Genomic DNA, 143031 nt, shown 5'->3' with positions numbered 1-143031 from the left:
GGAGGGCACTTACCTCGCCCGGGCGGGAGGGCCGCGCTAGCGCTCCGCTGCCAAACTCAGTTCTAGCAAGTTCCCCGACATACTGGCTGAGCGGTGCTCGGCAGCGGACGAGCGCCCGGCTGGCTGCCTGGCTGTCTGTCTGCCCGGCTGTCTGTCCGCCCGCCCGCCCGCCCCGCCGCCACGCCCAGCCGCGCTCCGCAGGGCCCCGCCGGCTCGGGGACCGGCGGGTCGCCGCCTCTCCGGGCTGCGGCGAACAAAAGGGCGCTTCGCCGGGGGCCGCCGCCGCCGCCCAGCCCCTGCCGCCCCCCGCGGGCACAGCCCGGCCAGCGCGGGGGCGGAGCGGCGGCCCGACTCCGGCGGGGCGGGGGAACCGCCGCAACTTTTCCCTCTGGACGCGGCCGGGGCCGCAGCGCCCACGCCGGACGGGCGGCCCCGACGGGCGCCCGGGGGACGCTGCCCGCTCGGCCCGGCTGCCGCCACCCCCGGCCCGGCTCCGCGCCCCGCGGCGCCCCACGTACCCGCAGGACCCGCCGCCTCCCCCCGCTCGCCGCTGCTTCCTCCTCCTCCTCCTCCTCCTCCTGCCCGGCCTTGGCGCCAAACGCCGCCGCCGCCTCCCGCCCGCCGCAGGCCCGGCGCCTCCCCCGCGCACAGGCCCGGCGCGGCGGCCCCGGCGGCCCGGCGCCCGCCCCCCGCCCCGCCTCCATGCGGGCAGCCCGGGCCGCGCTCACCTCCCGCCGCCGGCGCGGCACGGCACGGCCCGGCCCGGCGCGCCGCCGCCTCCTCCTCCTCCTCCTCCCCTGCTCGCCGGCGTGGGCGGCCGCGGCCGTCAGGGCTGGCGCTGGCGCTCCCGCCGCGGCGGCGGCTGCTGCTGCTCCGGCTGCTGCGGCGGCGGCTGCTGCTGGTGCCGTCCCGCGCCGGCGCGCATCGCCCCCGCCCGGGCCCGTGGCCGGCGGCGGCTCCCGCCCTGCGTGCCGGCTGCTCGGCGCGCCCGCAGCCAGGCCCCGGCCCCGCGCCCGCCCCGCTCCTCCTCCTCCTCCTCCGGCGGCAGCGGCGGCCGCACAAGAGCCCTATTGTATTATTGACACTGCCGGGCTGCAGGCCCCGCCTCTTCCCCTTCCCTTCCCTTCCCTCCCTGCCCGCGCCGCGCCGCGCCGGGCCGGGCCTTCCTGCCAGCTGCGCCGGCACAGCCGGCCCGGACGGGGCCCGAGGGGAAGCGGGCCCCTGAGGGGAAGGCCTCGGCCCCGGGCCCCTCAGGCGGGCGTCAGGGCTGAGGGGAGGGAGCCCTGCCCGGCGCCGGGTGAGAGGCGGGAGGCGGCTTCTGCTCCCTTCGGGGTGCCCAGAGCAGATGAAAAGCGAGGGGCAGCGCCCAGCCCGAAGCCGCCGGCTGCCGAGACCCAGCTGTGGGCTGGGCCGCTGCAGCGGGGGCAGAGGTGGCCGGGCGCCTCGCCGCATCCCGCCTGCCTTCCAGCAGCTTCCGAGGGCGCCGGGCGCCCGCCCCCGCCCGATCTAGCGCTGAACTGAGAACGTTACACACGCAAGCGGCGCAACTTGAGAAATGGTGAGCATAAAGTCTGCCTTAGGGCGGCTTTCAGCCAGATACCGGCGTTAAATCGTTCAGCCTGTGACAGAGTTCCCCATCAAAACAACGTTTGATAGAAAGCACAGTAGGCAGCATCAGAATAAAGGAAACCAGCAAAAATTGGGCACACCTCCACCGTTATTAGGCCCTACGCCCACACACGTTTCCTATGCTGCTATTACCAGCTATCACTTGCATCAAAATGCACTGCAACCCCCTTTTGCCCTCCTTACCAGAAGGGCTGCTGCAAAGAGATGTATCTGGAGAACTCCCTTCGGCTGCCGCAGCCCCGTTCTCCGCACACACAGTAACTGAGGCATGGAAAGGCTACGGAAACGACAGAGAAGGAAATCGAACCTGGGTTCTCAAATCTGGGATACAGGCCTTCTCTCTAGGCCAGGCACGGAGAAGAAACAGCAAGAACGTAATAACGAGGAGTACAAAGGAAAAGGAATGAAGAGATGAGCAGCAAGCATGGCAGGGACAGTTCGGCGTGCCTGAGCTGTGCTTCTATGGTGTTTCCAGACAGCAGCCGAAAAGATGAGGTGAAGCAGGTCATCAGAAAGGAGGCACTGTTTCAGGCCAGGTGTCCCGTCCAGGCCAACAGCCCCTCACCTGCTCTACCAAGCCACGGGCCCCCCGCACCAACTTCCCCCTGGCCCAAGTGGGCATCCACAGTAAGATACTTCCCCCAAGCACTCTGCAAGCCTCCAACTACTCCTTACTCGGATTTCCCAAGCAGGATGTGGTGCGTCTGTTTAGTAACCCTCAACAGATCACTTCTCCATGTACTTGTCCAAGTCAGCTTTCACTGAGTCCATGTAGGCTGACTGTAAATCACTGCTGGCAAGGACTTCCATGGACCTACTACCTGCTGCAAAAAAAAAATACAATCTTTTCATCTTTTGAATAGCTGGTTAATATTCCTGTGTGTAACGTGTAGTGTAGCTTTCTACAAATGCAGTTAGACCACAACCAAACAGCGATGCTGACACGTATGACTTCCTTCACGCACCAGCGATCATCTCATTTGCCTTCTGGTCATTAATATATACTTGCCAGGAAAACACTCTAAGCAGCTTCAGAAAACCACAACATCAAGTAAAATACCAGGAACGCTCCCCCACCATCACCACTTGTGGAATCCTCTATATCAAACCCGGTGGTCCAGGCAGCAGGGCAGCCAACACTGGTTTTTAGACAAGAGGTTTTAAGTCCAAAATGACGAGAATTCAGAGTGATAAAACCAAGTCCACGTGCTATAGAAAAAGACCTGTTTTCTAGTCATAAAAGGAATTTAAAGTCAGATTGAGTTAAACTAAACAGAAACCATTTTCAAGTACCAATGTCTTCATTCAGAATTTAAAACAATTTCTGGTTTTTGTGCATCCATGAAACCTGCTTAGTAGAGTACATACATATAGTGTTTAAAGTATTCGTCATTCTGAAGGACAATGAAGAACATATATTCCCATCAGTGAAGGAAACATTCCTATGAGAAGTTTCCTGCCAGATTACTTTATAGATGAATGACTTCACCAGGAGCAGATGCAGCCCAACCTGGGAAAGGTGTTGCACAGCTACCTTCATTTCCCACGCCTGGAATCACACACATCCCCCTGCGCTGGCTGTCACAAGTCAGGAGAAGACGACATCCAAACCTCTAGTTCTACAGTAAATCCAGAGCCGTACATGGTGGGCTCAGGGCCAAAAGATAGGTGACACGGGAAAAACCCGTGGCAGAAAGTCTGTGGGGCTACTAATTTCAATAAATGCTTTTATGTGCAAATAAATCTTTCGTTATCTCATCCTGTGTAACTTCTAGCAAACTACCGTTTGATAAGAATTTACACAGAATTGCATTTACATTCGCTATGCATTTCTACAGGAACACTGAGCAAGATGAATAAATAGGAAGCACAGATTGTACACTGTTGTCATTTTTAAAGACATATGCAACAGTTTCCACATTTTCTCAAGAAAGGATGAACTACAGATGCTCTTATGCACCTAGAGAATATAAGGAATTTACAAAGCCAGATGTTAACATGTTGATAAAATATAGCGCAAACACGAAGTCTTCCCAAGGGAGGAATGCTCTGGAAACTAGAACTTTAAGAGATATGGTCAGGATAAAGTCATGTATACATGTACACCATACTCAAGTTGAACCGAGTCATTATTCAGCCGTACAAAGGCTGCCCATAGTATATTAGAATATTACGAAAGTTACACCGAAGTAATGTTTAACATCTGAGAAGCAGGGTCACGCAGAGTTTAACACAGACTGGAGCCACAAAAGAAGCATCTCTAATTGAAATACCTGGAAGTATTTTTAGTGAATTTCAACAGAGCAGTACTTTTTCTACAAAATCTGCTGTCCCTGATCAGATGCCAGAGAAGTAAAAGACAACAAACACGCCGAAGTACCATGGAGGAGTAGTGGGGGAAAGTCAGAACTGGAAAGGCCTGGGAAGTTAATTCATACCCCTTACCTCCAAGTCTTTGCAGCATTCCCAGCCAGCACGGAGAAGCCTCCATGGGCAGCAGTTCTAGCTGACTCTGATAAGAAGAGAAATACAGAGACACCACCTTTCTTTGAAATGTGTAGACCCTGCATAAAACTTCCTTCTGCATAAAACTCGCTTCTTCGGTAAATCAGATACCATTGATGAAACCTTGATACAACATCCTTGAAACCAGAGCAAGCATTGACAGCTACTGGCGAGAAACAAAAAAGCTTAAATCCTTTCTTTTCTTTTCACGATGAGCAAAATTATTGAAGTGTTACCATAAAGCACAAATACCCACCTGCAAACGAGAGAGCTAATTATCGCCGTGGAGTAACTTTCATTCTTCTGCAGAAAAAAATGCAAAGCAGAATCTCATCTAAGGATGGCTAGCTGTCTTTAAACCCTCTTGTGACTAAAAATGTTTCTGATACTCGCTATTAGAAACAGAAGCAAAGAGCACTCAGAGCTTCAAAAGACGGCCTTTACCTCTAACACTGAATCCAATCGTTTAGCACCTGTTGGGGCAGCTATCAAAAGATGCCCTCAGGTCATAGCACAGCCCTTCCATTTAATCTCCAGAACCCTTTAAATAAAAGCCCCTGAAGTGTTTTTTATGGAGGGACTTCAGAAATGGGGGGGAAGGTCTCCCCTCGTAAAAAGATCAGCACATTCAGACAAAAAAAAAAAAAGAACTTCTACAATCATGAAGCATTTGCTCTCTTTCGAGCAAAATGTACCAGCTTCACTTCCCGGGATCTGACAAGTTCAAAGTTTTGTGCTTAGGGAGATCTTCGATTTATCTTTCTCCTTCTAAGACAGTAACTCAGAATGGAGAGGACTGCCAGAAGCTTTCAAAACCTATCAGTATCAAGTCTCTGTACCTTAAACGCATGCAAGGAAGTACCTAACAAAAAAAAGAATCAAAGAATACATCTTATGCTTGTATTAGTGAGGAAGCAAATTGTGTACCTTGCCTAAAAGAGTTGGAAAGTTAGCTGCCTCTATAGTGCCGTATGTGCAGTTTGGGGGAGATCTCCCTACAGCCCTCAGCATCCATGTAAGCAGGGGAAAGTCAGGCTGCTGCTCCCTTCAGTGCTCAGAAATCACAAGCCAACACTCACTCCACCCTTCCCCACCCCCCCAAAAGTTTGTTTCAATTTTTTCATTTTTGAGACACACAAGTTTAATGGATCAATCAGAGAAAAAAAAAAAAAAACTTTTCAAGTTTTCTTCCCTATGACAAGGACAAAGGTACCTAAAAATGAAAGTGGAGATTCTCACATGACTCTGTGCACTGGGACTTTACCTACTTGTCATAAAATGAAGTTGGAAAAGCAGAGATACATACATACCACTGTCATCCAGGCACCGAGCCCTTTGAGCTCCTAGTACTGCAGAGGTACCTAGCCTTAAATTTAGCCTCATCATTTGGGTAGAATCTGTAATAGCATGTTGCTTTAAGCCTTTGCAGCTTGGGAACGTCAGACAAACACTCATTTAAACGCTGTGCAAGAGCCTCTTAACCTCACCGTAATTTCCTATCAACTTTACCTGATGCTTCTAAGGACAAACTTTCTATAGCAGTTTTAACAGAAGGATGTGAGGGAAATCCACATGTATTTGGAAGATCTTATTAGATCCTTGACAACACTGGCAATTTTAAAGCCTTGTGCGACTGGAAAGAGGACGACTCGTACGTGACAGATGCTGGTCACATTGCTTAATACATTCTGGGAAGGTATTCAGATACTCTAGCCATGAAATTGTATGTAGCTGGGGATTATCACTAGACGCATAAAAAAATAAGGGAATGAGCAGTTGCACATTTTTCTTTGTGCACTCGGAAAACTTCAGAGCTTTTTTAAAAGCTTCTCACTTCCCCCTCCTTTTCTTCTCTCTTACTCACAACCAGTGATGACTACATATGCATCAGGAAGACTGCATGACCACAAACATTACCAGCAACAGTCCTGTGGCAACCAGGCATTCTGAGGAGATGAAAGCACTAAGAAGCATTCTTCTGTCAAACTGGACACTAAGATATTAACGTCTGGCCTGCTAACACACCGTGACTCCCAACCATTCAGTGAAACCTCCTGTACATCCTGCTTTTACCAGGTTTGCTGCTTGTATAGTTTTCCCATGTGTAGATGGTTGTGTTGAGAGACAGAGCTCAGACTAGATAACTTCCAGGCTGGCAATACAGCAAATTATTATTCTTCAGAAACTGTTATCCTCAGCAAATTGCTATAGCTCGTCCTGTGAGCTCTGCGATGTCCAGGGAATGGGGTGGACCACCACAGAGCTGCCTTCCAACACGTACTGGAGCAAGAATGCAGTACTACAGCCCACTTGCACCATCCCACTCAAACCCATGCATGCTAGAGACAATACTTAGGATTGGCACTTATTCATAGCTTTTAACACTGTTGGACTAGAATTTAGATGTTCTAGATCAGGTTTAAACATGCCTTGGAAGAGCTGTTCCTGCAGACCTCCAAGGAACTATGTCACCCTTATGGATTCAGAAGGCTTACTCATTAATTCAAACAACCAACTGGCACAAAGGTCCCAAGGAGTCAACAAGGAACTTGATAGCAAAAATCCTAGAGTTTAGGAACTACTGAGGCAGGCACCTGGGCTGCTACTAGGTCTTAAAAGATTCATTTCACAGCGGCTTTTATAAAATCTTTAGGAAAAAAGCCTGGGGAATTGACACCTTCTAGAAGATATTATCAGCAACGCTAATTTAAATATGCACAGAAATCTGAATGTTGTACGAATAAAGCCTAAACACTTAAAAACCAACATTTAAGAGAAGATGATATTCAGCTACAGAATTCTCACTCATGCTTAAGTCAGTAAAACTCATTTTTGCCCCTATTAGAACAACTGAAGCACATATTTTGTAATAACAAGTTTCAGGCTGCTTTTTGGAATTGGAAAAAAAAAAACCTGTCCCAGTTATGTAAGTGCAGCCTGGTATGTGGATGACTATTTAGATACGACAAAAGAAAGTGGGTGACTTCCTAGCAACTAGGGCACAGATACAAAGCTTCTGCATCTCAGTATTTGAGGATGTGGTTGGTAAAAATTGTAAAAATACTTAAGGACAGCTTTGCTATGACTTAGATACTACGTAAAAAAGATTACTAGGCAACTCAGATCCAATTGGGGTACAAGAGTTTTTGTAAACTGTAAAATTGTACGATAATAGCTAAGTATAAACCAAAAGCTTTGATTCTCTAAAGCTTCACAATCTAACTTAAGATATTCAACCGAAAATTATATTGATACAGTACTTCATGTTCTTAGCAAACATTTACGCTTCATGAAAGTTACCCTAGACCATCTCTAGTTGGAAGATTCTCATTTCTGACCAGTTTAAAGCCGAGTTTGGAAATTTATTAAATGTTTACCTGTTTTCAAGGGTCTTTAGATGTTAAATGAGATATACAAAGGAATTGCTTTCTAAATGAGCAATTCTACTAGTATAACCACCACAATCTGGTTTTGCTGTGAGCACATCACTAGCGTGCATCTAGTACCCAAAGAGGTAAGCACAGTTAAAAAGCACAAAACTTTTACAAGTTATAAAACAAAACAAACAACCACATGCACATGCAGATCAGGGAGAAGTGCTTTAACAGTCTCCATCCAGGCATCTCTGTACTTATATCTCTACAGCTTGATATAAGAATACCTTCTTCCATATTTTACTAGGAAAACTGCAGTGTAAAGTCAGTTGTATCTTCAGTGACTCTGGGGAAATATCCCTGCTGTCAAAAATTCACCTTTTCTGGAGCATGGATGACTCCAGAGTTAATGCTTATTTTCAGTTAGCTGTGAGTATCTATTTGAAGTCCCCATTTAAACACAGAATTCAGTTCTTATACTTAATAAAATGTAATTATGTTTTGCAATATTTTATAATTTTAAAAAGTCTTCCAGAATCGAGTTTAGATTTTCAATGTTTATTATGAATCACATTCACAGTGCAATACAAATTACATAAAAAGCTATACAACAAACATACAAAGACTACATGAAGCACGTACCATTCTGTAATGCATACAATACCTGATGCTTAGGCTAGAAGTGTGTTTAACACCTGATAGCAAGAAACTGAAGTCAAAAGATAAATAATTGGATTGAGAAACTCCTTCATTATTTAGGTTTACTAAAAACGCTTTATGTTGGTAAGCAAGCTATCAATGTAAGAAAAAAAAAAAAAGCCACACTGCTCTTTCCATATAGAAAACTTTTCCCACTGTTTCAAACCTAGATTAATTTTCAATTAATCATCCTGTCCTCCAGCAAAAGTAGGCACAAAAATCAATTTAGCACTTTGTTTCCAGAACAGGTTGATGATGCAAAAAATAAACTATAAACATACATAAAATCATGGGTCAGCACATAAAGTTTGGAAATACTTCATGTAAAAGTTTAGAGACCAAGATAGTCCAATATATGCACTGCTTAGAAAAATTACACAATGACAGTTCTGAAGTACATTACACAATTTTAATGTACTGCCCATACCAGAAAAATACATTTACTGTATGTGTCTACAATAATTCCTGCAAATGTTCACTGACAAGTCATGCTAGTACTTTGGAGACCGATCTAAGATTTTTAGCTGTTTTCACAGCCTCTCCTCACATGTTATATAAAAAAAAATCCTGGCTGGCTAAGTGCAAATAAGTGGTAATTTCCACTACCAGTCAGATTCTGGTGGCAGTTTGATTTTATTTTACTTTGTCAAACAAACAAACAAAAAAACCTCACAGAAGTGACTTTTTTTTTTTTTTTTGCCTTCAGTACACCAATGGTTTAGTGATTTCAGGAGATACTTTTCCTTATTTAACCTATGCATAACTTTAATAAGAGGTCCTAAGGACATATTCTTGATATATAGTTTAAACTAAGGGCAAGCACTTGCCTAGTAGCAACAAAGTGACAGCTCAGAACATTTCTCGGGCATGACAATTATGAATTTCAGGAGAACAGATTCCTTCAGGTGCTAATTCTAAAAAATTAGAAGAGAGATGTGTTTTTAGCCACTCACTTTTGGAGCTCCAGAGCTGTGAATCTGACGAATCAAGACTTATTTTCAGTTAAGACGCACAAGAACTTCCCTTTTGACAGCTGACCGTAAGGAGGAAATTATTGCTTTAGCACCTCAACACAGCCCCAGTGCGGTCAATGGATTGTAAAGGCTACATAAATTGGCAAGCCACAATTTTAATTAAGAAATTTGGTTTTGTGTGTCTGCATGCACAATCTGTTCAAGTATTACAGAGGGCTTGTAAACCTGGACATAAGCTTTAAGTTCATGTAGAAAAATCAGTAAGGATGTAATATGAAAAAATCAATCGATCATATTTAATATCCATATAGATTTGCATTCTACTATGCCATATACAGCAATATGCATCCTTACTGATCACTATTCAAATGCATTTCCCAAAACGCTAGTAGCACTTCTTCAGTCTGTTTTTAGAATTAATCCAAAATAAACTCTACAGCAGTGTGTAGTACTTTATAGCCGAATTTTCAGTACTACTACTGAGTGTAAAACCTTTCTCCTGGGGTCTAGTGAGGAAGAGTTTTTTTAATACCATCAGAGCCCTTCTCTGACTCCTGGTTGCTGTATGTCCCTTCTAGCAAACAAAAATGGTGCCAGAGACTCACTGCTCCGAGTCCAAGGGAACCTCATGTATATCCCATACATGACTTGGGAATACCGGAGGCAGCTTTATTGCCATAGACCCTGAGTGGACCTTGGAGCATCTTCAGCAGCGGACTCGTGCTCAGAATTCACCTCAGAGCAGAAGAGCCTGGCAAGTGCTCACTTACCAGAATGCTGTTATGACAACTCTCAGCATAAATGCTGCTGCAAACAACTTTATTCAGAAAAGATGCTGAAGCCGAATAAGCCAGATGTACATTTTATAAGTCATGCACTGCTTCTGAAAGCATGCTATAAGGAGAATTCATTTCAGCCTAGGCTTTCAGAAAAAGTCAACGACTACAGCTTCCTCTCTGGTCCCCAATGAAGACAAATTTGCATGTGGGAAAGTTTTGAACAGCAAGTTTCACATAAACGCACTTTCTAAACAATGTGTCTGAGTTAAAGATAACAATTACTACTGCATCAAATTTGGATCAGCATTGCACTTTTCAAATGTCTTACCATTAGATGCTGACAAGAAACATTCAAGTGTCAATAGAAGTTTAGAAATCACTGTAAAAAGTTAGTAGAAAACCTCCATTGTTTCTGGAGTTGAAATACAAGTCTCAAACACAACACACGTGGGGAGCTATGCCATTTACTCCAGTTCAGGTAATGTGGTATTAAGACCACTGATAACTTTATAAAAGGGATATATGAGAAATACAAAACCAAATGACAAAACTTCTTACATACTACTGCAATATTCAAGCCAAGTGACATCCAAGTGCTGAGACAAACCGTATGTGAACACCTTCATGTTAAACTTCACATTCCCATCTGCATGTCAGCAAAGTTGTAGAAATTGTCTACATCTTGAGACGCTGATGCCTTGCTCTCCGATACAAAAACCTGTTTTATTAAACAAAGAAATAGTTATGCATCATGAATGAAGAAGTTCAAGTAGTCTTCGCTCATTCGGAGCCAGTAATGGTTATTTTTATTTTTGCATTTCATGAGAGGCACAACTCTGTTGGTTTCCACTGTGTGTTAAAATAGTCCTAAAATTCTCGCAGCCTTGATGCACCCTTTGTAGCCGTGACCTGTTCCTAGCAGACATGCTAGCTGCAGTTACCCTAGCCTTCCACTGATGGGAATTAAAAGTTTTGGGCTCGATTAATCAGGGGTCACAGCTTCAGCTAGTGTTCATTTAGATGTGTTTTGCTTGGTAAAGTCAAACTCTGTCCAGGAGAGGGGAAAAACAAACAGACAAAAACCTTAGACTACCATTAAGCTTTCCTTTAACAGAAAAGCAGAGTTTGTAAGAAAGACTCCCTTGCACTATATTCCCCTCAAAAAAATTCATTGCTTCTTCATCAGATTTTTTTTTTTTTTTTTTTAAGTAACTTCAATTACATTTGCATTTTGCAAAATTGATCAATGCATGTGAAAGTCTAAGCTCTAGGACAGTCACCTTTGAAAGCTTTCAGCAAATCAACTACAAATGCTTTAGGGAATGCCCAAATAGTTCAGCGTAACACGCAAAGTGTTGTGGCTGTTCATCAATCTCAACATGCAAGTGATAGCCTCAATCAAAAACTTAAATTGACTTCTTACTATCTTATATTTTCTATGCCTCAAGAGGAAATCATCACTGTCTTAGCACATCAGCGCTGGCACAGCCAACTGAGCTATTCTGAACTGCACTGGGACTGTAGGTATGGGTTATTCCAGATGACTATGCTCCTACGGTCAGTACTTCTCTGCTTCAGCTCAGAATACCACGTGAATGTAAACTGTGACAGTTCCTTGAATTGGTTTACTGAAACTATGTTTTAAGATTAAATCAGAAATCTACTGGACAACGAGATACTAAAAAAAATTATATCATCACAAAGCAAGTAGCTTCCTAGACTGTTGCTTGGATGCATGGTAGACTTCTATATGAAGGGACTTGCGAACATCTACTAATTATTTGGCAGTTGTTTGGTTCAACAGCGACTGGTACCACAGTCACAACAGTTGAATACCTTCTTTCAGCATCCCTCCCTACCAGGATATTACAATTTACATTTTGCTGAGTATTTTACGAATAAACGATGAGAGGGAGGAACAATACTAGAAAGCACACCCAAAAAAGTGCAGAAGGTCACACCAGAAAGAATGTCAGAGGTAAAGAGTGTAGATGTACCTAGTCCACACAAATAGGAAATCCGCTTAAGTGCATAGCGTAGAGCTCTCCTTGTAACACTTTGTTTCTACCAAACGGCTCAAAAAACTCTAGTGGTGCTATTGCTGAAGAACTTTTCTACCCTTACTAGAGTATCTAGAGTTGTTTATCAGATTTATTTCAGAAACAAAAACCTGGTGAAATTAAGGTTATTAATGGATTAATTTAATCATTTTTAACTGTGATTTTCAAATGCAAATGTAGCCACCTACTTAAAAGCAGATTAATCTCCCTGCAAACTCCTACAGGATGCATGTCTTCCTAAGAGCTTTTGTCATTGTTTCTTGATCAAGGATACCTATAATTCTTTCTGAACACTATAACAACTCTCAAACACCATAAGGGCAGCCAACAATGAGGTGAAACCTTTTTATAGAGCATTCCTGAACCTTCTGGTAGTAATAAGTCTGAAGTTTGTTACTCCCTTAAATTACTGCTAACTTATGTGCCAAGAAAGAAATACATTTTCTAAAAAATATGCACTCATGATATTCAATCATCTGGGGATCCATGCACAAACTCAGTGTTTATCAGAAGTTTTGGAGTTACATTTTATCTAAATGAAGATATATACTTCTCAAGAAGCCCAAAGTTCTGCTGCTTAATTCAGTGCAGCAAGTATTTAATAGGTGAAGTAGATTTTACTATGGAACCAGGCTGTAAACAGAAGTTTTAAATCCAGATGCAGTAAGTAATTTCACATTTGGAACTGAACCCAAACAGTACAGATCACCTTCAAGAACAATGCTTATTTCACAGCATAAAGTGCACAGTCTGAGGCTTCTGGATGCATCTCAGATCACGGCTTTCATAGTGTTATAGTAACAGACAACAATCATTTTAGTGAGGAAAATATAAAATTGTATTTGTTCTAATAATTAATACCACTTCAGTCTTTGAATAAAGAAAAAGATCTAGAAGAACCAGTGAATTACCTACCCAATACCAGCTTTGTTCTGTATGAAAAAAATATGTTAACGACACTAAAAAAAAAAGCCACTGTAAGCTCCTGCTTAAAGAGGCCATTTTTATGGTAAAATTTGCAATGATGACTTTTGGGTCACAAGAAAGAATCAGTAATATCACAACACTGCCTAGACTGTAGTTCTAGTATTCTCCAGACTCAGAGAACCAAATTAAGGCCTGCTACACATCAGGTTTTTTCTGGTGCAATAGCAAACATGAAAAAAGTAAATCTTGGCTTCTTTTGAGATGACTTATAATAAGATGACTGTTTTCCAGAAACTGGGCAGTCTAGTTCCGAGTAACTCTTTCAAAAGGAACTGAAAGACAGCAAGGAACTGCATGGACGCTATGTCTCAAAGACATTCTGGTCTTCTTTAAACAGCTACTTGAAAGCAAGGGGTTTGTCACTTTCTCGTTATCAGGAGTGCTTTAATTGTTTCCAGAAACTTTCTCAAAACCATTGCCATTCAGAGAAGTGGGGACAGCAAGGAAAGAGGAGGTGTGGTGTAAAGAAGCTACAGGAAAACAAGCTGACAGAAGAAGAAAAGAAAAATGCCTTTGAAGGAAGGCATCCTGCGATATCCTACACAGCGAAAGTAAGCCTTGAAAAAAGTTGAAATCCCATCATATTGTCAGGGTTTAATAGACTGGGACATCACAAAGCAGACTTCAGTATAAGACTTGCAGCAGAGCTTTCCCCTACTCTATTTATAGAACTTGGTTTTACTATCATGTGAAATAACAGTTTTAAGTGGAAATCATCTATTCTTCAATAGCTATGGGGATTTAGTACTCTCTTTCCTAGGGCAACTTTTCTTGTCTGTGACAAGCAACTTCAGTTTTGAGTACAAAAAACCAAAACAACAACAACAAAAAATAGGATATTCAGATTTTACTATTCAGAAACCTAAAAAGATCGTGCAGTATGTCAATGCTACAGCTTGACCGTGAAGTATCCTAGACATTCTGTAACATTTTCTGTCAATAAAGCAATACACCAGCTTACCTTGGTCCCACTAAAAACATCATTTATAGTGCTTCGACATCCTTCCACAGCACCATCTCCATTGAACTCCAAAGCAACCACTGGACCTAGAAGACAGTTTCATCTAGAATCAATACTACTTTTAAGCTTGGCATTGAAACAGTAGATTTCTCAGCCCATAGGGAATTGTGAAGCTTGCAATAAGCATTTTATGGTTTTTGCTTAAGCAGCCATAATGCAGGATAAAGAATTAAAACCACTTCACCATAGGTTCAAAGTACAGTGTTATCCGAGAAGAAAATATCTGCAATTCCATGCTCATGTTTGCAGAGACTCTGGCAGGATTCCAGTTTTACTTTTTGAAAGGCAGCAATGGCACAAAAATGCTAAGGAGCGCAGGGCATCATGAAAGTGAGTCAGACTATACTGCTCAAATAGTGAGCCATTTCACAGACATCTGGAGTAGGACTGAGTCATTCACGCATTTTTGCCTCAGTCCCAAGATAGCAAACTGCCTGATTTTTTAGACTTGTTCTCACCCGCTATTTGCAGATCCCCTTTCTCTGGTTTCGTTCTGAACACATTATTTCTTCCTACACGGGTGCAAAATAGCCCTTAAACTAGACTGTCATCTGATAAGTACAATAACTTTTGTCCTATTCTTGCAATGAGCATCACAGACCTCTTATGTTACTATGAAAAAACCTGCATGTTGCTACTAAGTTTGGGAGGGTGTACTGAGCTTCAGCATATAACAGATGGCAAGATGTCAGTACTTCTGCAGGAAGAGACAAAAACCAATTACAGTCAGATCAATAAAAATGCTTTTGAAATACTCTGACAGTATACCAGTTATAAACAGAAATTTAACACTTGCCTGCTTTACACATCTATACTGATTTGCTTAGATATGTATACAAAAACACTGAACATCTAGGTGGTTGAGCAGCAACGGTGATAAGTTAGAAATAGTCTAAAAGGATGAGCTTCTTTTGACCACCCCAGACAAATCTGCATATGCCACTGCTCCTGAGTTGGTCTAGTTGGACCACTAGAGGTGGGGCAGAGCCACAAAATACATGTGGAATGGCTCATTTCTGATGCCTTCAGAAATTTCGGCTAGTTTAAGGCCTGATTGAGGCTTCTGAAACTCATCTCAACTGGCTTTACACTATGCCCTTGAAACAAAAATTTCTCCTTCATTCCTGTTTCTTCTCCAGAACTCTCTAGTGACAGCTAGATTTTTATATCAAGAAGAGAAAGAAAACAACACAAACTCACCTTTTTCAAGCAGTGGAATGAATTCTGATGCACACTGCTGGAAAACTCTGTGAGCATCCTCTGCCTTCATTGAGACTTCTTTAGTCTGTACCAGCTGAAAGCCTTTGCCAGTCATCTGTTAACAGAGAAAGAATTCATGTTAAAAATGGTTCTAAGGCAGAGAGTTGAGCTCAAATATTCAGATTACACTGGAATTTTCCCTATACACATTAAGCCAAAGAGCAAAGGGACCCTTTTTGCTCCTTTCAAAGACCATTTGCTTTTTCTACATTTCTGTTTATTTTCATTCCATTCATCCAGATTTTCTCCTCTACCTTAGTGCACGTAGAGGAGTAAATGTGAACATTTTTGTTTTATATTATGGCCCAGGGTTGTGTTTTTTTCCCCCCACAATCCCTCACAAGCTGAAACTAATGGGAGTTAAAAGCATTCAGCATCTGGAGTCAAGCAGTTAGTTCTCATTAGTCTGCAATAGTTCAGTCAAGCGTTAGCTCAAACTCTCATCTATCCATTGCTGAAGTTTTCTATTTTTGGGGGAAAAAAAAAAAAAGTTACAAACTTTTGAAACACACACAGCTTTTTACTTCAAATCTAATACAAAACTAAAAGCACGTGGAGAAGGAGCAACTGTATTTGTACTTCCACAGCATCCATTAATCTACAGAGCAGCAAGATTTCCACAGAACCTCACTAACTAGTCTTTTAGCATCTTCTTAAGTCTAATTTGGACAGAACTACTAACACAGGAGAACACATCTATTATCCTCTTTACTGTAGCTATTCCTTCTGCAGAAAAAAAACAACCCAGAAGCATCATTATCTCCCTTCACTCAAGTAGCTGTTAGTAACTCAGTTCCACAAAAATTCAAGTGGGCAGTAGAGGGGCATGGGAACACCCTACAGCTTTCTTTCCTTGCAGTTAAAAACCAAAGCAAAGGAGCTCCATCAGTTGTTTTGTTGATTGTATAACACTGGGATCAGCAGCTTTTGCAGATACCTCTCTCAGAAGCTGCAGCTCATGGTTACTGGCTCTGCTCTGTCATCCCGAGCACTCCAGGGTGCTAAAAGCAGCCAGCCACTCCCAGACTTTAGCCCCAGGAAAGCCCAAACTCAGCCAAGCTTGGGAGCTGCTGCCTTGCAGGGATTAAAAAAAAAAAAAAAAAAAAAAGAAGAGACAGCACCAGCTATTTAAGTAATCGAAGATGGCTGACCAACCGTGACAAACACTCACTGCCTCTTCCAGAAAAGAATTCCAATACTGGGTGCCAAGGGGGATACAATTTAACATGTTATTTTTTTAAAGTCTCTGTTAGTACTGGAAAAACTTTCAAGACAGACTGCTTTGTTAGCTGTGACTTTCGGGGCAATAAGCTAACAAGTTAATTGGCTACATCCCTTTGACAAGCATTGCCAATCACTTACTCTACATTTGGCCAAGTTCATCAAATCAACTACGCATTTTCTTCAGAACGTAGCTTTGGTGTGCCGTGGTGGAAAAGTACACTGGAACTATTAGAGGACAGATGTGCCAGTCACAGGATGTCAGCTGTAAAACAACTGTCTGATCAGATGAGCTCCAGTCTATTACCTTGCTTTAAGGTTTTAAACAGTGCAGTTGCTTGGTATGGTTAGTAGACAAGCAAAGCCTCTGCATCCTCCCTTCAGGGAGGCTATCCAGAGGAAAGTCCAATTAGAAATTCAAAAAGTTAAATGCAGACAAAGGTCGCTTACCTCATCAATTAACTTCCTGGCATTTGCAGTTGTGTAGTCACCGGCAAAAAACACGGCCAAACACGATTCGTCACTGCTTTTCTGTCTCCGCCCTCGAGTTATTGGTATTATGCTCTTCATAGCATCGGTAGAAATTCTGACAGCTTTCAGCTCCTCAGAGCTGGGCAGAGGAACGTAATCTTGGACTACAGCATCCTCAGGCAAAAGGCCCCAATTATTTTCTCCTGACACAGGGGTAAAGTCATGGATGTTGCTCCATGTGTTATTGAAGATACTCAGTCCAGCATCTTTAAATTGTAATGCAAGCTCAGGATAATAGTACTGGAAACATCCGAATTTCATACCTGTGGAGGACTCAATAATGGGCTGGGTGGCACAGCACAAGAATACCTCCAGCTTTCTGCAGTCCCGAGTGCGAAACTGTTGGCAGGCCACTATGCATTTACAGTCTTTGCAGTCACGGAAAAACACGCTGCCTTTTATTGGTCCTAAAAAGATTTTGCAGTTTACACAGTCGTCAATAGTGATTGTAGCAGAATGGTCAAATATGTAGATACTACAGTTCTCACAGTTCTGAATGATGAATTGTTGCCCTGCTACTTTTCCAGGCAGTCGACCCACAGTTTCATCTTTAAGTCCAGAAAAAGTGTAATCTTTGGGGTCAATCTGAAGGAGGAAGAAAAAAAAAAAAGAATGTGAAAGTCTTCACATACAGAGAATATTATCATGCTAAATGTCAACTGACGTGCATTAATTGAGGTAGCACTGAATTGTACAGGATAACCTGCCAGAAAACTCTTCAGAGTGATGAAAGATCAGAAAAAGCTCTTTTAGCTAAACTACTGGAATGCACACTATTAAGGTACAACAAAAAATTGAAATGACACTTCTGAGGTGCTTCAGGAAAAAACACCTAACTCAGTTTGTCCTCTAATAAAGAAAGGGGGCAGGGGGAGCTAGGTTTCTCTGTGGACTGTTTCAACAAGGATGATGGTCCTGGGTATTATCGTAATAGCTGTAATAAATGAATTGGCCCACATACTTAAAGACTCACAAAGCTAAAGACACACAGTAGTTCCTTTTCAAGTAGCTTTCTTGGTCACATTTTGCCACAGCTCAACACGTTGCAAGGAAACCTTGCTGCTTTCAAGCAGTATCTCCTTCGTTACATTTGCCAACTACAAAGAGCTTGCTTATCTGCGCCACAGCATTATCTTGTGCTAACAACTACAAGATTTTTGTGCTAACAGCAGCTGCGTGATTGTTTTAGCTACGACCAACAAGCAAACATTGGCAGTGCTGGTGCAGGGGGCACATTTACAGACCTCTCCTCCTCCACGCTCCAGCATCCCGCCGCCGGGAAGGGACACTTGAGAGGGGCTGTGGTTTTCCCTGGGACTCTCCGTTGGGAAGCAGAGGCTGAAGAGCCACAGAGCACCCAGGATGGTCTGTGATACAGGTGGGCAGCACGAATAATACAGCTGGTGCTGTCGTAACACCGAAGGAATCTGAGCTGGGTCATTTCTAGATACACATGAGTCAAGACAATTATGCTTCCCGGAGCAAATTCTACTCTGCCCTCTTGTGAAAGCTTATTAAAATAGCACTCAGAAAAGCTTATTAAAATAGCACTCAGAAGTATACAAGTACCCAAACTAGTCTGACACAAGACCACAAACCTGCTATTTGATCATCAGCCCGAGGGGCCTAAAGCTTGCTGCACCATTATCAGTGTTAATGCATTACAACAGTTTCTGGATAGCCCAATTTGTAAGAAACTCCTCCTCCTCTTCAGCATCTCAAACATTCGCAGGAGATTTAGAGACCAGAAAAAGGCATAAACCAGGATGGGTTAGTGCCAGACATTCACTAAACCAGCTCAGCCTAGGTAGCTTTTGTCCACAACAGCTAATGGAAGCTAAAAAGTCTTTACCAACTGATAAAATGTACTCCTTTATAGTCAACATATCTGACCTCCAGACAGGAGAGGAAGTTTGCAGCAGATGAATCTTCCAAATGCAAGTTGAGACAATGAAGATGGCTTCCTAGAAATCTCCCCTCAATCATATTCAATACCGCTAGTGCACATCCAGGAAAGTTAGCTGGAAGAGTTACAGCTAAAACCGAGAGGCTCAAATGATAAGGGACACAGCATGGAGACTCAGCCACACAGTATGATTAGGATTCAAACCCTCTAAGGTCTTAAGTCTCATGAAATGTTACGTATTTGATCCATATACAAGATATTTATACTCATATTCTCTCATACTTGAGAATATAAGTATCAAAGAGAGAGTGAGTGAGAGTGAGTGTGTTTGTTTTGGGGTTCTTTCATAACCTTGTGAGACAGGCTTACTGCCTTCAAAACAAGGTATAGAGGAACAGTTACTTCTCCTAGGAAGGACAAGTTCAAAGTTTCCGGAACTTACAGCTTTTTTGAAAGTTGTCACCTCAGTGTGTCCTTCTAAATTGCTCTGCTCTAAAAAGCCTCTGAAGCACCGCTAACTCATCCTACACGGTGGCCTTTACAGAGATGTGTGAAACTTCACCTTCACCTTGCAATTTTATTTAGGCTTAGGTGAAAAAACAGTGGTTAGTCAGCTAACCAACAGCTTACAGACAGTTTCAAATGAGAGCGCTTGAGAAAGAGTAGTAGTTGAGTTCAAGGATAAAAAAAGTCAACTTATTACCAGATTCAGGAGCTCAATTTTATTTCCCTGACATGAATTAAGAGTTCTGCACTGACACAACTCTTACTTCTCAGTTTGTTCACCATGCTAGGGAGTTTTCCAATTTCATTTAATTTTGCTCTGCAGTTTTCCTTTTAAAGATTAAGAGTATTTATTGACTAACACTGCTGTACAGACTGGAGGGACTGAATGAAATAGATTTAACACTCTCTCTGCACACTGGGTTATTGCCCCAGCAAGGAGGGAGTAACCCAAGAGACTGTAGCAGATCTGAACGTTTCACTTCTCCTGGGTAAAAGAAGCATGCCAGAGAGAAGAGCGTGAAGGCAGAACTACAATTTTGAGGATGCATCCAACAGCTGTTAGTATGCTCATTGCGGAGTTTCACGCTTACCAGCTCTGAAGTCTGCAGCTATCATCAACAGGTTGATATCAAATCACTGCATCCACCTTCCGTCCCTTGACAGTCAGCACTAACTGCTTCTTAAGCTCTGTCTCGGCAACATAGCAAGAAAGCAGGCCAGGAAAACCAAAAGCAACAGGAGAAGGTAACATCTGCAGCCTCATACAACCATAAGCAGGGCTACGTAGATTTCTCTGCCTGTTCATCTGGTGCAACTTTTGCTGTAAAATCTTAAGTATGTGGCAGGTCAGCAAAAATCAACTGTTTGATAACTCATCTATTTATCCTTTGCATTTGGATAAAGCTTCAAAGAACTTCGTCCAAATCCACCCATCTCACCCAGACAGATGCTTTACTCTCCATCCCTTAATACATTTTTAAATGTCTTTTTTTCCCCAGGCTGGTATTAGTCCAAATGATGACAGTATTTATAAAGGCAACTTTTAATGCTTTCAGCTGAATTTAAAGTTTTTGGAGTAGATACGAATCATGCATTAATAGATATAGGCACAGCTCAAGAGCTGAAACCTTCTAACAGAAATTCTATGCGCAGGTTCAGGAATTACTCCAGAGAGTGACCTAAAATAACCAGATATGATGACGAAAAAGTAATTCCTGCTTACACAATATGGTTCCCCCTCAGCAGATGTACAGAAGTCTCATCTTCAGTTATTGGTCATAAGCCTGTTACAAAGGACCAGAGTACAAATTGTAAGGAGCAGGGATTTTAAAGAACAAAGAAAGGAGAGAAGCGAAGGCAAACATAAGTTTGCCATGGTTGCTTTGAACTCTAGGAAGTTCTGCTGCAACAAGTGCAAGGTGTATTAAGCAGCTTTCCTTCCTGCAAACACGTGTCTTGCGAGAAGGTCAGAGGCCAGGCGTGAAGGCTGCAGATGACGTACATCTCTTCAGCCACCATTACCCAGATTACTGGCACCAAGACTAGGCAGTTCCCATTTGGAGGAAAACTTAGAAGTACTAGACCCTCACAGTTTTTAGTGGTAACTGTGCCTAGGCTCACCAAGGACCCCAACAGCTTCTTGAACTCTTTCTGGCATGAGTTCATGTCTTAACAAGACTTTTGCACCGGGTCCATCAGGACAGGAGTTTTAGTCAGCAATGATATGCCACCACAGATATGAGAAGGTACTGCTGTTCTTAATGGATTACGGTTCTCCCCTAGCTACCTGGGTCTAGCCTGCTGAGCAAACAGTAGTCTTTCTAAACCATTTACACTAAGGTCTTCTCTTTTAAACATCATTCTCAAAAAAATCATTCCCTCTCTCTCTAAATCACAACAGACGGTGGTTCAGCTATGGACTTATATACAGTCAATGACATACAAGAGTTGGCTGCTGACCCAGTGACATTAAAAGCTGCAGCTGTAGGGCAGGTACACAAACTTAAGAGGCTTTTTGTGCTATTTTTTTCAGTAGTGGAATCAACAGAAAGGAAATAAGCAAGAAAAGTGCATTCCCAGGCCTAGACACCTGCATATTCATACTTGCATGGGATTGGTGCCCTTAAGCACTGAGTTGCAACATCCTCTGGAGACTGTTTGTTGAAGTTACTCACCTCTGGCAGATTTCTAGATTCTTAGGCAACAAGAAAAGGTGGAAAGAGGGACAACATGTGCAAGTTCCAGTCACTAGCATACAATTTTTCATCTTGGAGCATCTCCTGTGCACCTTGACTTTAAATGTGGCCAATACAACAGTCTGAATGCACGTTCATTCTATTGTTTGTAATCTTCCCCTTCTTCCAGAGTACCCGTAATAGCATAAAACCGTCATTCTCATACTTTCCTGAGCAACGAACCATTGCCAAATACTGCAGATAGGAGAAGAGAAAGAAGAAAGGAAGCTAGTACATGCCTATATCTGACTTAACTGGAAATATTGTTTAATATGAACCTGCTGACTGTTTCTCAGTTGATAGACTACATTTTGAGAAATACAGCAGTAGTTCTTCTGGTGCACTGGGAAGTGGAAGGGAGAGGCAGTGGATTTAAGGACAAAACATTTCACTGTCTAGTAAGAGCGGGGGGGGAGAAAAAAAAAAAAGATGAAAGTGATTTTATTTATATTCCAAAATAAAATATGAAGTGGCTACCTAAATGAGATCTAGGTAGTTCAAGATGTCCACATCAGCTCAGACCATTCTAGCAGAACCCTCAAATGTATGGCAACTAACAAAAGACTCTATCTATGATTTATGTAGAAAGTTACACCTCTGAGTTTTTTTTTTTAAACTGTTTGAATACAGCCATCACATATAGCAATGATAGCTGCGTGTTTCGTATCAACTAAAGCGGTTATGTTGCAAGTCAACTGACATAAAACAAAACCTTACTTGTTCGTTCTAAAAGGAAAAGTCATCTGGGAAGGAAAGTCCCTCTAAGTTTTAAATGCCATTGCGATCATAATTAATCTAATCCTACTTCTTTACACATGAGACAACAGCAGAAAAGACGACGCAGATTTTTGTGTTTCTTCTCCTGCAGAGAAGGTCACAGCTGGTGGGTGTATCTGCCATCGCAAGACACAAACCCCCAGTTCCTGTCTATATGTACCCCTATTCAGTTACTGCTGCAGTTACCACTCTGGTCACGCATGTAAACAACGTTAGTCACACAGAAGGTACTGAGGTAGGAAAGGAAAAGGGAGACCAGGAGCAGAAATACAATCTTACATTCCGGGTGGAAACCTAGCTGAAGAAGGCTGAGGAGGGTTGAGCACCACCAAGTTCCTCCCCCACACTTGGTCAGAAGGGGACCCTCATGACAGCCCAATGACATCAACACACGACAAGTCCCCAGGATGTGGTGCAGCAGTAACAGCCTCTGTAATGAATGGTGCTCTACTTATTCTCCTGGACTAAGAATCCCAGAGCAGCAACAAACTGAACGCTCATCCTTTTCCCTTCTGTTTTCAAGATAAGCCGATTCTTCTATTGCACCATAAGTAATCTTCACACAGTTCTCCGAACCCAAGGGTCAGCAAGCATTACAGAGATCCCAGCAGACTTATGACACAATCTAAATTTCATTAATTTTTGCATACCTTTAAAACACAGACTTCTGTCCTCACTTAAATGAGGTCACGTAGATATCTGAAAAGGCCCCTCAAACTCATATACCTTCCTTAACTTCAATTCAACTGTCAGCATCTTATAATATTTTGGAGTTTTCTACCACACAGTCCATTTTTGGGACTGTTATACAAGAGTTACATGCTTACTAGGATATTGTCATATTACTCTTTGGCTAGGTCTACACTAGCAGACCGTACCAATACCAATCATCTTTTGCCACCAGAACACAATTAAAATAGACTAGGCTAACGACACTGTCCTTCAGAAGCAGAAGAAATAGTTTAGCTGGAGGAACTACTCAGGTTCAGAGCTTCTTCCAGCACAGCTGTCAGCCAGCAGTCACCTCTTCTCACATCCCCAATCAAACAGTGCCTACATTTTTCTGCCTACAGTAGGAGTGTCAGCATGGCATTAGTTTACAGGAAGACAGCTGAAGTCTCTGAGCAGCGAGACTTACCCACCTGTAAGAACATACAGAGGATAGCTTACAAGAACTGTGGACAATTGCCAAATCTGCTTGCAGAACTGTACTATATAACCAAAACTGCATCACCGAGTAGGAGAGCCTAAAATTAGAAACGCACCCCCAACCCAAATGGTGCGTCGACACATTATTAATAGCAACATGAAATGAACATCAGAAGACCACTAGCACATCTGTTGACAGAGTTCAGGTTTTCTGGGTTCAGAATACAAATCAATGCACTTGGTGAACAAAAAGGAGCCTTCGTGCCAAAAGTTTTCCGACTGACTTCAATCTAACTCTGTGTACAAACACAAATTGTGAAATAAATAAGTATATGTAATGCATCAGAAATGAGAAAGCAATAGACAGCAGGATAATGTATCAGAGACAATACTTAAAGCTACTACATTAACATTGACTTAGTATCACTTAATGCAAACTGGGATCAACAAGGTGTCTCAGTACTGCTTTCCTGGTTTAATGTACCAAGCATACACGCAAGAGCCCAATGAAAGGTAAAGCCACAAAGAGCAAGAGAAATGGACTTCAATGCTAAATAGCCATTCTTGAGCTGTACAGCACAAAATTAAGCAGCTAATTTGATAGCTCACGCAGTTCAGTAGCACGGCCCAAACTCACCGATTCTTCTGGTTTCTAAGAGTCTTTTATAGAAAAGGAGGAAGTCGTTGTACACGCAATACATTACATGCTTTTTTTTCCTCCACAGAGATAGATTGTTGGTGCTGTAATAGCCTTGTCTGTTAGCTTGAACCTACTTCCAGCACGTTAACAAGTCAACTTCTTAGCAACAAGGCTGGCTGTTCTCTGAATCAAGTGTTTCTATGTCCTGACTTTCCTCTTGTTAGTTTTAGAAGTTAGCGCCATATAAGCAGATGGAGTAAAAAGTTTCATATAAGCTGAGCCGTAGCTGATGAATTTGCTCTAAGATTAGATCATACGATTTCAAATGCTCATTTAGCAATGTACTTTTGCACAGAGCTAAGATTTGTTCTGCTACTCTAAAATGCGGTTTCGGTACAGCCCTCTCCCTGTGAGAACAGTCTCCGTACAAGTAACAGGCTGCCATCCTCTCCTTCTCTCTCCAACGCTGCACTGCAAATATCCACTAGCAAATCAAAGCAACAAGCCCAACACAGCTCAATCGTCTTTATCCTCAAGGAACTGATTCCTCCAGGCCACGCGCAGGCTCTCTAGCTCATTTCCATCTGAGCTTGTCTTAATCTACTGGGAAGACTTAAGGGACACCCTAGAGCACCTGGCCAATTTTAAAAACAAGCAAGCTAAGCATTCAAATAAGTTCACGTGTTTTCTTTTCTATACTCGTAAAATATGGCCTAAAGGTTTGGAGATTTTGTTTGTTAAAACCACATCAACTAAGTTTATGGCCTGCCCCGTTTTCTCCTTCCCCCACCCAAAGGCAGCTGGAGAGGAGGGGGGACCTAGCAGGGCTATGATGTCATGATGTATTTAGGAAGTGAAACTTGAAACGAGGGTGGGGAGAAATACATTTAATCCAGCACTTGAGGGCTTTCCTGCTTGAGAGTTCGTGATTGCCTTCAACAGGTCAGGAAACAGCACTGGGAAGGATCTGTCTTCATCTGTCACTGCAGGGACTGATAGGTTGTTCTAGTCCCTCTAGCTTTTTTAAAAAAAAACAAAAAAAACAAAAAACCAAACAAAAAACCCCACAACACCCAGAAAACACAACCTGAACAAAAAACCCCGACAAACCCGAAGAGCCAAGCAGGAAGAACAGACACTACTGACCGTCAGGACCCAAGACACAAGTTCCCCGCCGCCGCCGCAATACCAGGAGCGGGGACGTGGGCTCCGAGAGGCACACGAGCGACCCAGCCGCCCTCTCGCTGCCGTTCCGCGGCCCTGCCCAGGCGAGGCACGCACCCGCGGGGCTCCAAGCTACCTCAGACACCCCGAGGCGGCCGGACAGCAACTCGCCACCCGTGGCGGCTGTCCGAGCCGCGCTGCTGGCCGCTGCCCGCGCCGCGCCAGCCCGGGGCGAGGCGGCGGCGGCCCCGGCGGGGGGGCGCAGCCCGGGCCGCGGCCCCGCTCGCACAGGCGGCCGCCGCAGCACCGGCCCGCCGCCCGCTCCGCTCGCGCGGTTCGAGGCGGCCTGGTTGAATCCTTGGGCTAAACGCTTCTTTTATTTTTTTTTAAGTAAACGCACTGACCTGCGGGGACCGAGCCCTACCAGCGGTACCGGGGGAGGCCAGCTCCCTGCCGGGGCGCGCCCCCGGCCCCCCGGGGCGAGCGGCCGCCGCGGAGCCCCTGCCGCGGCTGCAGCCCCCACAGCCCGGGCGGCAGAAGAGGGCGAGGCGCTGCCCGCCCAGAGAGCCGATACCCCCGCCCAGCCCCAGCCCCAGCCCGCTCCGGCGGCGGCTGCCCGCGGCCGGGGGGCAACGGCCGGCGCGGTACCTTGGCTCGCTGGTCCCAGCTGTACTGCGGCGCCTTCTCCTCGCCGGCTGCCGCGTCTTGGCCGGCTCCCCCCGCCGCCGCCGCCTGCTGCTGCTGCTGCTGCTGCTGGCCGCCCTGGGCCGGCTTCCTGCGGCGGGAGAAGAAGCAGCCCATGGCGCCGCCGCCGCCGCCGCCGCCCGGCCGGCCCGCGGGGAGAGGCCGGGAGCGCCAGCGCAGCGCCGCGCCGCCCCGCCCCGCCCGCTTCCGGTTTCCCCCCGTCTCCCGTAGCGACGGCGACACTTCCCCGTCCCGCTCCCGCCGTCGGCCGGGCCGCCGCTGGCGGCGGGAGGGGGAGGCAGGGCTGAGGCGGCCGGGGGGGAGCGGGAGAGCGGGGTGCTTCGGTGACCGCCATCGCCCCCCGGGCCGGTGCAGGAGCGGGCCCCGGGCTGCCCCGGCCGCGGGCCGGCGGACGCGGGCGCTGCGGGTGAGCCAGCCCCAACGGGGCGAGGCGGCTGCCGCCCGTGGCAGCCCCCGCCCCGCCCGCAGCCGTAGGCGGGCGCGGCTGCGGAAGTCGGAGGTACAACGTCAGGTGCGGCCTGCGAACACAAAGCGGCCGATCCTACATCACGTCATTTTCTGCCGGTGCAGCCGGCAGGGCAGGCCAGGACGTTACCCGCCTGGACGTGTGACACCGCAGGGGTGGACGCCGAGCTCACGGGTCTGGGCGGACCCCGCCAGAAGGCCCAGCCAGCTCCCCTGGCTTCTGGCAAGTGTTTCGGAGCACCAGGGGCAAGTGGCGGCACGAGAACCCACCGTGTCCCGCGGCTTTGTGCCGGCCTTTGCGAAGACTCTGGCTTCTTGTGTGGCTTGTGGTTTGTTGTTTGGTTTTTCCCCCCAGAAAAAAAAAAAAAAAATCACAATTTTTATCCAACTATCCGGCCGTTCAAAGACATTTTCCCCAAGATTTTACAGATTTGATTCCTGGGGGTAGAGGGGGAAGACTTCAGAATTGCCTCTGACGCTTTGTTACCCAGTGATGGGTTGACCTTGGCCAGCTGCCAGGTGCCCACCCAGCTGCTCGCTCACTGCCCCTCCTCAATGGGAGATGGGGAGAAAAGACGGAAAAGCTCATGGGTCGAGATAAAGACAGGGAGATCACTTACCAATTACCGTCACGGGCAAAACAGACTCAACTTGGGGAAAATTAATTTTTTGCCAATTAAAAATAGAGTTGGATGGCAAGAAACAAAAGACAAAATGAAAACAACACCTCCCCACCACCACCACTTTCCTTGGGTCAACTTCACCTCTCCATTCCCAACTTCTCTACCTCCCCACCACCACCCCCAAGCAGTGCCCAGGAGTGGGGAATGGGGGTTGCACTCAGTCCGTAACAGCTCCTCTTTGCTGCTCCTTCCTCCTCACACTGTGCTCCAGTGTGGGTCCTTCCAGGGGCTGCAGTCCTTCAAGAACTACTCTGGCATGGACTCTCCATGGGCCACAGTTCCTTCAGGGCATGTCCACCTGCTCCATCGTGAGGTCCTCCATGGGCTGCAGGGCGGCTACCTGCTCCGGCATGGTCCCCTCTGTGGGCTGCCGGGAAATCCCTCTTCTAGCGCCTGTAGCACGTCCATCCCCTTTTTTCTTCTCTCACCTTGGCATTCACACTGCTGTTTGTCTTTCCTCACTCCTCTCTCTTACACTGCTATGCAGAGTTCTTGCCCTCCTTAGATATGTTTCCCCAGAGGTGCCACTGGTGTCACTGAGGGCTCAGCCATGCCCTGTGGCGGATCCATTGGAGATGTCTGGAAGTGGCTGTGTCCGGCACGGGGCAGCCCCTGGCCTCTCCTCAGAGAGGCCACCCCTGCAGCCCCTGCTGCCAAAAGCTGGCCACCTACACCCAATACATACCCACTTACAAAACTTTAGAGCCATTTTATGTAACATAAAGGATGGCATTCCTGCTCTAGAGGCAGCAAAAGAAGAGAGGAGAAGCCCCAGGAAAGCAGCAGTGCTCTGCCAGTTGCGCAGGCTGAAAGTGTTGCCCAGCTGAGGGCCCCGGGGACAGCAGAAAGGAGGAAGCAAGACCAATTGGCCAGAAATGGTTGCTAAGGAAGGGGGTGACTGACACCCTTTTTGGCATCAGCTGTACTGCAAAACGTCACGCCTGGGCAGGCGTGAAGCCTGCTCTGAGCTTTTGATGCTACAGTTCAAGTCAACAGCTCAGCCAGCGCTACCAACGACAACACAAAGTACAGTTTTACATCTCAGCTGCAATGCAGATTTACTCTATGAGCCACTTGTCTGGCTTTCTTGGGCACTGGCTGGCTGGATTCTGCTCTTTCACTGAGACCTCTGTGCACCAGCTCTTTCCACAGTGTGTCCGGCTAGTCTGCAACTGCAGGGAGTCTGATACACCCTCACCTCTTCTAGCTCACTCTCTTGAAGTTTAACAGTCCTCCCAGACCACCGTGTAATTTATACAGATTAGCAAAGTTCTGCAGTCTTTTGGCAACCAGGCTCCTCTTTCTGTACATCCATTAAAAAAATGTAATCATTTTTGACAGAAGGTATAAAAATAACATTTGATATGTTTTTGTTAAAAGCTAAAACACCATTTAATTCCTCTATGCAAAACCTGAAACTACATTACCAGAACGTTGTTACCTCACATTAATGGATTATCTGTCGTAACAGAGGACTTCATCGTCCATGTGTGTAAAGGGACTTCTTCCCCTACTGAGATGCCGCTGCCTCTACAATGGAAATACCTCATCACTCATGTCAGTAATGCTTCACAAAGGTATTTAAACACAAGAGAAGAAAGTAACATTTACATTTCTAATGAGCAGATGCAAGGCAAATGCAAGTTTCTAAGTTGGGATTTTTCCATGCTTGCGGAATTATCAGTCCCATAAAAATACAGGATTTTTATATGACTACAGCTGATCAGGACAAGGTGTAGGTTTTATCTGTCCGTCACAACGCAACCTCTCAAGCTCCAGGGTGTTTCCTGACACCAAAGCACCAGAACATTTATTCCAGACCAAATTAATATGAGTTGTGATTTATGAGCACATGACTTCTTAAGAAATCGCAAATGCCTAGTTCAGTTCTTCATCTCTATTCATATGCCAGCCAGATGCAACCCTCTTGGCTTCTGAGATTTGATACAATCACAGCCCGAAGTGTAGTAATACAAGATTGCAATAACATCATAGTCACTACCAGCCATTTTTATACCTATTTCAATTTCAACAAACTGCTGTAATTAGTGATTTCCCTCATTTGTATGTTGTGAAGTATATCTAATTACAGTCTAACACAGAGCTTTGTGATCCCCCAGACAGTAGTTTCCAGGTAACTGAAAAAAATTTTTCATTGTAAAGGTTGTTTTATGAAGGATTTGGTGAAAGAGACTTGCCATGTCCATACCTTCTGGGCATGTGCGGCTTGCAAGGAGCCTTTGCGACCTCCGCTGTCCTTCCCAGGAGAGCAGTGCTTCTGTTTCAGCAAGAGAGAAGTCCCTCTCAGGCAGACAGGCAAAGCGTGTGCATGGGCTGTGTCTAGTATGGGCTGGCTTTTATCCCCACATAGCCTTGTAGTGCTGCAGGTAGGAAGATCCTAACTCCCTTTCCTCCTTCTCTTGTTTGACACTCGTGCGCAGCACCCCAAAGGCACGGGGAGGGAGCCGTTCTCAGTAAACATCAGGACCTGGTCTTGAACAGGTAGCGTAAGGAAGCGAGAGCTGACTGTGTGCACGTCTGCACTTCTCCTAACACCGGGCAGAACCAAGTTCGCTCTGTGCTGCTGGAAGCTTGCCAAAACACACAAACCCAACTTTCACAACCTTCTTCTTCATGTGATTCATTGTATTCTCTGTGTGTGCCTCTTAAAGCTCTTGAAATCATATCTTTGTGACAAAATCTGAAGGCTGTCTTGTTTAAAGCAGGTTTTTAATCCTGTTGGTTATAGAGAAGACCTTGAAAATACCACCCCTAAGACATGAAAATCAAGAAGACAAAATAAAAGAACTTAAATACTACTACTTTCCAAAAGCTCATTTCATGTTTTCTACCAGGAAAGGTTATAAATCCCATACCTGAGATCCTGACAACTTATCTAGAATTGGTATAAGCTTTGAAAAGGATTCCTAGTTATGATTAGATTCACCTATATTCATAGGAAACTGTGAATTACAGATGAGACAGTGGCGTGAATTAGAGAGGTGTGAATTACACCTGACAGTGGCAATTCCTTACGTAGTATTCAACAGCAAGGAAAGGAAGGGCACTTTACGGCTGAGTTCACTCTCTGAGGCTACGTTCTCGTACACATTTAAGACAGAACTGTTACAGAAAGCATCCCTTGCCTCCAGCTGCTTATTTACATCCCCAGCTACCTGTGCAGTGGGACAGCACAAATGTTTGTACAGACATGTGGTAAACTGTGTTGGGGAACTGATAAATGTGAAAAACAACCATTTCAATTAGACATCTGTGCATTTGAGTCTCATACAGACACTCTTTTTTGGCAGAAGCAGATGACAAATATACTGAATAGTATTTTCACACAGCAGTCATCACATACTCTGAGATCACACTGGCCTTTTTTTGGTCTCTCTAGCAGGTTCTCTGCTGCCGGAGACTCATGCCAGACTGAACACCAACAGAAGCCAGTCTGGAACTTGAGACCAGGCGGAACAAATAATATGGCTAATTTTGTGATAAAACGTACTCGAATCTATTTTGCATTGCTATTGCTGATTTTGGACTAATGTCCTCCTGTTTTTCAAGCAATACATGGCTTTCCAGCATCTCATTGCATATAGAATTTAGCCCTGGTCACCAGTAACTTTGCTGAACCGCAATACCACTGGTCAACAAGGGAATGCATTTTTTTGTAGTTGTCCTCAGCAAAGAGTCTGTTAACTGTGATATACAGCTTTAATGCTGGGGTTGTTTAAGTGGGACCAAGGGATAGGTATGGCTGTGTCCCAGGTTACTGTGAACTTACATGCTATGACAAGGAGAAGCACACACAGCAAAACTGAATAGTTCACATTTGCTAACTTGCTTGTTCAGAAATGACCTTCTATATATTCCTAATGTAAATTACCTTCCCTGTAAGAAATTACATCGTATCTACAAATCTGCTGTGTTTTGGATTTAGCATGAGAATAATGTGGATAACACACTGATGGTTGAGTTGTTGCTGAGCAGTGCTTACACCAGTCAAGGACTTTTCAGCTTCCCATGCTCTGCCAGGTGCACAAGAAGCTGGGAGGGGGCACAGCCAGGGCAGCTGACCCCGACTGGCACAGGGCTGTTCCATACCCTATGGCGTCATGCCCAGTATATAAACTGGGGCGGAGCTGGGTGGGGGCGGCGATTGCTGCTCGGGGATGTGCTGGGCATCGGTCAGCGGGTGGTGAGCAATTGCATTGTGCATCACTAGTTTTGTATATTCTTTTATCATTACTGTTATTATTTTCTCTTCCTCTGCTGTCCTATTAAACTGTCTTTATCTCAACCCACGGGTTTTACTTTTTTTCCGATTCTCTCCCCCATCCCACTGAGGGGGGAAGGGTGAGCGAGCGGCTGTGTGGTGCTTGGTTGCCAACTGGGGTTAAACCACAACAGTCCTTTGACAGACACAGACAGAGAGCATATTATTTAAAATCACTCTTAAAAGGCACTACACAGGACTACAAGTAATTTCAGAAGTTTTTTACTGAAGAGCTAAACAGTCAGCAATTTTTAAAAGGCATAAATTAAATATTGTTGGCCAAATGAATGAAAGAATCATTTGAAAGTAGACCATAATATATTTTATCCTGTATAGTTGAAGTATATATCCTAATATTAGCAAAATGGACAGCATAATATATGATACAAAACCCACATTAATTCTGAACTTTGCCGCAAGCCATCTCTGTGGCAGAAATTCTGTAGCTGAGCAGGTCGCAATCCGCTTAAGGGCTGCTAATGTAGTGACCGCACTTACTCAAACAGAGCACAATTAAGTTTTCAGCTATAAAGTATATTCTTGTTTAGCAATTACAGGTTCATAGATCTTATGCAAGAGTCTAGATCCCAGATCCTTTTTTGTGATACGAAGAGAGCTGCCATAACCAGGGTGTTGCCCAACATTCACTTTGCCAGAAAAGCTTGTGCTTCACCTGAGCCTCTAGCTGAGGCAGGCAGACTCTTCAGTTTAATGTTAAATGAAAATGCAATGTAACGACAATAAAGTTTATGGAGTGTATCTTTTGCGGTTTATGTTTAATAGGGCAGCAATTCAGATAACAAGCTACAGTGCTGATTCAGCAAGGGATGTATGCACATGCTAAAACCTACAGATTTCAGTGGGATTTAAGCAAGAGCAAAGAGTTAGGCACATAGTTAAAATTCAAATGAGTTTTAACGGCTTGCTGTATCATAGCCCAGCAGCCCTTACTTTCTTCCCTAAGCTTACAAGGCTGTTTTTGTTCTAAAGAGGCGCTCCAGTTCCCTTTGTATCCTAGTTAAAATTTACAAGATCATCTGCCACCACCTGCCTCCAGTTATGTCTCTTTATCCTTTACCCAGGTCTCTAACAGCACCTAACGTTGGTGTGCTCAGTGGAGCGCTCTTCCAAAGGTGGGCTCTTAGACAGTGACACGCTGTCACAGACCTCATGTGGAAAAGGAAAGCCAAGAATGCAGTGAGTAAAGGATGCTTGCTGTTATCGCTTAGTACGTTGCCATTTTTAGAGCCCAGATAACTTTTTGACTGTAGAAGGATAGAGGTTCTGTTTGGGTTTTTTTCTTGTTTAGTGTCTGACATAGTATCAACCCTCCTTCATTCTTGGTTTGAGCTGCTGCTGCGGCACGGGAGAGAGATTGCTGAGGCCTGGGGTAGGCACTGTCCTCCTAATTCTGGTGCAGCAGACCATCAAAAGCAGGTCGTTGGAGGTAGCAACATGTTAATTTGCCATCGCACAATTCATCAGAATTTGTCTGTACGAAGTCTTATTTCGCATTGTTCCACAGTCTGTGGATGCTCTTCCAAATTCAAGCTCTTAATGTTAATTTTGCGGGGTGGCTTTATCGATGGTGCCAGCCTGCCATGCACATTGTCCTTGTGGGTGAGAACAGTGGCTGCCTGATTCTCCCAGGGAGACTGGTAAAAACTGAGAAAAGTGGGATCTCCCACAAAAATGTAGAAGATGTGACTTATCTGGACCTTGGTGGAATCCTGGCAAAATATACTCAAGGGCTGCAGGAGTGCTGGACTCTGCCTACATTAACTGCAGGGAATTACACAGGATCTGTAACCCTGAACAATCCCCACACAAGTCAAGAGTTTTATCCAACTTCATCAGCACCATAATGAGCCAGCGAATCAGATCTAAACTACACACTTTAATATTCAGTGTTAACTGTAAAAAAGTCCCGCTGTTAAAGTAAACAAACACGGGATTCCATTTGTTTTGCCTTCTCTTCCCTTTCTGTCTTTCAGCAGAATGTGTTATAAACATTCTAGAGACTGTTTTTGGAAATAGTGCTACGTCACAGTAAGACTCTGAGGAATAAATTAGTTAAACTGTTGATAACACAAAATAGCAAGGGATTTTGCAGAGACAGCAGATGGAAAGAAAATACTGAAGTAATTATTGATTGGAAGAGTTTAAACTCTAAAGCTTGCTTGCGCATGAGGAAGACTCGTTGCACTAAGACCGGTTTTCAAATAATGTAATTTGCACTGATGGAGCAAAAACGTTCAGTACAGGAATCAATCAATTAAAATGGTCAAGCTGAGAGGAACTGGGGTGGAATGAAAAGTATGTTCTCTTGCAAAATAGACCCATTCACTGGGGAGAGGTACAAATTAGACAAATCTGACATGTGGAAGGACCTTCCTCTCAGTCCAGATAGGTAGAAATACAGATTTTAATACTGTAAGGTGAAATTCCAAAGGAATTCTGTGATCATACACAAGGGTAAGTAACCTACATATGGTTTAGGCAAATTGATCTTGACTTACTTAAAAGTCAAAAGAAGGGAAGCACAGCCATGTCATGAGAACCTGGTGCAGAGGTGGCCGATGAGCAATGGGAAAGTGGGAAATGTCTTTGAGTTAAGGCAAATGAAGTCTCTTCTCATTCAACCCTGTGCTGTTTTGATGAATTTCAGTCCCTCTTTTTCCAGGAGCTCAGGAGTTATTCAAAGTGCAGTAACCTCTGTAAAAAGTTTTCAGCAAGAGAGGCATCAGGACAAGGCCAAAAAAAGAAAAAAAAAAAAAAAAAAAAGAACTAAAGTCCAATAAGGATGGCTCACTTTGGGGCTCATACTTTACTCTGTTTCAGACCTATTCAGCAGGATCTATGTCCCCAACAAAACAGTCTATTAATTGTTTCTGATTTAATCAGATGAGGAAAAATCTGTCTCTGCTCTACTTCTGTAAGTGACTGCACATCTTCAGTACAGGCAAGCTATCAAAAAGTGCCTGTCTTTTGGAGATTGCAGTACTCACTGGGATCCACTGCTGCCAACAAACTAGTTTTGTGGGTAGGTTTCCTTAGGAGATCTGCTAGTTAGATATGTAACTCTGAGTTTGTCACCCAAAGCAATCTTTTTGTAGGCGGTGGAGAAAAACTTTGGGATGGCAATTCAATCTCAGATAAGCACTTTGGGAGGGTTAGCTAACCCGACCTATCTCAACTGTCTGTTTTTCTTTGCTAATTATAAAGTCAGCCGAGGGTGATGAACACAGACTTAAACATCAAAACTTTAGCTGCCTAAAGCTGACCTTCCGAGGCTGTTTTAGGTAAATCTCTGTGTGTTATAGGTGCTCTATGTAAATGAAACCACAGTCCATGCCAGAAAGGGCTTACATCTGGAAAGCAGCTAAGCCAAATCAGCTCACGCACACATTAAAGAGGTATGTGCTATAACAACTCAGCTTCAAACAACTGGCTAAATTATATTCACTTGTTAATTATGAAGGCGATGTATCTATTTAGATAAATACACTGACTAAATAACCCTGGATTATAACTTGAAACAAATCCATTAAAAGTCTAATTCGGGCATAGGAAAAGAGGTTCCACTTTAAACACTTTTGTAAGATAAAGCAAACAAAATGTTGATTTCCTGGATTAAACTGGCTTGTGGTCAATTTCATATATTGCTTATTCAAAATCATTTCCTTTTAAAATAATTTGTTTTGAAGTTCCTCTCTCTATTTTGCAGCTATTTACACACCAAAGGACTAAACAGCAAATAACGGAAAACAACAAGCAAATAATTAGAAAACATCAAAATACAGCCAGCTGCCATGAATGTAAAAGAAGTGCACTAGAGAAAGGCCCCAAACCCCAGAATGTGAGTGAAACGAAACTGAAGTGCAAATAAAACCAAAACACATCTTCCATAACGAGCAAGTACACTCTGCCAAAACATCAACGCATCTCTCTCAGTTGCGGCAGAGCACTGCAATACTTGGCACTGACGGGCTGTTGGGGACTGACTCCTTGCACACTCAGCGTGTCTCAGAGGCCGCAGAATGTGATGGATGAGAAGGGAAACCACGGGGACAGGCCCCGTAACTCTAAGGAAGGTACCTTGTCTGTCTCAGGGTGTCCTGCAACCTGCTGGCTGTCCTGCCGAGAGGCTGCACCAGCAACTCCCTGTGAGAACACTGGTCTCCTCCTAGCAGTCCTGTGGGAAAGCCTGCTTTCCTAATCACGCAGTCACGCTCAGTGTTTTCTGTTGCCACGTTTGTTGCCATTTCCACCTCATCTTTGTACCAGTAGTTTCTTTCTGGAAGCCCTGGTCCTACCTCTCCCTGCTGCCAAAGTCAATATCCCAGGCAGCGGGTCATTCCTAGCCACCTTCTCTTGCCATGGGGACTCCGGACCCTCTAAGGGGATGTCAGCAATGACGGCTTCACTTCTTCAAGGGAATAGGGCCCACAAAACAGAACGCTATTCTTCTGCTGATGTTAAAAGAAAATGTTACTCCTCTTTGACTTTCTGAGTCACTGCAGAGAAGATGTTGCTGATTTTACCTCCCGGTTCTCATTGCCATTCCTTCTTGCACTGGTGTTGCTGGGTTCCTTATTTCTCTACATGAAGACAGTAGCAGGAAAGATTAATGACCATGTGTGGTTAGTTGACGATGAAAGCATCGCTGCCAGACATTTGCTCCGTTAAGTGTTTGGAATTTCTGCCGCATTAAAAACTTTTCTCAGTCTTATCCTGGCAGTGGGACAAAATTTGGGCGAGCATAAAGCTGGCAGTAAGGTGGGGTACACAGGATGGAACTAGCACGTATGTGATAGTTCCTCTGTAACCTTGGCTTTTCCCCAACCATATCAGACTGCTGTGAGTGACTTTGGCAGTGCCTTGGGCTTAATACCACTAGAGGTCATGCAATGTACTTATTATCTAAGCTGCTTTTGAAAAATGCTCATACACCACATCTAGTAGCTGTATTTGTACAGACTGTATTTGCAGACACTGCTTTGGCCTCTAGATGTCCCTGCTTTGTATGCGTGTAATAACCAAGCCACAATAAATCACCCCATCTATTCTATTGCCCAAACTTGGAATTTATCTCAAATAGCACACAACTACAGAAGGATGAGGAATTGGGAATGTGCAAATAATGTTAGCATGAAAAGCCTTCTTTACAGAATGAAATATCCTATCCACTAAAATAAGGAATAAACAGGGAAAGACAGTGCAGTATAACATCAAATCCTTTATTACAATAGCAAAAGTGGTGGCTTGTGTCTGACCTGACTACTGTGATGCTGATTCCGCTAATGTATCTGCCTTGGACTTTCCCTATCTTGGGGGTACAGCTTGAGATAATATTGATTGCATCTTGAAGCAGCTGACAACCACTCTCTGTCTTTTGATTTCAAGCCTTTTGGTGTCTTTCTCCTCTGCCTTTGGCCAGCAGCCTAGCAGTCAACCAAATAACAAACACCCCTATCCGTATCACCCACATCCAGCTCCCCCTCTAATAGGCATGCTTTCAGGGAGCTGTCAGACTTCACATTCTGTCACAACTTGGCCCAGCCCTACTATCATAACTTTTCCAGTAGATGCAGATCTGTTGTGAGAGGGCTCAACTGTTGGAGCCAGCATGTTTTCCCTTAGAGCTTGCCATTGGTATTAGCCAGGGTCCATCTGGAGCTAAAACTTGCCCAGTGGCACTGCCCTCACCAGCCCGAGTTTGATTATTCTTGGAAAAGAACAACCAGCTCCCAGTACTGGCATCACCTGATCTTATTCTGCACTTATGTCTGATCCTCATCTTTCAGCTAGGCAGCCCCTTCTGCCTCCCTGACTCCGGGTTCTCCCAGGTTGTGGGGAACTGGCTGCCTGCATAGCCTTTTGAAAAACATGTCTCCAAATTTCCTACACGATTTGGCAGACCCTGTAAAATAAAATCAGTAATAGTCAATCAGTCGTTTAGTTTCCACGGTAATAAAAATTTACAAATAAATTGTTCTCATCCTTTTGAAGCACCATTCTGTCAGACTTTTGCCAGTCTGGAAAACTCTGGAGATAAGTATTGTTACTTAACTAGATATTACATTCATAATCTCATCATTCATAATCTAATCTCATTTTATCATACATTGATAATCTCATCAATGTATATAAATACCCGAAGGGAGGGTCTAAAGAGGATAGAGCCAGGCTCTTTCCAGTGATGCCCAGTGACAGGACCAGAGGCAATGGGCACAACCTGAAACACAGGAGGTTCCCTCTGACCATCAGGAAACACTTCTTCACTGTGAAGGTGACCGAGCACTGGCACAGGTTGCCCAGAGAGGTGGTAGAATCTCCATCCTTGGAGATATTCAGAAGATGTCTGGACAAAGTCCTGGGCAATTGGCTGTAGGTGGCCCTGCTTGAGCAGGGAGGTTGGACCAGATGGACTCCAGAGGTGCCTTCCAACCTCAGCCGTCCTGTGATTACTGGCCAGTTAACTGACATTCTGTCACTTTCTTAGTAAGTTATTTATTAGCTATGTAGGAGATATTGCTTAGATTCTACAAATTGACTGTATTAGTATATTGTTAATAATTCAGCCCTTTCAGCAGAAAAGAGCCTACGGAAATATGGCGGGCAAGTTACCTTATTACCAAACCACTAGACTTCTTTCAAAACTGCAGAGCACAGTGTCCAGCATGATGGGAGCCATTTATCACTCAAGCCTGCTTCTCTGTGGATGTTTTAGGATCTAATATTTATAAGACAGCTTGTTTTCCTGTAGAAGAAACTAGAAGTTTCCTGATTTTTTTTCCAGAACAAGGGCAAAAATAAGTACCTTCAGACTATAACTTCTCAAGATAGATCTAACCTTTTTCTTTCCTATGTCTAGCCATGCCTCTGGGCTGCCTAATTCAGATGAAGCCAAGATACTGAGCATAACTTTACTTACAAAGATTCACTTTCTAGCCTATGCAATGCCTACAGGCATAGCGTATTGAGCGTAATCAAGATTTAATCAAACATAATTTTGACTTTCTGTTTCTCTGTCAAGAACAGAACAGCGGGCTTTTCCAGGAGAGCTTTGTCAAAAGATGTGGTATAATTGTACAAACATAGAATAGAAATATTTTATAACAAATTTGAATGCCACAACACTGCACCCACATTTTTCCCAGTCTTTCCTTCTTTGCGCTTTAGAACTGCGTTCGAGGAAACCTTCTGTGGGCACTGTTTCTGGTTGTGGTCAACTGACAGCCAACAGTAACAGAGCATCCATGTGCATGTTTGCTGTTTCAAATTACGTTCACGTGACTCCTCATAGGGCTAGGCAAGATTAATTTTGTCCAGGAGGTCAAATTATAATTCATGTGCCTCAACCAAGGCTCACTTGCTGTTTTGCAGAACTTTTTCAGACTCTTCTGGCACAAGTTAAGCTGTGACACTAGGACATTCACTTGTTTAAATATGTATGGGGAATGTGGTGGGGAGTAATGAGTGATGAGAAGAGTGATCACTTTTAGCTGCTGCTTCGAGCAATTGTAACGCTGAAAGTCGTGACCATGATTTGCACCTGCGAAGGGTAATGGACTGCTGCCTTCTGAGGCATAAGAGAAAATCTGCTTTGTCCCTAGTAGAATGACACTTCCTGGTATCACATACAGCTAGGAGGGGAAAGCAATCTGTTTGGGTATGAGGGAGACGGCAGAGCACCTTCTGTAGCTAAAATTTCTAGTCATATCGCTTTCAGACACTTTGAAAGTTTACCGTGACATAAAAGCTGTGAGATGTGGCTGCGTAGTGAGTGACTTTTGCACCTTGCAAATAGCACAGAACAGCTTTTACTCTAGCTAGACTTTTGTCTACTGGAAAGGCTAATGTTGGTTTCTGCATTTGCACTGATAGAAAATGGCAGTTCTGACATTTTCTCAGATATATGACACCTCTGCAGAACTGGTACTAACAGAGAAATGTGTCACAAAATGTTAACACTTCTGACAAACTGGAAATTCCTTTTTGAGTCAAAACATGGCATGTTTTTCAGAATTTAATTGCAGAACAATTAGTGGTCTTTAAACTCACGTCTGCCATGGGGCATGTTTTATGGGATCCCGGGGCGTGGGGATGTCTTACATGGCCACAGGAGGGTAGCTTCTGGTGATACAACTATTGCCAGAAGTTGGCAATAGGTTCAAAATGGGTTGCCATTTGAGAGCACAGTGATAGGAGGTTTTGGTTTAAATGGGAAGAAAGGAGAAAGAAAGGGAGGTGTTAAGGAAAGTGGTTGACATGCTAGCGGCTCTGCAAGGTTGATCTGCCTGCTAATCAACTTGCTACTGTATTCTGCACTAATGTGCTAGAAAATTTGAGCGTGCAAGGGAAGTTGCATAAACATGCCACATACTAAGAGAAGGATTTGTTTGATTTTCCAGTTTGTTATAAGCACAAGCAACTGCGAGGCCTTTCTGTATCAGAACCAGTCCTACGAGAGCATGTTGGATCAGTGAAAATGTCAAAACTGCTACTTTCATCAGCACGAAGGGCCAGCCTCAACAGACCTGCGTAATACAGAAAAGGTCTCGACAGAGCGCGAGCTCTTCAGTGTTACGGGCAAGGACTGGACGATGTTACCGCCAATAGCTCAGAGAGAGAGCAGGGCTTGAAAACAGGACCTCGCATTTGCCTAACATGACAATATTCAACTCTGGGAACAGGAATAAACCTGAAGTGTGTATCAGTTCATGTGATAACAATGACTTTCATAGCAAAGGAAATTATAAAAATGCTGAATGGACTATTTGATGGTGCTTCCGGCAGGATGAACTTTTTAGTAAGGGAAGAGTGGTAGGCAAAAGGAATGGGGTGGGCTGATCCATATCTCTCTCTCTGGTGTTTTGGTCAGACTCATGTGAATCAGTCCTGCTGGTCAATCATCAAGCATGAGCAAATGCACATATTTATTAGCACTGAATACCAAAATCCTCCTGTATCCCTCCAGGTATGGCTGAACTCTGTTGAATGGCTAGATTATGTCCTTCGCTCTATTTCAGAGCCATCTCATAGCTTTCATTTTAAGCCTTTGATACCTCTGTTGTGGTCCCACTTGGCCAGGCCATTGCCTTCCATCTCCCTAAGCAAACACCATTGTTTCTGCCTCAATCGTGGCCTCTCAAACAGCAAGCAGATCAAAGACCTCTGCCTGGGACCAGATAAAAAATAACAAATGGGAAGAGCGCAGGAACAGAACAAAACAATAGTTTTGCTAAGCAGGCAGGCTGACTTCTGCAACATACGTGGTGGCCGCCAGACAGAGGTAACATCCAGGTCCCACCTGTAGAGAACGCAAAGGAGGTTTAGTGCAGAACAGCTTGGGAAGGCAGGTGGAGGCCTGCCAGAAAAAAGTTTGGAGCACAAACTGTAACCACAGGGCTATTACAGTGACGGAGCTACCCCTCGAGGTGAAATTACTGATGTTCCTAATGGACCGAAAACACCACAGCAATCTGCTAGCTACACTGCTGTAAGAAATTGAGCTGTATGAACACAGCTGTTGTACAAGGCTGCAGCCTGGTTTACAGTGATGTATAGACAAGCTCAACTTGATACCTTTTTTCTTATTTGATATCATACGCTCCAGATCATCCTGTTTAAATCAGTTAAACTATTCATGCACCATGATACCAGCCCATGAGTGTAAAGAGACAGCAGACTTTGGCCTGTAGGAACCAAATATACTGTGCATATCAAATTCCCTGGCAACAACATATTAGACAGAACACTGAGTTGAGGAGAATTTAATTACATCACTATTAAATTTTAATGCCCTAAACGGACAGAAACAATCATACTCCCATCACCAGTTTGTGTATGGGATTTAGTTACATCCACATAATCCAGAGTAAGGATGAGTTGTGCCCGATTTTGTGCACAAGAGTGGTGGACATATTTTTTTTAATTCAGTAAAAATATTTTGGGACAGTACCTACTGATGTATTGATTTCAGTGGAGGTGTTCCTAGGATAAGGTGATACCTGTGCAGAGGCTACAGGGACAAGGCAGCAGTGAAAACACCCATAAATGTGAATGTGGAAACACGCCAAACTATGGATGAATGCTTTCCTCCACAAACAACATAGTTCAGCTGGGGAAAAAAAAAAAAAAAAAAAAAAAAAAAAGTAAAACTGGGCTATTATGCTTAACTATTAAAAGAATTGCCTGGATATTTCTCATTGTTGCCTGGAGAGCAAGAGGCATAGCACATAGTGAACTGTGCGAATGTTGAAGGATAAAACACAGGTTACTGGTGGAAGACTTTGCAGAAACTAACTTAAGACCCTGACTGCAGCTCAGCTGCGAGGTAGATGGAATTACAATATACATGGAAATTGTCTTCTTAAAAAGAGCCACCATACACTCAGCGACAGACTTGACCCAGCACTACACAGCACACAATAAAAAAAACCAGAAGAGAGCCTGTTATTGCCATTCAGCTTTTTATTTTACAACTGTATCAGCATTACACATACTTAGCACTGTATTGCACACCTGTAGTCTGCTGTGAGGCCTGTAGGTTGTTATATCCTAAAGATATACATTATATTGTATGTAGGTTGTATATCCTAAAGATACACAATAAAGATTTGGCGGTTTAATGCTCTCATTATACCAGAAATGTTAATTTTGAATGTGAGATTTAACGTAAGGCAGTCTTGAGGCAGTAATTTTTAATGGTTCATGTGGGTTTAAGAGCTAGGTCTTCAGGGCAAATTAATGCTTTTCATCTCTAAGAGGTTTACAAATGACGGCACTATCAATGTAAACTTTCAGCCCTGCACAATCAAATATTTAAAGGTAATTGCACATAATTATACAGGATTTTGAAGGTTGTTGAGGAGTTTGCATAAATACCATATTTAAAAGGACTACATATAAATAAAAATGTGGATTTACACAGCTGTCATCTTGAAAATGTTTCTAAAAAGGAGTGTCCTAAAGAAAAGTATATGTGACAAGAGACAATTCCAGATCCACTAGCAGGAGGAAAGTTTGGAAGAGAGACTCTTGTAATTAGAGCACCCCAATAAATACCCTCAGAAACGGCCAGGCAGCAACATTAAGAAAGAAGACAGCACTAAAGGAGATAGAATCTGCCGTATAAGTAATTAAACATGTGGCCAAAGTTATTCTGCTTTCTTTTTATGCAAAATAATGGCTAAAATGCACATTAAAAGTTGTGATTGAAAATAACAATTCTGGGAGAAATGCCACAGGGGCAGAAATGTCAGCCCTGCTCGCACCACCACTGGAAACGGGGAGGGAATTCCTCTGGCAGCCAAAGGCAAAGCACGCTCCTGCTGAAGCTGATAAAAACAACACCCCCCCCCCCCCCCCGAGTTTTACAGCCATTCGTATTTCTTTGAAACCAAACATTTTCATTACTTGGAATTCCCTGTTTTTTCTTTTTTTTTTATTTTTAAAAAAAAGGTTTGCAATTCGTTAAAGAAAAAAGCTAAAGGAGAAAGTTCTGATTTTGGCTTGTTTGCAAAGAGCAACTTTTCTTTCCCTCCCCCAGCCGGAGGTGATTTTAAAACAGTAGGCATCTGCTTTTTTTTTTTTTCTTCCCCCAGCAAAGAAATTTCAAATGAAAAATGCTGACTAGCTCGATTAATTTCCTACAACTGCCCTGCTTCCTGGAAGCACATCCCCAGTAGGATGTATTTGTATGGAAAACCCCAAGTTAGCAATTTGCGTTGAGTAAGTTTTCCTGTATCTGAAAAAAAAAAAAGGAAGAAAAATAGAAAAGACCTCACGTGGGAAAACACTCGAGTGAGTACATCCTCACTCTTTTGGGAGAATTTTTGCAAATTCATAGGGGACCCGGAGCGAGCAGCGCCGGCCTTCGTTCCCTTCCCGGTCCCACGCAGACCCCCGGCTCCCGGCCCGGGGCGGGCCCCAGGGCGATGATGATTTGCGGTCCCGCACCCGCCTGACAGCCGCTCACCGGCTCCGCTGTGCGACGCGGGGAGAGCGGCCCCGGCAGCGGGACCGGGACCGGCCCCGGCAGCGGCCGGCGGCTGCGCCTTTAAGGGGCCGGGGGCGGGCGGCGGCGGCGGGCGGGTTCCTGCGCGCCGGGGCCGCTCCCTCCCGCCGCCCCTTCCCTCCCTCCCCCGCCGGCCGGGCGGTGGGCAGCGCCCGCGGGTGCGGGACGGGGAGCCGCGGCAGCCTTGCCCGCAGCCATGGCTCTGCCCCTGCGCCGCCGGCTGCCGGTGCTGCCGCTTCTGCTGCTGGCAGCCGGCGGGCTGCGGGCGGCGGAGCCGAGCGGCGGCGGCGGCAGCAGCAGCGCCATGGAGGAGCTCGCCACCGAGAAGGAGGCGGAGGAGAGCCACCGGCAGGACAGCGTCAGCCTCCTCACCTTCATCCTGCTCCTCACCCTCACCATCCTCACCATCTGGCTCTTCAAGCACCGCCGCGTCCGCTTCCTCCACGAAACCGGCCTGGCCATGATCTACGGTGAGTCCCGCCGGGGCCCCCGCCACCGCGCCTCGGCCAGCGCCTCCTCCCCGGGCAGGCGGCTCTCTCGGGGCCGGTGTCACCCCCGGCAGGTGCCGGGAGCGGCGGAGGGGCCGCCCGGAGGCGGCGGGCCCCGGTGCTCGGCCGCGCCCCGCCGTGTCGCTCCGGCCCCGCTGCCTGAGGCGCGGCGCGGCGCGGTGCGGCCGCACCTCTCCTCCGGCGGCGGGGCCGCGTCGCCGCGGCCCCTCACGGCTGGCGGGCGGCAGCGCAGGGGTAGGCCGCGCCCCGGGGGGAGAGGGAGCCGCGCCGCGGCAAAAGCCCGGCAGCGCCGGTGCTCCTGGATGCCCTCCCCTCGCCGGCGCCTTTCCCCGGGCCGGGGGCAGAGGGGGAAGGGGGGGACGGGCCCCGCGAAGGTGCGCCCTGCCACCCGCCCCCGGCGCTGGAGCGGCCGTGCTGGCAGGGCGCGGCGCTGCGGTGGCCCTGCCCGCCGCGGGAAGCGGGCTCGCCGGGGGCGCTCCCCGCCGTCCCCAGGACCGGGCCAGGCAGGTGGCGGCGGCGACGGCTTTGGAAAGCGTCACCCCGTGCCCGCGCCGTGCGGTGGCACGCAGCCTGGGAGCGGGAGCGCCGTTCCGCCTCGGTGCTGCGGGGTCTGCTCGCTGGCGTGCGGCTGCCGGGGGCGGCCTGGCCTTGCTGGTGGCCGGCGGACCGCAGCGAGCCGGGGCGCCCTGGGCAGCGCCCAGGCTCAGGTCGAGCCCGCTCGGTGGGTACGCCTGGTTCGGAGCGGAGGCTGTCGTCTCCAGCCCCCTTCTCCCCCAGTGAATGGGGGCAAAGGGAAAATAAATCCCTCGGCAGCAGGCGTTTGTGGGGCGGAGGATTTGGAGGAGCTGGGCTCTGCGCTGGTGGGTTGATGGCTGGCGCAGAGGTCCGCAGGTGAGCCCCAGCCCGCGGCACGGAGCGCTCGCTCCGCTGCGAGCTCGCACCAGTGTATTTCCTGCGCAGCTTGCTACGCAGAGCGTACACAGTTGCGATGAGGAGCAGCCATCCATTTAAAAAATGATTTGTCTGCTGGTGATTGGCTACTGCCATAGCACCAGGGGCATTTCTTCTCCTTGGTGAGCTGAAGCGGTTCCTGCTGAACGGTGTGGAACACCTACCCGGCGTTGGTCGGGATAAGCACATCGAGGGTAACCACAGATGAGAAATTCGGCCCTCAAGGGGAGGGGGAAAGTGAACCGTTTCCTCTCCGATGAGTACTACTGCTCTTGAGAGCTACGCGATTGCTTGCAAAGCAGTGGAATTTTCCTCTGCTGATGCTTCTCTTAAACCATCCCAATTTGCTCTTAGTCACCGATCTCTTTGCTGCATTGCTGTGTATTTCACATAGGCTTGTTGCTGAAAACTGACAAAGTAACAATTGGGCATGTAAGTTATGCACTAGCATGATAAGGCTTAGCAGCTGAATAGCGCTCGGGAGATGGTAGGTTAACCGTGTACGTGCTGATTGGCAGAGACAGGGTAGGGTTGTATGGAAGATGTTGTTTAGATATTACCCTGGTGTTGTCACCTTCAGAAAGATAATTTATATTTTAAGACCGTTTCGATGATTTAGGTTGTTTACTTTATGGTGGAAATCTTGTGTATGTGGGAGCGCTAATGTATGCAATACAAGTACCAGGGTATCAAGGGCATTTGGGTATGCATTTTGCCGAGCTGTGTGGGGAAATAAGAAATTATTCAACTAGAGAACTTCTGCCTCTTGTTAAACTCAAACTGGTTTAATATCCAGTTCCTGATCCATGAAACGGATGCTACAATCCCAGTTTGATGTACAAGTGCTGGTATTCTCTATTAGGAAAGGCACTATGCTAAAGCCCTTTCTGCACCACGGGCAGCACAGCTGAAAGAATGGTTGGCTCAAACCATTGCATGTTCTTGCTGTGACCTCGTTTAAATAATTTGTGTTTTCACAGATCATTCCTCAATATGTTCACCTTCTAAATACACCCCTTTAGTATACCAAAATACATGCTCTTCTCCCTCCCAAGCAAACTGACCCTTCCCACGTCGTGGCAAACATCCGAGGAAACACGTTTAGCGAGTTCGGTTCCTTTCTAGCAGTGTTAGCCTTCATGCCGGTAAAGCTCTGTTGAGGCCTGGCATTTTGCAGACCTCCTTTAGAGCAAGGAAAAAAAAACGTAGCAAGTGTCATAGTAACTGTCTGTTATACTTCTGATAACCAGGCTTTATTCTTCAAATAGGAGTTTCTCCTCTTCCTTCTTTGTCACTTAAAGGATAGTGGTTAAACTGACAGATGAGTTTCTATTTTGTGGATAACTTGGTATCTCAGAAATGCATGTTTTTCAAACTACGTGTGTATTTAAAGTGCATATATTTGATGAGGCTGACTTAAACACAGAATTATATGGCAATATTTCAACCAAACATTTTGTAGTCCTAAACACACAAGTATGTAGAATGAAACAGTTCTGGGTGTCTAGGTGCTCTCATAAGGATGTATTTCATTATATGGTATTGGTGTAGGCTCCAAACTCTGCACGTGGTTTTATGGTCAAGTCTACAGCACTTGTACCGTTTGTCTTCAGTTTTTCTAACAGAAAAAGCAAAGTGTTTCTATCACAGCAGTTTTCAATGCTACCGGAGTAAGTGGCTTTCATTTACAGGAGAAGTAAGCTAGCACTTCAGTGCCGATTAATTTTTGTCATGGAGATGATGACCTAGGAGAAACTGGCTTGTTGCACCTAAAAACCCTCCAAAACTGTTGGTTTCACAGTGAGGAATCTTTGGATGATCGTATTAGAGCAAATACACGTTTGACCTGAGCTCATTAGAACTGCAGGTCTTGATGGCTCCTTGCTTCTTTCGCTCTTTAAGAAGAGGTGATGGAGCTGAATTTCTTTTTTTTTCTTATCTAGCCATGGTAATTCACAGTAATGTGCAGCGAGACCCCTTTCCTTGCGCGCAGTAGGAATCAGGTCGCACGACACTGGCTTGAAACGGTGAGCGGAGAAGCTGCCTCCAGCCAGAGCTTTAACCAACACTTCTCACTTATCTTTTCTGAGAATCCAGATACGAGCACATCCTGTTCTACTTTTGTGATGTTTCTGCTGTTGATTTGATCACATTTCTGTTGAAGACAGCACGTGTTTTACCCAGCTAAAAAGGCCCATGGCCCAAGTACTGCTGGTGCTGCCAAAGTTTGAATTTTTTCCAGACTGAGTAGCACGATTTCTGCTGCCCATTGAATGAGAGGCATCCGTCATGCCTGACGGTGTCAGTGTGGTGGTCTAATTACCCAGTCCTCAGAAGAACAAAGGCTACTGCTGCGTTCAGATTTGCTGTGTTTTATATAACTTCATCATGCTAGCTGCTTCAGTTGAAGATTAAAAAGTCATTAAAATCATGTAGTCTTTCCATGTTTCTTATTTCCTGTGTTGTCCCTGTCCCTTCAACAGGCAGTTGCTGCTTCTTTGTCTGTATTAATCTGATGTGTTAAGTATCTTTCTCTGGAAACATCTGTTAAGATGTGAAATAACATGAAGTTTACGTGACTGTTTAATGACTTACAGTGCTGCTTTTTTTTGTAATGTGCAACTTAAAATCTTATTTTTGATGAAGCAATATGAAAGTTACAAACCTCAGCAGCATGTGCTAGGTCTGACAATTGTGTACGTGAAAGAGGAAGGGACCTAACTTTTTTGAATGTCATAAAATACTTTGCACCTCAAGCTGCAGGTTCAGGCACGATGCTGATTTGAATTGATTGTGCACCATGCCGTCACAGTGTGATTATCCACAGGTCATTCCACAAGATGCTTTTGGCTTATAAAGTGCTAAATACATTGAATTCTAGTCTTGAAATTCTAACAGGGGTGTTGCTCTGTGGAAGTTAAATACTTGCATAGGACAAATGTTGGGCAGCTGCTCCAGCAACAGTATCACTAATGCAAGTCATTATGGAGCAATTAAAAACAAAATGAAAACCAACCCACAACAGAGCAATTAAGGAATTGAGACTTTGCTGACACACGTATTTCAGCTTGTGATAGTGATCACGATGCTCACTTTTCTTTGTGCTGGTTGGAGTCCCAAGGGTAAAGTGTTCTAGGCTGTGTTTTTCCTGAAGAAAACAGTTCAACTGTGTATGGCAACTCTGTGTTTGGCAGGTTTCTTCACTCTCTGCTGAGGAGCATCCCCATGTGGTAGGGAGCACAGGACATGGACCGTGCATCTTGAAAGCTCAGGGTAGAGCTTAAAGATGGGAAGTGATGGTGGCTCCCCAGCACCCTGCTCTTTAGGAAGCAGCTATCTGAATACGTAGATGTGTCCCAGCAGATCCAGTGGTATCACTCCCAGTAGGCAATTAGTTTGTCCCTTTTTCATAAGTGATAATTTGGGTAATGGGCAACGCGCACATCAGCACAGTTGTCAGTCCTACCAGGTACCTTCTCAACTGCAGGGTTGTTCTGGAGCTGCCTGGGGGCCGCATGTGCTAGTGCTGCAGGTAAAAGTAAAAGCAAAACTGGACTTGGGTACAGAGAAAGAAAAACAGTATATGAAGAGGTGTATAAAATTTCTATTACCTTTTGTGGATCAGAAATAAGAGGTAAGAGGTAAATGTTCAGGGTAAAATACCAGGTTTGTTCTGAAATACTCTGTGTCAGGCTGTTTCTGTATCCACAGAGTAGATACAGAAAAGGCCTATTTTTAGCTCATCTGGCTGCAGTGCTCTCTGTTATAATTCTAGTCTCTACACATGCTAGAGATGACCTAATGCATCTCCAGGGCCATCAAAATAATGGCAGTGTTGGTATTTAATAAGCCACTTTCACATGAGCCTTCTAATACTAGACTTAGGAGCATAACTGGGCACCCAGAGTTTTGAGAACATTATCCTTTCTCTGGCAACCTGCTTGTTCTTCTTGGATATTCTTTTAAATTCCTTGGTTACAGGCTTTCAAAGTGAGTCTTGCTCAATGTGTTGGCTGCTCAGGACATCTTAATTGTATTGCAAATCTTGTCTGTAAGCTTGCTTTGTGGCCTGTGACTGGATGAAACTTATTTTATCTTGGGAGAGATTTTGGAAGAAATACTATATCTCTGTTATTAAGCTACCTGTATTTCAGATTTGCTCTTCAGGTGGGGTAGTTTAATAGCTTATAAATTGCTAATGTTTCTGAAATATCTTTGGAGTACAATTCGGCTGTAGTCCTCAGAGCAGTGATTTTGTGTGGCAAGATTTTTTTTTTTGTGGTTTGTTTTTTGTTTTTTTTTTTTTTTTTTTGAGGAAGGGCAGTGGTTTTAATAGCAATTAGCATAAACGAGTTAATTTTTGTTTGTTAACTTCAGCTTCATCAGATGTTCTATCAAATGAACACCACAATATCCTTCTGATCACCAGCATGAGCCAAAGAAGAGAAAAATAGCAACCCTGGCTTTCCTCTACATGAGGAAGCCTTTGGTGACATAACTGGCTATTAAAGCTAGTACTGCCCAACAACAGCGCACAGTTGTAGGAACCAGCCGGAGGCTGAAGGAGAAGGTGTTCCTTTGCATATATTGTAATTCTCATCTGAATTAGAAAGTTATTGCAGACAGATGCCAGTTCTGCAATATTGCAGCGCTCACACACGTGCCTGCCTTCTGCTCCTGTGTGCCTGCTCAGTGACTGGTTGTGTTGGTAGGAGCGTGTTGAACCGAGGGTAGGCAACCTGATGTCTGGTGCACAAACTTGTCAGGCAGTGAGGTGGTTCTGCAGCGCGTTACAGGTTACCGTTGCTCTTGTCTGGGCCCTGTAGGAGCCTGAGGTTTTCCTTAGTCCACTTCAGAAGATTTTTTTTTTTTTTTTGCAACCATTTCTGATTTTGCTTTGTTGCGTTGCAATAGAAATATGACTCTAAACAGGTCCTCCAAGGAATCTCCCTAAAATAACACAAGGACTGAGCTCCTCTGTAGATGCAGAGCGTCTGCAGCTACTCCAGTAGCTTCTGTTCTTGGTGCAGGTGAGAAGACTGAAAAGGGGACAGTGAGGGAGTGTATAAAAGCTGTCAAATCCTACAAGATGCCCAGAGCTGCTTCTCAGGTGCTGATGGTGTCCCCATCTCAGTGCTGCTCTGCTCAGTGATTGGGGCTCTTTATGTTTTGGAGAGAAGGTGGATGGGACAGATCAGGTCTCGGTTTTCAGCTCACTTTTCCCTTTGGAAAGTGAGGCCTTTGTTTTATGGATGATCGTGGGAGGGTAACAGGGAGCATTTCCTTGGCTATGTTAACAAAAATCTATGTAGCAACTGGTGCATAATCTTATCTCTGGGTTTCACAGTATTGCATCAACTTATGCCTTATGCAAAACAAAATGAACAATTTGGACATTGTTCTTTCCGATATTTAATTGAATAAAGTTGTGCTAGACTGAAGTGATTCTAGCTGTGCCTTCTGTTGCAGTGTCTCTTACACACTTCTCTCGCTTTCTCTGCTATAGAAAGACTAGAGCGTCTTATCCCTGAAGTCCCCTTCACCCCAAGCTATTAGCCACACAGCAGAGTGCTTTCGGAAGTGCCTCTGGTTCATCTATACAACCAGTCCTGGGCAGCATTTAGGTGCAGGAGTGCAACCTGTGAAATGCCTTTCTAAACTACTGCCTGTCCTGGGCTCACTAACAGAGGTGGAAACTCTAAAGACTTCTGCTGTGTGTGCTCCCAGCTCCTACTGTCAGCAAGGCTGGTACACCGGGAAACAGGCATAAGCCTTGCCTCTGACTCGCTGGGGCCCAAACCCTCCCTTCTCAGGGAACTGGCCTCGCCTCCAAGCCGTGGTTTCCCACAGCACACACAGGTAGCTCTGGAAGCAGTGATGGGAAGGCTCGGTTCCCTGTGACAGACAAGTGACTTCATTCAGCTAGTTATGCTCCCCCCTTGTTTCCTCTGTCCCCACGAACCTCACTTTGTGGGTGCGTAGTACCCCTTTTTTCCCCCATCCTGCCTTCTGAAAGTTGGCCTCCCCTTACCAACCTACTCTGCAGAGTAGCTCAAGACAACATCTTAGAGTTGGGTGAAACCTTTCTCATGCTTCTGGTAGGGAGATATTTCCACCCCCATCCCCTGCTATCTGAACAACCATTCTCTCCATGAGGTAGAGGTGGGAGCATCCACCCCCCTACTGATGTAGAAACCAGAAATCTGAAGCAGGAACCACAGGTCAGCCATCATTTAAAAAAAAAAAAAAAAGCCTCAGAGCTATGGTGTGTTATAGGACACCTCCTGCAGTCCAGAACTATGTATCTTTGGCCTGTTATGGGCCAGAAGTAAAAATGTTTTGTGGTTCCAATCTTGCCTTTTGACAGGTGCTGCATACCATGGATGCTCTTTCCTTGCTCACATGCTGACTGCTGTGAGTCCGGCACTGAGCTGCTGAACTGTCCCTGTGCGTTCAGGAGACAGCCTCAGTATTTAACTCAAGGCTCTTGTTTCCACTGTGACAGCCAGAAATAACAGCTTGTAGACTTTTTTTTTCCCCTCTTTTTTCCTCTTCCCCCAACAGAGTCATTATTTGTGACTCAGGATTAGTGCTTTATCCCCATTTAATACTGAATATAGCCTTTCTCCCGCTTCTTTAGACTAAGTGGTGTCTATATTGAAAGGATGTGATACAAGCAATTATTTTTTTAGACGGGTATTTATCTTGAAGGGGTTTTTACTAGTGTTGTAAAAAATACACAGTTGTTCTCAGCAGATCAGATCTTTTCTGTGTCTACCAAAGATGGGTAATTTAGCTCAAATGCATAGCTTTTTTTTTTTTTTCTATTAAAAAGTATTTCAGCCTGCAATTAACTAAGTGTGAAGGGAGAAAAAAGAAATGGTATAAAACTGCTTATATTTTTCAGGCCCTGAAATCAGACAATTCACTTTAGAAGTGCCTAAAGGCCCTTGAAAGCTATGATGGAAGAAGCAGAGGGTTTTTTTTTATCAGGGAGAAATAGTTGAAGGCTCCCCTTCAATTAGAGTCAAGGAGATGAACTGTGCTCTTAGTCAGGGGAGGTGCATGGTTTCTGTGCTTTCTTCCTGACTTCAGTATTTCATGTTCAGTTTGAAAGGCTGGGTTTAAGCTCTGCATTTCTCCTGATAAAGCTGTGTGTGTGGAAAGCCATGCGTGGAAAAAATCACACCCTTACCCTCTGCTGCTGCTGGAGGGTTCTGCCTGTAAGGCTGTGCTGGTGGGGCTTGCAGGTCTGCTGTAGTCCGAGCTATTTCTCCATAGCTGCCATTTTCTCCGCTTGCAGGGTTTTCAAAATACCTGCACCCTGTTGAAATGGTTTTTAAAGGCAGCTGGGGACCACTGAAATACCTGGTGCAAACTTTAAGTGCATGTAACGAGTGTATTACTAGTTCCTCCTCTGTTACCTTGTAAGCCCCTTAGAGGGGGAAGTTTGAACAGCAGAGCTGTGGGTCTGATGGACACCTTGGTGTGCTGGCTTTGTGAAAATGTTTAAATAAAGTGGTACGCTTATTCTGAATGCCATGCCTTTCCATAGTTGTCTTCTCTTCTCACTTATGCTTCAAAAAAAATCTCCTCAGTACTGACTTTTTTTTTTTAAGTGGCTGCTCTCTGACTTTTTCTGCTTTTTCGTTATGAAGTTGGGAGACTATTGTTAACCAAAAAAAGGGGTGGGAAACAAGGGACCATGGTATAAATGTATTCTAAAATGCAATTAAATTGCCTGTGCATAAGATGACAGTCTTCAACATGCTGGCTGTGTGTGGATGTACCTGTGATTCCTGCTATCAGTAGCCAGCCGAAGAGAAAGCTGCTCGTGTGGCTTGGTGTCCCCTACGTGTGAGGTTCTTTCCTGCGTTGGCTCTGTGGCCATGCTCGGTTCCAGCACACTGGGAATGTAGTCATTGCTTCTGAGGCTCCGGTGCTATCCCATTAATTCAAGAATTGGATTAAATATGAAAACTGCTGTTAACCTTTGCCATTGCTTTGAATATGAGATACTAATAGAAAGATGTTATAACTGATGATAGTTTAAAAATATCAAGTGTCCCACAAGGATATGACTAGCTTTTGATTTGTTCTCTTTGAATCCATTAGAATGGATACTATCTGTTTCCACGGTAATTATGAGAATTTTTTTTTTTCTTCCCCTAGTTCTTAGCACTTAATATCAAGTCCTTCAGTAGTGAAAGGCGACCTGCATTTAAAGTGTCATATACCTTTGCTGTTGTTTTACTGCTGCACAAGCCTTCCTATTTGCTCTTTCCTTCATGTCAATCTTCATTGTGCTTACTGACTGTGTAATGGCCTTTCTCCTGGGAATAGTTTCCTTATCTACGAGACAGCTTGACCGTTCTTCCTTAAATTGCCTTCTTAGTGAGCAAATTGTTAGTGTTTAGCCCCAGAATCCACCTTCTCCTGCAGCTAGAGAACTTACCTGTTCAGTAAAGGCTGTAAAGCAAGTCACCAGCTACGGAGTTGGGCACTTGCCCCATCCAAAACTCTGCTGAGGCTGGGGATCATGTATTTGCATTCCCTCTATACCCAGCACTGTTATTTGCAGTCTTAGGATCTGGCTGGTTTTGTAGGTGAATTACTAGTGTTTGCTAGTAGATACTGTACTTAAACTTATTATTCTTGGCCTGAAATACCAGCTTGTTCCAGCTGGCTTTTAGCTTTGCTATGTAATTAACTCTTTCTAAGTAGCCTTTACAAGTGGAACTCAATAGAGGAGTTTGAACTGGCACGTGTAGGGATCTCCTTGACTAGTCAGGAGGGATATGCCACCGGAGGTGGAAGAGTCATTCACAGGAGATGTGAAGCAGTGTGTGGAGTTGGCATCACCGGCTATGCTGCAGTTCTGCAACAGCTGGAAAATACAGGGATAAGCATGGAGGAAGAAAACTCATGTAAAGGCTTATTCCTGTTGTGGAAGTGCCACCTGATGGTTTCTTCTGCGTTCTCTTTGATATTCTGGTTGAATATTATGTAATGTTGTATATTAAGAGCAGAAGAGGGTGACTGTATGTGACCTTCCACGGACATGTCTGGCAAGGTTGGCTGTAGCATCCTTTCCTGGCTCACAGAATTGAAGCAGGCACTTCTGCTTGTTTAGCTTGTCTTGAAGCTTTATGCTTTGGCAGTTGTGACAGCATAAAAGGTACAGTTTTATCATACCTAGCTGCAATACTAGCATCTTGCAGGGAGCTTATTCCCACCAGACACTGTTTACAGTGAATAGTTCTTGGAAGGAGGTGGGTGTTTTGAAGACATGATGGTGTGAGTGAAGTAGCCTTAACTCTGGAATAGACTTTCATATGGGCAACTGAGTGCCAGTACAATGTTTCAGCCTAACTATTCTTGCTTTTCATCTCTGCGTGGCAATGTATCTAACTTGGCAAATATTTTATGATGTTGATTTTTATCTCTAGAAACTTTCAACTTTTTTCAACCATGTTTACATGTGTTGCAGCAATGTGTTTATCTGCTCAGCCCCAAAAACATTCATCAGACTTCAGGAGCTTGAATGGAAAGATTGTGTTTCTATATCAGGTTTAATTTTTCTCTGAAGCTCTGACTTACCAAGTTCTCAGGGATTTTGCTGCTCCCAAATCTCCCTCTCTGAGAGAAGGAGCCTCCTTAGAACACACACAGATTACTTGAACTTCCAAAAAATCCGGTGGGTGACTGACTTCCTAATGATTTTTTTTTTTTTTAGACATTCATGGACATAAAATTAATCTTTTCCTCAGCACTGCATGACTGAAGAGCTAGTGAGTGATTTCCTACTGGTGACCTGCTTGTTAAGCTGCAGTAACTAAATTGCAGCATACTCGATTTTTACATGTGCCTGCATGAAACAGAGAAATGTCAACATGGATATCCTGGTGATACCCAGTACTTGATTATGTCCACCTTCTCCATATATAAGTCTCAGAGAACCATAAAAAGAGTTCATTGCTCTTGCTGGCAATGCTTGATAATTTATTTCAATATTTTCAGATTTCGACCCTAATGGTTTTGGCATCTGTTCCAAAATGTAAAACATAGGACAGTTCTATTTCTTGTTCTCTGTACTTCAGACATAGATACCTCATCTCATTGCATCAGGCACTTACGATGTCAGGTACATAAGTGTTTTGTCAACCCTAATTAGGGATAGAGGAAACTTTGCATTACATGTTGTGTGTAGGTATGACAGCGCCTCTCATAAAGACTGGAAGGTGGGGGCCGGAGGTGTAAGCACAATCTACTTTGTGTTTATGAACACTTTCTTCTTAGCCTGTTGAAGCTAAGGCCCCCCCATCAGTGCCTTAATCTTCTAGGTACTGCTTAAACTTATAGTTATGTTCTTAAAACCAAAAACAGACAAACAACCCGAAAAATGGCCTCTGAAGCATTTGTTTTGCTACATTCACTGGCCAAAGTCATAGGTTGTCTGTTACCAGACCACAAGCTATTTTTCTGCATTAGATGCTACCTCTACCACAGCTCCAAGAGAAACTAGGGGCTCCCAGAAATTTGGAGGATGATGTCTCTATGAATGTTGGTAGTCTCCTTTCACTCTTCTTTCTTCATATGTGAAGGGCTGATACAGATAAACCTTGCCCTCCAGTGGTTCCTGTGGGTTTGACTATTCTTCTCTGGTCTTGTCTTTTAGCTCTTCTGAAAGAAGTACTGTACTTATTCTGCATGCCCACTTTTTTGTGGGAATCACCTAAAACTCTTTCCTTGTCACTTCTCTGCTTCTCCCCAAGGTGCATCCAATAGCTTATCTTAATGCGGACAACCTGGATTCCTCTCCATATATCAGACCTACCCTTTTTTTTTTTCCCCAGTCTAAGCTAAAAATCTTTGCTCGCTTTCCTGCCTCTTGGGAATTGGCTCAAGCTCAGAATGGCTGGAATAACTTCTTGTCATTTTTTTCTTCCTCCTACTACCAGAGTCTTGTCCATTTCTCAGGTTGGTTCCCTGAGCACTGCTGAAAGGATCTATACCTTGTCTTCACCTGCGAGCTGCTTAAGCTGTGCAGGTTCTTTCTAGGTAACTTATATGTAAGATATTAATTCCTATCTCTCTCTCCACAGCTACAGTCCAGGCTTTCGTTGCAACATCGACTCCTTGAATGTTCTATTTCTGAAGGCATGGGAGAAGAATTGTGTTCAGATTAAACTTCTGCTGTTTGTGTTACAAGTAACTTTTTTTCCTGGACCCCCACTTTGTTGCTGTGTTGTCAGCTGTCCTCCTGGTTGATTTTTTTTTTTTAATAAATGCTATATGAATCAGTGTTTTTGCAAAGTGAAAGGTAAAGATGCCACTGTCTCTAGGAGTACTTAATTATAACAAGAATTAAACCAACATTATTTAACTTGCTAATAGGCTGTGTCAAAAGCAAAACCTACTTTTCAGTCCTTGGACTTCCAAAGAAGGTTTAAAATTTGACTCGTGGGCAAAGTACAGAGTGCTCAGCTATAAGAAGAAAATTTGAACCCCTGATGACTATTTATGACCAGGGTTATGTTATAGCATTTTCTTGGAATGGTGAGTGAGGAAATTAACTCAGTTTGTAACACTAGATTATAAAGAATTTGTAAAAAATGGTCTTTTAGTGAATCTAATCTTCCGAGATATTCTGAACCCTTAATTGCAGAAAAGGGCAATGCTTAAGAACAAAAGTTGGCAGCTTTTGCAATGATGGCGAAGTGCCAGAAGCCAAATGATGCAATATCTGCATGGTGTTTTCTGGACAATTTGATCTTTGAACTGGTCACATTTCTGACCTGTGTGTGTGCACCCACATACAACATGCACGCCTTGGAGCTGAATTACTCACTTTCCAGAATAGCCCATTCTTGTGTAATACTCTCTGTCTGAACATGGAGATGGTTTTCTGATACTTCACTTAATTGGAAGCAGTTTTTCTTTGCATTTGATTTGGTATAGAAAACACACAACTTTATATGTGGAGATGGTATTTTTTTTCTAACACCACCAGAAAAACTAAACTAAAGAAACGTAGGTGCCCTCTTTCTTTTGTCCTGAAACATAAACTGAGTGTGTATTGTATGGAGAACATAAAAAGTCTATGAATCATATATTGAAATAAGTATATGATGAGTGGTGATCTGATGCATCTGAAGTAATTATTAGCTATACTCCTGAATTTGACAATTCTTACTATAGGTGATTTATCTGTTACGTTTTATTTGCCTTACTGGTTGAGAAACTTGAAACAGGAGCTTGTTGACAGAGATGGATTTGTGGGAAGTTCCTGAGCAGGCAGGGGTTTTACGTGGTTCAGAGCTGGTGGGCTGATGTGACCAGGAGGGTGTTCTGGGGCTGGTAAAAAGGATGAGGAAGATCTTACTGATTCCTGTTAGCACTTGTTTGCCAGAGGTCTGTTCTGAGATGCTGGGCTTCACAGTTAAGGAACATTAAATTGAAACCAATATCCTATTTTTAAAGTGTCTGAAAAAAGCTTGCTTTTGTAGTGTAACTTAAACTAACCAAGTTCCATGGACTTGGGGTTGCTACTGGGATGTCACATTTGCAGGACGTGTTCTGCTAGACAAGTGGCTGTGACCAGGAAAATTCATCTGTGACTCAGGATTTGATGTGCTTGAGGATTGAGCAGTTTCCTTGTAAGCTTTAGTGAGCAGATCAGCCAGTACTGAAGTCACCTACCCTGTCCAGAAGAAGTAGCAGAACAAATTGCTGGGGCAACAGGTACCCCAAGGAGAAATGCTTGGCTGAACTTTATCTGCAGATGGAGATTTAACCAAGGAGAAGGCATTGGATTCAGTTAGGCTTATTGATATGAGCTGAGAGACTGACTATGGGAAGACAGAAGTATTCTGGAGGGATAGGAATCTTTTTAGGGGTGACAAAAAATGGCTGGAAAAAGTAGAAGCTTTTCTGTAAGGAAGAAAAATACTCTGATTGCTAGTCTAGGCTTTTCATTGCTATATTCCTGTGCTCTTTGGGAGACCTTTCCACGTAGTCTGTGGATCACGGTCCAGTAACCTCAAGTCTTTGAGGTGATAAATAGGAAATCCTGAAAAAGAACACTTTCCCTCAGGAACTTAACTGGAGAGAGAGCTTCTGGCTGGGGTTAGGCTGTTGAGCTATGTGGTATACGTTCCAAGAAGTCAATGTGAGTTACACCATCTCTGAACCACCACAACTATATTGCTCAGCCTGTAAAAATGTTTTTAGTCACCTGTTTACACCACTACTTTTTTTTATACTCCTGCTTGCTTGGCACACCTAGTGCACCTGAAGCGATGGTGTGATAGCAGGGAGCAGGAGAATGGTTGGGCCACTGCTGCTCATCAGCCTAAAGTTAGGATCCAGTTCTCCTCACAATGCTTTATACCTGTTTATGTGGCATGAAAAAAAAGTGTGTGTATGTATTTACAGATCCATGAAATACCATATTAGTATCTAAGCATTGTAAAGCCTTCATAATTTTTGCCTCTTAAAGATGGAAAATAGTACTGGATCTGAAGTACGCAACAGGAAAGGCTTGCTCAAGGCTGCTCGGAAAACTTGCTGCTGAATTTGGATCATGAGTTGTGATTCTGTCCTTACTTAGCGGTTTCCACTAGTGTCATCTTTTCTGTCCAGGGAAAAGCAGAACCCCCGGCTCTGCAGCAGTCGATGCTGTGCATGCTCTTTGCTCCTGTAATGATCATACAGGGCCCCGGTTAAACACGGTCTGACTTTGCATATCTTAACTGTGCCTGTAACGTGTCCATGATTTTGGCTTTATAGCAGCCGTGCAAAGCAGGCAGGCTGCCGTGTCCCTTACAGGAGAAGTGTGAGTGCTAGAAAGCGTGCGGGTGCTGGAGTGTCCCTTCCCCATTGCTGAGTCTTAACCTGGCACGGAGGTGTGTGAGTGACTTCTTGTGCCTTTTTTTCTAGACTGCAGTTACAAGGAGAGCTGACTTGTTTTTTTTATGGGTGTCTGAGTATTGGTAAAATGGTTAACAGGGGGGTTTCCTGGGCTTTTTGTGAGGTTTTCGGTGTTTGCTATGAGTGTCTTAGTCTTGGGCACTGTGTGCATTACTCATAAGATCTGCTCAGTCCCTTATTTGTTTGATTCAGTGCAAGATTTTTAGTTACTGTTATGACAGGAGAATTGTGGCACACCTTGTTAACTTTCAGTTGAATTTAATAATAAATCTTCCACTTAGACTGTTGGAAAAGATTATCTTTTGCTCAGAGGGTAACCAAAGCTGAACCCAGTGCTTGAAGCAAATCTTTTAGTAGTCCCCAGTCATTATGCTGGTTTCTGAATATGTAGATTTTATACATTTAATGGTATTATCTGCCAACTTTTTTTATTGTTGTTTGTGGTCTAAAACTTGGCTGACTGCAGTCTGAGTGTTTTCCCAACAATCTGGCAGTTCAGTCTGTCAGCATTTAGCATGAGTAAGTGGGCACACCTCTTGTCTATGCTTTGCTATTATAACAATCCAGAAAGTGACACTTTATCCTGCACCCATCTGGATCTCATAACCTGAAGTGTTATGGTAACAGTGACAATGCTGTACTCATCCTCAAAGTTCTGCTGTTCCTTCTGAAATACTATGGTTATTTATGCCAGAAGAAAATGATAGGCTAAATAGTCTACTTGCTTCCTTATGATAGTTAGCTGTGATCCCAAAACTAATTCCATATACCTATGGGTCTAATAGCTAGGTAACACTTTACTGTAAGGAGCAGTTATCTGATTTGATCTTGCACTTATTATTGCCTAACCTGCTCATATTTCATAACAAGCCCTCTTGCTTAAATTGATACGGGTTGTTAAAAACTTTGCAAAAAAAAAAAAAAAAGCAATGAATGTGTATTTATTGGATTGCATTATCTATTGTGTAATCTATTTTTAGAATTTGGGAGGCAATTTTTAATTCACATTGGGTTATAGCAAAAGCACTGTGCAGCTGGTTTGCCTGCTACTGAGGGAAGGCTTGCTGAAGCGGTAGTTCTCTCGAGGTCCTTGGCATAAATAGGTGTCGCAGCAGTAATTTTTCTTTTCTCAAGAACTACGTTAATTGCTACAGCTTCAGAATGTATCACTGTCAGGAGCTGAGGTGAACATACTTCTTGTACAGAAGCAGCAGAATGCTCCACAGTGCCTGCAACAGCGGTTCAGCGTATCCATAACCTCATTTTATTTTTGTCATTCTTTCTTTCTGTGAGATATTGATCCCTAGACACAAAGGAATGGGGAAAGGTAGTCTTTCTGTGTATTTGGGAGGGAGGGTGCTGCGAAACAACTTTATTTATATAGAAGCACTTTGCAGCTTTTGACATACAGCATCTGAATGATGTAGTGCTTCATAAACCCTTTTTGACTCCGTTTCCACCATTTTCCTGTTTTGTTTTGAAGAGTGTGTACGTTTTCTAGCTGACTGTTGTATAGATCAGTGAATCTTCAGTGCATGCTCTGAAAGCTTGGATTTTCTTTGGATGGATTTTCATTGTGGCCCTATTGCCGCTCTTCACAATCTAAAGAAAGCCTGCATTCATAAGGATTACTGCATCTGCGAAGGATGAAGAATAAGTAGGCATGATGAACTCCAGTGGTCGTGAATGGACGAATTGTCCTGGGCATTTGTTCAGCTGTCAGTATATTGTGAAGTATTTGGGCTGGCAAAAAATGTTAGCTTTGGGTAACATACTCCTTTTATTAAAAGCACAGTAGAGTACTCAGAGACAGTGTATTCCAAGACAGAATGTGATGTACTAGTGCATCTCTGTTCTTAAATTTGATTGATATATTTATTTCTCACTAAAAGCTTGTACCTTTAGATTTTAATTCTACTTTCTATTGCTAGCTGCGCTTGTCTTATCAGACGAGTCTTATCAAAAAGGTACTCGCAATTCCGAGTGGGATGCTGTGTTGTGTTATGCAGGGAGCACTGAAGAAGGAAGACCTTGCTGTATTGGCTGAAGATCAGAGTTGATTCTGGAGTCTGAAATGTTCCCTGTGTTTGCAAATATAAATAGTACTTTAACCAAGAGTTGTGTGCTTTCAGATGTCACTTTGCCCCCTGTCGTGGTGGGTGGTAGTAAATGCAAGTTTTTTCCACGGTGTTCTGGTAAAGCACTTCAGCAGTTCTATCCTCAGTGATACTAGTCTTTTCTAAATATAGCGTTAATCAGGAGTAAATGGTCACTGGGCAGTTGCTGTACTCTTACGTAGCGTGCGGCACTTCGCAATGCTCCAGTACCAGAGCAACTAAATAACATCTCACATTATGAGTTTGCTCTCGATAGAACAATCTGGTTCAACTACGACCAACGCTTTAAATAGATAAAACATCAGAAAGCTAGTACAATGTCATTTAAAATAAAGACTTAGAATGAAATTGTTTGGTAAAGCGTTTTGCAGGGTATGGGTACCTGGTGGGCCTGGCACTGACTGTGCAGGTCAGAACCAACACATCTCTTGGGACTGACTGGGGCTTCCGATTCCATTGGTGCTAGTTGGTTCAGCAACTGCACAAACCAAATATAACACCTCTTTAATATTGTATCAAAAATATAACACTTAGGAGAGTGTTATTTATTGCACACAGTATTAATATTCTGGTCTGAAGAAGGTTTTCTTGCCTTTCGAGTTTTCGCTATGGAGTCTGTTTTGGTTGAGTCAACAAGCAAACCCGGGGGCTTCCATACAGCTACTGAAGTGGCAAATGTTAGTGATGCTTTTTGAAGACATCTATAATGAAAGAGAGAACCTTTCCTGAACAGTATTTTGCTAGTAACAGTTTGTTACTAATGACAAGCCTTGCATAAAGAGCCTTTGAATAGCAAACTAAGAGCTTGGAAACAGTAGCTATTTGAGATATATTTAGAGGGATGGAAGCAAGGGGGAAGAGGTTTTCCCTTCATGAAGACGTAGTGCTATATAAGCCATCTAGGCGCATATTTTGAATATTGTTTTCCTCAGATTTTCAGTGAAATTATTTTGCATGCAGTTGCCATCTTTAGGATCTCTGCTAGTAGTAGACTCGAGCACACAGTGATGTGCTTTTTTGCAGATCTCTGCTAATGTATGTGTGTTCCCTGGTTTGACAGAAATTGGTGGCTGCATTTCCTGACATCAGAACACCTGTGATTATTGCTGATAGAAGTTGTTAATTGAATATTTGCACTTCTGTAGGCATCAGTTGCCCAGCTGTTATATGTCAGGCTGGATTTGCATTGTTATAGTCATGTCACAGTTGGGTTTTGTTTTTTTTTTTTCATGTTTCTATTTGATAATTTTGATAGGTCACACTGAAGGAACTGGCCTGTATAATACATGTGTATGAAACAGCTTCCATGTTACTTCTGACATAGAAAATCGAATAACAATGTGCAATATTACTATATCCCATGGTCATGTGGACTCCTAGGATATTTCACCAGGTGTTTTGGTAACTGCAGGAGCAATGACTGTCACACTCTAGAAGTGTACAAGACCGGCCTGTGCTCTGCTTGTGTCCACTCTAAGAAAATGCATCATCATCTTTGTGTCAGTGTACCTCACCCATGCTTCAGCTTTAGCTGCGCTAGCCCAAGGTGTGCTTTACCTTGGGCTCAAGGATACTGTGTTTCTAGCAGCGACAAAGGTCAATTCCTAGCTATTGTTGGAGAGAGAGGGTGTCCAAAACAGCAAATAACCTTGTACAGTTGACTTGAAAGGTCTCCTTCGTTCACAGTGTTGTCTCTTCTTGGCTTCTAGAAGAGAGCTTGTATGTGGTATATGGAGCTGTTACCATGTAACACATCTCTGTAAAGTCTTCTTCCTTCCTTCTCCTATTCTTTGGGAATATGATTACTACTCCCTGGGGGTTCACACAACCATTAAATCCTGTGGTGTGTTTGCAGGGGAGTGCTATTACTGCGTCTTGCAGGTAAGGAGTTGTGGCAAGGAACAAGATCAAAAGGATTCACTGAGTCTATTTTAGTTGTCCCTTTTTGATGCCTGCAATTGGGATTTTCTTCTCTTTATGCTCTCAGATATGCTCTTACGTATCAGTGAAGCCTGGAAAGCCCACTACTCTTGCAAACCAGACCTCTTAACACTTACTTGTTCAAGAATGCCAAGTCATGCCCCCTTATGAAAAGTGGCTCGTGGTTGTTTGCATCACCCAGAAGCTCTTTATAGACTCAAGCCTGGGATCCGGCTCTTCAGACAGCATGGCTTCACTTTAAGGCTTTGTCACTCTTGGAAGAGACACACCTTGCTGATATCCTTTCCAAATTTTAACAAACTGGACATGGTCTTAGTGCACAGCAGCCTCCTGTGGGTCGTAGCAAGCCTAATCTTAGAGTAAATCCAAGATGTGTTGGAATGAGACTGGATTTCATGTTTGAGCTGTCTAACCCAGTGCAATGTTCTCATGTTCTGCCTGCTGATTTCTGGGAGTGGAGAGCAATTTTCTAAAGCAAACTGAAATGAAGTTTATTGTGCTGCATGTGCAGAGTGGGACACTTCAGTTTGCCTTAGAAAATTGTGTTCTGCACAAAAATGTGCTATTGGAGTTAAGATACAGTACTGGTAGCAGTAATGGAGGGAAGAGACAAGTCAGGCGATGCAGCTCCGTGCAGTTTTGGTGACAGCTTCTTTGCGCTTTGCTTCTTGGTGAGCATTTTTGGCTTTGCTTCTACAGCCTGTCGTCACCCAGCCTTCTTCCCTCTCTTAGCTATGTCATGGTACCCTCCCAGCTCCCAGCATCTGTGAGTCTTCTAGTGTCCCATGAGTTTGTGCTGTAGTTTTGATCCAGGTAAATGTGGAAGCCTAGGTAGATACCCAGAACTCTAATCTTTCATAACCAATGACAGAACTGTGATGGAAGTCTCTTTGGAGATACTTATAAGATAATTTGTATTTTTCTTTCTAGTGTAGTGAGTGATTGTCTTAACAGCTACAATACAGAGTTTGTGTTTTTTGTTTTTTTTTTTTTTTTTCTCGCTGTCATCACTTTTTTCAGAAGTCTTGACTTTCTTTTTGAATCCCCTTTTAAAAAACTTTTATGGAGGTCTTCAGTTAATCTTTTACAGCAAACTTATTTTAAAGCACAGACATTAATAAGGTTAGGACTTAAGCCTAGTGAAATAACTCATGCAAATTTTATTTGACAGAACTTGCTTTGCTTTTATGAGACATTTCCTCAGAAACTGGAACTGTGAAATGTTGTTCTGACAGAAATATTTTCTACTCCTTGTCTGCAAAAAATCAAGTTACTTTCATGCAAGCACGCCTTTTGCAAAATCTGCAGCATTAGGTGAGGATACCACGGAGACCTTTCAGTCTGTCAGTGTTGGATTGCAAGGTCTTGAGTCTTGTTGACATCTCTGCAATTTGTCTGGCCTTAATATTTAATAAGCCTGATACTCTGCAGTCTCCGGAGTGAGAGCAGTTCTTTTAAAAACCACCTTGTGCCTTTGCTGGAGTTCTCGCCAGGCTCTTTAAATTCTGAGGTGTGCTTGCAACGTCGTGTCTGGAGGGCAAAGCAATAATCATCAATTTTATGGCTCCATACTCTTGTTGTATTAAACTTTTAAGCAGTTTACAGAAAGAATACTTTATATAGCACGGCAGGACCTTAGTTTTGTTCCTGATCAGTGGGAACTACTGCAAGTCTCAGGTTGCCTTTTCAGGAGGGTGAGTATTAAGAGGTAAGTGACTTGGCAGAGGCCGCTTGTCCAGGCAGCGCTACAGCCTGTGTGTTCTGGTTGTCAGCTTGATGCTGGGTGGCTCACTGGGGCCTGGGCTTTTCCAGAGGGAGCTGATCATTGAATGCACGGGAGGTGCGCGAGAGGTGCAACCCGCATCCGTCAGTGAAATGGCACCAGTCGAAGCTACAGATAAAGGTCTGCTGATGTGCTAGAAAAGAGCAGCTGGGGCAAACCTTTTTTTGTCTCCTGCCACAAGCCATGGAGAATCTCAGGGAAATATGGTCTGAGTAAACTGGTTTAGGCAGCATCTGTGAACATAAGGGCTCTTTCATTTCCAAACTTCTGATTTGAACTCTGTTTTTGTCTTTGGATACACAAGAGTCAATTTTTCAGGATTGCTAACTTGCAATTGCAGGTTCCCACCAGTTGGACTTATTTATGGTAGTGGAAAGTGTTCATCCTCTGCACCTTGTATCCCAAATTTGCTAGCTCAAGTTGGAGGCTGCTGTTGAAACAGCTGCCTTTTCTGGTTTTCAGGCAGCCTAAGCAAAGAATCTGACTTCCTTCTTTCTGCAAACCCTTAGCCAGTAGAAAGACATGCACAAATTATTAAAAGTATTTGTCATTACATTGGCATATTTCACGAAGGAAACCCATGCTAAACATGATAACACTTTGAATTATTTTTGTGTAAGAAGCTGCGTAGCTGAAATTGAAAAGCAGTGATCTAAGTTATGTGGTTTGGGAATTTTCTAGAACTCTTCCAAAAAAACTTTTCAGTTTTTAAGCCCATGGAAGTGGTTTTTTTTAGGTCTCAAAAGTGGTTTTAGCAAGTAATTTTGAGCTGACATCTAAAGTGGGGAAAAAAGTAATTTTCCCCCTGCCCCCCACCCCAAGGCTTGAGTCAAATTTTGATAATTTCTTTTTCTCTTTAGCTATGTATGCAAGTTGCAAATGCTTTCTAAGAACATCCCATTTTTCTCCTAATATGGCTTTAGATTCTGAACTTGAGCTTGAACTTTAGATTTGTTTGTCAGACTTAAATTGGTGCTTATACTTCAACACTGTAATTTGTTTTGTTTGCAGTTAACTACTGTTTGGTTTTTTTTTTTTTTTCTCCCCACCCATCTTGATGAACAACCTGAAAGATAAATGTGTGGGAGCTCTTGCAAAATGCTAATGGCTTTTAAAAGGCAAATTGTTAAATCAGAGCTCTCTTCAAGTGCACCAGGGACTTTCAGTGTCCACAAAAAATGAACTTCGTTTATAGTGAACTTCTGTGACTTTTTTAACGTGAATTGCACAAAGGAGATCCAGTGTCTGCCTATGGGGTGTAAATGAACTCAACTCTAATACTTCGAGACATATTAAAATGTAGCTTCTGGGATGTAGGAAGTATCGTGTTGGGCTGAAAATGCTCCATTGGGCTGGAAGCCTCAAGCAGTGGGATAAAAGAATTTATTTATCTTCTGACTTGGAGGTTGGAGCAGTAATGGGAGGAACAGGCAAGCCTAGACTCTGCCTGGTTTCTCTTCTTTGCTTGTAAGCTTGGCTGTGTGGAAGGGGGTGAGATGACAGCTGTGTTTCCTGCTGGCTCTGGGCAAGAGCCTTTCACTTACCCCAGTGGCTTCCCTAAATGTCAAGTGATGGTATGAAAACTAAGCTCGATGGAGGCAAAATAGAAGCTTGCAATGAGTTGCCCTAGGTAATTTACCTCCACTGTAATAAATCTGCAGTCTTTATGTATTAGGTGCTGATCCAGCTTGTGTGCTGTGAGAATACTAATAAGCACACATACACTGCCATTTAACCTGCAAATTCATATGGTAACAAATCTTGGAGTAAGTACTTCTTAAAGTTTCAAGAGGTGGTTTTTCCAAGTGTTTAGATAATTATTCATCTCTTAACCACATTATCCGGAAGCAATAGTACTAGCGTGTATTTTTTAAAAATAAAAAGCTTGTTGTAAAGACTACCATGTTCTCCAAGGGTAGCTCTCTCTTGGTGAGCAACGTTGACAGATGTAGATTGTCTCAGCACTTAAGTGCAGGGTGGTGTAACCTGTTATCTACACAAACCAATGTTTGGGGTTTTTTGTGTTAGTTTAAACTATTTATCTGATACCAGAGCCCTAACAGCCACATCGCCATTAAATGAGGTACTTTTTTGTGGTTTGGGATGGCAGTTGTAAGCTAGACAAAATGCATTGTATCCTATTGCATGTTGTTGTCACAGGCACTTGTATCATTCTGTCAAGCATTTTCTTAGTGTAAGAAAAGAGTGTCTTTGGAGAAGTGAAAGTGAAGTGAAGCCAAAATTAGCTGATGCTGTATTTCACTTGAAGATTCTAAATGGAAAAGTAAAAAGAAAAGGCTGTGAAGGTTACATCTGAGCAGTAACGTGGCTGATTACTTAAACTCATGTATGCAAAAATGGTAAAGGATGTTCATGGTGAGCAGCAGTGCTTGGTTTCATGGCCTGCTCGCTCTCTGTACTACCTCGCGTGTGTGGGTGTGAGTCCGTCCCGTCCCCTAGTTTTATGGGAAGTGGGAGTTCATGCTTCTGATGGCAAATGTGTACGTTCCCAGGTTTTTATACATACCGTGTGCAGTTAATTCTTTTAAAAGCATGTTGACTTAAACAATTTTCCAACTTAACTAGTTAGACGTAGTTAACCTCTTGTATTGATAAAAATCATGTCATGAAAAACAACTTAAGGAAGTTTGGAGGATATTTTGGTGATGCTGATCTGAAGCAGCCCTGAAAGTGCAGTGGTGTGAAGCGAGTGAAATAGAAAGATCCTTCTTTTGGCTTGGTATCTTCCTGAAAGGGTATCCATCTGCCTTGGGATGCGAGAATTGCTTTATAGTGATTATTTTGCATATGTCCAAACCCAAGATTTTACTGCAGGGCTGAGAGTGGTGGTGTTGAAACAGTTTGTGTGAGAAAACCTGCTGGTTCAATCTGAGAATCTCCTATGTTTGTTCTTGAGGTTGTATTTGAGAGAACATGCAGGGGAGAGGAAAGAATGCAGTTAGTACTAAAACAACTGCTTAAATTTTACACTATATATGAAAGTGGAAAAGGTAGTCTTGGGCAAGTAATAGTCAATTTCTTTGATCCTCTGTTCACTTGTTCATAAGGTCCTAGGAGAGTATTTCCTACCTTTTTTTGGTTCCTTGCGTGTAAAGTGGGATGGATGTCAGAGTAGCTGGGTCAGCGGGTTAAAAAGCTGTAGAGTGGGCTTGAGAATTGTGATGTGTTAGCAGGAAGGCCACGGGCACCGAAGTGCCTGTGCTCAGAGCAGTCACCCGGAAAGACGAAACAGAGGGAACACATGGCTTCTCAGCTCTGCTTTGGGAGACCTCTGTAAGCAGCAGGCTGGTCCTACGAGATGGGATAGCTCTTCCGTTGAGACTGCATGTGTTTGGATGTTGCAATAACAAGACTTCTATGGTCAGACATGATGATCCCAAAAAGCCAGAGCTGTCATCTTGCTGCTATTTCTGTCTTTTGGGTTGGTGCATTTCCCTGTAAGCCACAAACCGTCTTGTTTGCAAGTGCCGGTTGGTCTTCTGGCCATGGCTACAGAGCATGGGGCTTGCCTCAGCAAAAAAGATTTCCGTGAAAATTTGGTCAACTCAAAACCTTTGTCTGATCTACAGGTAGGAGGTTGTGTTGTTAGTAAATGGATGGGGCTTGGGGCAGCAAGACCTTTGGGAAGAGAGAAGTTGTGGTTAACCCCAGCTGGCAACTAAGCACCACCCAGCTGCTCACTCACTCCCCCCCCCCCCCCCCCCCCCCCCCCCCCCCCCCCCCCGTGGGACGGGGGAGAGAATTGGAAGAGTAAAAATGAGAAAACTCATGGGTTGAGGTAAAGACAGTTTAATAGGTAAAGCAAAAGCCACGCACGCAAGCAAAGCAAAGCAAGGAATTCATTCGCTACTTCCCATCGGCAGGCAGGTGTTCAGCCGTCTCCAGGAAAGCAGGGCTTCATCATGTGTAATGGTTACTTGGGAAGACAAACGCTATCAGTCTGAATTCCACCCCCCCCATCCTCCTTCTTCCCCCAGCTTTACATGCTGAGCATGATGTTATACAGTGTGGGATATCCCTTTGGTCAGTTGGGGTCAGCTGTCCCAGCTGTGTCCCCTCCCAGCTCCTTGTGCACCCCCAGCCTCCTCGCTGGTGGGGTGAGAAGCAGAAAAGACCTTGACTCTGTGCAAGCACTGCTCAGCAATACTAAAACATCCCTGTGTTATCAACACTGTTTCCAGCACAAATCCAAAACATAGCCCCATACTAGATGCTATGAAGAAAATTAACCCTAGCTCAGCCGAAACCAGCACAGAAGTACTGGGAAGGTCTTGAGACAACTGAAAACCTTTCTGATGCAGATTTTAGTTCATTCCCCTTGCTCAAACTTCTTCCTGTTCTTTTCTTCCTAAGACTTTGCTTGGCCCCCTGTCCTAATCAGAAGCTCCTGGAAATGGTTTTCAGGATGAAGGCCTCCACACACATCCATCACTTTAAGTATCCTTCAAATGAGCAAAGGCCTGAGGCTGGGATGCAGAACTCCTCACAGCAAGAAAACAGGCTTATCTATACTTACCAGCTCTCCTTGTAGCTATTGTGGGATCTTTGAACCCAAAGCCGTGCTGAGATGGCTGTATTTCCTGCCCCTTCCCCCTTCATCCTTTCCTTATGTCAAACCTTCAAAATTAAATGACAGCATCAGCAAAGAGATTGCTGCTGCTTCATGAGTTTCAATGGGGCTGCAGATTGAAGCTGACTCCTTGCAATGACAGATTAATAACTCCTTCTGCTGAAGCTTTACAGCACGTTGGGGGGGGGGGGGGGCGATAATTATTGTCTGGGCTTTTTTCTTTTAAACTGGGAAGCTTCTTTTCTTGCTAGTGTCTGAGCCAGGTGATATTACTGTAAAGCTTTTTGTAACAAGAGGCTTGACGTTATTCTTTTTTGGACTTTGAGGAGCTTGTGGCCTCCTGTTTGAGATATGCTGAGTGTTTCTAGCATGCATATGCACGTGGGGAGAAAAGCAGTAACAAAACACAACGATTAAATAGGAAGCCTTCTGTTATCTACCGTAGAGCTGTTGCTGTTCCTGCTGTTTGTTCTTCTCGGGCGCCTGCCAGTGTGGGCACCAATGTGCCTGGGGTAAAAAAAAAAAAAAAATCTCCGTGTTTGGGGTTTTTCCTTATCTGGCTTAGAAGTTGTGTTGGAAAAAAATGCTTCAGCTCTGCTCCTGCCGCAGGGGACTGGGACCAGTTGCAGCTGGCTCCCTGTTAGGGAGTCACTTCTGTATGGGGCAAGGAAAGAGAATTGCAGGGTGGCAGAGGTTAGTGTCTTTGTGGTTGCCCATTGCAGCTCAGGCCTCCAGGGGAATGTGTGCTGCATTAGTATGTGTATGGCTTTCACTGCCTTGGGGTTTGTAGCAAAGGAGGAATGCTCATGCTTCTGAAAGTACAAAGAATCTTTTTAAAATGTTATGTATAAAATATTTAACAGCAAATGCTTTGTTAAATCTGTGCTGCCTGAAACAATGGTTATGTGGTAAATGAACATGAAAACATGTGAACAAGGAGAGTTGAGATTAGTTGCAGACTCTGACCTTCTTTGTAATCTCTGACAAATACCCGTGCCTTTTTATAACTGTGGTATCTTATTTCTAAGTTGAGAGTGTCTCTTTAAATTGTCTTTTGTGGCTTGTCTGAGCTCTTCCACTGAGTCACGGCTAAAACTGGGAATTGGGTCAGGAGCCTTGACTCACAGTCCTGTGCTTGGACCAGAGGCCACATGTTCTTACCGCAGGACAGCTGTTTCTTCCAGGGCTGAGCCTTCAGTTTAGGCTGTTCAATATATGATGTGGGGTTGTGGCTTGTTGTGGTGTATGTTTTTGTTGTTGTTGTTTTTAACTCTCTCTTGTCTGGATTTTTAGATTCTACAGGAGAATACAGCGAGCAATTTTTCTTACTGGTTATCATTTTGCCACATTTTTATGATCACGTTTCTGTGTTCGCCATCTTATTTTGAACAAACTAATTTTTATAGAGTTAGAACTCTCCTGTGCAAATGTGAAGCTGTATGTGAAATTTAATAATGCTTCAGAAATTAAGTACTGAAATTCCAAAGCAGTCTTCTGTTTAAATCTCTCAATAGTTGTATTTTTAAATTACTTTCTTCTACCTTAAACCTGTTCTTTAACCTCATCAGTAAGAACGTGTGTTACAGAATAAAGCATATCTGCCTGTTTCTGTAGTTCATAAATTTTTTTTTATTATTTCACTATACATACGAGTATGTAGATCACACTAACAGGATATGACCTGCAAAAGAATTAGTGTCCCTAGGAAAAACCAAAGCAACAGTTAGTCAGAAGGCATGTTTGACCATCACAGACGCTCTTGTGAGTTTTTTGGAACCCATTAGTAATCTGTTTGTTTAAATTCAAAACTATGTTTAGTTTGGCTTATTTAAAAAGTGAATAAAATGCTTATTACAAAGATGCCCTTGATAGCATACTGTTACGTGTACCTACAAGTAAGAATTACCATCTTGTTCACTGTCTTTTAACTTCCTTATCTAAAATAGCCCTAAGGCAATGAGAAAGCATGACCTTGAATCTGTTGTTCAGCATTTCAGGTTTTGGATATCCCCAAAATTTCCCTCAGACTTCAAGAATTGGCATCACCTGCCTCTGTTCCCTGTCAAAAAAAAACAAAACACCTTTTTTTTTTTTTAACTGAAGCGCGGTGAGGACTTGTCTTCTGTTTATGCTGCTGAACATAAACTGCCAAAGACAAGGATTAATTTCAAAACAGGCTTCCCGTTTTTCAAGTCTTGCATCTTCTGCAACGCTGTGACAAGCTGATGACCGGCTGTTAAGGGAGTAGCTGATAGATCAGCCAGGCTGAGTGCGAGACCCCCGCAGAGGTCTGGGCTCTGCTCTCACTTAACCCTCCTTCGAGGGGCTGCGTAGCAGCGTTCCTCTGCGCTCCTCTACGCGATGGCACAGTGAATGGCAAGCAAATGGTATAGGGGGTGGGTTGCTAGCCCTTCTGGAGGTGGTACGTTACGCTTGATGTGATTTGATTTCTTTAACGTGCAACGTTAACAGCTCAGTTCTGGATGAGAAGCAATGCTTGAATTACTTTGTAAGAAATGTTGAAACTTCCTCATAAATCACTGTCAAATTTGAAGGTGTGGACTGTGAGGTTCAAATACAGGTTGACTCTGTATTAGGAAAAACACTCTCTGTTGTTTCAGGCTATTTAAAGTAAAACTTTCCAACTGTGATATCTTGATGCACACAAGCATCCTATAGGAAAACAAGCCGTGTGATAAATATTATTAGTCTCTTGCCTTGAAAATACTTACAGGGTTTTCTTTTATCCTTCTTGCCAAGTTTTTCTTCATCTTTGTGTCTTTGTCTTCAAGCTGGTAAAAAGTTTAGTTTGGTGGTATGGAGGAAAAAAAAAATAATCTAGACTTTCAAATGTAAAAAATCCTTTTTATGTATTCTTTATGTGTTTTTTCAAAAGCAAACGGGTATTTTACTCACCACCACCTTGCACCACGAGGAAGCTGGTGTCCAAGTACCCAAAATACATTATTATTCTGCCTCTGTGAGGGCTGTGCTAAGGAGAGACAGGCTGTGTGCTGAGGTGAGACTGGGTCTTGCTGCTGACAGCCCTGCCCAGCTTGACAAACCAGTCAATGGTTTGCTGTAGTATTGCTATCAAAACTTACTACTTTTACATTTAAAAAAAAAAAAGACTACTAGCAAGTGCTTTCTCTGCTCTGTCACAGAATCTACTTTTCTGTATTTATGTGGCAATAACAGTAGTTAAACATCTCCCGGTCACCGCCTCTGCCTGCTTTCCACAGGGTGAGTTGTGGCCCAGGGCAGGGGGCAAGCCAGGGTGGATTGGGGAAGTAAAAGCATCCCCCTCCTGGTCTGCTGCGTCGCTTTTATGATCAGACTCTTATATTGCCATTTCTTCTCTGACTTAGTTTTAGAGTCAGCAGTGCAGTCTGTCATTTAAAAAAAAAAAAACAACAACAACAACAAAAAAAAACCCCAAAACAACAAAACCAAAACAAACAAACAAACAAACCCCAGACCAAACCCAACCAAAAAACAACAAAAAACCCACAAAAAACCCCAACCCAACTCCAAAGCAACAGAAATCCCCAAGACTGATCCAAGAAGCAACAAAGTTTTTTTTTTAAAGAAACCTTTGCAGCATAAGGTACCTGTCTGAGGGGTCCAAACGTTCGTGGGAAGGAGTAGGAATTGCGGAATAGTCTCGGCTGAAAAAGACCTCTGGGTGTAGTCCTGACAGCCCTCTGCTCACAGCAGGCCCCCACAGCTTGGGTCACTGGGGGCCATATTCATGTGAGTTTTGGCTATGTGCAAGGATGGAGATTATACAGCCTTTCTGGACAGCCTGTTCTGGTGCTTAGCCACTTCATTGTTTAAAAAACCAAACCTTACCTATTTTTTTCCTCCCTGCATTACAAGAAGTTTGTTGCCTTTAGTCTTAATCACCGTGTACTTTTCAGAAGAGTCTGTCCCTCTCTTTTCTGTCTTCCCAGTAGATAGCTGCAAACAGCCATAAGATCTCTGCTGAGTCTGCTTCAGCCTGAAACGTGGTTAATACAAACTACGCTGCATAGGGAAGGACCCTCAGTATTCGGAGCCTGGCTCTTTCCCAGGAGCATATGAAAGAAGCAGTACCTAAACAGGTTTGACTTCACCGATTGATCCAGTCCACTGATTCACAGTTTGAATTCACTGACTGAACTGTGTGTCGTGGCATGTGAATATCTCCAGTTCCTGCAGACTGCTGCCTGCTGAAGCTCCCTGAAACCTCAGGGCTGGTTCTTCAGCAGAGAACTGGGCTGGAAACCATGCAGAGCTCGGCCCTGACCAGGGACAGGCGCTTGTGGTTGTGTGTGCCTATCTGCATTCATCTTCTCACTTCAGTGAGTTCTGTGCTCAAACAAAACCAAAAGTAAATATGCCATTTTAAATGGTGTATTGTGTAGATTGGTGTTGACTATGTCTGAAGTCTAATGTTTTTTTTATTATCAGTAGTGATTTGTTTTAAAAGGGAAAAAATATTCCCAGCTTTTTAACGCTTCATTTCCAGTAAGATGTTCTTTGTGTACCAGCTCCGTGATCAGCATTGTACCCACGACACTGGCATAAATGCTTTCTCTGTTAAAAGTGAGAACGCAAGTCATGCATACAGGGCATTAAGTATTAATTTTTGAGATTATCCTTCCTGAGGGTCTTTGAGCAGTGATGTAAACTTGCCCTTGCAACAGTTACTGCAAACCCAAACTTTGAAAGTAAGGCTCTTCTCAAATTTTGAAGTATTTGTAGACCATTTCTAAATAAAAAATAAAGTAAAATACAGTGCTGGATTAGTGGCCCTAGAGGTTTCTTTTTTGAAAAGGTAAAATGTCCTTAAGCAATCAGATAAATATTTGCTCTGTTGATCCAGGTTCTTCATAAACCCTTTACCAGTGAGACCTTGTGGTGCAGAAGCAACATTGAGTTTATGTACTGATTCTTCTTTATCTGACCCTAGGATCCAGCATCCATCCCTCCACTTGCTTCCAAATAAGCAACAGAGCTGTATTGAATTTATGCTTGTGTTAACAGCCTAGAAGTAAGTCTAGAGTATTCCACTAGGTTTGTCCATTGAGCAATTCCAGGTCTCTCTCTTTTCTGTTTTTGTTCTGCAGCTGCAACTCTGACGTTCTGGAAATGGTTGAAATCAAGTATCTAGAGAGAGTTTATAGAGGATGCCTTGGCCTTCCATGTAACACCTAATGGCAGGCAGCTTAGAAGGGCATCCTTTCTGAAGCCATAAATCAGGCTGTTCAATCTGCCTGAAAAGTGCTTGGGTTTTTATGATTTTTGGGACATTGGGGGCTGACTAAATATATAATCATAGAATCATTAAGGTTGGAAAAGACCCTTAAGATCATCGAGTCCAACCATTAACATAGCACTGCCAAGTCCACCACTAAACCACGTCCTCGAGCACCACGTCTACCCGTCTTTTAAATACCTCCAGGGATGGAGACTCAACCACTTCCCTGGGCAGCCTGGTCCAATGCTTGACAACCCTTTCAGTGAAGAAGTTTTTCCTAGTATCCCACCTAAACCTCCCCTGGCGCAGCTCGAGGCCTTTTCCTCTCGTCCTGTCACTCATTATTAGGGGGAAGAGACTGAGCCCCACCTGGCTACAACCTCCTTCCAGGTAGTTGTAGAGAGCAATAAGGTCTCCCCTCAGCCTCCTCTTCTCCAGGCTAAACAACCCCAGCTCCCTCAGCCACTCCTCATAAGACTTGTGCTCGAGACCCTTCACCAGCTTCGTTGCCCTTCTTTGGACACGCTCCAGCACCTCCATGTCCTTCTTGTAGTGAGGGGCCCAAAACTGAACACAGTACTCGAGGTGCGGCCTCACCAGTGCCGAGTACAGGGGCACTATCACCTCCCTGCTCCTGCTGGCCACACTATTCCTGATACAAGCCAGGATGCCATTGGCCCTCTTGGCCACCTGAGCACACTGCTGGCTCATGTTCAGGCAGCTGTCAGCCAACACCCCCAGGTCCTTTTCTGCCAGGCAGCTCTCCAGCTGCTCCTCCCCTAGCCAAGCTTTGTTATTGTTGCTTTATCAGGTGAGATGGGATGTAGAAATAATCTAACAAGTCCAGTAACTTTTTACTGTGTAAAAGACTTGATGTGCATTGGAAAACTGAAAATACTTCTGTACCGTTTCCCATACAGGTGTTTAAATTCTTTTTGGAAAAGCATTAATGACTTCAGGATTTCTGCAGCGCATGTCTCTGTCAAACGTGTCCAGCTGATGCATTTCACTTTAATGTTCAAAACCTGTAATTTTGGACTATGATAAATATAACTGTATGCCTGTACCTTTGTAAGACTGGGGAACTTCCCCTCTCTTAACTCATCTTTTGAACTACCAAGTGCCTAGTATTTTTTGCTAATGAAGCCGTCCATGGTATTTGTGTGGCTTCCGTGGCCCTTTCTATTTTCACACCTATTCCCTTTCACGACTGAGCCCCATGTAGCTTTAGCCAGTTGACTGTACTCTGCCTTGACCAGCTGCCGCTGCTTCTGCCAGCCTCCTGCTTTGACACCGGCCACCCTGGTCCCAGCTGCATCCTGCTGCGAGACAGCAGCCTGGCAGCAGGGATCGGATGTTCCTAACCGGCGCGGTGCTTGATGCAAAGGTCGTCCGGTTTGGTATTTTATCGGTAGAAGGTGTATGAAAACAGGATATTTCCCTGTAGCTGTGTTAGCTGGGCCATGGGACTCTGAGGGTTAAAGGATGTTTCACTTCAAACACTGGGTATCAATTATGGGTATAATTGGCATATCTTCAAAACTTATTTTAAGGTAACTAGTATATTTTATTATGGGAGGAAAATGTATGAGTGGATTATATCCAGTTGTATAATACGATCACATCCTGCTCTCCAGTGCATCTTGCTAATGCAGTAGCAATGGGGGTTTCCCATCTGCTTGGGCGATGAATTCGCTGACGGACAGTCTCTGAGCCTAAGAAGATATAACGTCTATTGGTGTCCCCCTCTCTATTCTCAGCTTAGTAGCGTTATAGATCTGGCTTTGTGCCACTGCTATGCATAAGCTCATCTGTACAGCTTTCAGTCTGGCTTCTAATTTACTACAGGATTTCTGGCTGGTGCTGGTTAGATCAGTTTTTAACAGTCTTCCTGATGTATTCTGTGAGCCTAGCTCTTCCTAGGTGTGAGGGGAGTGAGAGCAGCAGAGGGCTCTGGCTGCTTGCCTTGTGAAGATGTCTCTAGCTGTAACTGGTAGCGCAAGTGGCTTGGAGGTGACTGGCCCTAACCTGTCACTTTGTGCAGAGCTGCGTTTCTGTTGCATCCATCACGTGTAGCTGTAAAATGCTCTGGGGTTGTTAGGAGCATGCTTGTATAAACACCTGTATTTAAACTGTCAGCATTTGAAATTTCACTAAGTAGATTTATTTTGCTGAGGGGGTTTCTTCCCCTGTGTTCTCTTTGAGTACATACTTCTCTTTTCTAAATAAAATACATATTAATCGTCCAGTTACTTTTTAATGATCTTGTGGCCGCTATGTTGTCTTGATCGTACAGAAAGAGGGCTGGAGGCGAGCCGTGCGCTAGTGTCACAGCTACTACCTGCTGTACCTTCTCTTGCATTAAAACTATTTTTCCACTCTGAACTTGAAGAGAATGAGGTGTGTTCTTTTGGTTGGCTTTTTTGTGCTACGGTTTGGTTATTCTTTATGCCATAAAGATAAATCTGTTCGGGGTTTTTTGTGATGTGTGGTAGGATTTTTTTCTTTGTTATACCTCATTTATTCTCTGGTTATTACCTGTTAACTTCATTTACCATCTGGGGAAACAGATCTATGGATGCAGAGTGAGGGTCACAGGGAGCAAAACCAGCATTGACTACTGACTTGTCAACAAAAGGATCAAACATCCATCTTCATCTCGCAGTTGTCTGGAACGAGGATTAAATCGCAGATCATCCTAAGGTGACAGGGGAGCCTTTAGTAAGTAAGTGGGTATCAATTTGTTTACTTACCAGACCAAAACCACTTTGACTGCCTTTGTACGTTCTCTCTGCAGAACTGGAGTCTTGTTCTTTTCTTAGTACATTGTAAAAGGAATGGTGCTCAGTTAAAACCTTGTGCTTTGCCAGCCTACTGGCATGGCCCTTCCATTAGGTTACAAATTATTTTCTGTCATTGTGTTTGATGCATCCATTATCGATAGGGTTTTCTGGTTGGATTTTATCTAGGCTGGCTGAGTAATTCTTCTTATGTTCCTGAATCTCAGGTCTCTTATAGTTGTTCATTATTTACCTTACTTTATTTTTGTTTCTGTGAAATGTGGAAAATGCTTGCATAAGTTACATAGCTGGCTTCTTTGTGCATGTCATCCGAATCTTAGTTGCAAAGTTTGCAGGGTGCGCAGGAGATTGTGCAACAAGCATTGGTTGCTTGCTTAGAATTGCCAGGCAAAAAAGCTGCATCCTTGCTGCAGCTGTAAAATATTGTGGCAAACATCACTGTTCCAGCTCAGGTGTGGTCACCTGTTTTCGGCGGTCTTTATTTGCAGGCAATGGTGCATCTGCTCAGGTCTCTCCTTAGGCAGGTGACATGTATTTGATGTGTCCTAGTGTTTAGCCTCTCGTGCAACTCAGGGTTTATGTGTTAGAGGTGTGAATGAGGGTGAGGAAGACAAAACACAAACCTGAGTATTTTGTTTGTCACTTCAGGCAGATACCAGATTGTATAAATTCATCTGTAGTTTTGGTGTGCTCCGGGCCTCTCTTCCTCTGCAGGAAACTGATAGTAACGATTCACTGCAAAATGTTTATGAAGCATGTACGCTTGTAAGGCTTATCATTATACCTTGAATGTTATTTGAAACTAGAAACTTGGGTACAAGAGTAGCAAATCAGCCTCATGGATTTTTAACTCTCTTCCAGGACTCATAGTTGGGGTCATCTTGAGATATGGGACTCCCTCTACCAGCGGCCATGACAAGCCATTCAGCTGCTCCCAGGACAGGCCGTTTACAACCCTGCTGGTCAACGTCAGTGGGAAGTTCTTTGAGTATACGCTCAAAGGGGAAATAAGCCCTGGGAAGATCCACAATGTGGAGCAAAACGACATGTTGCGGAAGGTGAGGGTAGACCATTTCTGAGTGTTTCTCCTTTAGCTGTGCTTCCCTCCCTCCTCCCCACACCATCCCATTTGAATGTTGGGTAGTATTAAGTGTCTGTATTCCTGATAGTAACAGCACTTCAATGCTTAATTCAAAATCACCTTCTGTATTACATTGCTGCTGCCAAAACTGTGCTCCGTTGCATGTATGTAGTGCTTTCCCAAAGCCCTTGGTTGCTGTTTGAAGACTTAATGTATGTTTCTAATGTCTAGAATTCATGAAGACCAGCTGAACAAAAAAAGCCTGATGCTGCCTTGTATAATACAGTATAAGGAACATGATCTTTTCTTAGTGAAAAATGATTGTTTCTCAGTGTTTTTTTTTCCTAGGGTTTTTTAATCTGTTTATCGTCAGGAAATAGTTACTGCTTATGTCCCTATAATCCACCAAATGAGACAGTCTGGTATTGGAAGTGAAATTCATCTATTAATTGTTACTTAGATCTGCTATTTGGCTTCTTATTCTATTCAGTGTCAGGAATTAACCACCTTTTGTGTGTATCAAAGCTAGACTTTGAAGTATAGGATTGAGACTTTAGGCTTGTAACCTAAAAATCCTTCTTTCTGCTGACTATGAAGAGAGCTTTGGTGGCTGTTTATACGTACCTGTCTGCTATAGATATTTAAAGTTAGCTGAAATGAATTGTATTCTGGGAGTGCACACTTGTGTTTGTCTTCTAACCTGTGCTTAGACAGGGGTGAAGAGAGCCTAGTTAGTCTCACATGTGTGCAGGTCTTCTGTTTGGATTTTAAATGTTGTTTTTTGTTCCTTACTCTAGTGTAGTCTTTCATGGATATCTGGAGCTTCCACTGAAATACGTGGAAGTGATGGATGATCCCAGTTCCTGAAAACCAGTCTTGTATCTGACCTGATAGGCTTACAACAGCTGTGCAGGGGCTAGACTTGGGGGGCGGAGGGGGGGAGCTTAAATAGCATCTTATCTGCAAAATATATTAATATCATTTATCACAAAAAGAGATATCTTCTCCAATAATTTCTATTAGAATTTTTTAATTTAAAAAGGGGACTGTGTTTGGGACTACTGCAAGACTATCATTGGTGATGAATGTAATGTCTGTTTTTCTAGATGCTATTTACCATGAAGAGCTGCTGCTTTTTGCTGCTGCATATGTATAGAGCTGGCCAGTATTTTGGAGGGTCAACTTAGCCAGTTGTTTGCTATTTCAACAATCAAAAATAGTAGCTGTGAGAAAATAAAAGGGGAAAAAGACCTAACAATTTGTGTATGTCTGTTTCTAATTGAAGTGTCATGTTTTATTTTTTAGGTAACATTTGACCCAGAAGTTTTTTTCAACATTCTGTTGCCTCCTATTATTTTTCATGCTGGTTATAGCCTGAAGAAAGTAAGTGTAATATTTTTCTGAGGACAATAGCCTTTTTTCTTTTTTTAATGTGAGACTGCTGATTTGTTCATGAAATGGAGTGCAGTCTCCATTTCAAGCATATTTTTTTTTTATGGCAGTTAGAAAAATCTCATGACCTCCATAGATGGTTAGGTCATATTGTTTTAAGAGAAAATACGTGTACTTTTTACTATAAACACATTAAACTCTATTTAATCTTGCTGATTTGTTTTCCTTTGAACATTGCCAGAGGTTAACATCAATTTCATTTAAATTAAAACATGTCCTGCTATGAATTGTTTTGGTCCTTCTCAAATATCCAAAATGCAGTAAATTATGCTGAGAAGTGGACCCAAACCTGAATCCCTGTGGGGATGTGCCAGATGCTGAATGGCAGAAGGGCCCAGATTCTTCTCTCGCTTGAAGATACCACGAATTGGTGCTGTGTTTTAGTTTGGCACCTACCTCTTATATCTCTTATGAAAACATCTGTGTGGAAAGCTTCCTGTCAATAAGCTCCATGTAGGATTTAATACACGATTCAGATTTGGTTTGTTCAATTTATTGAAGTTGGACAGAATTTACATTGGAGTAATGGAAGCATTTCTCTGAAATGGAGGGGTGTTTCTGTGTATGAATGCAAGTGTAGTATAAAGTGCTGTATGTTTTTGAACAGGTGATATAACTAGTTTTAAATAAGCATGTAAACATCTTTCCTATGCAGAGACACTTTTTCAGGAATTTGGGGTCCATTTTGGCTTACGCGTTTTTAGGAACAGCAGTCTCTTGTTTTATTATTGGGTAAGTGAACTCTGTGATATCAGTTCCTTTCTATACTAAAGTTTAAGTTGATTAAGTATATGTTGAGCCTTCCAGATTGCCTCAATTTTGTAATTTGTTTGTTTGAGGATTTTATTTATGTATCCTCCAGACAAAATACAAATGTAACTTTTGCTGAGATTTATCCTGCTTTTAAACAATACTGTCCCTTGAAATGATATTGTCAAATTTGAATCACCTGACAAGTCCACAGTACTGAACAGCAGAGTTGAGTTTTTGATGTAATGGTCCAGTCCAAAACAAAACCTTGTTAGACTCTTACTGGAATTGACTTTAACTTGAATTGTGGATGCTACTTGTAACAGAATTTTAGCTATCAGGCTTTTAGACATGTCCTTTCCAATGCCCACATGCATGCATGTGCTCTCTCTCTCTCTGCATATGTGTGTATATGTATAATTTTGTGTGTATATGTACACACACATTTAGTTTAAGATAGCTAGTCATGTTGGTTTACTTGCATACAATCTCTTATGCTGCTAATGTTACTGTGTCTGGTGTATGGATATTCTGAAATACAGATATCCTGAATTGCATAGGTGACCTTCCTTTGTCTCTCAAAGAATTTTGCTAGAGAAATATTTTGAAGGCTACTCTTAGCTCAGAGCTTTTGGCCTATCTACTGTGTTGGGTGAAGCAATACTGAGGGGAGTTTTGAGCAGGAAAATGTTCCCTTTGGTGGAAAAAGGAAACAACCTGTAGATTCTGTGTACTAGTTGTGCGAACAGATTTCATGCTTTGCTTACTGGTTTTAAATTTTTATATTCTGGATCATGTATCACCTGATTCAGTCCACAGGGAAAAGAGGAAAATTAATTCTGAGAGCTTAGTGTTAAACTGGCAGTGTCCCACAGAGCTGTAGCATAACCAAGCCCGCCTGAAATATTGTTGCTTGTGCTTTTCCTTTGCCTGTCTGAAATGCACCAACTTGTTTGACTTGGACTGTTTTATCCTCTTTCTCTTCAGGAATCTCATGTATGGGGTTGTGAAACTAATGAAGTTGGTGGGTCAGCTCTCTGATAAATTCTATTACACAGACTGCCTCCTCTTTGGAGCGATAATATCTGCCACTGATCCAGGTAGCTTGCTGAATGTTTTTTAATAACCTTCCAAAATAATCCTATTGCTAGGATCGTTGGATGCATAGCATGAAGATATTAACAGCACTTTATTTTCAGTTACGTTATGCTAGTATCTCTGATCCTCTCCTCTGAAATGCATGCAGATTCTGCATGTTGTGAAAGCTGTTCTTTGTCAGTTTGGTGCTGGACTGGTATGATGTGATGGTATGTTTGGGGGAAAAATGTAACTTTCCTGTTCAAATACTTCAAGTATTTTTTTTTTTCTCCCCAGTAGGTTTTTTTGTTTAGTGTGCATCAAGTTTAAGCCTGCAAATAGATGAAATTATTACATTGTCTGGATAGTAAGACTTCCTTCTTTAGCTACGTTGCTTGGGACATTGGGTAATTTAAGAGCAATATTTGAGGCTTTTAGGTGTGGGGAATTTTTTTTTTTTCCTCCTTCAAATGGACTTCATGTTTTACAAGTTTAAGCAGAAGAATGCTCTTCTGGCAAAGTAATTTGAGCTTTTGCCAAAATAATCTAGTAATCCTTCAAAGTCCAGCAGGCTCACATAGGTGTCTCTGCTTGATGGGTCAGTCTGGAGAGCTGGTGTCAGCTGTCGGGGCCAGGGAAGGGAGTGAAGTATGAAGCTTGACATTTAAAACAGCTTATTTGAGGTGCTCGGTGGTGATTTGTGTGAAAATGGGAAGTAGCTCCTGCAATTGAGCTGAGCTCTGAACAGCTGGTGGTTACACACAATTTATGCAAAAAATCACCATGTGATTTTTTTTTTTTGAAGCTCATATATGGGAACATCTTCAAGATCATGGTCTTCCATTTCAGACTGAAGTTTTGTGAAAGGATGGTTATAAATATTTAGCAGTCTTGCCCTTTTCAAATTCTGTGGAAATGCATACTCCTGTGGCATAGTGTATGATTTGGGGAACACTTAGGATTATTAGCACTATTTTACAGTGGCTGAAATAATAAAGCTATGTCAACAATCCATGCAGCCTTTAAAAGTAGCAAGAGCTGCACAATGTTCTGTTGATTATCTTATATGGAACATGTTCTACAAAAAAAATCATGGCTTTGGTAGAAGTGCTTTGTCTGCCCCATGCCCTTTGATCATGGGGGCTTTCCTATAAACGCTGCACAGATGGAAGGACGACAAAGCCACCTCCTAAAACTGATGGTGGAATTGCTTACCTATGGATAAACATGACTAGTCTGTTTCCCAGTTTGATTTTGATCCTGTACTTCAATTCCTGGGTTTTGTTGCTTTAGGCAAACTGGAAAGTCTGCTCCGTCAGCTCACGCAGTGCTCCTGAAGTCAGCCAGTGTGTTTTTCTCTTTTCTTTCTGTAGTTACCGTGCTAGCAATATTTAATGAGCTGCATGCTGATGTCGATCTCTATGCCCTTCTGTTTGGGGAGAGTGTGTTGAATGACGCTGTTGCCATTGTATTATCTTCGTAAGTAACCATCTAAATTTCTACTCTGAAATAACTTAATTGCTTTTGGTATTTGTCTAAAATAAATGCTTTTTCTGAGAAATGTTATTTTGAATTTAAATGTATTGTCTTGAACTGAATTAATAAACATTGCAAACATTTGCCAAGATGCCTCAGGCATACGTACACCAGAAAGGCAAATTTGCCTTCAGTAGGGGATTGTCTCTTCTGTTGCTCAGGTGTTGCTGTTAGGGAATAAAACTTTTCTGATGCCACTTCTAACTTCTCATTGTGTTAATCTCTTTCTAGATCTATAGTTGCCTACCAGCCAACAGGTGAAAATACCCATGCTTTTGATGCAGCAGCGTTTTTCAAGTGTGTTGGTGTTTTCCTGGGAATATTCAGTGGTTCTTTCATGATGGGAGCAGTGACAGGGGTTGTGACAGCTCTGATATCCTTTTTCACGTTTAGCTCTTCCAGACTAGATGCTACATTCGGGTACTAACAGAGCTCACCTGTTTCCAACTATAGCAATGTTGACACTAGCTTGTTTTAATCCGAGTGTGAAGATGTGCTCAGTATTCATGTAATCTTTGTCTATAGAAAGGTGTATAAGTACCCACAGAAATCACCTTTTTCCAATATAACTGTGGCCACACTAGAAATTTTACTGATGTTCATGCATGCTCCAAGCCAAGGGAAGGCCCTAAATGGGCATGTCCTAATATTCAGTTTCTTTTTAGGAAATAAGAAAAAAATGTTTATTAAGCTTGAAAGACATCTCATATGATAACTGGTGTTTGATTCTGTTGTCAGAATAATCATTAATAGCTATTTCTGACCCCACAGGGTTCTTTCTGAGAGTCCTGCGTTTAACCTTTCTGCTGGAAATCTGATGTCATCTGTCTTGAATAAGACTGTATCTCTACCAGAGTTAACATCACAACATGATGTGCTTTGCATGACTTGTCCTGCTCACTTGAAGCTTACTGCTACTGTTTGATTAGAACTCTGAGGTGCTCGGCAAGCGATCTGTGTGGGTTTTGTTTTAGGCTGAGGTAGTAGACCTTATTAAGCCTGACCTGCTCCAGAAATTGTCATGCTTCTTGGCGAAAAAAATTCAAATTCTTTGCTTTTAGACTAGCTAGTATATTTGTACACATCCTAGATTGCTTTGATCCACCTAGGTTTCTGAAAACTGATCTAAAAGGGGTAGAATGTGATATTTTATACAATGAACATGAACCCCGTGATTCTTCATCTTAAGGAATAATGTCTCAACTGTGTCTTGTTATATACACACTGTGCAGATTTGTCCGATATATGTCTGCATAATGGTAACCCTTCAGGTATAAGGGGAAGATGTGCTGTGATGCTTTAATGTTCGGTCTTCCAGTTCCACTGTTCTGCAATCGATGTGGTCCAGAATCATCACTCTTCATCTGGCTTTTAGGCTACTGGCCATCTATAGCTTTAGCTGATCAAATACTGTTGCTGTGGTTTTTGGCTTGCTGGTTGGCTACTAATTACAGCTGAAATGCATTCAGATCCATTTTGTAAAATCATGCTTCAGAAGCAGCAATTGGTTCTTGCTGTTTTTAATGTTTGTGCTCAGGAGGGTGCATGACGCTGGGAGTGGGGAGGCTGTTCAGAAAACAGCCTCTGTGGGTTGTTGTGGTTGGTTTTTTTTTTTTTTTTAAAAGAAAACAACAAAACACAACAAATCCCTAAATTGTTGCTCAGTTATAGAATTTTAACTATTTTCTTTTGGAAAAATACTTAATATCATGCAATACTGTAGAAGCAAACTGTAAATTTGCATTTTACGCTTTGTAGCTGGTTAGAACCCATAAGTTACGTCATGAGTGAAGTGAATAGACTGTTATTCCTGTAGCTGTGAAGTAGCTATAACTGTACTTCTCTACAAGCGAGGGGTTTCATGCAGTCATGCATTGTCCTTTGAAAACAGACAGAACGCTTAGAATACAAATATGATGCAGATAATATACATGGTCTTGTTCTGGCTTTCAGCAAGTTGTCTTGGCCTCACTGCCTGTGGTTATTTTTATAACAGTTAAGGTATTGTACCACTTTGTATTTTCTTTCTAAATTGCAGAATCTGCCTGGTTGAAATGAAGTGAAGCAGAAGGCCATGCCTAAGGAATAAAGAAAGAAAGTTATCTTTGCTTTAATGTTTAAGTTAAGAAAACAAATGATAATTTAATTTGAAGTAACACTTCAATTTGGTCAATTATTGTATGAAATAATAAGATGATTTTTTTTCCTTACCTTTCTGTCACCCTCCTTTTACTCCAGATTGGTGAGCACAGGTTTTCACTTCAGATTTAATGAAATGTTTTGGTATGGCTAGTTACAATAGCAGCAAGGGGAATAAAGAGTTTCATTCACAAAGCTGCCAGAAAAGACTGGAAATGAGGAATCTGTTCTGACAAGGGCTCTTGCCTAACTTCAGGGGAACAAGGTTCAACCTCTTCCTCTCCCGTGGAGTGACTGTGGCTATCCAGTTTCCCAAACATTCATGAATGCCTCTTGAGCGAGGCAGTGGGATACACTTGTGGTGGGATTATCCGAGTGCTCTGTGGGAAGATGGTTTCTAGTTGTTGCTCTGGTGGATGTTGCTGCTTCAGAAGCACGAAGTTACAGAATGGGTCTGTTTAGAAGGGGAAAAAAATAATCTAGCTCAGTGTAACAGTACATTCTCAAAAGTTTGAGAGGTGGTTTTATATGGACAAGTGACTGTGAGGAGAATAACAGCTGTTTAAAAAAAATGCTGAGTTTTATATTTGGTGTAATGTCAACTGTCATGGAGATATGTATATATATATATATATTTCTTCTTTTTTTTTTATCATGGTTTGGGCTTTTGTTTAGAGTGCAGCCTTCTGACAAAGCAGAGTGTTAATCACTTGTGGTTTGTTGTGAATGCCGTATTCTGTGATAAAGACCACAGGAGACTGTTTCCACTGAGTCTTCTGGGCTGCCTGACTGGCAGGAGGCAGCCAAGTGCTGTGAGCCCTGGACCGCCCAGGGCCTGTGAATCTCCTTCTGAAAAGCAGTGCTGCCCGTTGCTTTTAACATCCCTATCCCATATTGAGCCATGACTCCCCAAGCAGCAGGGCTGCCATTAGCTTTAGATTGTGTAGTGCTACACAGGGCCCGGGATGCAGCTGTGTTACACGTGGGGAGCAATGGTGGATGATGGCGCAGCCTTGATGTGGCCATTGAGGTACCGATTACCTTCATATGAGCAGGAGAGAGCGCTTACAGTTTGAAGTGTCCTTGCTGCCCTCCCACTTGGATTTCAGAGAAGACTGTGCTAGTTGTCAGCTTTCAGAAAGACCAGGGATCTCTCTACCACCCCTGTTAGCACATGGTTTCTTTCTGTGTCTTCTCGTAGAGTTGCGCATAGCTGTCTGCACCTCAGGTACAGTGAGCCCTTCAGTGTTTACCTGCTGCCAGAGTAGTGATGGGGGGTGCGTGTGGGGAAATTCTATAAATACGTGAACAGCTTTTTTGTAGTATGTAAAGAGCTATATTTAACACTACTGAAATCTGTTCCGTTTCTTCAGTAGCTGTATGAACTGTTAATTGAGTGTGTGTTTGACGTTCCTCAAGTTTTGCTCTCCTCTGGAAGATGAACTTGTTTTTTCTTCCCATTGAAAGACTGAGCTGCTGTGATTGAGTTGGCTTTTACTCTAAAACACATCAACACAAGGAGAGGAAATATATTTTGTTGTAGGCATAATTTCTGTTTTGCCTCGGAAGTACAGAAGTAGCCATGCTTGCTGAAAAACACTTGTCAACAAATCTGAGCAGGAAAATTCTGGTAAAGCTACTTCATCTTAGGGCTGCTGTAGTCAAGAACAGCCTTGTGAATTAAATGCTTCCGAATGTATTTTATGCTTTATTTAAAGATGGGAGGGGATCTTTGGGAGCGGGGGGAGATAAGACAACACACACTAAACCCAAAACAAAACAAAAAACTAAACCCCAAGACACACATTCTAAAAGGAACGCCAGGTATATATCCCTTCCCTGCTGGCACTGTGCAGGGAAACGTGGCGTAGAGTAAGATATTATCTCAAACAGGTGGAGCCACAGTTATGCCGTGGATATGCAGCAAAAATATCCAAAACTGACTGTTGCAAGGGGAGACCTTGATTCTGAAGTTTGTCTTGATATGATGAAATTGATGTTTTTCAGCACTAAAAGTGTTTTGTTTTCCAGCTAGTGTTGGTTGTTAGTGCATAAGTGTTTTTCATAAATACTGGGTACAGGGAAGCCAAAGGATTTGTTTTTTTGATCCCTTAACAAACGACTTAACGTGACAAAGTTTACAAAGTTGCACTGCTTCCCCCTGCTGGAAACAGCTCTCTTCTTCTTGATGTCCTGGAGCACTTTCTTGCTTGCAGAAGCTTGTGGATTTACTGGTGAGTTTATGGGATTCAAGCATATGGAGACAGAAGTCCTGTCTGTCTTAGCAGCCCTTTTTCCACTTTCTCGCTGAAACCTTCCGATGAGAAACAAGGTGTTGGTGCTTTAAGCTTTTTTGTGTTCTGTACAAACCAATCGAAGGTGCAGCTCGCTGCGTGGCTTTTAAAAGCACTGGTTTGATTCACACACCAAACTCCCTCCTGATTTCACCCTGGAATATAACTCAGTTGAAAATAAGGTGCATAAAATCTCAAGGTTAAGGATGATGTATAAATTTAATAGAACTTGAGAAAGGTAAATGTGTTGAGCTCATACAGTAAACAGGATGATTTTTACATGTGATTCTGTTCACAGGTGTGGTGGCTGTCCTCTTCTGTGGAATTACCCAGGCGCATTATACATACAATAATTTGTCAGTTGAATCAAGAAGTCGCACTAAGCAGGCAAGAGTGTCTTTCACCTTTTGTACACTGTATTGCTGTAGTATTCTGTGTACAATTGTTTTGAAAAGCAGCTTTATTGCTTGGCCATTAACATGTGACTGTTTTCTCCCTAGCTCTTTGAGGTATTGCACTTCCTGGCAGAGAACTTCATATTTTCTTATATGGGTTTGGCACTGTTTACTTTCCAGAAACACATATTCAGCCCAGTTTTCATCATTGGAGCTTTTGTATCCTTTTTCACTTTGTGTGAGGTTTCTCTTATCTTATGTGCCTGAAAAGTAGTGGTGTCTGTTGGCTTTACCAAATAGAGGATAGCGGCTGACCTGAGTTTCCCTCATGTCTTGCAGGTACAAGAATTTTGAGAACAATCTTTGGTTACCCCTTACATCAAATCCCTAAGGCCTCTGCGCCACACAGTTGTTGGCTCTGTAGCTGAGCAAGTGCTAGAAGTCATATAATTTTGACAGATAAATAAATGAATACGCTTTACTGTGTGACTTGGCTATTGACAGCCAGCAGTGCTTGTGTTGCTCTTGTATTTGAACTTTAGGGGCCTAGAAAGGATTCATTTTTTCTCTTCACTTCCAACGGTCCCTTAAAGAAAGCAAACAAACCTCAAGTAAATAAAGAGAATCATGGGCAAACAGAATATTTTTGAGCAGTGCCCCCAAGGCAGAGGTCAAGTTCTCAGGTGATGGGAGGAGGAAGGAACTGAGCTGTGGTGCAAACCATGACATGAAGGGTACACACTGCTGAAAGGTGCTGGTGTTGGAGGTGGGTATCCAGTTCCCATTGTCCCTGGCTGACTTAGTACCTGGCTCTTGGATTCCTCAGAACTGAACATTTTTGTATAAGTCACACTCATGTAAGCTGGGAATCGCTAGATTCCTCTCTGCACCCCGCCCCTGTTGAAATAGCTTATGTACCTATTTCTTCACTATATTCCTGGCTAATTGAAAATTCAGGGCAATTAAAAGTGTGCATGAAGCAGTAGGAACTAGTCTTCCAGTCTTGATTTCTCTCTGACTGCTGCGGGAGTAATGGTACCAGCAATGAGAGAAAACCTAGTGAAAGGGCATAAAAAGATAGCCTAATCCAGAACGTATTTCTTTTCTCTCCTTTTTTCCACTGTTTTCTCTCATCTCTGTACTGCTTCTAGGGATTTATCACATTTGTCTTTATTTTCTTTTGGCCATTTACTTTTTTCTGAAACAGTAATACATTTTCTCCTGTGTCTCCTCACGTCCATTCTTCTGACCTAAAAAATGCTCCAGAGCCCTGCAGCCATCGGATAAAGACGTGAACAGAATAGTTGCGTCTGATATACTAACCATAGTAATTTTTCATCTTTGCTGTGGCCTTCTGTCTCAGGTTATGCTATCTCTCTTGGGTTTGTTTTCAGTATTTATTTTGTTCCTTTCTCTTCCTACCCACCTACCTTTTATTACAGTTTTCACATCTTTTTCTACCACTGCGCTTAACCTCTGTTGCTTCTTGAGTGCTCCCCTACCTTTGTGAGGAGGGCAGCTAATACTAGCACCCACATTTTGATACAACAGCTACTGTCCCCATTGAGTTAACACCTTGTGGGAGTGAAATGTAGAGGCATCGTTAGCTGTTGAAAGGTTGGACTGCAAAAGTAGGGCTAAAGCCTCAGTGTCGTTGACAAAATCCTAGCCATTATTCCTACATACATTGGTCATGATGGCTTCTGATGTCCGATTTCTGCAGTCCTCAAAAGGACTGCTACAAAAGTTGTTTGGAATAATTACATGAAGCTTCTTGTACGAAGTGACAATCAAGATCTTATTTTCTTAGAGACATAATTTCCTGCTGACTGTATTGCTTTACTTTAGCTCTGGCAACAACCCAGTGGTGTCTAGAGCTCTTATGTGGTTTTATTTCTTTTTCCATAAGAGAGCTGTTTCATTCTTCTAACGTTGTTATCCCAGCAGCAAGTGATCAGTGTTTGGTGGGCTTCTGGTTGTGTCAGTGTTTTGTAGGATTCCAACACGTCACTCTAGTTTGTCCCAAAGTATTCCTTAGATGGTGGAGGGTGTATTCAGCTTTCTGTTTCTTCACTGGAGCCGCTGGATGTTTTATACCACAGTAAGGGAGGGAATGAGCTTACCGCCTACTGTCATGAATTTCTGCAATACTCTCTTTGAACTTCATTCTAGTGCTGACAAGTGGTTTTTGGATTTATCATCATAGTAACTGTTCTCTTAAGTGCTTGCCAGCCAGTAGGAGATTTTGCCTCTGCAGGAGCCGTAATGGAGTGGCCACTTGCTGGTCTTATGTTGGTTTTCCTTCTGTACATAGGACCGCATTTCTGTTGGTCTGAAACACATAATTGAATGGTGGTGGTGATAGTTGTTTGAAGTGTGAATTTTTAAAGTAAAGTCTTCATTTGTACAACTGGAAATTTTAATACTAGGTATAATTTCACTGTGCATTAAAAACTTGGTTGTATTAGTTAAAACTTGCATTCTGTGGAATGAGTTCTGTGTGCACATAACTGATGAAAGTCTGTTTTATATAGAGATAACAAGAACACTTGATATCATGATGTAAACCTCTCACTAAAACAGAAGCTTTATGTTAGAGCTGGTTACCCAAGAGTGCATAAATCAGGACAGTGAAATCCTTAACCCTCAGCTGTGAACAGATTGCAATCTTTTTGGGCAGAGCTGCACACATCTACCCTCTCTCCTTCTTGTTGAATCTGGGCAGAAGGCATAAGATCAGCTGGAACTTTCAGCACATGATGATGTTTTCAGGTAAAAGCAAAAATGTTTGCTAAAGCGGAAAATCTTATTTTTTAACTCATAAGCAATTTATAGTACTGCCTTCTGCTTTTATAATCCACATCTGTGCATCCTGAATAGAAGGCTTAATGGTTCTTGCAGCATGCCATCATGTATCTTCCAATGTTTACAGAAAGTGTGTCATGTCTGGGAAGACTGACATCTTGAAATGCCAGCTGATGGCAGCAAGCAGTCACCTCATGTTGGGAATAGAGTATTTTCATTTGAAGTGCATCTGAAGGGGATGGGGGATTTGGGATGTATCTCTTCCAGAAGGTTATTTGTAGCTGAGATGATGTACATGCTTGTTGTGGTTTAACCCAGCAGGCAGCTAAACACCACACAGCCCTTCACTCCTTCCCCACCCGCAGTGGGAGCAGGGAGAGAATCAGAAGAGTAAGAAAACTCATGGGTTGAGAGAAAGACAGTTTAATGGGACAGAAAAGGAAGGGAAAATAATAATAATAATAGTGATGATAAAAGAATATACAGAACAAGTGATGCACAATGCAATTGCTCACCACCTGCTGACCGATGCCCAGCACGTCCCTGAGCAGTGGTTGCTGCCCCCCAGCCAACTCCCCCCAGTTTATATACTGGGCATGATGCCATACGGTATGGAATATCCCTGTGGCCAGTCGGGGTCAGCTGTCCTGGCTGTGCCCCCTCCCAGCTTCTTGTGCACCTGGCAGAGCATGGGAAGCTGGAAAGTCCTCGACTGGTGTAAGCACTGCTCAGCAACAACTAAACCATCAGTGTGTTATCAACATTATTCTCATACGAAATCCAAAACACAGCACTATGCCAGCTATTAGGAAGAAAATTAACTCTATCCCAGCTGAAACCAGGACAGCATTGTGCGGAAACTGATGTCTGTGAGAAAATCAAGATGTATTTATGGGTGCACTCTCCCACTTAGTTGGAGAAAGCAGAATATTTGACTTAGACTCCTTTACGATTTCTGTCACACAAACTGTTTAAGTTTGTCATTTAAAGCAAATCATGGAGTGCGTGTCTGTGTCTAAATGTGTGCATCCTCAAGAAGTGCCAGGGATGCCTCTGTATGCAAGAGGGTGTAAAGAAGAGGGAGCCAGGCTCTTCTCAGTGGTGCCCAGTGACAGGACCAGACGCAATAGGCACAAGCTGAAACACAGGAGGTTGCCTCCGAATGTCAGGGAACACTTTTTACTGTGTCCAAGCACTGGCACAGGTTGCCCAGAGAGGTTGTGCCGTCTCCATCCTTGGAGATATTCAAAAGCCATCTGGACGTGGTCCTGGGCAACCTACTCCAGGTGACCCTGCTTGAGCAGGGGAGTTGGACCAGATGACTTCTAGAGGTCCGTTCAACCTTAACTATCCTGTGATTCCCCCAATAAAGAAGTCTGCAGATGGCCAAATGCCATGGCTTGTCCTTGCTAGTGGAGTTTCATAATTGGCAGGGGAGTCGGGGGGAATATAGTCTGCCTGTGAACATGTTATTAACTAGAATATTTTTCCAGCTGATAGCAATTTCACATCAAGAACTTATGCTTTGGTTATGGAATCAACTGGAAAAGTGTGTATTTTCATTTGGATTCAGGGAGCTCCTTGATTTCCACAATATACTTTGCTGTTGTCTGCAACTTGTTTGTTTCTGCATTTCTTTCCTGTTAGCATCTGGAAATATTTACACCTTTTCTCAGCACTTGTGGATTCTTTAAGTTACAGAAAACTACCAGGGCAAATGATGTTCTAAATCATCCCAGGGCATAATTTATCAGGAAAACTGAGGGAATTAACACCTGCCGGAGCCCAGTGCTTTCTGCCTGACACTTTGTGCCTGTGTGGCAGGGAGGGAGCAAGGAAAGATACTGTGTTATAAATAGGTGCAGTTGCACTTCTGAAGCTCTGCTATTTCATTCTTTTGCATAGGTCTCAGGGGAGCCATGGCATTTGCTCTGGCTATACGAGATACTGCTACATACTCACATCAAATGATGTTCTCAACAACTCTCCTCATCGTCTTTTTCACTGTGTGGATTGTTGGTGGAGGTACAACTCCCATGCTGTCGTGGCTGAACATCAGGTCAGTATGCAACTGTATGCTGGGGAAACTTCACTTTTCAAGTGGCAACTGCGCTAATCGGGCGTTGTCCTACAGAACTTGCTTGGTGCTTGCTAGAGGTGTTCTAGGTATTTAGAACATTATGTTTTATAGAGGAAGGTGCTAGTGCAGGCTGGTGAAGCAAATGTACTGATGCTGCTGGGATTCAGCCTAAAGCTCCCTGATGCTCTGCAAGCAGGTATCGAGGTCCTTGCCAGCCCAGTAGGATATGGAATAGTGTTGCCTGATACAGCAGCACCTATATTGAAAAGAAAGAATTAATCTGTCTAGTCCCATATAAACTTCTCTTCATACTAAGACATTTCCCTGTCTTTTGGCTCTCTGTAATGGACCTGTTACGTTTTTTAAGTTAAATGGAGTCTTTAATGGGTGGTGCTAAACTGAATGCACTTTAAACATCTATCCAAAGAAACCTGATGTTATCTAAACAACTGTGATAAATGGGATCCTGCTAGTCTTCTGGGCGTGTTTCCTCCTGTTTTGAGGAGACCTGTCAAAATGGTAAGTAGCACGATTATAAACATTTGTCTGTAAATCCTGGCCAATACTTAGTACTTTCAGGCTGCAAGTACATTCATGTTTGAAGATACTCATCAACAGAAGTGCTAGAGAATCGTGAATCAGTCATTGTTAAAGACCACATATGGTACCATTCTGTGAAATATTTGGCAGTTGGGGGAACGAAGGTAAACAGAGTGAAATTAAAACAATACATGCTATACAAACCCTTCAATGTGTTTTTCATGTGTAAATTATTTGTATTCTTTGGCACGTGAAAGCTTACTTTGTCTTGCTTTCTAATTGAGTTAACAAGGATTTGTATCTCATTGTCTTGTGATAGGATAGGAAAAAACAATCTCGGGTAAAACCAGTTTCAGTCTTTGGAAGAACTGATCATTCTTAGGGACTGGTGCCACTTTTGGAAAACCTAAGTGAACTGCTCGTGGCAATAGGTAGCAGGTGCTTTCTAGGTTGGCAAAAAAAAAAAAAATGGATAGGAATCCCAGAAATGCTTGTGAACTCTTCTCATTGAAAGTAGCACGCTTCCAGTTGGAGACAGGCATTGCAGCAGTGATTTACAGTATCTCAGCTCTGACTAACAGCAAACATTGGGAAATCACGGTTTCCTTTTTTTGGTGCTAAATGAATCCATTTCTGTCCTTTAAAATTGTCTTTAAATGCAAGTTCCAGCTGTTTGGCTAGCACACCAGAAAGAAGCATCACTTCCATGTAGTCAGGCTCTCTGAAGGCCATGTTGCTAACAAGAGGTAATGCAACACCTGGTGTGAAGTCAACAACAAAAACAATTCCAGTGCAGTTGTGTCATTAATGATCGTGAGATACAACATAACGATATTTCTGAGCCCAGCCGGACTGGTTTCTGTTCCCACATGAGAGCTATGTAACGACTTTAAAAAGGTACCTGGAATAGGTGCCATGTGCAGCTTTCCATTTGGCGCCTCTGACAACAGGAGGAGATCTCTGTCTGATGGTGATATATAAGGAAAAACTGTACTAATACATCCCCGCAAGCAGGGCAGGTACAGTGTCTGCATAACCGGCAGTGTGCATAGACTGTCCGAGGTGTGGGGTACAAGGGAACGGGAGATGAGTTCTGGCCAGCAATATGCAGGTAAGAATGCTGCTTGCAGTCTGCTTGCAATGGCTGAGCAAAGTCTGCCAAGATCTGCCTGCAGCCTCTGCAATGGCCAATGTGAGGATATCCCTTGTCTGATCTCCACTTGAGTGGATTCCAAAGCATCTTCCAAAGCATGGCTGCAACCAGGTCAACAAAACTGACTCTAACAGCTCTCAGCATAGATGCTGGCATCCTGAGCCTTCTGCTCTGCTGCCTGCACCTCTTTTGTTGAGGGAGCATAGCTGAAGATTTCCTTCAAACCTTGTCATCCAGCAAGGGACAGGATGTGCTGCTGAACAACTAAGTGAAGAGGAATTGTGTTCAGTCTGCCTGTATCAGAAGGCAGCTTCTGAGTGCAGTCAACCATTCTCTCTGCCACAGGGCTCCTTCAGTTGTCAGCAGTAGGACAGGACTGAATTCTAGCATGAGGCCCCAGCTCCTGGCCAACTGGAAACTAGTTCTGAGGTAGCAGCTTTCCCCCCCCTTTTCTTTCCTCTCCATCGAGCTGAGGAAGCAGTTTGTGCAAGCATCCAAGAATATGCACTTACTCCTTTAGCAGGACTAATCTGGTTCAGTAATGAGAGTCCCTGAGCCTGGCTGATGAGTTGTTCCTGAAGGGAGCAAGGGCTAACACCGTATCTGTTCCAGGCTTGCCCTTTGGTTAGGTTATACTTGCAAAAATCATTGATGTGGCCAACAAGGCAGAACAGCTGGAAAGGCTATGATACCATTCCTAGAGGAGCAGCTGACAAAAAGCAGTTGGTCGAACCATAATTTTGAGTGTTTGGCTGTAGGAGATTTACCCACCCTTGCTAGTAAGCAGTAATTTTAACTGCCATTTGTTTGGCATGGTTGACAGGAAATAAATGGTTAACCTCCCTGTTAAGGGAAGGATATCATGTAAATAAGAGAACTCTACATCGGAAGTATTTTAGAGAACTGCATGGGTCTGCCTACAGCTGCCTTTATAGGCACTGCTCTATTAGTGATGGAGACTGCACTTTTTGACACATGGAATCAGATTTGTGCCAGGAGGTGGCAGCCGTGTGCAGCTGATCGAGAATTAGAAACTGCTGGTGAAGTACCCACTGTGATAGAGCCCTTCTTTCTGCTGGAAAGCAAGAAGTCCTGTCTGACCTTGCAGATTTAAGAAAGGGACAAATTAGTTTCCAGCTGAATTTTAGAAATATGCTTCTTTTCTCTTTTCCATCCCTTTCCACCCAGTGGAAGAGGTAGGCAGGAGGAGATGAAGATGAAATGCTGTCCCAGTGCCTTGCTCAGCAGCACAGTCTATAGTGCTGATGCAGTCCTGAGGCTGTGCAGTAGGTCACTTGTCCCCGGGGTGGCCTGGGATGCTTTCTGAGCCTTGGCACTTGTCCGTTAGGTTAGATTGCAAGAGGCTGGAAATAAGTAGTGCTCCCATACAGGATTATTTAGTAGAAAAGAGGTTAAAAGAAAAAAGGCGGTTTGCTTCCTAGATTAAGTGAAGAGGCGTAGGAAACTAATGCCATTTGTGTGTTGGACTTAAATGTCAGGATTTGTGTGGACTCCTAAAAGACCAGCTCTGGTGTGAAGTTCACACTGGTTGTATCCTGGTTGACCTTGGCCTTTGTGGAAGGAAAGACGGAAAGCCAGTCAGCCATTACAAAGTCCTCATGAAGTAGTTGGCCTTGCTGCAGAGTGAAGGTGAGGGGAAGACAAGGGCCTGCTTCAGGGAAGAGTCAACCAAGCTGACTGACCCTTTAGGCTGGTTTAGCTTGCCTGCTAATTGCGTGGCAGAATGGTGTTACTGTACTCCTGTGGGTAGTGGTCTGCCCATCAGTGGGGTTTCTGGGTGACCCCGTCAATAGTTCCTGTGGGCTGTGATGGGCTGAGCTGCGCCCCTAGGAACTGCAGGCACGTGTCTGTTGTACTGGGCAAGTCAGAGGAGCTAAGACAGGCATCAACACCAAAGGGTCTTATTTAAGGTTGTACCTGCATGATTTAAGTGGAACAGTACTAGAGAGCTGACTTCAGCCAAGACATTCAGCCTGGTTTGATACCACTATGTTCACGGGGAGGCAGTTGTGTGCACACATGGGGCAATGCCTACACAAGGACCCAGAATCGCTTTGCTGTGGCTCAGAGGCACGTGCCTCTGGCCTCAGCATTAATTGCATAGCAATTGGGATGCGTGCTTTGTTCTTTACTTCTGGTAGTCCCTTCTCTCCCATGATGTGAAATGTATTAAAAGTAGGTGAGGGATAGACAGGCTAATATGAAAATTAAGTTTTGGTAAAGTAAAAAGCAGTGTAAGGAGGAAAATAGGCAAAAATGCCCTCTGCCTCCCCTTGCTCTGTTCTGAATATCTCAAGTAATCAGAAGAGCGGGTATCTTTCCAGATAGGGTATGTTACCAGTGATCAGGCTTAAATGTACAGCTAAGCAGAAGACCTACAGTTTGTAGCAGAGATTTAACTTTACTTTACGGCTTAACTGGTTGGGAAAATGAGGTAATGACAGCAAAATCCAAGTAAAAAATAATGGGATCTTTAGATGCTTTTGGTTTCTGCCACTTGGTGCTAAGCAAGTTAAAAATGAACGCCAGAAACTGGAGTTAAAGCCATGATGTTATGTGTTTGAATTTCTTGGCTGTCTATCAGTGAGACGTATCCAAGCATGAGAGTGGTAAACAGTTATACTTTTCTAGTAGCAGATTTTTTTTTTTCTTAGAAACTACAGCATGACTTGGATATTAAAAATATAGTCTCATCCTTTGAGACTAAAACAAAAAACAATTTCCTGCCTGAAGTTTTAACAATTTCAGCAAACTCAAGAGCCCTGTAAATCAAAACCACTGGCAAAGTTCCTCTTTTCAGAAAAGTAGCTGACTTATCGTTTCATTTATCTGTCACAGGAAAAAAGGGAACTCCTAGCATTTGTATTGCAAAATGTTTTCTCCATTTTTCATTAGAGGTTATTGACCTGATTCTTTTCATGTTGAATGAAGCAACATGTAGATTAATGCCTTCCTCTTCTTCATAATCTGCTTCAAATGAGGAAGTTTGTTTATTTTAATGAAGTAATTTCAGTTATACTTAGCAACCTTTTTCTAAATCTTAAAGCATTATATCTTTCAATTTAAAATATTTTAAGGAGCTTTCTACTGTAAAAGGTTGCACAGACAATGTCAACTTAGATACTTACTGCCTTATGTCTGACTTTGCAAATACAATCTTTTTCTGTTTAGTGATTTCCCCCCCCCCCCCCCCCCCCCTTTAAATGAGCAAATTGAAAAAGAAATCTGGAAACACTAACTCTCACACAGCTGCTATGTGAACTACCTAACTCTCTGGGATGGTGGTAGAACTGACAGCTTGGTGGCAGTCTCAGGTTATACTTTATTGTATTACCCAGGGTGGTCCAACAATAAAATGTGCATTTCTTAAATACCATGCCTCAGTGTGCTGCGATGGCAGGAGGCGAGTGTTGATGCTGGGATCCAGCCTTCTGTTATGTTCTGGACTGGAGTGGGGGATGTCTGACAGGAGGTTACACCCTTCTATTTTGCAGCCTGTTTCCACCGTTGTAGAACTTAGATCCTTCACTGCCTTCTAGCTGTTCTCTGCTGCCCTTGAAGGGGAGATGCACAGACACAGGTGCTGTCCCTCGCCCTCGGTTGTGGGCTTTTTCCTGTCACCATATCTTCTTCTGCACTGTTTTCTCCAGTCGTCTTTCCCTATCTAGTTTCTCCCGCCTTCCTCCTTCTTTCCCAATCTCCTATCATCAATCTTGAATCTCTCTTAATGGAGGTGCAGTGCAGCCACCGAACCTTCAGCCTCACCCCTCTGGGTTTTTCCCTTGGTAGGAAAGAGGTTGCCTCCTCTTTTGGATGTCTGGAAGTAAGCATGGAAGATGCTTCCTTATCTCTGTTCTTGTGCTCTGAAATATAGCAATTCACACCAGAGAGAAGTGTGGGGAAGGCTCAGACCCTGTAGGAGCTGGGTTGAGATATGTCTAGAGCACATGGGTGATATGGGTTTAACTGCCAAGCTCTGGCAAGCCTCAGTAGGCAGTTTCAGGAGTCATTATCTTGGTTAAGCCAAGTAAAGGAGTACCCAAAGGCACCCTAAAACCAACCTGAAACAACTTTTCCAAATTCCAGGTTGTTGGGTTTTTTTTAGTGATTAGGTTTTATTTTATTACACATGGTGGGAATTATCTTCCTCAGCCATCTTCTGAGAAACAGTTGAACTCTTCCAAAATAGCTAAAATCTTCCAAAATAGCTAAAATTTTCCAAAAACGCTGCACTCATTGCAGACATCTGGGAAAACTTCCCAATACTAACTTGGCAAAGATACAGCAAAGAGAAATAAGTCATAGAAGGGAAGTTATTGAGCAGTTTTTAATTTTAGCTTTTGCTGCGTATGCAGAGCTGTCTCAGTGTTGGCCTTTTGGAGCAGAGTGCGCTGACCTGGAGTCTATGTTGGTACCGGAGAAGAACTATTGAACCACAAATCCAAAACAAATCTATCCAAAGTCTGGTATTTGCCTTGACCTTCAAGGATTAGATGAGTATGTGCTCTTCATAGCACAAGCTATGGCCTTAAATATTTAGTTCATCGAGATGGGAGCCTGCAGTCAGGATGTGTACACCTGCTCTTTGTAAAGTGAGGCCTCTGTGCGTTTCTGATCATCTGGGGTTTTATTTCACATAAGCAATACATAGTTCATGTAGCATGCCTGCATGGAAAAACGGGGTGGGGCGGGGGGGAACACAAGCTCCTAAGGAATTTACATGGAAAGTACTAGAAACCAAACATGCTTTCACTTGGATTTTTCTTTTTTTAAGTATAATTGAAAAAGGCAAATAAATGAGTAAAAGCACACTCTGCTGTGACTGGAGATTTATTATGTTGAAGACTCTTAGTTAAGCCAACTGAGTGATTTGGTACATATTTCCAGTTGTATTGGACTGCTCTGAAACTAGGCAGTATTGATGGCCTCTGTCATGACTTTCTGTAATGACTTTTCTCTTCTAGACCATGCGCAGGTCTGAAGTGGTAGGAATTGTTTTAGGTTGGGTCTGTCTCTGTGTAGCAGCTCTCTTGAGAGCTATTGAATCCACTTTTCTACGGAAGGTAGCCTGTCATGAATACAGGTGTTTTACCAGCCTGAATCTGAAAGAATGAAGAGCATTACTGGACATCTCAATCATAAAGTCCTGCTGTTGATAATTTTTATGATTTTTGTCACTTTGCCATTGTTCTGTCATTCTTATTCTTGTATGCTTTTATCTTTTTTGATTGGGTAGGCTTTTTTGTTGGTTTATTTTGTTTTGCTAGGGAGCTCTGTAAAGCTACCATCTCATGAGCATTTTGTTACTCACATTGCATTCTTGTACTGTACCAGAGTTGATGACCATGTTCCATCGGTGGAAGAGATGAGTGAAAGCCGCTGGCTGTATTTCAGGTGACACTGTGCTTTCCTTTATACCAAATTAACCTGGTGCTTGGCTTTCTTCGTCTTTATAACACTAAGCGTGTGCTCTTTTTCTATACTATGGCATGCTGCTGCTGCTTCTCCTTCTCTGCAGAGTGCCATAGGCGTTCCTCAGTTCTGAGTCTGTTCTCTTCTTTTGAGCTGGGAGAGTGTGGATCACTCATCATGTCTTTAGCTTAAAAAAAAACACAACAAAACACACAAAACACCACATCCTTTAACTCTTGTGTATGGGTAATTAATGAAGCAAAATTAGCGTCTCTGGCCTGGGAAGACTTGAAAGCTGATAAATCATGGATGCGATCCTATGATCCTTAATCACACAGGTATTCTTAAGTATTCCTTGGGGTTACTTCATACAACTGTTCAGGTTGACAAGGTGACCCGCTTAGTGAATGAGGGGAAGGCTGTGGATGTTGTCCACTTGGAGTTTAGTAAGGCCTTTGACACTGTCTCCCACAGCATTCTCCTGGTGAAGCTGGCTGCTCACAGCTTGGATAAGTGCACTCTGCGCTGGGTTAAAAACTGGCTGGACGGCCGAGCCCAGAGAGTGGTGGTGAAAGGAATCAAATCCAGTTGGTGGCCGGTCACAAGTGGTGTTCCCCAGGGCTCAGTGTTGGGGCCGATCCTGTTCAACATCTTCATTGATGATCTGGATGAGGGGATCGAGTGCACCCTCAGTGAGTTTGCAGACGACACCAAGTTGGGTGGAAGTGTCGATCTGCTGGAGGGGAGGAAGGCCCTGCAGAGGGACCTGGACAGGCTGGATCGCCGGGCTGGGGCCAACTGTATGAGATTCAACAAGGCTCAGTGCCGGGTCCTGCACTTGGTTCACAACAACCCCAGGCAACGCTACAGGCATGGGGAGGAGTGGCTGGAGAGCTGCCTGGCAGAAAAGGACCTGGGGGTGTTGGTTGACAGCCGCCTGAACATGGTGCAGCTGTGTGCTCAGGTGGCCAAGAGGGCCAATGGCATCCTGGCTTGTATCAGGACTAGTGTGGCCAGCAGGAGCAGGGAGGTGATAGTGCCCCTGTACTCGGCACTGGTGAGGCCACACCTCGAATACTGTGTTCAGTTTTGGGCCCTTCACTACAAGAAGGCCATCAAGGTGCTGGAGCGTGTCCAGAGAAGGACAGCGAAGCTGGTGAAGGGTCTAGAGCACAAGTCTTATGAGGAGCGGCTGAGGGAGCTGGGGTTGTTTAGTCTGGAGAAGAGGGGGCAGCGGGGAGACCTTATTGCTCTCTACAGCTACCTGAAAGGAGGTTGTAGCGAGGTGGGGGTTGGTCTCTTCTCCCAAGTAACAAGGGACAGGACTAGAGAAAACAGCCTCAAGCTGCGCCGGGGGAAGTTTAGGTTGGATATTAGGAAAAACTTCTTCACTGAAAGGGTGGTCAGGCACTGGAACAGGCTGCCCAGGGAAGTGGTTGAGTCTCCATCCCTGGAGGTATTTAAAAGACGGGTAGACGTGGTGCTTGAGGACATGGTTTAGTGGTGGACTTGGCAGTGCTAGGTTAATGGTTGGACTCGATGATCTTAAGAGTCTTTTCCAACCGAAACGATTCTATGATTCTAGATTGGAAGGGACTTCATACATGATTTAGCCCAGCCTCTGTGGGGTTATATTTTAAAAACTGAGGGTTATCACATTGCTTTATAGGAAGATGCTAAAAAAAGTGGACATAAACCAGAATCCTAGTCTTCTCTAGTTGATGGTTTCTAGAACTGGTACATGGATAGAGAAAGAAGGGAAGGAAAAAAAAGCTGTAACTGGCATCTATAGGAGAGTGTGTATTTGTATGCACGTGTGTGTATATATATAACTATATACAGAGTATTTATATAAAGAAAACTCTTTGGGGTGGGGCAATGGTAAGTTTTTCATGTATCCTGTCACACTTGAAGGTTCCCAGCGAACTACTAAATTTGCCAGAGATGCAGTACGTTAACTTGCACAGAGAATTTGAGAACTATTACAGTCAGTCTTGGTTGTTGCCACACTAATTACATATGCTAGAACGTAATAAAGCCTGGTATTTGGTAACTTGTCATCTATGTGTTGCAGGGCCTTGGAAAGGTTTTTGACGTATAAGAAGAAATGGTTCCACCCGTTTTAAAATTACATAGTGGAGAACTTGAAGTAGTTCTATCTGCTTTTTTTACCATTCTTTTCCATACACTGAGTTTCCACTTTGCGTTCTACGTTTTGTGTGTCAACCATTTTCTACCACACTACTTATGTTACTGAATTATACATAGGCTTAGTGTTTGAGGGATCAAATCTGAGTAAGTGCTCTCCTACATGTGATGCTGAAGTTCTAGCTGGAACTAAGGACCAAGAAGGTCAGGAGTCAGTTAAGAGCAGAAACACAGTGCTTTTGGTATTGGGCATTAGGAGCTCAATGGTAGTCCCTTTGCTATTACAGAGTTCTTAAAGTGTGAAAAACCTTTTATGCCTTAAAAACAAAAAAAAAAATTTTAATTAGGGAGGAGTGAAGAAGTATGCTTAAATTGGATTTTTACTCTAGCATACTCTTGTCTACAGATTCCTGTAAACTTCCCAAACCAGAAATAAAGATGGCTGAACTTTATGTACTAATAACTGTCTGTACTGAAGTATTAAGGTATCTATCAAATACCAAATTGATGCCAATGGGGGACATAGATGAGTTTTTCACCAGTTTTGGGACATACAGGCATTGTTACAGCTGAAAGACTGCTCATTTTCTTCATCTGACACCTGCTTTTTAAGAGTTACATATTTGAATTGGTATTGTACATGTGCGGGGAATCCACACGCAACTGCTGCAATGGGCTTTTCAGAAAGGGTAGAGGGGAAAACAAAGATGCTTGCTGGCATCTGCACTGCCCTGGCCTTGGCTGTCCCACAGCCTACGTGCCCCCCAGTCCTCCTCACGCAGTCCGTGCCTCTTCAGCAAAACACTGTTTTCAACCAGAGCTTGCTTGCTCACCTGCCTTTCTGCTAGGGGGTTTGAGCAAAACACCACCGTCATTAGGGAGGCTACCCTCTCTGTGCCACTGCTCTTTGAGAGGGGATCTGCATAAATCAAACCAGTAACAATTTTTCTTAATTTAAAAACTGGTTAAATAAATGAGAATTGATATTGGCCTTTACAGCATATTTAAATTACAGGAAGCTTTTTAAATGTACTTAAGGATGTGAAATGGATTTTTTCTTTTAACCACCAGGAAAAAAAATAGGTTGAAGACATACATGCATCAGCTTTACTTGTGCTTTTAATTATGGAAGTAGTTAAGTAAGGACGAAGTAACTAAATGTTTTCTGTGCTTCTCTTCACTCTAAAGGAGGTTGGGAATGACTTGACTGGTTTTGGTATTGTTTTGTTTCAGGTGATAAAGACGAAACTTTGTTAGAAATTTGGGGGCAGGGCCTGCAAAAATGTGATGCTTGTCATGAAACCAGGGTCTATATACTGTGAAACAGGCAGACTTGCTACAAAAAAAAAAAAAAGCTTCCTATACAATTCATGCTAGAGTAGAGGATAAGAGACACAGGATGCTGGTTGAAAGATACAAAAAAAATAGTAATGGGAATTCAAAATAGTAATGTATTTTGTGTTAATCTGTGAACTGAGGAACACACTTTGAAACATGAACTTAAAAAAAAAAAGTGATTTATAGAAAAGAATTATTTAGAAATACTCAAAATATAAATTCACCTGAAGAATAACTTTGGAAAAAAAAAAAAAAAGTAAAATGGACAAGTCTATGTCGATGTACTATTTCAATATTGAAAGAAATCTCTGTAGTAAGAATTTTTTTTTTTCTAAAAGTTGACCCATTTTAATATAGAAAAGTGCTCTCTCCCTCTTCAGCACAACAGTGAACCCAAATACTTGGCCTGTGGTGTACTGTGACTTTTCACTCAACAGTATGGTCATCCTGCTTCGGTCTTCCACTAAGCTCCCTTCCCCTGCCTAAGGGCAGTTAAAATCCCCCAAACAAATGCACAACCTTGTAAGTCAAGTAAAAGCTGAGACATTCTGAATTGTTTGGTTTTCTTATGTACTGTGAAGTGAATGGGTAGCCCACTGAGTTGAAACTATTTAGGGAATGCAAGCTATGTTCATCTTCTGGAACGAGCTTCTTGAGCTCCCTCTTCATATTTCCAGCTGCACGGCTAACATGAGCGTGGTTGCTGTGCATAGTGTGTTGAACCTCCCCAGTGTCCAGATGGAGTCTGGAAAGCCACAAATCTTTTTTTTATTTTTATGTGTATTTATAAAGGAATGCACAATCTTACATATAATGCCGTACAGAGCGAGTTTCCTGACATTGCTTGTCAGTTTTCTGCATAAGGCTTCATTAGGTAACTTGTTTCTCTGCAGAAAACCATTCTTACCATGTCTTCACTGCTTAGTGATAGACTAAGCAGTAACATCTAAGTTCTGGTAACCTTTCAGAGCTCTTGTGTGTGGGGTTTTATTTTAGCATGTATTACAATCCAGTACCCAACCTGTTTGTCCAGTGTCCCCTTAAACTGGTGAAGCTTTTTAGTCTGGAGGCTGGTCATTGCCGATAAATTCCCAGGCCAAATGTGCCGAAGGGTTAAGATGACTCTGTATGTGGGGAAAAAACCTGAACATAATTACAAGGATTAAATACCTATCTTGGATAGGAGCACTATATGAAAGAATGGTTCAGTAATAAGATACTCGCTAACTATGCAAAAGTGAGTAGACAGTTTCTTATTAACATATTATTTTGTAATCATTACCATCTCATTATACAGACCCTCCCTCACTCAGGTGGGAGGCTGGACTATGCGGACCTCTTGTTAATCCACTGCGGCTGTGTTGTGTTAGGTGAATGAAACTTGCAGCAAATTAATATTATGAGTCTTTAAAAGTATTTTTGTTGCTTCACACAGTGCATTAAAACTTGGTGTGTGTGTGTGTGTGGCTTTTTCAAATCATATAATTGAGCCATTCTCAGGCCTATCTGGCATCTAAGTTATTTGCTGTGTCAAATATTTAGGCTGGGCTTATCCTTAGGCTCTGGTTTCTTGCTGCTGGACATAAGGGATGCTCTCCACTGAAGCGGATGCCACCCACAGTTCACCTTTTAAGCCAAAAATAGTATTTGCCAGTGTCCTAGGAGAATTGGCAACAAAGGTAAGCAGTTAAAGTTGATGCCGAGATGGAGTTGAAGGTGTTACCTACAGGTAATTGCTGCTTGAGTGAAAAAGTATCTTGTTTATAGCTATGTAACTGCAGGGGAATAATAGACAGCTCTTCCTCAAGCTATTCTTATAGCTTCTCTGAATGCAGCTTTGCTGGGTGCTTAAAGTGCTTTTAAAATGCATTCTGCCAAGCTTACAGCATTTGCAACCCTCCGTAACACCACTTGCTTTGTTTTCCTAATGTTCTGTAGGGTTGGGGTTGACCCAGATCAGGATCCTCCACCTACTAATGACAGCTTTCAAGTCTTACAAGGAGTAAGTAATTACATAACTTTTCCATTAGGCTGATCTTATTTTGTAACGGAGACGATAAAGAACTGCAGAAGCTATGAGCATGGATAAAACCTTTCTCTCCTAGCTGGGAAGTCAATAATGCATTTTACTTTATTATATTCAAGTTATGCCTACTGAAAAACATTCTGTGCTGTAGGGTGTAATGCTGCAGCATTCAAATTTTTGTATATACGTGTGTGTATATATATATATATATGGCATCAAAAAACATCCCAAATCTACTAATATAATCTATTTAATAATGTGCTTTCCTCTTCCCCTACCCACCCAACATGCTTGCTTTTAACATGCTACAGCATAAACAGTCCTCCCCAAGACTGACCCAGAGATAATCCTCTTGGCTTCTGTTCAATAATTGATAACAAATTTTGGCCCTTGGACTTGCTTAGAATCAAAGATTAAGATGCTAATCCAATCTCAACTCCTGTATACCATACCACAAGCCAGCTGGATCTTGCCTGTGCTACCTACCACCTGTATGAGGCAAAAGGAGCACTGGAAAACTGTCATTTATATTCGGGAAACTGCTGCTGTGAATCTTGAGTGCAGCTTTCTATGCGTCAGTAACAACCCAAGAGTTGACTTTTTTCCCCTGCAATATGTTATTGGCAAACAAGACTATCGAAAGAATGTTGTTCATAGCAGAAGTTTCAGTTGTCGTCATCTATAAACTGAGTGAATTCACAGGAGTGAAAGGTCGGGGGCGGGGAGAACAACCCAACATTTCCTGAGGCGTAACTGGGACTTTCCTCTGTCCAGACCTCAGTTTACACTCTCCCAGAGTACTGCTTGACACTAGTTGTTCAGTAGCACAACTGGTTGCTTACGTAGCAACCTGCTAGAGGAAGTCGAATGGCAGGAAAGACGGATGACTTTGGACCCGGAGGATGCATAGGGTGCAAGTGGGTGAACTCTGCTTTGTAAACCTCAGATTGTATGGTGCTGGTGTTCAGGCTGGTCACAAATACATGCATGGGATACTTGCTGTATCAGGGATCAGCTTCCTTATTATTGGTTTCTTCTGCCTTGCCCTTTTTTTTTTTTTTGTCACAGATTGTACAGGTAAGAGTTACTTGCTCAGGAAGCATCTCCTTCATTGCAGAAACTGCATTAGGCACCTCTGTGTTCTTTGTAGAAGCCCCTGTGTCCAGCACACAAAATAGATTCTGAGATGGTGGGTTTGGGTACCAAAAAGGGTGAACTTGGTTTTCTAGCTATCTGGACACAACCACAAGGCCAGGCCTCAAAACACCTTCTACAATGAAAGCTACAGTTACTGCATAAAGCCAAGGTTAGGAAGTAGTAAGATGGCTTTGGCCAGTTCAGACTGAGCTTGTCAGTATTTGAGGAATTGCTTTAACAAGAAACAGAGCATGGGTATTCTGTTCTCATTCAGTGTCTGGGTGGAAATAACTTGTTTGCTTTTTTCCCATGTAAACATAGAGCACTTACCCATTTGTTTCCTTCTTTAGCTGTGCGTTGCATTCCTAATGGACTCCATTAGTCAGTTCCCTTTGGATTCCTCTTTCTTTCACCAAGCCAAGATTAGCAGCATGTCACAGTTAAAGAAAATACATCATTTGGGAGTGAAAATGTACTAAGCTTTAACTCTTGGTGGATCATGGATTTTTTGCAGATCAGAAATACACAGGGCAATCCCATCTTGTTCTTTTCTAGTAGTTTGGAAGATGATTCATAGAAGGCATTCTCACTTCATCTGTTTTCCTGTGTTTAACGTTGGCCTCTGGCCAAAAAAAAACCCAACCCAAAACAGTAACAAAAGTAAAAACAAATGCAGCTGCAGACCAGCTGGTGTGATGACTCGCAGCACAGTTAGTGAAGGGATTATATTTAACACTGTTTGCAGTGTTAGATATATCTGAGCTTGATCTAGAACTTAGGAAATTTGCATGACCTTCCTCAATTGTGATTTTATGCGGATTCCCTGTTAAGCGTGTTCTTTTAAGTGTAGTATTTTCCATCAGGTTTGCGAGAGTTTATCAGGTATGGTAAATGCCCTTATTCTTCCAAGGAAGCAATAGGCTTAAGGAAAGAACATCGAATAGACCTAGAGTTACGGAAGCCAAGCAAGCAATAAATAGGGATCAGGCTGGATTATTCCAGTTGATTTATTTGGGCAGGAGAATGGGGATGGGACACCAATGAGGCTTATTTGTCAGTTTTGGACTTATTTCTGTATCCATTACTGCATTAACTGTGCAATAAGCTTTTAGACTAAAGGGAACTTGGTGGTAGAGGGCTCATTAAGGTAACTTGAGGGTAATGAAGAGGGCCTACTTCTCTGCAGTCATTTCTGGTCTTTCTAGGGAAAGTAACCTTCTCAGTATAAGCATGTCTCTAAAATAGTTTTCTTCTGCAGTCCAAGTACAGTATTGAAGTAATTTGGCTTTTTTGGACAGGACATTGTAACGTGAATGATTGGAATGTGTGATTTGGGGTGTTTTTCCTGCCTGAAATCATTGAATATTTTTTTATCTTATTTTTAGGATGGCCCAGATTCTGAAAGAAGGAACAGAACAAAGCAGGAAAGTGCTTGGCTCTTCAGACTATGGTATAGCTTTGACCATAAGTATCCTTTTGAAAACACAGCTTAGCTTCAAGGCATGAAATGTTCACTTTTTTCCTTTCCATGTACCCATATGTAGCCTTAAGCACTTGAGAGAGTCACACAGGAGAAAAATCAAGTATTTGACAGGTTCAAGGCACAGAACTGAAGCTTGAACTTGCTGACTCGGAAGATGGACCTTTCCTTTCTCTAATGCATGGTATGTCACGCTTGCTGGAGGACAGAAACCAGTCAGTTCTAGGAGTTGAAGTTCCTTCCTAAACAATAAGACAGCCAATTAACTATTTCCGATCCTCTGATTTGTTCCATTAATCTGTTATCTTCACCGATGCTCATAGCAAAAACTAGTTTTCCAGTTCATTGTATGTGTCTAAGCCCCCACTCGTTGCTCTGATGAGCCATCTGCTTTTGTGATGAAGTCCTCTTTGGAAACCCATTGCTGATACAGGAAGTTCTGGAACTGAAAATCTACATGTGATCCAGCTTATTCCCTTCAGTATATCCAGAACTTCCTATGGGTGTTAAAGCAGAGAGTGTCCTTGTGTGTATATAGTACTGTACAACCTTTCTGAAGCTGCCATTATACTATTTAGATAGCCTTGTTTAAGCTTCTGAGCAATTTTTGTGTATCTGTCCTGTCTTTCATGCTTGTGGTTTTTTTAGTCTACTTAGCATATTCTTAATCGGTATGTCATACAGGTGCCCCTCCTTAACAGCTTACACTCACTTAGTGGAAAATGGCAAAGATAATCTGGTGGCCGTGGCGAGTTACTTATACCCAGAAATTCAAAGAAGTTTTGGTTCTTGGTTCGTAGTAATTTCTGGGGCAGTTAAATATATGTAAATACCTGGGCCTTAATCTTGTTGCAGCTTGCATCTGAGAAGTGAGTATTTTCACTGGGGTCTTGGCCATTGGTTGATGAGAGATTGCTGGCCTGGTTGGAGCACAGCAGTTTTCTTCCATGCCTTGTGCATCAAGATTTCCCACCCAGGGAAACCCAGGTATAGTGTTGAAAGCATTCAGATCCTATAGCACTTGTCTGTTCAGGATAAAATCTGTTTGTGACTGATACTTTCAGATGCAGTAGTATTGGGTCAAAGCCCAGGAGGGAGTGTGTGTGCTAGTTTAAATATTCATAAATGTAAGTGATTTCAAGTTAACACTTTGATTTGTAGCGGCTGGTGTCAGTGTATTGAGGTCAACTTTTGTTATTTAAAAAACAAAAAAACCAACTTTTGTGATAAGAGCACGGAAGGGTCTGGCTGTGGCTGACTGCTGCTTTTTTGTCTTTTTAAGAAGGAAGCAGAACTATCTTCTTCCCCCGCCCTTACAAGAGGTACGTGCCCAATGAAAAATGGAGTAGTTGGCAATGCTGACTTCCCCTCGGCTGGCGCTAGCACAAGGGCAGTCCCCAGCAGCTGCAGCAAGGGCGGGGGGAGTGCTAGGTGAAAATTACAGCTTAATTAGCTATTTCACAGAAATGTAAAGGATGCTGGTAGTGCACTTGCTTTTTCAGTGGTGACTAGCAATCTTTAGGGAAGGTTTCAGTGAAGTCTGTGCCAAGGAAACTGATGTCCAGGGGCAGAATTGCCTTCCTGTATCTTAGAGGTAAAATTCTGCTCCTTCTGTTGCAAGGAGGCATTCAGATAAACGTCAGCTGGGTGGCCTTAAATTGCATGGAAGGGATGATCTTTAGAACTGCCACCCATGGCTAAATGTAAAAAATATTTTTTGCTAATGCATTCACTTGGTTTGTGGGTAAAAAGGCAGATTGTCTCAAAATTCACTCTTTGCAAGGGAACTTAACTTGAGAAAGATGAAGTAAGATGCACTTGGCAGTGTGCTCCAATTGCCTGCAGAGCTCTGTGTGGATGGGTAACTGGGAACTTCATTCCTGTGGAATGCAGAGTTCATTGAATGTCATGGGCTGTTCCATGGGTTCACCCACAATTGTTAAACATGAAGAAAACTGCAACTTTGATGAAGTACCAGATGTCTTTTACTGGGCCTGTTTTATTACGACCAAGTCACTGCGTGCCTGTCTGCCACAGGGCAACGCAGAGGCTGGTAGGTTAGTGTAAGGGGGAGAGTTTATTTCTTTCCAGGACTGGGTGTAGCCACACTGTTACTGGGGGAGGGAAGGAGGAAATATAACTCTGCAGTGGCATAATCATGCTGCTACACGCTCAAGTAAACATGCTATGCCAGGCTCTGCTAAAACAGCCCCTCTTTTAACCCCAGCTTTCCCCCAAGCACCTGATCTGTTGAGAGCATCAGGGAAGCTGTGTTATATTTCACAAGTAGACTTGATTCTCTCTGTGCTTAGAGGCCTAAGAAAGTAACTAGAATACCTACAATATATATTTACATTTAAAATAATCAGACTAACTTAAACAAACAAACAAACCTTCTGGTCCTGATTTCAATGTTTGGAAGTCTTAGCACTTTCCTCCTGAGCTCTGTTCTTGTGCCAGTCAAGATCAGCATGCTGCTGTGTAGCAGGGACACCTTTTTTGACTCCTGGGTGTTTCCTCAGGCATATCCTCAGTCTGGGTACTAGTGTGACCAAATATGGCTTTACCTGGGGGCAGACCTATGAGGAGAGGTGTAAAGACACCTTCCTTTCCACCCGCCGTGGCCCCTCAATGTAATCGAGGTAGCATTGCCTGGGCAGATGTTTTCCTTCCAGGCTGTGTTACGTGCTTCTTGCCATACAGGTTTTCCTTTGCCTTTCTGAGGCTGTGGGTGGTATGTATATGTGCACTGCAGAGATGTCTTTGAGCCTTACCAGAGTAAGATCTCTGGTTGCATCTCTGTGGCTCAGTGACCAGCCAGCAGTGGACCAGTTCAGGTGGCTGCATTGCTTGGAGGATGTTGGATGGACAGTATTTCTTTATTTCTCTGTGTTGAGCTGTATGGGTGTGTCATCTTGTTACCTCTAGCTTGCAATCTCAAGACCATGCTCCCATCTGCAGAGCAGAGACACCATTGGACCTATTAACATTAAAGCACATGTACCTCTGCTCCTTTTGGCTCCAGAGAGCCCAGAAGCTGGAGATATGGCAACTGCTTGAAAATTTCAGAGAGGTAGGTAGTTCCCCTTGCAGTAAATGTGTGGGTAAAGAAACTGCCCTTAAAAGGACCAAGGGAAAAATGTTGGGGGGAGATGTTTTTCATTTATTTGTTTACAAATGCAGATTTTTTTTTCAATGGCTGTTTTATTGAGCAGCACATAGATCAAAGGCAGAACCACACTTATGTACAATTGTCTTTTTATTTTCATAGTGGTTTTTGAGCACTGATGTGTTTTCCTTAACTACTTAAGTTATTTAAAGCCAATTCTCACTCACAGTGGCCCTCCGTTAACCACAACTCTACCCAGCTGGTGTGGCCTGATAGCCCGCTGTCTGACAAGTCCCCAGGTTTATGATGTAAGTAGAATGACTCAATACTTCAGTGTTTTTGTTTTTTATTTAATTTCAGCAAAGCGGCTTTTTTTCCTTTTAGGCAGAAGGCTGGTATGATATACATACTGCAAGAAAGTGCTTGTTTGTCCTAGGCAGAAAAGATTTAAGATACTCTCCCCTGAGGCAACAGCTTCTCTTAGTGGAAATCAGAGATGATCTTATTGTTCAAATACTACATTTAAAAAAATAACATTTAAGGATATTGGAAAATTACAGGCATAGTCAATAAACCAGTTCAGTGAGTCACTTCAAAATATTCAGTCCCTTCTCAACACTTTTGGACAAGATTCTTTTCCTGTTACTACTAAGGCTGTGTTGAGGTCTCCTTCAGAGAAGACACTGACGCATTTACCCATGCCGGAAAGAAATCTGGTACAGATTCCCTTCGTTGTTTCCACTGTGAAATTTGAGATCATATTTCAGGAACTGTTAATCAGTTACTTATCTCAGTCTAGCAGGTCACTGTACTGTCTTTACAGCCATGTCTTGCAATAATTAATGCTTCATTCTCCTATTACTCTTGCAGGATCCTGATACATGTCATTCCTATCTGTACAGTGCTTCTGAAATCTACAACTTTTTATGAGCTGCTTGTAAATAAAACCATAGTACTGTGTGGCATCACTCAGGTTTGCAGGTTCTCTGGAATGGTAACATCTCTGCTATGTTCAAGTAGTCTTGGATCAGATTTCTATTTATCTTTTCCTAGAGAGTTATGAATTCCACTTGCAACTTTGAAATACTTTCCTGCATTTCTTTCTGGTATCGTTAGCATCTTTCTTCTACCTGATAATAAAATTCCAAAGAAATTTGAAATGTCTGCTGCCTATTTGGAGGTATTAGTAATGCAAGAAATTGGCCTTGTTCCCATCTTGGCAATGCCACTGGAGATCTTAAAACAGATCTAGTCTGGAAGGCATCCATCAGACCAATTAGCCTACTTGTGTCTTGCCCATGTATCTGTGTATGATCTTATAAGATTAGTTATCCAGTAACTGAGGATCTAACCAAAATGAACATGGAAGCTTTGGCTTTCATTTTCTCTAACAGTTGGGCCCTTTTTTTTTTTATTATTCTTTACTTCTCGTTCTTAGCTACTACCGCATGTGGAAACTTATTCTTTAATTGGATTGGTTCTGTCACACACACACACGCACACTCACTCTCTCCCTCTTGGGATGTTACCTTCATCATTAAAAATGCTTATAAGGCTGCATACTTTGTTAAGGTGTATAATGTGGAATTTTCACATTGTATTCTCTCTTCTTGTTCCTATTTCAGTGCATTGTTGCATTAGTCTTAGGAAAGAATATAATTTTGAGATTTTATTTCTAGTTTCTTTTCAAGATTTCCAAACTCTGTAGTTGCTTTATTGCTTTTCATTTCTTTGCATGACTGGCTTTGCTACAGTACTGTGACTATACCATTTTATTACTGGCTAAAAAGCTTGGAATCTTTTGCCTTCCTATTAAGTGCAGGTGAAGCAACTGAGAGCGCCATGTCTTTGGGGGGACAGAAACTGCTTGGAATAGTTGTGCTTTTGTGAGGTATTTCCAGGAAAATGGAATGATACATCTGAGAGAATTAAAGACTGAAGACTTTGAATTAAACAAACAAAATGTCTGTAAGCACTCAACAGAATGTAACATAGCTGGAAAATGTGTTTCAAAAAGAAGTAGTAAACCCTAGATCTCAGGTGCATGTCTGAGCAGTTACGACATCTACATAGAGAAGAAAGAGAAGAAAGCATACAAGTATGTGGCTGTACTGACTGTATATTTGTGTATTGTTTTCAGCTTTTGTTGGGCTTTTTCCTCTGGCTGTATTAAACATTATTTAGAATTCAGTTTCACTTCTGTGAGTGGGAGTACATCTTTTTAGTTAGATGCCAACGGGGCATTTTAAAGTCTGAAAGTCAGATAATCTTATTACATAGTCCACCTACAACCTATTCCTAAGAATGAGCTTGTGTCATCTAAACTCGAATTTACATGACGTACATGTAAGGCTCTGAGTCAGCATGCAGGGGTGAGGTACAGTGCATTTTTTCCAGAGCTGCTGTTACGGTTCCTTGCTGATGTTCTCCCACTGCTTTAAGACTGTGCCATTAGGCTCACCATTAAGTGTTTCCCACCCAAACAGAATCCAAGCTGCAACTTAAAAGCATAAAAGGCTGCTGTAGTTAGTGTTTAAAATAATCCTTTTCAAAAATTTACTTCTATTTTTCTCTCCTGGTGTTATCTTCAGTGCCTGACCATTTGGCAGGGCTTTCCAATTTATCCCAGGTCACCTTTTTTCTTCCCTTTTGACATGTCCTTTGAAACTTTTAGTAATTCTCTGTTTCATCAACCATTTATCCCATTTGGAAGAAGCATCTGTGTTATCACCTGATAAAACAAAACACTCCACTCCAGGGGGGGGGGGATTTTTTTTTTTTTTTTTTTTTTGCTTGTTTGTTCAGGGGTGTGTTTTCTGTCCTACACATGCTCCCACTTTTTTTTTTTTTTGAAAGTTTAGTTCTTGCACCGTACACAGTGTGACAACTTAGTATGAAAGTAGAGGGAATTGAATTATTTTTCTAAATAAGCAAACCCAGTAAAGAAACTTCATTTGCAGTTTATATAAATCTTGGAGGAGGTAACTCTCAAAATTGGTGAGAAAACTGTTCAGCCATGCCTCTCCCCTCCCTTTTCTTATTGCTTCTAGCTTCATGGCAAAGATTGTTTAGTTTCCTTGATGAATTTGAACTCAGCTGAGAAATAAACTCGTAAGGAGAGCATCAGGTTTAAGCTGTAATGTGTTTTGCATGCATACTACTTGATGCTTTTGTTTTGGAGCCACAAGATAAGTGACTTCTGATGCAAGTTTTGTCATCCGTGATGCCTGTGTTGTATTCAGCCCCAGCAGCCTATGTGGTGACTATCAGCACTTTGTATGTGCGGTGTACTTTACATGTGCTTCTTTTTGCACTGCCTTAGGAGGCAATAAAGACTGGCTTTGTAAGCAGTAACTCTAAATAAGCTTTAGCCGTTTTAACATCTCCATCGCGCGTTCTTAGGAGCATGAGCGGATTTTCCTACAAATGGGACAGAATGCTGTGAGGTCCCTCAGGGCTATGGTCAGCACGTCAAAGCAAAATTCAGTCTTTTGCAGGGTTTTGGATTTAAGTACTTAGCCATTCTAGTTTGTCAGTTTAAGTAGTGAAGTTCAGACCTATATTTTTTGAGTGAATTGCAGCTATTCCTACAGAACTGTAGGGGATTGCAGAGGCCAGTTTAGGGTTATTCTTGGAAGAATTTCAAGTCTCTAGGGATCTGCTTGGATACATTTCCTGTCTTTCTTGAAAGAATTGTTCGTGCTGCATGAAGCACAGTCGGTTTATTCACCCATCCTCTTTGCTTGCAAACATAGTAAATCCGTGTACTACATGGGATTGTTCATGGATGTTCTCTGGGGAAATATATGAAATAAATTGCCTGCTGCTTGCAGTGCTGTTCAGAAGTGAAATAAATAAGTGGAACTTGGCTCATACAAGTCAATGTTTGTTCACTATGTTGAGAGAAAGCTTAATGTTTTCTCTGGAACTGGTCGTGTTTATGTACATGTAAGCATAGCCTGGGACAAACCAGCAAAGACTGAGTTAAGACTTGCCATATAGTATAAAGCCGGTGGCCCTCTCCTTTCAGCATCGTGCTTCCAAGAGCTTTTCAGCATTTTGGGGAAGCTCAAGTGTAGTGTATGTGTTCTTACTGGTTTCTTATCTGACAGGTGGCTGCAAGGATTCACTGTTAAATAGGATTGTGGAGACCCGAGATGCTTTGGGAGCTTGCTGCAGCCACTTTATACGTGGCCCTGCTATTGCAATACCTCCTGGTGCGCTGTTAGCCCTGCCGTCCCCTCCTTGGCGCTTCTCCAAGGGCGAACACCATGAAAGGCAGCTTGTGATAGAGCTTCTCAACTTCTTCAACTTCTCAACTTCTTCGACTTCTTAAAACATAACCAGTCAACAGTCACAAACTGCTGGCTTCTTACTCATTTTTCTGCTTTTCATCTTTATTTGAATGTCTCTTCTTCAAACCCAGAATATATAGGGATATCAGGTTTTCTTAAACAGCTGATTATTTTGTGTACCTTTTTTAATCATCTTGTTTTTGTCCCTCAGACTTTCACTTTCTTGCAATGGAAAGCTTGTAAAGGCTGTTTCTGCCAGCTATAGCTGAACCCTGTAATTTCTACCTTTTTACTTTTTAAGACAGTGACAGTAGTTCAGTGTTTTCTTTGCAACTGAAGAAAGCAAGTGTCCTAAACTGTATTTGCTCTTTGAGAACAGTGCTGTCTATCACAGTAACCCTGTCTTTAATAAGCGACGATAAATTTGGATTCCATGAAGGTTCTGAGAAATTAGCATTCATTCTAAGGAGGGCTTGTCTTACACCCAACGCTGAACTGCACCACTTCTTTTGTTGGTTTTGGGAAACTCCTGACGCCTCTTCCAGGCCTCATTAGTTAAATATTCTGTATCATCTAGAGGCTTCTGCTGCTTTATTTTGGCTGATTATCGTTCTGAAATAATGACAGGAAGCTTTCCTAGGAAGTTTTATTTAGCCAGGCACTGCATTTTTCATCATGGACAGGTTAATCAGCGTTTTCAATCTCAAGTGCCCTGAGCTCCTGTTCTGCAATACAGGTAGGGCTTTCTGGTCAGGCTGATCACAGGCATCTTATCTCATGTAGCTTGTGCCCTCCTTCCTTTGACGAAGTGGAAGAAAATGATGTATTTTGAGAATGTAGCCTGATCGGTGTCCAGCCTACTGAGGGGAACAGCAATACACACACTTACATTTCAGCTCTTGTTAAGCAGTATGGAGCTACTCGCATGGGGAAATAATTGCTTTCAGTTGCAAGAAAGCAAGCTTATAGTACTGATAGGATTTCTTCAAATATGAGGAAGCCCTATTTTCTGACCAATTCAGCTGTTTTGCCTTTTATCAAGACCGTGTTAAACAGGAGTGAAACGATTGCTTCCTGTTGTATTATGCTGTGTAGAGAAATTGTTTTGTTACACTTCAGCAATTCCTAGTCTCTGACCATTTATTTCATCCCATCTCTGCAAAAATAAATTCACAGGGTTTCATAAGCCACTTTCTTAAATGATTTTTGGAAAGAAAACATATCAGAACTAGTTGCAAAACTATGAAGCAAGCACTTTCTTGTATCGTCTTTCATACTTTTATGGCTCAAGAGCGTTCCTAAGAACTAGGTCAAGTAATTCTCTATTTAGTACCAGGTAAGAGTAAGCAGATAGTTTAAGAGGGTGGCTAGTTTTCAATCTATAACAAAAATTTGTTGAGGAAACCTTGAGTATAAAGAATTTGGGCCTGATGAGTTCTTACCAGTTTGCATGAGTCTTTTACTATTGAACTTCACTAATTAGCAACAGATGCAACTCTGACTTTGTGTCTGGAGTGACTTAATTGTGCTCGTTCTCCAGTCTTTTTCCTGTACTGCCTTCTAAATTGTCATGCAAAAAAGTGTATACTGCTCATCTCTCATGTACTTCTGGTAAACTTCCAGTGCTATTAAATCCCTAGTTACCTGTTTCATAATCTAGTTCTTGGATTCAGCTCCTGCTCATCTCTCCACGATAGCAGTAGTTATACAGGGAGCAGTAAGGTGATTTGCAAACACTGGGTGCAAGGTTATTTTTAGCATTTCTTGAGGTTCGAACTTTACCGCTTACTGCTTCTGTATTGACACATAGGTAAACTCTTCTGTTCAGTTACCTTCTTGGCAAAGACCAGATGTTGTGCAGTGTACACAGATTTTTCTTCTCTCTCTTTTTTTTTTTTTTTTTTCTCCCCCAGAATCAAGAACAGCTTAGAGAAGAGGATTCTGATTTTATCCTGAATGATGGTGACCTCACTGTGACGTATGGTGATACAACAATAACTGCAAATGGTTCTTCTGGCCCCCATACAGCTACCACTAGCCTTGATGGCAGGAGAACAAAAAGTAGTTCAGAGGAAGCACTGGAACGTGATTTGGGAGCAGCAGATCATGAAGTTACAAGCAGGGGTACCCGGCTAGTATTTCCTCTGGAAGACAATGCATGATTACTGACTCAGTAAAAATAACTCTTGCTCTGTGGATGGATCAAGGAAGACTGCCGGCCACTGTGTCGCTTGAGGTGGGGATGGTTATTTAAACAAGTTAACATGCGTAAGTGGTTTTACTAGGGTCTGAAGATGTCACCTCTTTTTTACTCAAGATGCTGACAGTGGGGTTTTCTAAATGTCTGGAAATAGACGAATGAGAAAACTTGTCATTCTCCTCTTTCCAACTGCATATTGAATCCAAGTATAACTAGCATGCTGCAATTGTCTTGTTCAGCTGCAGCAGCTCTCTCTGAAGAGAGGTACATGAAAACATTGTCATGGAACTGAGCGTGTCTTGGCTGAGCTTGGGAATGAGGAAAAAGAGATTTAAACATGATAATAATTATGACATGAAAAAAGGATGTGTGTGTGTCTGAATGTGGAGAGATCCATTGTTAACTTCTCTCGTGAGGCTGAGGAAACTATAAAGTAAACGGGACAGTATACATTAGGACTACAGGTGCATGATTGCAAGACTGGAGAATCTGTTACTGCAAGCTGTACTTAATGTATTTCAGGGAAAAAAGGGAAAAGAGGATTTCTTCACTGGCCATGTGTTTAAATAGGAAGGCAATGAGAGCTATTTGTCCCTTTAGCTTTGGGCAACTTGACTATTACTATTAGCCTAACTTCTAGTGCCTCAAGAGAAAAACATCCAGCTTCCTGTGGTCTAAGATGTACCTGACCCAACACAAGCCTGGAGCCAGGCTCTCTTGGGTAGAAGTCATGAAGTAAAACTTTCTCTCCCTTAAGGTTCCTAAAACTGGATGAAGATAGTTGGAAATGTATCTTGGGCTGGGGAAAACAGCAGATAGGAGAAGGAGGGGGAAGAGAGAGAGGCAGTATTGAACTTGCATGGAACCATGAGGTTTCATATTGCTCAGAAGAATCCATGGACTCTGCTTACAGTTCTTGTGTGTGATAAACAGCAAACATCTAATTAAACAGACAAACAAATACTACTGGCTTTACCATTTGTGACTCTCCTAAAAGAAAGGTGTTTACTCTTGTTCTCTTTCGCAGAGTAGATGTGAAACTTCAGTGGGACATTGCACAACAACATATAAGTTACAGAAGCGATGAACTGTATATCATCATAAATGTGAAAAGGGAAAAATCTTTGCCTAGTATTTAGCCCACTTACACGTAGGCTAGCTTTAACTTATTGCTAAATGCTTTTTAATTTCCAAATGAGGAGATATCATTGTCTTTGCCAATAGCTGAAAACTTATGCTTCGAAGAGCAGTTCAGCTATTTAAAGCATGCTAAAATGTGTTTTCATTCTCATGTCTCAAAAGGTTTATTTTTTTAAAAGAGTTCTGTGGCCCACTAATGTGATGTAATATCAGTTTGTCCAAAACGTGTGTTTTTCTTGCTGCCATTTCAGTTGTTCCTGTCATAAACTTATGTGTGAGTAAATACCCACTCTGTTTTTCCTTAACTATTAAACTTAACGGGCTAACTTTGGTACAAGAACTTACTGCTGCAGAGAAACATTGCAGTCATATTGTCTAGTCTGCTTTCTTTCAGATGTGTTCTCTAATGAGTGATCTACCTCCTTGTCTGTCCCTCCAAGGTAAATTTGTAAAGGGCATTGATCTGTAATGACTGACTGACATTATTAACAAAAGAGACACGAGGAAAGCAGAAGCGCTTTTGTGGAAAAACTGGAAGAGCAATACAGTCTGAGCTCTGTTCTTAAATGGTGGAGTAACAAACCCTGAGGAAGATCTGAGCAGAACAACTCCCTTTCAGTTCTCCTCTGCTTTCAAGGAAGACAAAGCAGATAAATAGCAATGATCCATGCTATTTATACTGTTTACATGGCTTGTTTTTTTTCTTTTTTTTTTTTAAGTGCTCTGGCAGTAGAAAAAGTAGTTTCCTCCTAAATTACAAAAAGAATTGCATTCATTTTGGACAAGTCTTGGGACCCATGCTGTCAACACTGAGTGAGGACTTGAGACTTCTACAACAATTAGAGTTATTAGCTGAGTCTTATGAACCAAATTTTGGGTTGAGACAGTGAAACTTACCCAAAATAAATGGACTTAATACAGTGAGGCAAATCTTTACGTGCAGCTTGAAGCTGAAGCTTACCAAATCACTTTGGCTGACAGAGCCTTGTGCAGAGAGATCTGTTCTTTGGAAGAAAGATCAGGTACAGATTCTGGAAGTAGAAATTCTGTTTCATTAGCTTCCTCAGGAAGACTGAATCTCTTGAAAGCATCAATAAACCATCCCAGTGCAGATGCTTCTCTGTCTGTGTTTTTAATTCCCATAGCAAAAATATACAATTGAATAAAGTTCACCAGTAAGCTCAAAATGTCGTTGTGAAAGAGCAGCCAAATTAGACGGATCATTGGTGAGAGGTGAGGAATATAATAGTCTAACTTCACATTCAAAAATTACTTAAAACGCTTATCCAACATGGTGAGGAGAGGCCCATATACACAAGCTTAATTTTTATTCATGCATTACAACAATGAATTTTATTCCTTATTTTTATCTATTTTTCATTTTAAGTCTTCTTCCAAAATTGGACTTCACTGCCAACAAAAGGTAAGCTAAAACATCTAGCCTCTTCTTACTACTGACACCGATCCTTGTACCAAATTCCCAAGGGACTCCTTTACTGAAAAAGTGGGAAAAACAAACAAACCCTCGTTGTCCTGAAACACTGTGTATTTCACCAACTCTCTAATAGATCCTTTTTTCTCATGTATATCCTTTTGAAAGAATAGTTTAATACTTTCAGTTCCTTTCCAGTAAGATCCTGAGCTGGAAAGAACTTGGCCAAACCATAGCAGCAGATGCATATTTTCTTATAAACTTGGTGTGAGGTTTTGAATAGAAAACACAGCTTAAGATTGTAATGAACAGCAATCGATACATATTAATATTCTCTTCAAATTGAAAAAGAAAACCTGTAAGGTGATGGTCTTCACTGAAAAAAGCATTGCCATACTAGCACAGGACGTTGCAGTTTACGTGGCTGCCCTTGTACTTGGGACCGGGTGATTTCTCCTTGTAGTATTTTGCTTGCTGCATTGTCAACTTACTGCTGAAAGTCTTCATCTGAAGTTGCCAAGGAATCTGGTAACTTCAGTCCCTGGAGAAGGGCAAAATGAAGTCCCTAATTTATTTCAGTGCTTCATGTAAGCTAGTACTGACAGTAAGGCAAGGCTGTTCTGTGGGTGCTTGAATTCCCATGCAAACAAATCTTTGATTTACTTGTGTTAACGACCATGGTGATCCACAAGGACTGCACTACCATCATATTTAAACAGACTAAAAAGCTATTGAAACCTTTCTGTGTATTCATCTATGTTAGAAATATTTTCATTCACAGAATTTGGAAGAACACAAAAAATGTCTAGAAAACTGCCATTTTTGTGCTTTGCTGCTAGTTAATTCAGTGTGTGTGAGAAATGATCGTGTTGTGAGTCACCTGTACAACACTGCGCGTGTTTTGTGCAAAAGAGCACATTCTCTGCACTTCCCCGGGGCTCCAGGCAGTTTATCGGTTGAATAGCTGCGGGCAGCCCCCGTGACTGCTGAGAGCAGCGCCACAGCAGCCTCGCTGCACGCGCGGGCGCGACGCGGGATTTTTCAGGGCGCTTTTTGCGAGAGCTGTTGCAAGCGCTGCTTACGCTGGCTTCGGCAGTAGCTCTGATACTCTCATCTCAAGTTATCAGAAAGGAGGAACGCTATGACAAGTGTGTTTATATTGTACGTTGCGTGTCTGCTATGCAGAGGAAGGGTATGGAGTAAGCTGCCTTTTCTGATAAAGGCTGAACAAGGGTAAAGTATCACATAGTTGGTACTTGACCAAGTCAAGCCCTGTTCCAAGGATGCAAATTTTTCAGCCTACGAAAAGACCAAGAATATTATTTATTTATTTTTTGCACTGCAGGAATTGCCTTTGGGGAAAGGACTGCAGAAATTTTAACTGGAGGGAAAAAAAAAATCTAAGCGTTCTTGGCCAAACTTCCAAAGAGCTGATCTGAAGCAAGTACACAGCAAAGGTTAAAATGATGTCTACTCCTAATATGATAGCTACTATGTTTTACTCCTGAGGGGAGGGAAAGACCTCATGGTACGAAGTCTAGCAACCTTAATAGGTAGCATGAGCAGCTTATAATAACTAGGAGGCCAGATCCTGTGATTTTAATCTTTATAATCAGTGAGACAATTTGTAGCTTGGCATGGAAAGCATGGTCCTTCTGGTATCAGTTCAGTTTAACTTGAATTGCAGTCTCTCTTCAGACAGTATTGGTCAGAGGAGCTTCTTTGAGTCTAATTTGTAACAGTAAAACCCTGGAAACGAACATGCTTCACATGCTTTTTGAAGAAAGGTTCAGTGTTTCTTTTAAGTCTGTTTGAAGTAGCTCACAGAAATAACATGCTTGACCTCAGCCTTGGCAGAGATGGTCTCTGCCTCTGCACAAGGGTGGGAATGGAATTTGAGTAACCAGAAGCCTCAACTTCATGTGCTTTTCTTTAAGATGCGGGTGAGGGGAGGGCCTTTTTCGGGGAGAAACCAGAGAACTTACAGATGCATCAGCAGGGAGTATTCCTCTCCAAAATACTGAACTCCTGACCCACTGAAACTTAGAAGCAAGGGGGAATAAACCATGACCGGGAGGCAGAGACCATCCAGCAGGAAAGCAGGCTCTACGTAGTCAGTCTGGGGTATATATTATCTCGGTCGTAATCAGAGCCATAGAAAGTAGGACAGAGCTGCTTAGTGGCATGAACACATTCCTAAGAGAAAAACATGTAGAATAACAATTTCAAATGTCCCGATATTGAAAAACCTTCTTTGTAAGAAGCAGCTCATGCAAACCTTCTTTGCAGTGCAGGAGGAGGGTCTTGTTTCCCCTCTTTGGGGAGGAGACTCTAATATTGTGCAATGAGAAACCACAGACACTTCTTGGTCTGGGATTTTTGGGAGTGCCCTTCTGAAAACTAACTGCCAGTAGAAATAAGCCTGCAAAGTGAAAGAGAAGGAAAGTGTGGAGGAAACAGTGAATTACAAAGCCAGGAAATGGCTTACACAGGCAGCTTTACTGTGGGAACAGCCCTGTCGACAATTGTTGCTCTTAATCTTGCAGTCCTAACTGCTGAGCAGCTTTGTGGACTTCTGCATGCCTTATCCTAAAATAAAGGCAATGGGATAATGCCAAAGTAATTGAGCTACCCCCATCCTAATCCATCAAAAAATCAAAGGCTTTCACAGGGAAGCACTGGTTTGCTTCTACTCCAGAGCAAGGCGAGTAACTTTGAACAATTTTTTGAAAAATATTCTCACATCATTGCTGTGTTTTCTTGAATCTAAAAAGCCTTTAGAAATTTTGAAAGTAGTTCTAGGGTAATGTTAGTCTGATAAATACAAAGGTGCCTTACAACACGTGCATACACACAACCAGGTTGTAAATGTTTGGTTAATCGTATTTGAGTCTGTGTTACAGACTCAAATGAACTTCCCTATCTTAATTTGATACCTGCAATTTATACAAGCTTTTGCTGTGGAAATTAAACAGTTGTGATGAAGTACTAGAGTCTGTTCAGATTTTCAGGTAATAAAATGATCTCTCTGGTTTGAATGCTTTATTCAATACACCTTTATCATGTGCTACTTTCTTGATCATAATCTATTTTGCACCAACCTACATGGACTTGCAGACTTCCAAAATGCCGTTGGGTTTGAAGCTTTATCTAGGGACTGAAACTTCACTGGGAAAGACAACTCGTAATAATTTATACTAGGATAAAGGGCTTTGTAGGTTGCCTGCGCTGTCTACATCAGGGAACTTGGTGGTGCAGAAAGGTGTCTGCAGGGAGGGAGAGAAGCCCTGGCTTTTTGAATACGTGGTTATGCCAGTACTGGTAAAGCCAGTGTCCCTCCCAGGTTCATACGCTGTAGTACAGAGCCAGAAAGGATTTATATTGGTGCATGCAAATGAGCAGCAATCTTCATTCTGGGGAAAGGAAAAATATTTGGGTTAGTTCTAGCTTTTGTTAATGCAATGCTTTTTCATATAATTTTCTGATGCCCCTAGTTTCCTGCATTTTTTTAACCTTTTGGAGCTTGAAAGCTTCCCATATAAACATCTGATACACATTTTTAAAAAGGGGGGGAGGGCAGAGTAGTCAGACTTCACTTTTGTGCCTGAGCACAATGTCAGAGTTATGCTGCATCGCTACCTTATGCGAATTGGGTTAATTTGAAATATTATGCGAATTGGGTCATAATTTGAAATACTGCACTTAAAGGTCACTTCCCACTTTCATTTGGAAAAAAAACAGATTTGCATTCCCTCAGAGAAAGTGAATGCCCAGCTTAAAAGGATTTTACCGTGATGTTAAAATACTTCACTTTAGGCTATGAGAAGAAGATTGGATTTATTTTTTAACTTGTGAAATCTCTGAAGTTGTTATTACAGAGGCAGGGAGAAGTAGGTCGTGCAGTTCCCTGTTATAACATATTCATGAATTTTATTTCCAGATTTTAGTTTAATCGAGGAGGTTAACATCCACTGTCTGATTCTGAATTTCAGTCCTAAATTTCCTGGCTGAATGCCTTGATGTTGACGCAGATTAATACCAGAAAGCAGAATACCAGAATATACTCTTCTAGATCGTAACAGCCGATTAGTAATAGTTGTTGGGAAATAACAGCTTCCAGCACAAGGGGTCACTTGAGGTAAGTTTGCCTGATTTTAGCTTGGGATATTGGAAGTAGAGAAAGGGATATGGCCCATAGCTGGTTTCGGTGGAACAGCGAGAATGGAAGCCAGCTAAGGATGTCCTGGAGTCGCTTCCTTCCTTTCAGGGGGACAGGCTGCTGTGCCTTTCCTTTGCAGCTATAGGATGTGCCTTACTGGTTTTCTGTGTATTCGTTCTGGTCTGCTCATAAAGCAGAAAATCAGAAGCAGCATTTTACCTGATTTTCCTCAGTCTACCATTCTCAGAACTGTTAACCTCTCATTGTTTAAGATACGAACACATCACTAAGGTTGCAGGAGGTGTCTTACCGTTCCTTCAACCGTAAAAAGGCACTAGGTATCCAAAGCATATCGTGCTGTCCTAAGACTGCCGCGGTCGGTGTTCTGTCCAAAACTTCTGGTAACTTCTGTTCCCTTGTTGTCAAAGCACCGAAAGCCTTGCACGGCATGATGGGTTCAAGCTGGGGGCGGGCCAAGCGCTATCCTTCCTAGAGAGAGCATTTCTCTCTTGTGTGCAAGAAATTGGGTGCTACTGCACCACGTGTCTTTAAGAACGTTGAAGCAATTGCTGTAAGCAGAGGTTGAGCAGAACTGGAATACAATACTGTATCCCCTGATACGGCCCCTTCATCGTGTTGATAGCCACAGCAGCAACATTCTTTGCAATATTTGCGGTTTAAGCTCTGAGGATTTAAGGAGGACAGCGACTCTCTGCAGCTTCAGGGCTTGGTTTTTTGGTGTTAAGCAGTTAGTGCAAGGATGGCATGCAGGTGCTCTGAGCCCTGGCTTGGGAGCTCAGTATCCTAATGAGGTTAAATGGCAAGGGATTGTTGTTTAACTGCAGCGGTGGGTGGGGAAGAGAGAAAAGGCAAAACATTGTGAAAGCTCTGTGTGCCGTGGGGATAGTAGTGGTGGAGGAAGGGGAATAGAAACACCCGCTGGGCTTTCTGCCACCGGCTGATTTGTGTACATACTTAGCTAAACATTCAATTGTGTGGACAAGATATTGCAGTAATTTCAGCGTTGTTTGAGCATGCTGATTAAGGCCTCATCCGCACATTCCTTTCTAAAGAGAAGAAACGCCAGTGCTGCTTGGAGCTCCTCGTCTGTCAACAAGTTTCCAGTTAGGTATGAGCATGGCGATACCCTCCTAGGTCAGCAAAGTACTTCATCTTTCCATTTCTTCTTAGTACTCCCTTACTTCACATAGACCTTGGCGTCACTGGGAAGCAGGAGGCACACGGTGTTGTTAGCTTTTGTGGAGTTCGGTGTTTTACATGGAGTTACGCTGTTAGCTGTACTAGAACAAATGATCATATTTGTCAGCTGTAGTCATGTCAGAAATACCCCACCTCTTCTTATTTGATTAATAACAGTGCAAAACTTACCGTGGCTTGACACATACGTATAAACTCCGTATTTCAGCTCAGGAGTTAAAAGCGCTGGTATTGGCAGGTCTGTCCTCAAGACAAAGCTAGCAACTCAACCCTCTTCTCGCAGTACAGAATTGATTTGGAGTTCCCTTCCTTAAAACACGAGTAATGATTCCCACCCAGAAGCATCCAGCAGTTGCTCCAATATCCTTTATATTTTAGGAAGGGCTGCAAGCTACAACTAAAAGTAAATATTATTATATGCAGCAATAAAACATAGATTTATGTCAGTATGGCTGTGATAAAGAGGAGTTATAACTTCTAGCTGTTCTTAGAAAGAGTGAATGATCACGCAGACAAAGCGTGGTACACTTAATTTATAAAAAGATATTTGGAAAGTCTGTTAGCAAAAAGTCTTAGCTCATGCTGTCTATCTTAGTTGCTGTAGGAAGAGGAATCTATCAATCAGGATTAGTACGTGACCATTTATTTATTCTTTGTTCTGTTCTCTTTTCACCAGTTTTCACAATGGAGAGAAGTTGCTAGCAATGTCATCCAGAGGCTTGTGCTGCTGGATCTGGAGAAGGGAGTGAGTAGGAAAGTGAAAAACGTGGGATACTCGGTTACCCAGGGTTATGGAACCCACGGCTGACTGTAAAATGTGGGGTAGCGCTCAGTGAAAAGCACCTCCAACTATACAAGTGCAATGGTCTATAAAATAGCTGGTCTATAAATTTCCTCATAACGAAGAGCTTGGAATCATTATGGTTATGTCAGAAGACAGCAGGAATAATTTAAAAGGCAAGCAATGTTAGCATCTGAAGTCAAAATCAAAAACCTCTTGCTCTATAAATTCCCCATGTGTCCCTGCTATCAGCATCCAATGTAGCTTTGGTCATCTTTGAAAGGACATAAAAAACCTGAAAAGGTACAGAGCAGGGCAAAAAGGTAACCAGAAGTACAGTGCAAATTTCACGTGAGGAGTAAACACTTGGGTTGTTTTAGCTGGGTAGAAGAGATGGCAAAGGAAGATCTGATGTTTGTAAAATTAAAAATGGTATGGCAAAGGAGAACAGGGAATGGCAGTTCACCTGTTGCTAAAACAAATGAGGATACCTGCTGACATGAAGCAGCAAATCAAACCCAAAGGCAATGTTGTTACCCTAAGCAAACAGCGAAACTTGCTGTCACAGCCTGCGCGTTCAAAAGCATGTCAACAGGTTCAAAAGTCAGCGTTTCCCACAAGACCGGTTGCACCGATAGTCATTCAGCGCGATCCAAACCTGGCCTTAGGCGCTCCCCCAACAACCGAGGAGCTGGGGAGGACTCGGGGCGCGTTCCGCGGCATTGCTTTCCCCCAGCGTGGCCTGCTGGCCCGAGCCAGGGGCCGCCGCTGTGAGGTTTCCCCTCGTACACACAGGGTGAGCTGGTCTGAGCTTTGCGATCGAAGAGACGAATGCTGGAACGGACGCCTTGTGCTAACCCCCCTGCTGCGCCTGCACAGAGCCCGGGCCGGGGAGGTGAGGGCCGGTGGGGGAGCTGCTCCTTAGCCCTGTCCCCGGCGGCGACGCGCGGGCGGCTTCGCCCGTCTTCGCCCGTCTTCGCCCGTCTTCGCCCGTCTTCGCCCGTCTTCAGAGGACGTGAGGCGGAGCCGAGGCAGAATGGTGATTCCAGTGTAAGATACCAGTGGACAGTCTTATTTATCTTGCATTATCTTATCATGCATTTTACACCAAAACCACACTAGTTGCACACAAATTGAGGGATTTGTTACTGTAGTGACCAGTTAGCACTGGGATTATTTTTCAGCTTAATGAAAACAGAAACTTACACCTCAGGATAAATATTTCCCTCACACCTTGCACTTTTTCCATAAAAACACTGAAGAAATAGGCGCTTCTTGGTAGCTTATGAAATCGCTGGCAAGGCCTCTGCTCACAGCGTGACCTTCTTTGAGCAGGGACGGTCTTCCTCTTCCCAGTGACGCAATCTGCCGGCTTTGCTGTACTGTGTTTGCAGTGACTCACTTCTTTATTTTTTGATGGCAGTATGATCCACAGAGCAAATCTGAGCATGAAATACTACAGTTCCGGTCGAAGGAGGTGAAACCCATCTTACCCTACTCTTGTTGTCTCATTTCCTTACAAGTAGCTGGAAGCCGCGTCTCCAGTCATTAAGAGTTGCTGCATTTTGGCTGTACTTGTCCATTCTGGTCAACAGTGAGGTTTTAAAGAGACTGGAGTTTGTTTTGGGAAGAAGTAGTTCTTGATCCTTTCCAGGCGGAAAGTTTGGCTGAAGCGGATGGGTGCCCTGCATTTGGGAGCGGGACTTTTTGCTCGTTCACTCCCGTACCGTACACGCAAGGCGTGTGCCCGCTGGCACGGCGGCGCGGGTACCTCTGCCTGCTGCCGGCGCGAGCAAACGGCCCCTGCGCCGAAGGTCACCCTGCGGTCAGGAAGGGCAGCTCCGCAGTGAGCCTGCGAGGGAGAAGCTCATGGGGTTTTACAGTAATAAGTAGGTTGTAGCATCTGTGGGAAGACATGAAAGCCTGTCATCAGGTAAGCTATGAAGTTCAGAACTGTTATTTAATGAGAAAGGGACTCTTCTTCAACATTACCAGGTGTTATCTTGGAGAACTGAGAACTAAGAAAATTACGGCTATTTCCTGCTTACAACTACAGAGCCGCTTTGTTTGGGAGGCCCGAGGACTGATGCTTTTAATGCTACTTGTTTTCAACTTTTTTTTTTTTTTTTTTGTTCAATCCAAATAAACCATTCTTTTGCTTTTGCAATATGTTTTCCTCAAATATGTGGGAATTTCCTTCTAAAAATAAGCTTTTTAAGGGTACTCAGTAAATTTTCAGTATGCTAACATCAGCTGAATGTTTGAACTGGATCAAACAAGGGACGAGTGGAAATAATGATAGGAGACGGTGATCAGAATTGAACTGTGCTTGGAGAGCTACAGACGTTCTGCACACTGTCTTTCTTTACCCCAGCCATCCTTAAATATAATCAATAAAGGATGTTTTAGTGTTTATCAATCTAACATAGCTTCTGTTCCAAGAGTAACACACCTATGAGATGACTGAGTTCAATATTCTCAAAGAAACTGAATTTTGTTAATCCTTTTACCTCCTATTTTCCCTAACCAAGAGTGGGTTCACGAAGTAAAAACTGTTCCTGCTAAACTAATCCATGCTCCAAGACAAAGTGGTTTCTGCAAAGCACTTCAAGTAACATAAGCCATGTGTGGTTTTGAAGTTAGGAGAGGTTTTCTTTTTTTTTTTTTTTTAAGAAGGAAAAAAAGTGACGGCTTACATTCAGTTTTGCGTAGTGTAATGCTTGAAAATGTGACTTTCTAAACACACTACGTGTTCTGAGCTCTCTGATCAATGAAATAAAATTATAAAATCCATCTCTATTAAAAATCTTAAATAAAACCAAGTCTGCTCTCTTGTTATAGGACAAGAAACAGTATTTAAATACTAAATGATTACATGCAATCTGAAAAGTGGAGGCATAACCTGAGGTAAGACTACAGCTATCTTGAAAATACGCTTTGTTCTAGAAAGGGTGAGTAATTAAACACATGCCCCAGCTGTAGACAGAAATGTGGTTTATGGTGTGAAATTTTCAATACCAACCGCTGTACCGAAATGTGCCTGTCTTTCTGTAGAAACTCCAGCCTCATCTTTCCGGCGGTGCCTTTAGTCTTTATACCAAAAAGAGGAGAGAGCTCTCCGCCGTGCTTAGTCACACCCCAGCTCTCACTGCACGCCAGCCATCCCCTACAGAAAATGGCTTCTGTCCTGTTATACCACTGAGTTTCTCCGGTGTGGCGGCGGCGGGTTTTGAAACGGCAAACAGGAGTGGCGCTCGGTGGGAGGCCGAGCTTCCCTGGTACGCTCGGCTGCGCCGGAGGCAGCCTCCTCCCGGGGCTGCGGAGCAGCCGGCCGCTGCGGGGTGGGATGCGGCCGCGGAGCTCCAGCCGCCTGCTGCCGCCCGGGCCCCTCGCTGCCCAGACCTTGAGAAACCAAGTGCCGGCTGGGTTCTCCGAAGAGTGGAATTTCAGCTGTGTCCGTCTGTTGGTTGGGCTTTTCAGCCAACAGTAGGCATTCGGGTTCAGACCCCACAGAAGCAGCAGCATCGAGCGGTTTAAGGCAGCGAAAGGGAGGAGAGTGCAGGGGTGCGTAGGTGCAGTTCTGCCTAACAGACCCCGGGAGAAAGCCTCCTCGGGCACGAGTAGCGCGCATGTTGGTAAAACCCCGCTGCAAAAAAAAACAGGACAAAACAGGATTTACCCTGGCTATTGGTATTTAGAAAGGGAGGAGAGGGGAATACCATCAAACTTCTCCTGTAGTTCTCCCTTCGCTAAGAAGGAATTAACTGTTACAGTGTTATGGGCAAACATAAACAAATCTACCTGCAGGTTACTAAAGCTATGGGTAGCTACGTGCTTCAACAAAGATGCCATAGCTGCATGGGGCAGATGCACCAGTAAGAAAAAAAAAATACTTCTGAAAAGGAAGGTGGGCCATCCTGGGCCTTTATCCAAGAAAATTTGCAAAGATGGATGTGCATTTTCTTCTTGTAGAAGCTCACACTTGATTTGGAGAGTAATATTATGCACGTATGAAAGCACTTGGTTATGATAATCAACCTAATTTCACCTTTTGGCAGTTATTCCAAAACCTGACTGTCCCAAAGGATGTAAACTTTTCTCTGTATTAATTGCACTTATGCCATTACAGGCATTCAAATTACTGCTCGCAGTTAGATGCTTCTAGTACTACAGCTGGTTTAGTTTAAGGAGTAACTATCACCTTCCCTAGATAGTTTTTTACCTTTACTGGTTTAAAACCGCTCAATACGGAATGAACATTTCATGGGTAGAGCAGTGATGAAGCCCTGCAGACATTCAGAAATAAGTCTTGGGAATTAGTCTGTAGGGCCCTATACTGCTTCTGCATTCCCCAGATCAAAGCATCATTAGAAGATCAGAGAGTTGTATTAATTAAATGTCTACCTCAAAATTATTCTAGCTGTTCTGGAAGAGATCACAAGAGACTTCTCTCCCGCTTACCCTTGGCCCTCCCGCTCCCATGCAATAGTAAAGATGTTTAAAATAAACTTTCTTAAAGGCACAGCCTAACTCTTCAGAAGGGCGGGATTTTTGCCCGGAGGATGGGGAGCCGGCGACGCCTGCACTGTAGCCAGTAAAGGGGTTTCGCGCTCTGCCTCTGCCCGCTGCGCAGCGCTCCGGGGCAGCCCTGGGGAGCTCGGTGCCTCGCAGCTGGAATTCCTCCTGGCAGGAATCTGTGGAGCTGTAGGTACAGGCATGACCGCACACGCTTCGACAGCTCCAAGCAACCTGAAACTCAGTTTAGAAATAAGCTGAGTTTATTCAGTCTTAAAACTGCTTACTAGCTCTTTCCTTCAAGGTTAGCATTACCAGTTTACAAGCAACACATTAACCTACAGTGGAGAGCTAAAAAACCTACAGTGGAGAGCTAAAAGCAGCAGGATGGCCATTTTCCAGTGCAGAAGCATCAAGGCAGCTACACATAACCTATATCACTTGTCAAGATTTTAACTCCTTTCCCATTAAGGAACAAGGTTTAAGAAACATTGGCTAGTTACTGCCCGTCTGAACGTAACTGCTTTAATTGTAAGTTCTTAGAAGAGCCAACTAACATAAATATTTTACTAAGAGTTTACTGAGAATCAATAGGAAGATACGGTTTCCAATTTACAGTTTAGGGTGCAAAAGGAAGCGACTCCTCGTTTGCTGCAGAGTATAACCAGCAGTCACTCACTCGATCAGAAGGCAGCTCGGGGCTGGCTCCTGCTTTCTATCAGTTTCCACATCTTAGACGTGAAAACTTCTGTGAACAGCCAAGACCAAGTTTCAAGTAAGCAAAAGCACCTCTTTTCGTGCAAGAAGTTGAGGGTATATAAATGACTGAAATGTTTATCTGCTTATCTGATCTGGTGGCATTAAGGCAGAACTGGGGCTTGAGTCAGGTGGAGTATGGAAGTTGCTCAATATGAAAGGATGAACGAACCAAAGCGCTCTATCAAAACAAGAACTGTAAAATTGAGACCTGAATTGGAAACCAATAGGCTTGAAAGCTGGTTAGTTGGGGTTTTTTTGTTGTTGCGTAAAAAAGAAACATATAATTACATGCTTGTGATAAGACCAAGTTTAGCACAGAGAAATGGTAGCAGACTGTTTTCCACAGCCAGCAAGAGAAGTAACAGGCTTAAACGGAATCAAAAAAGATTCAAATAGATGATTGAAAGCAGTTTTTAACAGTGGACGTACTGACATAGTGGAGTAAATGACTGCTGGAGGATAGGAAGTCTCCATCCCTAATGATTTTAAGAACAACTTGGGACAGGTGACAAATGTCCCATCCTATCGTCTTTAAATCCATTTGAGATAAAGCTAGGTATCACAAATTGTTCTTAAACTGGTTTTAGGAAAAGGGGGGGGGGGGCATGACAGCTCACCCAAGTCACCCTGCTCAAGCAGCAGCTGAAATGATTGTGAAAAGCCAAGGCAAGATTTCCAAAACTTCCATCCGAGAGGCCTCTGCTGTACCTCGGCTCATCTCCTGCAGCCCTTTCCCGTTATTTTAACACATGCACTTACATCTTTGCTGGGCTTTAAATGCTATCCAGAGCACAGCTGAAACTTGTACCGTTTCATGTGTGTGCATAAATAACCAAGGTGCAAATCATTTCACAGCTCTATGGCAAAACATTAAAGACAGCTCATCCACTGCTAGGGTAGCGTTAGGGTTGTATGGCCCCACGCCCTACACTTGCCTCCCCAGCTGGGATTTCTACCCATTGCAAGTGAATAACCACACAGCTTTTGCTTACACAAACGCATACCGCCTTTCCTTTCCCCTCAGCTCCCGTCTCCTCAAAAAAACAGGGCAAAAATTACTGAGTTAATGGTGTGGGGTTTGTTCTACTCTTGATTTATTGTACAGCTCCGGTATATTTTATTCAAATCCTGGCAAAGATAAAATGACCAGATTTCCTCCTAGGAAATGTCACGAGACATTAGGTTATTGCAGAGTACTCCAGAACAAACTATTTTACAACATTTCCGTGAAGGTCAGCATTGCCTCCTTTCCACAGAGCACAAACAAAATGCAGAAAGCATCTTTAAACTGGGGGCTCGGGTCTTTTTGTACAGTAAAGCTGATTTTTCAGAAGTCTTCAGCACTCCGCACGGAACCTTCCACAGACCACAGGGCTCCTGGATCACACGGCTTCATCTCTTACCATAACATGGTTGTCTACCGTATCGGTTCCTTTCTATTTCTAAATTAATGGAGCTGTCTCTTAAAATGAATTGTCTTTTTTCCTTCCCTTCCTGCTCCAGATCCATGCTGTTCTCATGGTTTAAAAAAAAAAAAAACAACCACTTTTCCCAACTTCCAGGCTGAAGTGATTCATTGCTCATGTACAAACATCTGTTCCGCTGCCAGTATTGTCCGTGGCTGGATTACCTCTCTCCCACACTGCTGCTCATGCTGCTGAGCACCGCTGTCCTCTTTCAACCTTGATGCTAAATGAACCACACAGCTCAGTCTTCTCCAAGACAGAGGGCTGTTATTTCACTTGACATTTCTCTGTATCTATTAAAAATCTGAATTCATCCCCTTGGGACTCGGGCGACTAGGAGAAAAAAACACGTTAATGCCACCGTACATCTGCCCTCTTCAGAACTAGCTCGCCCAGGGGCCCAGAGTCCCCCCCGAGCCACCGGTGCTCCCCGAGCAGGCACACCCATGCGCCGACTGCTGCTGCGGCAGCGCTGCAAAGCCAGCTCCGGCATACCAAATGTGTCACTCAGCCTCTGGCAGCCTGATACGGACTTGGCCTCCTCAGAAAAGCTAACTTATTTGTCTAACATCTCACAGATAGTCTGGCGCCAGGGATTGAGTCCAGTTCCTCCAAGAGCTTTTGAATACCTCAACCATGAGACACTGCCCCCATCCTTTCTCCTCCTTCGGTCTCCTACCGGATTCCTGCGCGCTTTCTAGCTTCTGCCGCAGACCAGGCAATGCTCGCGGTGCCAGACGCGCTGCGCGATCCGTGCCTGCCCCAGATGGGTCTAACCTTGCGCGTTGACCAAGTGCTGTAGAGGAGACAAACCAACCAGCTGTGATGAGAGATGACTGTCAAGGAGCATGAAAGGGGAGGCTGCAGAGTTCCTTCAGGGCTTGACTGACTTTGCAGCACAGACATTGAACGTCTCTGTAACAGCGTGCGCGTACAAGAGGTTTCCTGGCATTTTTTAAAAAGCTCATACTGAAAACAATAGATGTCAGCGATATTCATGTGAGTCACTGCTAGAACTGGCACTTTTAAATCCAGCGTGCAAACATCTGTCGCTTGAACCGAGGACACGGCCAAGGGCCTCCTCCAGACCCCTCTGTTCGGGCAGCTGGTGGTAACGGCCACCGCCGAAGGGAGCGCAAAGGCACCCCCGAACGCAGCTCAGGCCAAGGCAGCTGGATGAGGCAGCTCTCACATCGTCCCTTGCACTCACAAGCTGAGCCTGACAGTGTCAGGAGGCGGGGGAAGACTCTATTTGTACAAGCTTAAGCTTTACTTCAGTTTTGCAGGAGAGAACTTCTTCCCATGCCTCCCACCCCGATGCTGCTAGGAGAGCTGTGGGGCCATCAGTAAATTCCTTATGCAGAGGGGAAGAGAGGAGCCTGGTTTGCAGGAGAAAACGTGTTTGTATGGGCTGAGAAAGGGAGAGCGGAAGGCAAGCGGCCGCTGCTGCGTGGACCAGCACTCCACCGGCGGGGCTGGTCCCCCACCAGTTGTCTGCACGGCCATTGGAACAGAGAAGCGGGAAGACCCGACTTTGAAGAGCTTCCAGTTTTCCCTCTACAATTTGGATTCGGCCTCACCCTGTTCTCCGTCCCCCTGAGCTCTCCCCCTCCATCTCCTCCAAACAACACGCTCGGGGCAATTCCCAGCGCCCCGCTGCAGCCCAGCTCTTGGTCCCTACTTCTCCTCCCAGCTTGCTCTCCCCATGTCCCTTCCTTCCCTCCCACATGCTCCTAGCTGCCTTTTCCAATTAAACCAGTCACAGCTTCCAGCTGCCCCTCCTCATCAAATCCCAGCCCCTCATCCCTCTCACACCCAAGCCCTTTGCCCAACAAATCCCGCTCTCTACAACTCAAAGGCAATTCCTTTCCCCTGCCCCCTCGTGTTTACTCCATCCGTCACCCACGTCTTCTCCCTCTCACCTCTAGTCCTTTCCATTATTAAGCACTGGAAAGCTGAACGCTGGATTCAGGAGTCTTCCTTAGGACTACAAGCAACAGGGGAAGAGGGGCTAGAGGAGAAGGGACCAGGGGGAGCGCAGGAATGGCAGACTCCTCCCTGCTCAGCCCCAGCGCCGCAGCCCCAGCCGTAGCTACACAGCTGTGATTCCCACAGCTGTATGTCCTATACCACACCGAGCTTTCCTGTGGGAAAGAAAGAGGTTTGAGCATGCTCACTGAAGATAAAACCAATGCAGATTTTATTTGGTATAAAATAAAGATGCACACACATACCAAAACCACTTCTACTGAGCACATGCTACCTGTTTTTTTACAGACATCAATGTATTTGGCCAAATCAGAATAGAAGGCAGAGGTAAAAACAGAACACGGCGGGCATCCTCTACACAGAGGCCATTTCCTCTACCCGAACTGGAGCTCCCGTCCCAAAGCACTGAAGTGACAAAGGATTTCAAAGAAACATCTGCGAGCGTATCTGAACATAGGCAAAAGACCACCACATCCTCACCCTGGGTCCAAAAGAACATGCACTGTTTTAACTGAAGTTTCCCAAGGAGACATGAACCTTAAGCCCGAGATGAAAAGTTTCAGCCTACGCACAGTTGAAGTTCGGCAAAGGTGGACGATTGGAAACGGGGTGATGAACTTGGAAGCGCCGGGGAAAGACTCGATTCCCATTTACCAGCACCAAGAAATGGCGCTGCAGGTGCCGCAGGTCAGCAGCAGAGCTTAACGCCTTGGTGCTGGAAGCAAGAACTTCCCGGGACTCAATACCCAGACACGCTCAAAGTACTAAAACATTAAACAGCTTCCAGCCGTTTGCCCGGCGCCGAGACTGCCAAAAGTACGGCTCTGCAACAAGCAACAGGTCCCTCAGCCACTGAAAACCACCACCTTAACGAGTTTGGATTTAACATTCATCGCTTTAAATGGCAGTCAAGGGAAGGACAAGCCGGCCCCTGCCCCTCACTCACGTCCAAGTAGCCAGCGAGGCATCGAAAGCTTCTACTAGCGCGAGATTTGCTTTGACAATCTTGGTTTTCCCCATATCCATCCCCACGGTGGCTGGTGTCCTGTCAAGTTAAATAGGAATGGCAAAACAACATCTGAGAGAGTCCCGGTGCTGCACGGATCGCAGGTTGATTCTGAGAAGTGACGTGCACCGCACTTACTGTCCCTGTACTCGACGCCATCAGAGTCTCCGTGGCAGCCCTGCGTGGTCACGAAAGGAAGAGAACGTGCCGTCAGGTTTGTTGGCGCTCAGTCTTTCAGGAGCTCAGTTCTTCGCCGAAATTGTTGTTTAATTGCATTACCATAATAAACCCAGAAATTCTGCACCGTTTTTTTATCATCGGGCTTACTGAAAGCGGTGATATCGAGAACTTAATGTAGAAACTCAGAACTTTTCTTGATGCACAGACTGATGGGGCAGAGGGGGAACTAAAATGACCCGTGCAATACTGAAGTTGTTAAGTAAGTCACTTCACGACCGTTTAACGCTTCTCAGAGGATACTGCAACTGGGAGAGCTACTAAACTATTTCTACTGCGTCCGAAGTATGTGCGCGCGTACCGCGGGTATCTACAAGGCCTCCATCAGGAACGTTCCAGGGAGCGCAAGTGGCGCAGGGGGTAAGCGTTTCTTGACCCGGGACTTTAAGCGTTTCTCACAAGTATGTCGCTACAGTCGTCTCACCAAAAGCAACAATTTAACTACGGATATAATGTTGTAAGAGAGCAATTAACAATTCCAGTGTGGAAATATCACAGCCTTTTATGTACAATTACTGTACCCGTTTCTACCTCCCTTAAGGCAAACACATGATGACCAAAAGTTAAGTAAAAACAGATGACAGAAATAAGCCTTGTGAGCATTTGCCAGTTTCGTTCCCGTTTCCCAGTACGACTTTTTAATATATAAAAGTTGTTAATTCACTATATGTAATGTAGCAAAAGTAGGTGTTTTTCCCAAATCTCAGTCTGAACTACTAAAACTCCGTGGCTCAGTGCTGCTCTCTGATTCTAAGCCTGCCAAGTTCGGCTCGCCTATAAAATGTGTTTATTGTTCCCTTGCTTATCATGCTCATGCCATCCTCTGCTCTGAAAGACGCAGTTACACTTCGGTTTTCTGCGTCATTCAGTAGAACTGGGATTTCAGCTCAAAATCTCAGTTGAGCCCAGTAACAGTAAAAAAAGCTGGTGACTGAGCCACGAATGTCCAGCTGCTCTCAAAATGCAGTTTAACCATGGGCGCCCTGCTTTCAGCAGGTTCTACTTACTTCCAAAGACCTCTGCCAGTGAAACTCCACGCTGGTCGCCCTCATCAGACCTGTTCCTGTCTTTTCAGGTAAGCACCAACACTGTCATTTGACTGTACTCTTTTTTTTTTTTTTCCTTCAAGTTGTGGGTTACAAAGCCAATGAGGATACGCTGTAAGCACCCTGAACGATGCTTTCCGACCGCATCAAAACACCTTGAAGAGAAAAACTGGACGCGTTTGTGGGTGAGCCTCAGCAGTCTCCTTAGGCGGGGGAGTTTTGGAAAGCCGCCTAGTGACTGACGCGCACACGTCGCGACATCACTCATGAAGCAACTGTCATCCAGTCTTAGATGCTCTTGCACGTCCTGCTCAAAGATCCCACTCCGGGCTACTCACTCCTGTGTCAGTTTTGGATATTCCCTGTAGGTTGTTTTAGAGTCTTCTAATGAACTCAGGCGACCCGACTGCAAACCAGGAATTGCACTTGCTATATTTTGTACGCTTTGCCAAACAGAGCCCTTTTCACAGTATACAAAAACACCTACAAGAACAGCTTGGGGTGAGAAAAAAATTGAATTAATCCCTAATAAAGAGCAATTGTGTTAGTGAACAACTTCCATTGAGAGAAATAAGTCTTGACACAGAAGGTGCATCTACGTCAAACATGGAAACTGCTTCAGAAAACACTAAATAATTTTCAATTAGTCCGTTTCTTCCCAGCAACAGGTTAAGCTAGATGGCAACACTTCTTTCTTTATCATGATGAACCGGTGTAAGTGGAACTAAGCGTGGATTTCTAAAAACTTCTTACGAAAGACATTTACCACCTGGGACAGCAAGAGGAGATTCCCTGTCGAGGTGAAGTGAATGCTTAACAGTTGCACCATACAAATACGTGACTGCAACTTGCTAAAAACAAATCAACAAGACATACTGGATTTTAATCTCCCATCCGACAGAAGAAAGTAAGTACCGTATCGTCTTTTGGCATGCAAGAAAACATTATTTTCTTCCCAAACCTGTCAGTACAAGCCAGGCTGGGTGTATTCCCAGAAAAGCTTTCCAGATTAGGTTACCCACAGCTTATCAAGGCATTAATACAGGTATTGTGCATCTATACAAATACCATTATTAAATACCACTAGAACACCCAGAGACAAATTTTGCTCTCGCGGTGCCTGTGAGGGAATACAGCAACATCCCTTAGAGAATATGGAAGGTTGTTCCAGCACAAAACCATTTTTACTTCAAGCAGAAGCCAAACGAAACAGAATTGTATGAAGCACGCTACCTGAAATGGATAGATTTACTCAAAAACATTTTTATGACTACATTTTCCTGTCAGATAATGAAAGAAACCTGCTCCTTGTGCCAATGCACTCTCAGGTGGGAGGGTCGAGGAACAAAAAAAAAGAGCTAAAATAAACGAAGGTCCATCCTAACTCACTGACATGTTTTACAGCACAATATTCAGAGCACGAAAACCTACAGCGTGATTCAAATGTTTCCTCAAAGATAACGTAACGCCTTTGAACTGCTTTTATTTCCAGCACTTTATATAAATATAGCTTTCTTCCTGATCCTGGATTATCCTCCATTTGAAGTTCATGTAGCTCAGTTTGTATTTGAGGACTGCACGTAAACATCCCTATAACCCTGTATACTCTCGTGGGGCTGTTTAAATGCTGCCAGACCGTAATGGACTCAAAAGCAGTCTCTGAGAAGTTACAATACTGCGTCCCTAGTTACAATTGAACCTTCTATCCCCAAATTAAAAAATAAAGGAAAAAAGGTACTCGCACATACACACACACACGCACACTGTTCTCATACAGGTTGCAGGACGCCTACAGGAAAATGTCATTTTAAAATCCAAATCCAAAATGAAACTTAAGTTTTTCTTTTTTTTTTTTTTTTTTTTTTTTTTTAATACAAGCTTTTATTTGGGAACTTTGCGATTAATTTGCCTTAGCCTCGTTCGGAAACATTTGCTTTTGTCCAGCAGTTGCCAGCTGAGAGGATGTTATTGTTCGGAAGGGATGTGAGCAGGAGGACCCCGTGCACGGCACAATGTGTCAGCCCGGAAGCGGGGGAAGAAAAGTGATTCTCTCATCTGGCTGAGGAAACAAAATGGAAATATCGAGCGTTCGCCTTCCAGTTACAGTCACCTCTACGCGTGTCCCCAAGAAACACGTTAGTCACCCGTATCTCGCATGAGTATCATTACCTAACTATACCAATATATTAAAAAAAAAATCCTACTTTAAAAAGAATTACAGATTTCTTTAGAAAAGCAAAGATTTCTGCCACAAACACCTTTGAAACACGTAAGCAGGCGAACGCTTACCCCCTCCGCACGACCGCTTACCCCGCTGCTCTGAACGACGGATGGGGGTGGACGCGGTTCCCCCTCCCGCAGCCGGTGCCCCCCTCCCCGGAGCATCGGCACCCGCAGGGGCAGAGCCCAGCGCCGCAGAGCGACCCGGCCGGGGCAGGAGAGCCGAGCCCCCCGCCCTCCGGGCCTGCGCTGACCTCCGCAGCGAACTTCGCAGAAGCCCCTCGTACGGGTTTCGGTAGCGACGCGACGGAGCCAAGCGCGCTTCAGCGCTCGGGCGAGGTGGTGCTCGCACAGCAACACCTTTCCGGCCCTCGGGTTCCTTGCTGAGGGTCTTATTCCAGAGATTTTTAAGTTTGGACACGGTTTTTTTGAAGAACGCCCGTGCTTCGTGCGTGGTCGCCGTCTGACGTTAGAAGGGCTCCGAGAGGGACGCCGTGCCCCGAGGACAGCCCTCACCAAACCCTGCTCTCCAACGAAGCACCCCCGGTGCCCTCTCCACGCACCCCGGCGTGGGGCGGCCGCGGTCCCCAGGGGAAACACCACGCCACCGCGGCCCACGGCGGGAAGGGGGGCCCGGACCCCGCCGCGCTGCCGGTACCGGAGGCCAGGCGGGTTTCCTTCGGCCTCGGCGGGAGCGCCCGGCCCGTGAGGAGCGCGGCCCGGCCGCCGCCACGCTCAGCCGCGGAGCCCCGCGCTCAGCTCTGCCCGACGGCGCCCGCCCTCCCGCCTCGGCAGAGCCGGGCCTCGGCAGAGCCGGGCCCCGGCGCCCGCCCGCCCGCCCGCCCGCCCTCGGGCCCGTCGCGGGCGCGGCTCGGCCCCGCGCCGCCTCCGCCGGTGCCGGCCCTCAGCCGGCGGCGGGCTCTCCCCGCCGGGCGCGGGGCCGGGGCGCTACCGGGCGTCGCCGCCGCTGAGGGGGTAGGCGAGGAGGCTCATGGCCTCGCCGCAGGCCGCCTCCACCTGCCGCACCTGCTGGCGGCTGAGGCGCTCCCGCCAGGCGTGGATGGCCTCCCGCGCGTCGCGGGCGGAGATGAGGAAGGGCCGGTCGGAGGAGTAGGCGGCGCCGCGGGTCATGTTGAGCACGAAGGCCTCCAGGGCGGGCGGCACCGGCAGCCCGGCGAAGCGCAGCAGGCGGCGCAGCTGGGCGCGGGGCTCCCGCACCAGGTCCTCGTAGCGCAGCTGCGTGTAGCGGCGGCGCAGCCAGGCCGGGGCGCGGCGGGCCAGCAGGAGGTCGCGCAGCCAGGCCTGGCAGATCACCTCCAGCGCGCCGCCGAGGAAGAACTCGGCGCGGTGCTGCGGCTGCGGCGCCCGCCCGCCGCCCAGCAGGCCGGGCGGCAGCAGGGGCTGCTGCGGCTGCTGGCGGGGCGGCCCCCGCGGCTCGGCGCGGTGGCGGCTGCGCAGCACCTGGATGCTCTCCCGCAGCAGCGCCTGCCGGGCCTTCAGGCGGGAGTTGTGGACGGCGCGGGGGTCGCGGAAGAGCTGCACCACCCGCAGGTTGAGGCCGGGCTCCCGCAGCAGCGGCAGCAGGGCGCCCAGCTCCAGCAGCCGCACGTCCTTGATGACCACCACCGGGTACTTGCGGCACTCGGCCTCCAGCTCCCGCAGCGCCCGCGGCGGGCAGGTCTCCTCGCAGGCGGCGCCGTCGACCAGGCCGATCTCCCGGCGCGGCCGCGGGGCGGCGGGGCAGAGCGGCGGCGAGCAGATCACCTTGTTGGTCCGCCAGCCGAAGATGCCGGCCGTGGTGAGGTTGGGGGCGGCGGGCGGGGCGGGGGCCAGCGGGTCGCGGGGGCCGGGCGGGGCGGCGTAGAGGCGCAGGACGGAGAAGTCGCATCGGAAGAGGGCGCGCAGCATGTCGCGGAGGGCGCCCTGCAGGCTGAGCGCGTCCCCCGGGTAGAGCGCCTGCCACAGGTGCCACATGGGCTCGTAGAGGTAGAAGACGTCGGGGTGCTGGTTGAAGAGCTCCCCCAGGAAGGAGGAGCCCGTGCGCCAGGTGGCGTGCAGGTAGATGTGCCGCTTCCCCGCCGCCGCCGCGCTGCCGTTCCCCGCCGCCCCGGCCGTGCCGCCCTCCGCCGCCGCCTCCTCCTCCTCCTCCAGCGGCGGCTGCCGCTGCTCCCAGCCCCACTCGCTCAGCGCCTCCTCCAGGCTGGGGCAGCGCCGCAGCAGCGGCTCCTCGTCCGCCCGCCCCCGCCTGGCCCCGTAGTCCAGCGCGTAGGGCACCAGCAGCAGCAGCAGCAGCGTGTACAGCACCAGCACCGCGGCGAACCGGCGGTGCTCCCCCCGCCACCGCCACCGCCGGCGGCCCTTCATCGCGGCGGGGGTGGGGGGGGCGGCTCCGGACCGCCGGCGCTCCGCCGACCCGCTGCCTGCCGGAGGGCGGCTCTCCGCGGAGAAGCAAAGTTAGCGGCGCCGGCGGCGGGGGGTGTGGGCTGCGGGCGGCCCTCCCCGCCGGGGAGCACGCCCACGGGCACGCCGGCCAGGCTCGGGGCCGCCGGCCCCGCCGCCCGCCCGCCCGCCCCTGCCGCCGCCGCCGCCGCCGCCGCCTCCCCCTCCTCGCAGCGCGACGCGGAAGCGCCCGCACCTGCGCCCGCCGCCGCCGCCGCCGCCTGAGGAGCCGCCGGCGGGGCCGGGGCCGCTGCCGCCGCCGCTGCGCGGGGCTCCGGGCCGCCCCACGGGCAGGGCCGGAGGGGCGGGCTCGGCCTGCCGGGAGTCACCCCCGCCCGGGCAAGGGCGCACCGCACAGGAGGCGCGTTAGCCGGGACGGGTGCCGAGCAGCTGAGGCTGACCCGAGGGAGCGGCGTTTGCTCCCGCAGGTCTCCAGAGAAAGAACACGCTACGGTACCGACGAGAGGTGCAAATGTATTTTTAGGATGGATGACAGCTATTAAAATCTGCAGTGGGTTTCAGAAATACTGCAGCTCGGCGCTGTAGAGAGCTGCGGGATTTCTCAGCCACGCTTTTGTCTATGCGCAAGCTGATGGGGTGCGGACATCTCGATCGTGACTCATTGCTCCAGTTTATGCACCCAAAAGTTTCGTGTCTGTCTGAGCTGGTCACCCTTTGCAGTTGGTAGGAAAAAATGGGCACCCAGAGAGGG

The 143031-nt window shown here is 43.9% G+C and overlaps 3 protein-coding genes across 6 annotated transcripts; 1 reads left to right on the top strand and 2 right to left on the bottom strand.

Annotated features, from left to right (window-relative positions):
* Positions 1–8139: 8139 nt before the first annotated feature.
* RP2 (RP2 activator of ARL3 GTPase) lies at positions 8140–26238 on the bottom strand. Of its 2 annotated transcripts, XM_082304708.1 has the most exons (5): positions 26066–26238; positions 16960–17625; positions 15229–15343; positions 13969–14054; positions 8140–10678 (listed from the first exon to the last, which is right to left on the bottom strand). In XM_082304708.1, exons 1-5 carry the CDS (start codon positions 26216–26218, stop codon positions 10595–10597), a joined length of 1104 nt encoding a protein of 367 aa, XP_082160834.1. In that variant the 5' UTR covers positions 26219–26238; the 3' UTR covers positions 8140–10594. The 2 variants fall into 2 exon arrangements, with proteins under 2 accessions (XP_082160834.1, XP_082160835.1); XM_082304709.1 differs by lacking the exons at positions 8140–10678; positions 13969–14054; positions 15229–15343 and adding an exon at positions 16670–16774.
* Positions 26239–42077: 15839 nt separating this feature from the next.
* Positions 42078–119417, top strand: SLC9A7 (solute carrier family 9 member A7). Of its 2 annotated transcripts, XM_082304710.1 has the most exons (17): positions 42079–44047; positions 78306–78502; positions 79831–79908; positions 80633–80709; positions 81715–81827; positions 83178–83283; positions 83572–83713; positions 87608–87713; positions 88072–88160; positions 88274–88387; positions 90829–90940; positions 92879–93032; positions 100102–100161; positions 105604–105667; positions 108214–108296; positions 111620–111725; positions 117626–119417. In XM_082304710.1, exons 1-17 carry the CDS (start codon positions 43774–43776, stop codon positions 117872–117874), a joined length of 2124 nt encoding a protein of 707 aa, XP_082160836.1. In that variant the 5' UTR covers positions 42079–43773; the 3' UTR covers positions 117875–119417. The 2 variants fall into 2 exon arrangements, with proteins under 2 accessions (XP_082160837.1, XP_082160836.1); XM_082304711.1 differs by lacking the exon at positions 100102–100161 and having other exon boundaries at positions 42078–44047.
* A 16192-nt stretch (positions 119418–135609) lies between these two features.
* CHST7 (carbohydrate sulfotransferase 7) lies at positions 135610–142298 on the bottom strand. Of its 2 annotated transcripts, XM_082304878.1 has the most exons (2): positions 140907–142298; positions 135610–139715 (listed from the first exon to the last, which is right to left on the bottom strand). In XM_082304878.1, the coding sequence occupies exons 1-2, from the start codon at positions 142242–142244 to the stop codon at positions 139626–139628; spliced, it is 1428 nt and encodes a 475-aa protein (XP_082161004.1). In that variant the 5' UTR covers positions 142245–142298; the 3' UTR covers positions 135610–139625. The 2 variants fall into 2 exon arrangements, with proteins under 2 accessions (XP_082161004.1, XP_082161005.1); XM_082304879.1 differs by lacking the exon at positions 135610–139715 and having other exon boundaries at positions 140784–142298.
* Positions 142299–143031: the final 733 nt, after the last annotated feature.

Source organism: Platalea leucorodia, assembly GCF_965183815.1.
Source record: "Platalea leucorodia genome assembly, chromosome: 2".
Lineage (NCBI taxonomy): Eukaryota > Metazoa > Chordata > Aves > Pelecaniformes > Threskiornithidae > Platalea > Platalea leucorodia.
The sequence above is the reverse complement of the archived record's forward strand: the minus strand, read 5'-3'. Positions and strand labels throughout refer to the sequence as shown.

Coding starts and splice junctions, on each gene's coding strand:
- CHST7 (XM_082304878.1), bottom strand. CDS start 142,244: ATGAAGGGCCGCCGGCGGTGGCGGTGGCGGGGGGAGCACCGCCGGTTC. Junction 139,716..140,906: donor AGCGCCTCAGCCGCCAGCAG/GTGCGGCAGGTG, acceptor TTCCTCAGCCAG/ATGAGAGAATCACTTTTCTT.
- RP2 (XM_082304708.1), bottom strand. CDS start 26,218: ATGGGCTGCTTCTTCTCCCGCCGCAGGAAGCCGGCCCAGGGCGGCCAG. Junction 15,344..16,959: donor CCAGGAAGTTAATTGATGAG/GTAAGCGACCTT, acceptor CTCTGTTAACAG/ATGACTGGCAAAGGCTTTCA. Junction 14,055..15,228: donor CATTCCACTGCTTGAAAAAG/GTGAGTTTGTGT, acceptor ACTGTCTTCTAG/GTCCAGTGGTTGCTTTGGAG.
- SLC9A7 (XM_082304710.1), top strand. CDS start 43,774: ATGGCTCTGCCCCTGCGCCGCCGGCTGCCGGTGCTGCCGCTTCTGCTG. Junction 79,909..80,632: donor CTGGTTATAGCCTGAAGAAA/GTAAGTGTAATA, acceptor TTTCCTATGCAG/AGACACTTTTTCAGGAATTT. Junction 108,297..111,619: donor TGGTATAGCTTTGACCATAA/GTATCCTTTTGA, acceptor TAACTACTTAAG/TTATTTAAAGCCAATTCTCA.